The sequence below is a fragment of the Mastigoproctus giganteus genome, chromosome 10 (assembly GCF_048544385.1).
Source record: "Mastigoproctus giganteus isolate SK-2022 chromosome 10, ASM4854438v1, whole genome shotgun sequence".
NCBI lineage: Eukaryota > Metazoa > Arthropoda > Arachnida > Uropygi > Thelyphonidae > Mastigoproctus > Mastigoproctus giganteus.
The window spans coordinates 13,080,481-13,212,568 of NC_143584.1; the positions used below are offsets into that span (position 1 = coordinate 13,080,481).

Here is a 132,088-nt window from a genome sequence, read left to right on the forward strand (position 1 = left end):
ATTAGTATTTACCAACTTAACCAAAATAAAAATATTTTGGTGTATTCCATTTCTATATTCTTTTCCTTCTATGATATTAGGAAACCAAAAAGGCTACTAAAGATTAAAAAAAAAAAAAAAAAAAAATCATAATAAATACATTAACTCTAATTATTAATTCAAAAATAATGTTACCATAAATAAACAATATAAATGTAGAATAAATACAGAGAAATTCCTGATATATTAAGAAATAAATGAAGTAGTTCAAATATCTGACAGTCTGAAATGATAAATAATTGCTACTGTCACCATCAATGAAAAGATGTGGAAAAAGTTACGAGGTGAGCTTTTCATCCCTACCTTGATAATTAATGAGTTCAGTTTCACTTAGTGTGCAGAGTAAACATCAAACTTCAGTGCAAAAACTCGTTGCCATTTACAAGATACCTCATACTCCAAGAATACAAGTAAAATGTTTAGAAGGAACTATTTCAGATTTAAGACCTTGTATATTTCATTTGCAATACAGCTACTTACAAAAGAAGCAACAATACTTCATTTAAAAGACATCTTACAACAGAATGCATACTCTTGCATGCAATATTTATGAAACTTATCTAGGAAAGACCCCTCCTGTGGCCAGAGGGCATTTAGTATTCTCAAGTCTTCAGTACCTTACACACCAGTATAACTTTAGTAAAATACAGAAATTCTAAAAAAAAAAAAAAAAAAGAAAAAATTACACATATATATTATATGCCTTGTATACATACATGTATACTAGACATTATGGCATAACTCACACAGAGTAGGCATCAATATGCACAAGTGTGAAGAAGCAGAAGAAACATGTTATATATACAGATATCCTATTTACAAAAGTGTTTGGTCAACAAAAGGGTAACTATCTATTATTTTTAACACCATGGCAATAGGGCTAAAAAAAGATGCTTTTCTTTGTAAAAAAAATTTTTTTTTGCAAACCAACTTGAGTATCCTTGAAAACTTAAGAATAGCAATTACTAAATTATCTCATACTTTTTTACAGAACAAGAAGTGAAACTAGATATCTGACAACACCTGAGATTTTTTTAATAGACAGAACTATTCAAAATTTTCAGATTTGTTTATTTTTAGATAAAGACAGATAGGTCTACTCAACTAGGTTTGAACTCTGACTATGAATTCATGGTCAGAGTTCAAACCTGATCATTCATGGTCAACTCTGACCATGAATTCATGTTCAGAGGTCAACTGAATTCATGATATGATTATTGGTTTATTAAAGTAAATGCTCAATTTGCAGACATTAACATTAGTATTTGAATATTAAGTGCATAATCCAGATAATTGGTGTTTACACAAGTTAATAAAATACCTTTACTAAAAAAAACCTATGTGATACCTCAGGTATCAATCACTATTATAGTAGTGTACCTAAAAAAAGGCACATTTCACAGAGTGCTAATTCTTTATAAATAGGCACAAGTATATCTAGGAGAGCGGTTCTCAGAGGGGTTACATATTTTCGAGAGAGAGAGAGAGAGAGAGAGGGGGGGGAGTGATGAGAGGGGCATGGTTTCACTAGGGAGCTGTGAACAACTGTGTACTAATAATAACAGAGAGAGAAAAATAAAACAGGTACAGAAATTTTATTTAGCAATAAAAGGGTGTTAGAAGTCAAAGGGCTAGAAAAATTTTGAGAACCGCTGCTCTAGAACATTAAGCAATGCAAATCACAGACACTATGCAGCAGTAAAGGTGAACATCTCAGACTACTTTAGTTTTAGATTAGAATGAGGCATGTGCCCCACAATGAAACCAAATACACCTAAACATGTAAAACATACTTTTTTTTATTTATTGTTAATCAGGTTTTCGTGAAACATTCACCTTTTAGTAAACAGTTCAAAATGGCTATGCTCCACCATAATTACCTGTAAGCCAAGAACTGAAACTTTAAAATAAAATGGTTTGTTTTCAATATATCTAAACACTTTTTGCTACATCTTAAATACATAAAGCATAGTACATTCATTACAAAAATATCCTTGGCTGGGATTTTATGCCACAACAGTTCATGGTATTAAGAAATTGTTTCAAAAGAAACCATTCTAGAATTGCAATATTTTGTTATGATAATAATTTAGCTATTGTCTTACTAAATATTTTAATCGGACATTTTTTCAATGCTACTTTTGAAAAAAATAAAACTTATCCAAAACACATTGGTTATAGAATTAAAGTAATACTTATGAGGCAACATAATGCTTAAGAAAAAAAAAAAAAAAAAAAAATTACATAATATATTTAATGAACTTATGTAAATCTATGTAACTGAGCTAGATATCACTCTCAATAGTAGCATATACAAGTTGTAAGTACAATGCATAACTAAGTCAAAGTTTTTTTTTCCCCTTTATATTTTGCCAAATTATCAGAGACAAAATTAAACTTAAAATATAAATTATAAATAAAAATGTTATCTAAGTTCCTTCACATTAAGTTCATCAAATGTTTTACAAGTTTTCTGAAAAAACTAATTATTGTTTTAAAATAAGCAAATCCCCCAAATGATAGTACCACTACCTGTATAATAGTTAAAAGAATTCTTTTTTTTCTTTTACTCCTACCTACCTAACTCTACCCTAGTATATCACTGAATAGGGTTGACTTTAAAAACTTTCTAAATGTCACCATAAAGATTACCTTGCATCATTAAAAAATTACTTCAAGTTCTGGGGCACTTTTAAGGCAGGATTTTATAACTGCCATGAACCATACTGTTCCAGCAGGATTTTTTTAAAACCTAGCCAAAATTCTACTTTATTATTAATATGTTCCCACTAAATTATACGACAATGTTCAACTTTCTCACTTTATCATTTCGCTACTTGCTATCCTGCCTGAACTTAGCCATGACAGTTTTATTACAATGAAATTTTTTTTTTCACAATTAAAAAGTTAAAAGAAAAAGGTGGAGAACATATTACTCGGTTAAAAACTATGAAGATAGCCTGCTTGTTTCACTCAACAGTAAATAAAATGCTCAACGAAGGAAGCATTGTACCACAAGCTGAATTTACAAATTCCACAAAGCCTCAAAAATTATTTTCTCTTATATAAAAAGCATACAGAGACTGATGTAATTTTCTTCTGGGATAAAAACAGATGTTACCCATGAACAAATTAATATTAATAACACAATTATTAACTCTTATTTTTGTTACTGCTCTTGAAACAGTGAGGCAGCAGTGAAGCTTTTTTCTGATAAGAATTTTTTTTTTAAACAACACATGACATGCATCTCATTTTACACAATATCAAACTACAGCCAGTGATTAAAATAATTCACATGCTTTTATAAACTATTACTGTGCCTCTCTAATTAGAGAAAAATTAGAAATTCATATTTTGAAATATAAACTGCATATGGTGTACAAGTGCATGCACAGCAGAAGTATTAATATTTTCTGATGCTACTGGAAGGCAAGAAAAATTCAGAAGCACAAAATGACAGCCACTTAATTCTGCAGTATATGATGTATATCCAGATAAGAAGTCATGTTCTTCTGCTTCTGCAAAAAAAAAAAAAAAAAAAGCAGAAAATATCACTTTATTGTATAAAATAAGTGAGTGATTTCTATTATAATGAAAATATCACATTATTTTATATTTTTCAGCATAAAATTATAAGGCAAAGTAGCAAGAAAAGAAAAAAGGAGTGAAGGAAGATTTATATGAAAATATAGCCTTAATGAAAATATTTTTCAAGAATGCTATTTTATTATTTTTTGTTTGCTTGTGAAGTTGTTTCACATCAGAGATATGAACTTTTTCCTTGTTTTGTCATTTCACTCATCTCTCTAAACAACATATACATTCCATTGTGTATCCAACTTTCAGAAAAACTGTAGGGCAGCAGTCAAGACAAAGTTCCAACCGGTTAATAGTCAAAATTATAAAACCTTGCAAAATCATCAATAACCACTGTCAAGGAGTTGGGGGCTAATGGTGACTGTCAAATTGCAGACAATTACATTTATTCACTCCAAAAGTTTGTCTAGTTCAGCCTTGAATTTATTTAAGCTGTCAACTTCCATGACAGATGGAAGTTTGTTCCAGCAATCAACCACCAGCTGGCTAAAAGCAAATTTCTGCACATCTATTCTACAACTGTTTTTCTTCATTTTGAATTTATGCCCCCTTAGGTGGGGAATCTGAGCAAGAGGAAGAATTCGACAAGCATTGAGCTTGCTAAATCATTCAAGGTCTTATACATCTCAATCAGATCACCTCGCAGGTGCCTAGTCTCCAGATGCTACAATTTGCAGAACTTAAGCCTTTCTTGGTAACAGCAACCCTTTGTTCCACTCCCTAATCTCGTTGGCCTTCTCTGTACTCGTTCCAGCAGCTCTACATCTTTCCTAAAATGAGTCCTCCAGACCTGTATGCAGTATTCAAGGTGTGGCCTGATGATTATCCCCTTGTATAAGGTGATTATCCCCTTATACAAGGGGATAAGCTACACTTGCAGACTGTCTGCACTGCTCAGAAAACTTCATATTCAACTGCACAATTACTGCCAGGTTGTTTTCATTCTCCGCTACCCTGAGTGTATGTACTGCACAGTTGGTATGTTACTCTAGGGTTACTGCTACCCATATGCAGCAGCACCTTGTAGCTGTCAATGTTAAACTCCAGTTGCCATCTCTCAGCCCAGAAATGCCAAAAAGAAGGCAATTTTCCTAAGCTATATACAATCAGAAAGTTTCATATGAATTCTCCTATACACTATTTCAGGTATTTCAGGGCATTCTTCATGAACTTGTCCAGTGAATCAATACAAATTACATTTAGAATAGCCACATAATCAGAACAAAACTTTTCAAAATTTTAATATATCTTAAAATATAATTAAAGCTTAATATTATAACTGAGGTGCTCTTTTTACTACCAATAATATCACATCCTTTATCCATTAATATTTATATCAGAAGATTGTTTCACATAGGTAATGAGTTGCAATAATCATGTTATGTTTTATGCAACTCTAACACCAGAAAGGAGGGGCACTCCCCACCCTTACACAAACACTATTTAATATAACCATCACTTTTTTTTTTTTTTTTTTTTTGAGTGCTCCAGCAAAACTTGGAGTATCCCAAGAATAACACTATTCCAGAGGAACGGCTACAACTAATAACTGCCATCCTATGTTACTGGCCGAACCAGTTCCCAGACAAATGGCTAGCAGTGCTCTAATTATTAACAGGAGAAATATTAATAATTGGTAAGAGTTTACTCCTAGATATAAATACAGTAAAACCACCTGATGTTCTGACAAAAAAAAAAAACAACAGTCATTTGGGAAGATGGTGACCTTAGGGAGAGAGGAGGTATGACTATTATTTTCTTTTAAGTGATTGATTTCTTACTATGGAAATTATAAAAATTGGGGTTAAATAATGTACAGAAACTTTTTTAATATTATAAGCAGTATGTAAGGAGTCAATTAAATGTTTTCAACAATTACTATTTATTTAAGCAACTACACTTACATCAAAAAGTGACTGATACTTAACATTAAAAAGCAATTTAAGGGCACTGATAAAAATAATCTTTTAAAACCAGCTGTTTTGTTCATACACTTTTTTGCCTTAATTTATTTTTTAAATTATCTTCTACTTGAAATAATAAATTTAACAATGTTTCATTTTCTAATTGCATTGACAAAACCCTTAATCCATCAAGAGTTCTTAAACTTTCACTCAATGGTATTACTGTTTGACTCCCTGCCTCATCACTACACTTGTCCTCTTCTCCACTGTGAACTGGTTCCACATCTTGGTGGTTGAAAAGTTTTTCTCCCAATATTCAAGGTTGGTTGGTTGGATTTCGATTTTATTGGCACAAAAACGATCAAGGCTATGGTGTGCCATGACTACCAATATTCAAGGTTATCATTGCATGTTTGTACATCATTCTCAAAAGTTATTTTTATTTGAAAATTTGCCACATCTAGCTGCATTAATTCCTTAAAAAAAAAAAAAAAAATTCACACAACCATTCCCTCTAAAAGCTTGTCCAGTTCCTCCTTGAATTTATTTAAGCTATCAACTTCCACAACGACAGATGAAAGTTTGTTCCAGCAATTAACCACCTGCTGGCTAAAGGCAAATTTCCGCACATTTATTTCTATAACTGTCTTTCCTCGATTTGAATTTATGACTCCCCCAGGTTCATAATCTGAGCAAGTGGAAGAATCCCATCAGAATTCAGTGGGCTCAACCCATTCAAGTCCTTGTACACCTCAATCAGATCATCTCGCAGGTGTCTAGTTTCCAGCCAACTGCAATTCGCAGAACTTAAGCCTCTCTTGGTAAGAGGATCCCTTCATTTCCCTCACCAATCTTGTTGACCTTCTCTGTACACGCTCAAGTAAATCTACATCCTTCTTAAAATGAGGCGTCCAGACCTGTATGCAGTACTCAAGGTGTGGCCTGACCATTGCCTTATACAAGGGGATAATCACATTTTTCCCTGCTAGCAAAATTCCTGTATATCATTGACAAAACCCCATGACTTGCTCTTGAAGCCTATCTGCATTGTTCAGAAAACTTCATATCTGACTGCACAATTACTCCCAGGTCTTTTTCATTTTCTATCACTAAGTGTAGTACCACACAGTTGGTACATTCTTCTGGGGTTACTTCTACCCATATGCAGTACTTTGCATTTGTCAATGTTAAACTTCAGTTGACACTTCTCAGCTCATCTGCCCAAATTTTCTAGATCCTGTTGCAGTAGCACACGACGATTACTGTCATTAACAACCCTGCCAACCTTTGTATCATCTGCAAACTTTGACACTAAGCCTGATATACCTTCATCAATATTACTGATAAAACTTTTGAAACTGCTTGCCACAACTCTTTGATGTATTTAACATTACAAAGATTAATTTGCTTTATAGGTTCTAAACTTTCCAGAGTCCATTTTTGCCACTAATGTTGTCAAAATCTGTTTCCTATAACACAGCTTAAAATAAATGTTTGAATGAAACTCTGGTACAAAAGTTGTAGGGCACTTGAAATTTTAGGCAGTATAAATGCCAACTGAACATTTGACAATACATTTTTTGGATGGCATGGTGCATTATCTAAGAAAAGTAACACTTTTCTATTTTCCCTTTTCTTAATCTTATTAAAGTTTTTTAGCCACTGAGTGAAAATTTTACTCATCCAAGCATTTCTATTTGCATGCCATTCAACCCCAGGTTTGAACATGTTTATTTTTTTTCCCTTTTGGTACAGCGAGGTCTCAGTGTTTATAATTAGTGGTAATTCTTTTTCGCCTAGTGCATTTGTACAAAACATAATTGTGACTTTCTGTTTTGGTTTTTTTTAAAACCATGGCATTTAGACCCTTTTAAAACCAATGATTTTGTGGGCAAAGCTTTGATAAAAAATTTTCATCTTCATTGAAAATATTGTTTAGTTCATAGCTTTCAGTCAAATCCATTAATTTTGAAACAATCAATTGTGTCTGGATTATTTGATGCACTTTCACCACAAACAGATTTGAACACAATATGTTTTGATTACAAAACTTTAAGCCACCTATTATTAGCTGTAAAATTATCAATGTTTAGTACTTGAGCAAAACTCTGCTTTCTCTTTTAATGTTGGTCCATCTATTGGCAAGTTTCTTGCACAAACACCATTGAACCACAATGAGTCAAATTGTTGATCTCCTTGAAGGTTTGGTGAGAGTCCCTCTAAAGATTTCTGTTGGCATTTTCAAACCATTTCTTCTTTATCACCTCTATTTTTCAAAGTTACCTGGACCTGAATCTTGCAGCAGTGGTATTTTTCAGCCTGTCTTCTCTGAGACATTCCTCTTTCAGCATTGTCTATCACTTGGATTCCCGTGGGTAACTGTGATGTGTTCACTTTGTTCGCTGACATCTTTGATGTTTGCTAACCAGTGACTTAGCAGAAAACTGACACAAGTGAGTCAGTGAAGTGCTAGTGTAAATTGCACATAATTAACACAAGCAATGGGAGGTCTCATCCCGTACTTTTTAAATTGCAGCATGATACAGTTTTTTTTTTTTTTTTTGTTTATTACTTTTATTGTTGCTAACCCGGGGCTTAGCAAATCCTGACACAAGTAAACTAGAAAAGGGCACTTGTAAATTGCAGTGTAAAGAACAGGTCTTGTCTCCCACTTGTGAACTGTGGCACGAATTTTTTTTTTTTTTTTTTAGCCCAATAGACTCCTCAAATGAGAAGTCTATTGGGCTAAAGTTTATCCTTGAAGCAGAGTTAATGTCTGGCAGGTAACAACAATATTTATGCTATATCAGACTTAGATAGTATGAATCAGAGCTGTAATACTCAATACGTTCTATGTTGATATTAATATTTGTAAAATAATAAGAGGAGTTTACCTCAATATAGTACGTAGAACACTTCCGTATGATACTCTCCAGAAATTAAAACGAAAAAATCGAAAACTTACATTAGAGTAAAAAATAAATAATTAAAAACCAATTTAACACAATTAAAAATCAATTTAACGTAATTAAAAATTAAAAAGAATCTAACGAAAATATTCAAAACGATTTTCCTTCCTGACGCTGACAACGCTTTTCGACCATATGCCGTGATCACAGGAATGAAAATTATCGAATAGGGTTGAACCTGAAACTTAAATAGTGATTATTTGTCTTCGCCCATGCATGTAAAAGTCCACGCATCGGAGATCAAATATAGCCGCCGAACATCAACAGAATTTGTGTAATTTAATTTCTACGGTTTCTGCAATTAACAGTCGTGTATAATTTCATTGAACATTAAGTATTTTGGCCTCGTTAAATAAAAAAGTATGTTTTTCGTTAATGGCACGAAAGGCTAATTCTGACGCTGCCGAACGAGAAGCACGAACTGAGGCTTCATGTTGATTTACACGAATATTCAGAGAAAATTGCGTCGAACCTTGGTAAGAAGAGTCGCAATCACCGCAAGAAATGTTGCATACCAGATCATTAATTTGTGTTGCGAACGCGGAAAAACCGAGCGATTGTTCAGTATTGTGTGTAATTTCCGTATTGGCACGGCCACAATTTTAAATTCGGTATCTTTAAAGAATCTATTAAGCTGTTTGTGCCACTGTTCAACATATGGGACAAAAATAAAGTATTTTTTGATATTACTATTGTTGGTTGGTGTAGTATTTTGTATCTTATCCTTAGCCTGTACCCTAATTCGGTTTATTGTGGCAAGGGGATAACCCCTATTTAAAAACCTGCTAGTTAATATTTGTATTTCTCAGCCCAAAGCAGATTCCGTCGTTGAATATTTATAGGCACTTAGAAATTGATTAAAGATAATCGATCTTTTGTAGGTGAATGGGTGATAGCTATTATAATGTAGAAGCATACTGGTGTTTGTAGGTTTTCAATAGATGCTAAATTGGATTTTATTAGAGTCCTGAGTAAGCGTGAAATTTAGAAAGTTTCATGACTGTATCCGTATCCTCTCTTTCCAATGTAAATTTTGGAACTATATACAACCAGACATGTATATAGCATTATAAAACCCTTTAGACAGGTAATACAATTTGGGATTAAGAACTACGATACATTATTTAATAATCTTAAAGACTGTAGACTTGGCGACAATGACAATTTATTCTCACTAGATGTTACCTCGTTATATACGAATGTAAACGTTGAATACACATTAGATATTATTTGGGATATGTTAAATAAAAACTCGATACCAATTAATTATATGAAGCTACCTATTAAGGAAATTTTTCACTCGATTAAACTGTTAGTTGAGGCCAACTATATCACATTTCAAGACAAGGTGTACAAACAAATTTTTGGATTCCCAATGGGTTTGACCCTGAGCAGCTTAATGTCAGAGATCTATTTCTCAATGATTGAGCATATACATTTGACACCTTTTCGACCCTGTATCACATACTATGAGAGGTATTTAGACGATGTTCTAGTTATTACCGATAGTAGTACTATCCAAGACATTTTACATTTGTTTAATAATATTCATTCTAGACTCAAATTTACATTGGAAAAAGAGGATACGGATACAAAGTCCGTAAACTTTCTAAATTTCACGCTTACTCAGGACTCGAATAAAATCCAATTTAGCATCTATCGAAAACCTACAAACACCGGTATGCTTCTACATTATAATAGCTATCACCCGTTCACCTACAAAAGATCGATTATCTTTAATCAATTTCTAAATGCCTATAAATATTCAACGACGGAATCTGCTTTGGGCTGAGAAATACAAATATTAACCCAGCAGGTTTTTAAATAGGGGTTATCCCCTTGTCACAATAAACCGAATTAGGGTACAGGCTAAGGATAGGATACAAAATACTACACCAACCAACAATAGTAATATCAAAAAATACTTTATTTTTGTTCCATATGTTGAACAGTGGCACAAACAGCTTAATAGATTCTTTAAAGATACCGAATTTAAAATTGTGGCCAGGCCAATACGGAAATTACACACAATACTGAACAATCGCTTGGTTCTTTCTGCATTCGCAACACAAATTAATGATCTGGTATACAACATTTCTTGTGGTGATTGCGACTCGTCTTACCAAGGTTCGATGTGATTTTCTCTGATTATTTGTTATTTGTTTTTTTTTTTTTTTTTTTTTTTTTTAGGAGCATTAGCAACTAAGGCCACATTGCTCTGGGAATATGCTGTGGTAATTCCCTGACCTTTCCACATCCACCGTATTTGGTGGTGACGGACTCGAACCCCGGTCTAATCAAGAAGCGTGTGCTACGCACTGCTGCTCCTTCCCACCTGGCTACAGAGGCGCCTGATTTTCTCTGAATATTCGTGTAAATCAACATGAAGCCTCAGTTCGTGCTTCTCGTTCGGTAGCGTCAGAATTAGCCTTTCATGCCATTAACAAAAAACACTTTTTTATTTAACGAGGCCGAAATACTTAATGTTCAGCGTAATTATACGTGACTGTTAATTGCAGAAACCGTAAAAATTAAATTACACAAGAATTCTGTTGTGTTCAGCAGCCATATTTGATCTCCGATGCGTGGACCTTTATGTGCATGCGCGAAGACAAATAATCACTATTTAAGTTTCAGGTTCAACCCTATTTAGTAATTTTCATTCCTGTGATCACGACATACGGTGGAAAAGCGTTTTCAGCTTCAGGAAGGAAAATTGTTTTGAATATTTTAATTAGATTCTTTTTTTTAATTGCGTTAAATTGGTTTTTAATTATTTATTTTTTACTCTAATGTAAGTTTTCGATTTTTTCGTTTTAATTTCTGGAGAGTATCATATGGAAGTGTTCTACATACTATATTGAGGTAAACTCCTCTTATTATTTTACAAAAAGTTATATCAGACTATAAAATTTATTTATTTAATTTTATTTTTTTTAAATCTTTGGAATGACTAAATTGTGGATGCTGTATAGCAAGCTTTAGAACACTTCCAATGGACAATAAATACAAACTAAGAGATAGTATGAACCAGAGCTGTAATTCTCAATACATTCTATGTTGATATCAATAATTGTAAAATACAGTCCATTCCGGTTATTTGGGACACATCGGGACTAGTGCATTTTGGCCCGATTAAGCAGCTGCTGTTGTTGTTTTTGTTGTTTGGATTTTAGGAGCACCTGGCTACGGAGGCACCTTTATCCGAAGTTTCACGTAAATAGTTAAAAAAATACAATGTACCCCCCTTTACAATTGATTCACTGTACAATCAAATCACATTATGACAAACTCAACATAGTAAAGTACTGTTCACTATACGATGTGCAGTAAGCTCTGGTCATTGTGATCACGTTTGTGAATTGAATTTTAATTCTATTAAACAGCGAGTCTAATTAGCAAAAATAGGAGGAATATTATCCACAGGCTATAAAAGCAAAGGTATATTAAGCACAAACTTACCCTTTATTACCTTACCAATTAAATGATATGTGAAAATCGGAAGAATATACGTGATAATTGGAATAATTAATACGTACTGTAATATGTACATACTAACTAGTTGACATTTCTGTTCGCTGACATTTGTGGGTAGGGGTTAAAACTTAAAACAGTAAAAAGATAAGCAATCAATAATAAAGAACACGGTACACACAAATTGCAAGTGAGAACGGAGTAACAAGTTACAAAGCTTTAAAAATAGGAATGAAGAGAAGATCTAAAAATTAATTTTTTTATGGCTGAAGATTTCATGGAAGTGTAAACACATTTCACCATAATAACCCACAGAATTCCAGCTGTTGGTATTATCGCAAATTCAGTAAGATCGATCGCGATTAAACGGCATGCTGTCCCAATTAAGCGAAGTAAACCCTGGCTATTTTCTCGATTGGTTTCTGTTTTTTAAGATTTGCCCCAAATAAACGGCTGCCCCGATTAATCGGTGGCCCAAATAACCGGAACCCAGTGTATTATTTTACAAACTAAGAGAATATTGATGTGCATTCACTGCATGCTATATGTTTTTTTTTTTAAATTTAAAGTTGGTGTAAATGTTATGGTTAAACTAAAAATTTTCCTTAATTCTTTAACAGATTGAATAGAAGTTAATTTCTGAAGCTAGTACTTGATTACTGTTTTAAACCTGGCAGCACTATCTCAGATTTCTAAGGATCTATCATAGATTAACACTTTAAGAAGCCAGTCTATGATCAGCCCACTGATCATAGACTGGCTTCTTAAAATGTATTTGGACATTTTAATATGGCATTAAAATGTCCAAATACATTTTAATGCCATACCTCTTTGAAATGCAAAAGATGTCGTATTTTGCTGTTATGCTTATCATAACCTCAGAAGACATCTCATAATACGTGAAAGCAAGATGAGGAAGTCAAAATTTAAAATTTAAATACTGTTTTGGACAATTCCAACTTCCCATAAGAAAAGAGTGGAAATGCACTAGTAGACAATGATCTCCGACCAAGTATCACAGAGGCTCAGGCTTTTTGGTGATTTGTGCCTCAATGTCTGTTTCATATTCACTTACAGTACCCTTTCTTATACAGAATGCACCAAACCTAAAGCAGAAACAAAAGTAATGAATTCTCTTTTACAGCAATAAATTAAATGTAAATTTACTGCCTTGAAAGGACAATATCTCATTTTATTTTTCTGGCTCTCATTTAGGAATAATCTAAGCATTCTCACTCTTACTACAAAAAATTAAATACAATAATCACATGCATCTTAATATGGATTCAATTAAAAAAATTCAATTAACAAAATTAATTTGAAAAATTATACTTGTGGGAAATGCTTTAATAATGAAATTTATGGTTTGGTAATAGGACTACTGAAACATGGAACAAAATGATGGAACTCATAATACAGAGTTACATGTATATATCAGATAAAATAACTGTTTACCTTTGCATCTTCCTTGTGTGTAGAACCAAACAGACCACATTCATATTTAGCAGTATCTCATCTGGAAAGTTTCAAAATTACTAATAAGTCTTCAGACAAAATCACAGGATTACTTTTCAAAGCATGTTCCATGAAAATAATCTGATAATAGTGCAAGAATGACACAACAATATGATATAGCATTTTTCCTGCACTATTCTGATAGTTTATAACCATATATACAAGTGAATTAAAACTGATAGCAACATACGATTTATGTTTTTTCATGGAGTACCAGGGTTCTGTAATATAGATTTTAATTGTAGTAATGCAAGATTTAGTGCTATGATAATATTATCTGAGTTCTTCCCCCCCCATCCTCTATTCCCACTACTGATATTTACACAAATATGCCAAATTTTAAACAATTATTACAAAAGTTATTAATGCATAAGTTTTAGTTGGAAATGCCATATTAAAAGATCTTAGTTAAAAAAATTGCCACATTTCAGGTGACAAACACAACCCAATTGGGGGGGGGGGGAAGAAACATTTACAAGTGAAGACCAAAGTTATAACTTATTAAAGAAACTAAATTACAAGAGACAACAAATAGAAATTTTAAGCATTTTCAGAAATATAAAAATATCCATAAAGTTATATTCCTTACTGAAATCAGGAATATAGTCCCAACACAAAATCTTGCCAAATGGCTTGACTAAATACTACATCTATTAAAGGGAACTGGCAGTCATCATGCTAATGATGACTGCCAATCCCGTCCCATGTAACAAATTTTCAAAAATTATCTGCAATTCTTGTTTCTTTATTTATTTGGGTAAGATTATTCTGAATCTTGATGGTAAGTCCTGTTACGTCACTTAGGTGGCAACGAACGTGTAGAGTGGTTCTCTTCAAGACACCTGGTCAGCGTGAAGAGGAAAAGACCAAACCCTCCAGCATATGACAGCACAACAAAACAAAAGGCCCCCAGTCCTCAGCAGCTTTCACTCTCCCTCTTACGGCAGCGAGAGGGTGCTAAGAATCTCTGGGTACGACCAGGCTGCCATGCACGGAAACTGAACTTGCTATAATGTAAGATCACTCATCGGTGAAGACAGGGTATTAGAGCTGGAAAAGGAATTAGAAAATGTGAATTGGAATATCATCGGTTTGGCTGAAACAAGAAGAAGAAATGAATCACTTATAAGTTTATCAAGTGGAAATCTGCTGTACACCAATGGAAACAGTGAAAGGAGCGAAGGTGGAGTTGGCTTTCTGGTCCATAAAGATATAAAAAACAACATTTTAGAATTCCAAAGTACATCACCGAGGATGTCAAGACTACTACTCAGAATTTATAAGTAGAAGCTAAAGGTTATAATGATTTATGCACCAACATCGAGCCATGATGATGAAGAGGTTGAAGAAATGTACACCGAAATTGAGAGTCTTCTAGATGAGCAGAAAACCCACTACACTATTATTATGGGGGACTTCAATGCTAAGGTTGGAAAAAGACAAAACAGTGCAGAAAGGGGAACTATAGGAAATTTAGGAATTGGTGAAAGACTTGTGGAATTTGCAGAATCTCAAGGACTGTCAGTAATGAACACTTTTTTCAAGAAAGTGGACATGGAAGAGTCCAAATGGATTAACTACTAATGAAATCAACTTCATCCTCACTAACAGAAGATATATTGTGAATGATGTTACCATCCTGAATAAGGTAAATGTTGGAAATGATCACAGAATGGTAAGATGTACACTTGATATAGATGTAGGAAAGGAAAGGAGAAAACTGACTCGAGTAAATAATACAAAGGTCTTTGAGATAATAGAAGAGGAGAAAAAGCAGTATGTACTGGAACTTAAGAACAAGTTTGAGCTTCTGCAGACTGCTCAGGACCAAGATATCGACGAGGAATATTACAACTTTCTGAAAGTGATAAAGCCCAAGAAACATATAGGGAAAAAGAAATCCAAAGAAGAAAAAATTAGTCAAGAAACACTTGTCATGATGAACCGAAGACGACAAATGAAAAGCAAGAAAAACACTGACAGGGAGAAAATTGAGTATACTGAGTTATGCAAAGCCATTAGAAAGAGACTCAGAGAGGACATAAGAAGATTTAACACAAGAAAAGTAGAACAAGCATTAAGGGAAAACAAAGGATTTAAATCAGCAGCCATGAGCAGTAATACAGAAAGACAAATGATACTGAAACTGAAGAATAGCGATGGTGTACTTATAAACAGCGGAGAAGGCATAATTCAAATAGCAGAAGACTACTATAGAGAATTATACAAGGAGCAGGGGAATGATGCCAGCAGTGGGGAAGATGGATTGCAAAGTAGCAACGCATACGACGTATCCGATATTCTTCCTGATGAGGTAGAACATGCATTGAAGAACATGAAGAATCAGAAAGCCCCGGGAGAAGATGAAGTTACTGTAGAGTTGTTAAAATTGGGAGGAAGAGACATAACACAAAAACTGGCAAGGCTCTTCACAAAGTGCATTAGAAAAGGTGTGATGCCTAAGCAGTGGAATAATGCAATCGTAGTTTTGCTGCATAAGAAAGGAGATAAATCAGAAACTGGAAATTATAGACCAATTAGCTTGTTATTCCACATCTACAAGTTGTTCACAAGGGTCATTACTAACAGATTAGAAAGAATACTTGATGAGAATCAACCGAAAGAGCAAGTTGGCTCTAGGACAGGATTCTCAACTATGGATCACCTTCACGTAATATCACAGCTAATGGAGAAAGCAAATGAATATAAAACACCATTATGCCTGGCATTTTTAATTCAATGCCTGGCAATGAATATAAAACACCATTATGCCTGGCATTGTGGATTATGAAAAGGCATTTGACTCCATATAGCATAAGGCAATGTTTTGGGCACTGCAAAGACAAGGCATAGATACCCCATATATTATGATTTTGAAGAAAATATATGAGAGTGCTACCTCCTTTATTAGACTAGACAAAGACAGTAGGAAATTTAAAATTGAGAAAGGAGTTCGACAAGGAGACACAATATCTCCGAAGCTGTTTGCTGCCCTTGAGGAAGCTTTCAGAAGATTAGACTGGTCGCAGAAAGGAGTCAATGTGAACGGAGAGTACCTACACTATTTACGATTTGCAGATGACATTGTGGTCATAAGCCACGATCCCAAAGAATTAGAGGAAAATCTTAAACAGTTATGCACAGTTAGTAAGGATTTTGGACTAAAGATGAATATGGCTAAAACAAAAGTAATGATGAACAAGTATGCCACAGAAAGGGAAATAATGATTGAAGGAGCAGTAATTGAAAAGGTGGAGTCATATACTTATCTGGGACAACTTATTAGCTGTAATAATAATAAATGGCTGGAAGTTAAGAGAAGAATAAATTTTGGATGGATAGCATTCAGGAAATATAGTCACATACTGAAGAGCAATATCCCAGTTTGTCTGAAACGTAAAATAATGAACCAATGTATACTCCCCACCATGACTTATGGAAGTGAAACTTGGGCACTCACCAGAAGAATGGAGGAGAAGCTGAGAACTGCACAGCGAAGAATGGAACGAATCACATTGGGAATCAGACTGTTAGATAAGAAGAGAAACATGGATTAGGCAACAAACTCAAGTAAAGGACATTCTTATCAAAACTAAAGAACTAAAATGGTCTTGGGCAGGACACATAGCTCGAAGACATGATGACAGATGGACTAAGAAAATAACAGAATGGTATCCAAGAGGAGCTAGAAGAAAACCTGGAAGACAAAGGCGGAGATGGATAGATGAAATTGATGAGTTTGTGGGTAGCAAATGGATGGCCAGTGCTCAAAACAGAAGGAACTGGAAAGTTGCTGGAGAGGCCTTCATCCTGCAGTGGATTGAAAATGGCTGATGATGATGATTCTGAATCTGACCTTAGTTTTTCCACAGCATTCTGGATATGCTATGATATTACATAGCATATCCAAAATGCATCTGGAAATTTAAAATCCCCCATTGCAAGACATTCTGGCCTACTCTATTTTTCTGTATAGCTTTTTGGTATACTCATTACAATGATTAGGCCAATAACACACTCCTACTCTCAATTTTGTTTTCCCAGTGCTTATATCACACCAAACTGACTCGACATTGTCGCCTATGTCGACTAAATGCACTGCCTTATATTTAATATGCTTCTTAACTAAGAGCATAACCCCTTCTGTACACAATGTACTCCCCCATATTCAAAATGAGAATCACTTATGTCTGAGTGACAGCACACCTCTGCTATACCTCCAATGTCTGCATCTGATGTCTTAATCAGTACTTTAAATTCATCAGGTTTATTTACAGTGCACCTGGCAATAGTGTACATGCAAGCATACATGCGCATATTCTTAGTCTTAGTTATCCTTACACAGCCCGTGTATTCACTTATTCCATGATGACCCACAGCAGGGACTGAAATACCTGACACCTTGCTTTCCAGGCTGTAATACTTATCAGATAAATATGCAAATATTTTATTGAAGTAGAAAATATAAAATTCAATGTATGCCAGCTGGGTTTAAGACCTACAGTATTATGCAAACCAGATATAAAATGAAATACTGTGCTATTCTAGTCTAAGATGAGGATTAATATTTATGAAAAAAGTTTGTATCTGAATACTAATTTAATTTACTCTCATGTTAAAAGTCAAGAAATTCTGTGTAGCAATAAAAAATAAGTGTGAATTCAGCCAAGGTCTAGGCTGAAATCAAAAAGATGCTATGTTAGTGCACAATAAAGTTTAGAGTGCCAAAAAAGTTTAAACTTGCCAGAAGAAGCTTTCCTCCATCTTCACAATAATTTTCTTATCATTACAGCAATAATTCGCCATTAAAACTTGGTTTTCTTCCCGAGTCTGTATAAGAATTCCAAATACAATTTGGTCTCATGTAAGTGTGGAATCAACTTATTCTCAGAATTAAAAAAAGAAGAAGAAAAAAAAAAAAAAAAAAAACAAAAAGGGCAGATGAGACCTGAGTATTATTTATTACAGAAAACAGAGTAAAGTATAGTGGAAGAGGCAGACAATCAATTGAAATGGCATATGATATATAAAGCAGACGAGGATAAAAAAAGATCCAGAAAGACATGAATTACATGTAGGAAAAGTGTGAACAGAAAAAAATGGTTGGAGTGACAGAATTCTGGATTATTTAACAAAGCATGAAAAGCAGCACACATTAAAATACACACTAAAAAAAAGCTACCTGAATGATCTCCTGTAGGTTCGGTGACCTATTGCATTACGTGGAGGATGAAACTGTCCTCTTGGTGGCCTGTCAGTTGTACTTATGCCTGGATAGTTTGTTCTTTTTGGCATAACCTTGGGGGAGGGGGAAAAAAGAATTAAGATTTACAAATTTAAATTTTAATATTCAAAGTCAGATCACATTTAAGGCTTGTCAATTAAAAACAATTTTTTTTTGTAATGGAAGGAAGAAAAGCTTCTTATTTTAAACCAGAAACCAAATCAGGACAATTTTAGACAAACTTATGGCATTAAAATATAATAAAACATAAAAACCTACTGCTCATAAATAAAAAGCTATAAAATTTTATAAATAAAACCAGACATACAGTGGCGGTCAAAAAAACTGCATCACCTTAAAAATAGTAACATTTGTAGTGAAATTTATAAGATATGGTTTGATTACAGTAATTTTGTTTGTCGCAAAGTAAAGGTATTGCGTCAGATCACGCTTCTATTGCATCAGACAGTAATTGCAAGGTATTGCATCAGCTGTTTCTGATACAGCATTGGAAGGGTATACACACTCATTAGTATCCTGTTTAGTGGAGGTGTAAGCGTGGCTCCATACGTTCAGTTGACAAGAAAAAAGTGTAGCTGTTGTTCTGTCCCAGGAAGGGCTTTCTACGTGTGCTATCACTGATAAAATAGGCTGCCACCATCAACAGTATCCCGAGTGCTGAAATTAAAGCGTGAAACTGGTGATGTGAAGGGAAGACCTGGATCAGGCTGTAAGAGAGTGCTACGCCTTCCCAAGATCGATATTTGAAACGGCCATTCCTTCATAATTGCCATGCTAGTGCTCCTCATCTACAACTGGACTTTGAGATGGCCTCTGGTGTTGAAACAAGAGCACCAACTATCCAAAGACAGCTTTCGGAATGTGGTCTGCATGCTTATCGGCCCAAGAAGAAGCCTTTGTTGACCCAACAAATGAGGAAGAAGCAACTTGCTTGGGCTAAAACGTGTTTTATGGACAATAGAGCAATGGGACACCATCACCTTTTCTGACGAATTGAAGTTCAACCTGCATGGCTCAGATGGGAAGCAATATGTCAGAAGATGAAAATCGGAGGCATACCATCCTGACTGCATAACACCGACTGTAAAGTTCCTTGCCAGTCAGATGGTCTGGGGATGCATAACAAGCAAAGGGGTGGGGCGAATTAAGTTTATTAATGGAATGGTGAATGCAGAAACCTACACTGCTATTTTGAAACCTGTTATTAGGAATCACATCACACAGACGTCCAAAACAGCAATTTTCAACAGGACTCAGCAACTTGTCACACAGCAAAATTAGCAAGTTTTATGCTATTTAGATTTAAAGATGAGTTTGTCGTCTTGTCTCAAGGCTTAAAACATACACCAATGTTTTCCCTTGTTTTTCTCCCTTAAGGTGCAGTCATATCTCAGAAATGCTGGCATTAGTGTTGGACTAGTCCAGCAACAGTCAGATTTGAACCCTATTGAAAATTGCTGGTACATAATGTTGTCTAAAGTTGCTCAAAAGAAGCCAACAAGTAAGATTCAGCTGCAGGAGAGCACTGTAAGGGCATGGTACCACAAAATTGGGCAACCATATATCCAGAAATTGATTAACCCTATGCCATATCGATGCAAGGCTGTAACTGCAGGAACAACAAAATATTGAGAACTTATTTTGCTGATTTATAGTACATAATACTATTACGTTAACTTGTCATTTCAGTTTGTATTTCAGTTTGGGTTGTTTTTTTTTTTTGCACGATTTCTCATATTTCTATTAATTACATATTTTACCCTTTGGGAAGATATTTATAGTAATTAGGTATATGAGGTAGAGTCTTTTTATTGGATTTCATTCATAGAGATATATATATCCCCTCTAACAAATGCATTTTGAACATTTCTGCAACCCACAATGCAGCACAAAACACATTATTTGAAAAATTCACAAATGATGCAGTTTTTTTTGTCGGCCACTGTATACTGTAAGATCAAAACAATGAATACTAGCATCTAAAAGGAGACATTATCTCAATGCTAGAAAGCAATCCAGTATATATGCTTTTTGTCATTCTTTCTCAATGAGTCCGGATAACATAAAAGAAAACAGAATGACTGCTGGGAATAAAGACCTTGTTGTAGAAAGGAAAAATACAAAACAAAAATATTGAAAAATATTATTATTATGGGAAAGAATGAATTATTAACAGAATACATTGCATGCAGATGAAATATTAAATGGCTAACTAGGAGTATAAAATATAAGGTAGAAATTTCACACAGGTCAGATCACCCTTGTTTATTTCTAGGCACACAGTGGAGAGAATTTGTATGTGTTGTATGCATTATGGCATTCAGATTGTGTGTGTGTGTGTGTGTGTGTGTGTGTGTGTGTGTGTGTGTGTGTGAGAGAGAGAGAGAGAGAGAGAGAGGGAGAGAGAGATTAAGTTGTAATTTTGTTTCAACTATTAGTAATTTGGCAAGTGATAAGTTTTTCTATTAATTCAATATTAACCTCATATGGTTATTTATACACTAAAATCATAACTAAGAGGTAAAGGTGATAGTTAAGTGATATTTTTATAATTTTCTGTTAGTGATCTCAAAGCTTTTGTTAGTCTATACATACCTCAATAAAAAACCCATAAATTATACAAATTTCTTCAGTCTTGCTAATAAGAAGACCACGAAATTTTGACAAATGTCATAATCAACTGATATATACTATCAATGTATGATAGTATATATCAGTTCTAGGCTATCAGCAATCACGTCTTCCATGCTCTTCTATTTCCCATTAGATTTTTAGCATTAAATGGTGTAATCCCTCTTTCTTAAAATGTGTGCCCAACACCATCAGCCCACCTTACACTTGGTCTATTTCTGGGCCTGATTACAGCATATATCCTTGTCAATTTGATATCAGAGTATTCATAATGCAATTCATTTCAAAGTTTACACAATTTCCTGACTAATAACAGGATATTACATGCATTTTAGTAGATAAATCAAAATGTCTACAATGAACTTCATAAATGAAAATTCACTACTGTACATTTATAGTATCACTGTACAGTATATTTTAGCTTTAAATTTTACATTTCTATTCACTTCCTACACAACTGTGCAGAATCAGGGAGAATTCATGTACCTCTTAACTGATGCTATGTGCACATGTAATCCATTTTGTTAATACCACCAAAATCAAAATACATTACTAATGATATGACCATACAACGTTCCAATTCAGGCGCCATATATATTTCTTAAATCACTGCACATATGTATTCAACATGAGAGAGAGAGAGAGAGAGAGAGAGAGAGAGAGAGAGAGAGAGAGAGAGAGAGAGAGAATGGCAATGAATGTGAAGGGAAAAAAAATTAACATTCTTAAGAAATTCACAACAAGACATGTAGCCTTTCAAGTTCCTGCATAACAGAGATCAGTTTTTTTGGTTTTGCTGCTTTTATTTATTTATTTTTTTTTCATGAAGACCCCAAACAAGAGAGGTAGAACCTATAGTGCTTAGTACCATGCATGGGTTGGAGGTTGAGAAGATGAAAGAAGATATTTGTTGATATTGGACAGGAACATCTGCAGATTGTAATTTTCAGGAAATATGTATGAAGGAAGGTTGTTCCAAAAAATGGAAGTTGAATGAATAAATGAAAAGAAGAAAAGTTGGTTCTGTGAGTTTGAAGTTGGACAGTAAAAGGCTGCCATAATAGCTACTCAGCACAATGTATAAAAGCTGTACACGTTACACTGTATAAAATGCAAAATTGTTCATATCTGATGAAGACAGAGTATCAACATTTTGGGATACTATTTGCTGTTTAATTCTTGTGATCCATGCAGAAAAGAGCAAGAGTTCTCTTTTAGCACTATTGGTTAGTTACTAAGCTTCATTACTTAGTGTGAACTGTTCTTGCAAATTATAGCTATGTAAGCTAGCTATAATTTGCAAGACTCTGCAGTTCATGTAAGCGACTCAAGCAGTTGTTTGATGTTACTTTAGAACACCTGCGAGTACTCTGCAGTTCATGTAAGTGACCTGGAAATTAAGTTTGATGTTACTGTAGAACACCTGTGAGTGAAGAGACAGAAAATGCCCACTGTGTGGGTAAAGCTGGAAAACTATGTATTTGATTACGCAGTTATGAAATTTTACCTTAGTTGTGTGGAATTAAATCTATTTTTTTGTGCACACACATAAATGAAGTCACTATTCACACAAGAGATTAACAATTTTGCTGCTTGCTTTTCTGACAGTTTTGAACCAGAATTGAGTTAATCTGGATTGGAAGGGGCAGAAACATTTTTGGGCTTTCTTCTCACTATGATCAAATTAATCAACCTCTGGTGCAGGCTTCCTGACAAAAAGATCCAGTTTTTCTTCAGTCAAATTGCAAGAAAAAGTTCTAAAAGTAGGGGGCTTTTTTCCTCCAAGTGGATTAAAATCCAAAGCCACATATTCACATTCAGGAAGCAGTGGACAAGTTAACCATGAAAGGTGCTTCAGGAGTTCTCTTCTTATTTCAATACTACTGTGCCAAGCCAAGATGAAGATAATTTTTATCACTTAACTCCATGTTTGAATTAGACAGTTCTAATGTCCTGCAAATCAGTATTTATTCCTTCTTGTCCTGTTATGCATTATTTATGAGTGTACAGTTGTATGTACTGAAACAAAAAAAAAAAAAAAGTTTTGTACCAAAATATCATTTTTTCATTTCCTAATTCTGCAGCAGAATTTTTAGTTTTTTTTTAGTTAGTTAGTTGTTGGCGCATTGGCTTCTGTGGCCATAATGCACCTCCCAAGGTTTTTGCAGTACTTTGATCCAAGCCCGAGGCGGGATTCGAACCCACGACCTTTGGGTTGCCAAGTAGGCACTTTACCCACCCGTCCAGCAGAATTTTTAGTGTTGATTCAATTCCTAATTCTGCAGCAAAACATGGCTATCATAATCAGAGATAAGTTTTGGAGAGAAAGAGAGAGAGAATAATAGTTTTAAATATAGAAAATTAATCTTGCTTTATAGACAATACATAATTTATAAAAATATCGGCGCCTCCATAGCCAGGTGGGCAGGAGCGGCAGTGCGTAGCACACGCTTTTTGATCAGATCGGGGTTCGAGCTCGTGACCACCAAATACGGAGGATGCGGAAAGGTCAGGGAATGACCACTGCATATCCCCGGAGCAATATGGCTTTAGTTGCTAATGCTCCTAAAAACCAAATAACAACATAAAAATATCAATACTGAGTAGTGTTATATGTGTAATTCACATTACACATAATGTGACACTATTTAAAAATAATGTTACTTAGAAAAAAAAAAATAATAAAAATACAACAAAAACAGTTACTTAATGAGTTAACAAAATTTTTTGATATTACTGTATTAAAATTATTTACATGCAAAAACTGAAACCAGCTGACCTGTGAACAGCAAAATTAACTGAAGATCTGACCCACATTGTGCATAACCTGGAAGTACAAGTACATGACCTGATGTAGGACTCTACCACAAGCTATATGGTTTTAGTTATTTCTTTTTGTTACAGTTGTGACTGATGGCACAGAATATACATAAATGTGTGGAAGTAATTCTGTTGTGTGGATGTCATAGTCACTAAGAAGTTACAAGTATATGTTTCAGTCACTTGACATAGAATGGTCTTCAATTACCAATACACATGTGGAAGCTGCTTGTGAAATTAACAAGTTACAGAGTACGCAGCAACAATAGAAATTGCTTCACAATATGAGACAAAAACTACCCAGCAAAACTTCAAAATAAATATCACAGCATTAGTTGAAATTTGGCTACATGACTACACTAATATTGAAGGTTTATTATGTTGGTAACATTGTGCAACCTATGTCATTGAAATAATAAGAGGTGGAAGCATAGCATAACTTTATAGCTCTATCCATTTTATTATTTCAATGAGCAGATCACACAAATTTTTATCCAAAATATGGTTAATAATAATATACTTCTCAGGTAACAAATTCTAAACTCCTCTGATCCATGTGATTGTGTCAAAGTATAATCATTTTTTTTTATAAATTCTAATATACATTTAAAAATCAGCTTTATAACACAAATTTTCATGTTTTCTTTTTTCTACATATCTGCATTATGTAATCCCCCCACCACCACCACCACCACAAAAATTAGCCTGAACACTCAAGAGTCAGCTGCACTAATTTTAGATTGTTTTATGCCAAACGATGTGAAACTGAACTACCATATGAGCTGTAATAAAAATTAAAAACACTAATTTTTAACATAAAAAAAAAAAAAAAAAAAGCCATAATGTAATATCAAAAAACAATGTTACCTTCAAGTTTCTTCCTCTAAAAACTGATTCATCTAGATCCAAAGCTTCTATAACAGATTTCCTTTCCAAAAATTCAATATATGCAAACCTATTAAATTAAACAGAAAGTAACTTTTTCTAAGTTTATGGCATCTGTATTCATTGAAGTATAAAGTAAAATTCATTATTGTAAGTAATCTATAATGAATAGTTTGCTATAATAGGTATTATTTGGAGTTTTTTAAATATAGGGAAATTCTGTTGTAACAATGAATAAATTTTGTGAAACTTTAAGGGCCATTTCCCCCACCCCCCCCTCCCAATTTTGGCTCAGAAAAGTCTAAATTCCCTGCAATACAGATCAAGATGTTGATGAAGATTTCATTGTATCTAAGAAAGTAAGAAGTTTTTTTAATGATTTTTTTAACAAAATTGACTTGATTTTTAATAATAAATTTACTTAAAGAGAATAGCAAAGCTTAACTGAATGTACTCACCTCATATAATCCACTTAGTTGTATGGTGTTTAAGGCAAAGTTGTGGAAATTCAATTAAGTTACATGGAAATGGAATTTAAAAATAAATAGAGTAGGATTATTAAAAAACCTGTAATTAAAATTTGCCCAAATGAAGAAGTGCACCACCTCATTCCCTGGTTGTCCTAGATAAATTGTTGAAACTATGAAGAATAAACGAAGCCAACAGTCACATAACGGATGACTTTCGTAATAATGTCTTCGGTTGGCAATAATAAGAGAGAAAAAGGATAGTGTATTTAAAGAAATCCTAAGTTTCCGTGATGCATTTCAAGACACGTGGGAACTTGAAATGTGCAAGGTTCCAGACAGGTGAAAGGTTTGTTGGGAGTTTCGTATTCAAAACATTAAAACTTGGTGTTACAGCGACACCATTCTATGACAAGTGCTTTATGTTGGAAAATTTTATATCTTGACTTTAATTTTATAATTGTGATAGCTGAATCAATCAGGGGATTGTGGTTGTGGGAATGTACATGCTGCATGAGTTCGGTGCTGGCTTGATCAGTCTTAAAGCTGTTATAGTGATAATATGCACGTGTGTTAGAAGTTTTAATTGTGCCATATTTAGTAGTATTTAATCAAGTAAGTAAGAGGTTGAAGAAATGTACATCGAAATTGAGAGGCTTCTAGATGAGCAGAAAACCCACTACACTATCATTATGGGGGACTTCAATGCTAAGTTTGGAAAAAGACAAAACAGTGCAGAAAGGGGAAGTATAGGAAATTTAGAATTGGTGAAAGAAATGAAAGAGGTGAAAGACTTGTGGAATTTGTAGAATCTCGAGGATTGTCAGTAATGAACACTTTTTTTCAAGAAAACTGTGGACAGAAAGTGGACACAGAAGAGCCCAAATGGATTAACAACTAATGAAATCGATTTCATCCTCACTAACAGAAGATATATCGTGAATGATGTTACCATCCTTAACAAGGTAAATGTTGGAAGTGATCACAGAATAGTAAGATGCACACTTAAGAACAATTTTGAGTTTCTGCAGACTGCTCAGAACCAAGATACCGACGAGGAATATTACAACTTTCTCAAAGTGATAAAGCCCAAGAAACCTATAGGTAAAAAACAATCCAAAGAAGAAAAAAGTCAAGAAACACTTGTCATGATGAACCGAAGACAACAAATGAAGAGCAAGATAAACACGGACAAGGAGAAAATTGGGTATACTGAGTTATGCAAAGCCATTAGAAAGAGACTCAGAGAGGACATAAGAAGATTTAACACAAGAAAAGTAGAACAAGCATTAAGGGAAAATAAAGGACTTAAATCAGCAGCCATGAGCAGTAATACAGAAAGACAAATGATACTGAAACTGAAGAATAGCGATGGTGTTCTTATAAAAACAGAGAAGGCATAATTCAAATAGCAGAAGACTACTATAGAGAATTATACAAGGAGCGAGGGAATGATTCCGGCAGTGGGGAAGATGGATTACAAATTAGTAACACATACGACATACCCAATATCCTTCCTGATGAGGTATAACATGCATTGAAGAAAATGAAGAACCAGGAAAGTCCCAGAGGAAGATGAAGTTACTGTAAAGTTTTTAAAATTGGGAGGAAGAGACATGACACAGAAACAGGCAAGCCTCTTCACAAAATGCATTAGAAAAGGCGTGACACATAAAGAGTGGAATAATGCAATCATAATTTTGCTGCATAAGGAGATAAATCAGGAATTGGAAATTAAAAACCAGTTAGCTTGTTATTCCACATCTACAAGTTGTTCAGAAAGAATACTTGATGAGAATCAACGAAAAGAGCAAGCTGGCTTTAGGACAGGATTCTCAACTATGGACCACCTTCATATAATATAACAGCCAATGGAGAAAACAAATGAATATAAAACATCATTATGCCTGGCATTTGAAAGACAAGGCATAGATACCCCATATATTATGATTTTAAAGAAAATATATGAGGACGCTACCTTCTTTATTAGACTAAGACAGTAGCAAATTTAAAATTGAGAAAGTAGTTCGACAAGGAGACACAATATCTCCGAAGTTGTTTACTGCTGCTCTTGAAACTTTCAGAAGATTAGACTGGTCACAGAAAGGAGTCAATGTGAATGGAGAGTACCTAAACCATTTACGATTTGCAGATGATATTGTTATCATAAGCCATGATCCCAAAGAATTAGAGGAAAATCTTAATCAGTTATGCAGAGTTAGTAAGGATTTTGGACTAAAGATGAATATGGCTAAAATAAAAGTAATGATGAACAAGTATGCCACAGAAAGTGATATAATGATTGAAGGAGCAGTAATTGAAAAGGTGGAGTCATACTTATTTGGGACAAGTCATTAGCTGTAATAATGATAAATGGCTGGAAGTCAAGAGAAGAATAAATTTTGGATGGATGGCATTCTGGAAATATAGTCACATACTGAAGAGCAATATCCCATTTTGTCTGAAACGTAAAATAATGAACCAACCCCCACCATGACTTATGGAAATGAAACTTGGGCACTCACCAAAAGAATGGAAGAGAAGCTGAGAATTACACAGCAAAGAATGGAATGAATTATATTGGAAATCAGACTGTTAGATAAGAAGAGAAACACACGAATTAGGCAGCAAACTCAAGTAAAGGACATTCTTATCAAAACTAAAGAACTAAAATGGTCTTGGGCAGGACACATAGCTCGAAGACATGATGACAGATGGACTAAGAAAATAACAGAATGGTACCCAAGAAGAGCTAGAAGAAAGAAAACCTGGAATACAACTACAGAGATGGACAGATGAAATTCATAAGTTTGTGGGTAATAAATGAATGGCCATTGCACAAAACAGAAGGAACTGGAAAGTTGCTGGAGAGGCCTTCATCCTGCAGTGGATTGAAAATGGCTGATGATGATGAATCAAGTAAACAATGTTGTTGATGTCACATATTTGGATATTCGTATGTTTCTTTGTACGTGTTAATGAACACTGGACACAGCTGTCTGGCGAGTCGACTGTGATACGGGAGAATGATACGTATGTTTTGTTTGTTGTTCTGGTTGGTGTTGTGATTACGTGGGTTGTTGATCTTATTTTCTACAACGGAAATTGAGTGTTGAATCAATTGTAAAGAATATTTCCTAGCTGTGAACTTTTTTGTGAGATATTGTAATTCTGCAGCCAAATCATTGTGTAAAGAACGGACTTTTTAGTACTGAGTGGATGATGTGATTGAAAGTGCAAATATTTTCCTGTGCGTGTATCTTTTCTATAAATTTTGGTTCCTAGCTTTGTGCCTGTTTTGTATATTGTAAGACTGAGGAAATTAATTTTGTTGTCAGCTTCTATTTCAAGGGTGTATTTTAATCTTTCATATATTGCATTAAATTTAATAAAAAGACTATCAATAGTGAACTTATTTCCTATTAATAACACATCATCAGCATAACACATATAAAGCTTAATACCCGAAGGGAAAGGTTGGAGTACTTGGTGTTCAACAGTAGCTAAGTAAATTTCTGACAGGGGGGGGGGGGGGCTCAGATTCCTAGTCCCAAGGGGAGTACAAATGTTTGTTCAAATATTTGGTCTTGAAAATGGAAGTGTCTAGCATAAAGTAAAATAGAAATGAGCTCTAGAATGTATACTAAGAGAAGTATGCTCGACCAAGGTATTGTCTACCATCACAAGTTCTCGTAAAGCTTGTAGTGTAAAATCCAGGTGTATATTAGTATATAAAAAAACAACATCATAACAAACTGGGGACCATGTTTAACACATACAAAGAAACACAAGAATATCCAATATGTGACATCAACAACATTGTTTACTTGATGAAATGCCAATCCGCTGGTAATGCATGCTATATCGGGAGTACTACTACTAAATACAACACAATTAAAACTTCTAATACACATGCATATTATCACTATAACAGCTTTAAGACTAATCAAGCCGGCACCGAACTCACGCAGCATGTACATTCCCACAACCACAATCCCCTAACTGATTCAGCTATCACAATTATAAAATTAAAGTTATAAAATTTTCCAATGTGAAGCACTTGTCATAGAATGGTGTCGCCGTAACACCAAGTTTAATGTTTTGAATACGAAACTCACAACAAACCTTTCATCCGTCTGGAACCTTGCACATGTCAAGGTCCCACGTGTCCTGAAATGCATCATGGGAACTTAGGATTTCTTTAAATACACAATTTAAATGCCAATCGAAGATGTTATTACGAAAGTCATCCATTATGAGTATTGGTTTCATTTATTAGTTCTTCACAGTTTCAACAATTTATCTAGGACAACCAGGGAATGAAGTGGTGCACTTCTTCATTTGGGAAAATTTTAATTACAGGTTTTTTAATAATAACAATAATAAACAATTAAAATTATTAATAATTTTTTTAATAATGGATATTTTTAAATTCCATTTCTATGCAACTTAATCAAATTTCCACAACTTTGCCTTAAACACCATGCAACTAAGCGGATTATTTGAGGTGAGTACTGTCAGTTAAGCTTTGCTATTATTCTCTTTAAGTCAAATTTCAAAATAACACTACATTAAGAAGCTCTATCAATTAACTAAGTGTAATAAATTTACTCTGATGTTGATTAATAAAGTCAAAACAAGAATAAATTAATATTTAAAAGCATTTATGTATAAAGTTTCAAAATTCCATAAAGAAACTCATTCCAGAGCTTGCTGCTATTGCAGAACTCACTCCTATGAGCCCAAATGTATTTTGTAAGCTCACTCTTTAAAGGATTGAATCCAATACTCAATCTTTATAGCACTTTTCTTAAGTTTAAAAAATGATAATGAAGCAAAATAAATGGCAACTGTTCATTACATGCACCAATGAAGGAATGATATTCCACTATATCAGTGAAAGGACTTCTGTATCCTATGTAGCCTTAAATTTATTTAGGTTATCAACTTCCACAACAAAAGATAGAAGTCTGTTCCACTAATCAACTACCTGCTGGATAAATGCAAATTTCCACACATCTATTCTACAACTGTCTTTGCTCAATTTGAAACTGTGCCCCCTCAGGTTCTTAATCTGAGCAAGAGGAAGAATCCCATCAGCATTCAGCTTGCTCAACCCATTCAAGGCCTTATACACCTCAATCAGATCACCTCGCAGGTGCCTATTCTCCAGGCACTGCAATTTTCAGAACTTAAGCCTTTCTTGGTAAGAGTACCTGTTTGTTCCCCTCACCAATCTTGTTGCCTTTCTTTGTACTCGTTCTAGCAACTCTACATCCTTCCTAAAATGAGGCCTTCAGACCTGTACACAGTACTCTAGGTGCGGCCTGACCACTGCCTTGTATAATGAGATAATCACCTCCCTGTCCCTGTTAGCAAAATTCCTATATATCATTGACAAGACTCCATGACCTGCCCTGGCAGCCCATCTGTACTGCTCAGTGATTGCAAGATGTTGGTGATTAGATTTACATTTAGTAAATGAGTCGTCTGAGTGCCCTCATTATTCATACAAATATTCATTCATATATTTTTTTTTTTTCAGAGTCAAATCCTTAATAAATGCAGTAATTATAGTCTACAGCAATAGACCACCATTATTATACAGAAATTTTAATAAATTTCTGTTTAATAATGGTGATACTTAAGGCATACTTATATAGAAAGTGATTTTCCAATTCTGAATTATAAATAATGAAATAAAATGAATAAAATGTAAAGTAAATATTTTCCAAAGGTAAATATAACCTTACCCTTTTGGGTGACCAGTATATTTATCACATAAAATGGTAACACGATTCACACAGCCACAACTGTGGAAATGTTGTTCCAGTTCTTCTGCAGTGGCACCATAATCAACCTAAAAAAGATGTTATTTCAGAACATTAAATTATTATATTCAAAATCTGTTAATTAAAGTAGTTTTAAACAGACTATAATATAGTAAAATTTCATTGCAATGAATTTTCCTGATAGGATTCATTTCACTCTATTGAAATTGTCTTAATACTGTTCAAAATTAGTTTAGACCAATTATAAATATTTTAAGCTTTGCTAACATAGAAAAGTAATAAATTCCAGTTTAATCAACTTAAATATCAACTTTCAAATTAATAATAAATGAATAAAATGATAATTTATGTAGCTATAAAAGTAAATAAATCATGGCTGCACTAACATTGTAAAATGCATTGGTACCTTATTTTGTTGTGGAACCACATCTACTCTTATTTTCTCTTTAATTTGGGTATAATAGCCTTTTCCTGATAGCTATTGGACTTTGTATTTTCTTCAAGTTGAAGCCATCAGTATTTCCTTATTCCTTTCTTAATATCTTGGTAAAAAGTGAAGGACACACAGAATTCCCTACCAGTGACTGCTGCTGCTGCTACTACTGTGAGAAGTTAGTGCTTGCATTGTCAATTGGTTCATACTATCTTGCAGATGTTTCAGTACTAATTTTCAGAATCCTATATCTAGGCTTTGGAGTCTACTGATTCCAGGTAAACATTTTCTTTGTAATTAAAGTTGACAGTATATAGCAACAGATGACACAGAGGCTGGATACCTGTGGATCAGCAATACTCTGATGGTATGTCAGGAGAGAAAAGACAGGCTTTCAGATGTGCACTAGAATGACAAAAGAATAATGTGCATTGCATAATGAGCTTCATGCAAGACAGTGAATAATTTTTAGTGAAATGGACAGTCTGCTAATTGTTTATTCAACAAGGAACACTGGAGGAAACATTCAGTTTCTACAGAAACCCCAGGCTACAGGAGAGACAAACAGAAAAAAAATGTGGCTTTCTTTTCATCTAAGACTGGTGCCTCATTATACAATAAGAGAATAAGCACAATAACATTTAAGGCCATATTGTGCTGAGTGCATTATGTTTGTACAAGTTTGTATTCAGGGCTGAAAATCACAGAATAACTCATGAGTAAAATGCTACTCCCCATGCCTGAGTTTGGCTAACTACAGACCTGAATGCAGAGGCCTTATAATTCCTCCAGTCTCCTATAAGATTTGAACTCCAAATGAGTGATAAGTAGTTTCATCACTATGCTGTAATGGAGAGTCTCTGATAAATGAGACCAACTTGATTCTTACTGGGGTTGCCAACATGCATAAATAAGTCATTGGGCTAGTGTGAAATTCCATATGGGACTGCCAAAGCATAAATGATGTCACTGTTGCATTTATATTTCATTTTTTCAGGAGAGAAAAGCCGGGCTTCCAGATGGCTACAATGAAAAAAGAGTAATGTGCACATTGCACAACATGAGTTTCATGCAAGACAGTGAATATGGACATCCTGCCAACTGTTTATTCAACAAGGAGCAAGGTTTAGCATTGGAAAAAAAAAAAAAAAAAAAAAAAAAACCATTGTTTCTGCAGAATACCCAGACCACTAGAGATCAATAGACAAATGACTTGCACAGTAACAACTGCAGCTTTCCCTCCATTTTATTCAATGAGAATAAAAGATAGAGTATTCAGATATGCTGAAGAAGAGTGGAACAGACTCAATATAGTTAGGGAAGGATGCTAAGTGGTTGTTTTCCATTAAGGTTATTATTATATTAATACCTCTCTTATACAATGTGAAATTAATATAGTTTATTATGCTGTTTGCCTGCATTACTATACATTAAAGTGACGTTTCGGGTATCTTACCGATAACACATCATCAAACAATTCTGTTGGGGAATTAGAAAATAGAAAAGGTTATAAATTTTGAATGTTACAATTACAATTCTAAAGTATTAAGTTTTGAATTGCCGTTACAATAGAAAACAGGAAATTTAAGTTAAATACAAAGAGATTAAATTCTTATTTGCTGACAGATTCCTCTTGCCGATGCTCCCAGACTGATGTGCATACAGGCAAGAGCTGCCAGCAGTTAATTTATAGGCGAGTGATTAACTCCATTAGCCAATAGGATAGTGCCAAATTTTTATTCTGGATCCAGGGTTCTTTTGTAGTGGGAGCCTGGGGTGACCTTTACTCCCATACTCTGCACATCAGGGTTGGTGTGCAGACTGATTGAGGATCTTACCAATACCTATCATCAAGACCATGCCACTGGTACCAAGTTTTTATCCTGGATCTGGGGTGACCTTTTCTCCCATACTTTAGACATCAGGGTTGGTGTCAACTACTTTGGTTATTTGGGGTTTTTTTTTTAGGAGCATTAGCAACTAAGGCCATATTGCTCCAGGGATATGCGGTGGTCATTCTCTGACCTTTCTGCATCCCCCATATTTGGTGGTCACGGGTTCGAACCCCAGTCGGTCTAATCAAGAAGCTTGTGCTACACACTGCTGCTCCTGCCCACCTGGCTACGGAGGCACCAACTACTTTGGTGTCCCATACTTTGGAACATCAGGGTTCACTATTCTATTGGCTAATGGAGTTAATCACTCACCTATAATACGATAAATTATCTGCTGGTAGCTCTTGCCCGCATGCACATCAGGTTCTGGGAGGGTCGGCAAGAGGAGTCTGTCAGAAAATAAGAATTTAATCTCTATGTATTTAACTTAGATTTTCTGTTTTCTATTGTAACGGAAATTCGAAACTTAATACTTTAGAATCGCAATTTACAAACTGTAATTGTAATTATAATTGAAAGGTTAGTAATTGTAGTATTCATAATTGTAATTGTAATATTCAAAATTTGTAACCTTTTCTGTTTCCCCAACAGCATTGTTTGATGACGGGTATCAGTAAGATACCCGAAACGTCACTTTGATGTAACGTAGGTAGACAGCCTAACAAACTATATTATTAATTTCATGTGGTATTAATATAATAATATCCTTAGTGGAACAGACTGCCAAAAGCTTTATGATTATAAACTATAATTGTGATTATAGTTTTTCTATAATAAGAGGTTAGTCATTTTATTGCACAACTTTATTATTTTTAATATTTCATATTGCTTATATATTCCTGGACAATGTATTTGTGGTGCCATACAGATTAAGGCATGCAAAATACTAACGAAAGACTAACCAATGAGTCACAAACCAATCCAAATCTAATTAAATTAGTTAAGCAAAAGGCTCAAGCTAATGGGAGTGCTGTGGCTCAGGGGTGAACTGAAGGGGGCAGTTGCCCTCTGAATCAAAACCTTTTAAAATGCACTGCTTGTTTGATGTTTGAGGAGCAATCAGGTAATGGACATATTGCCAAGGAGAATGTCTTTGTGTGTGCGCAATGTAAGGAATGTGAGGAAATCAGGCGACAACTCAGCGCTGTCATGGGCCTATATGAGAGCTTGAAGGACAAGATGGATGCTCTCAAGGATCTAAACTGAGGGCCCATCAAGCTCTCAGCTGCCCACATCAATGCCAGAGCTTGCACTTGATAATCACACAACACAGCAGCAACCCACAAGGCAGAATGCACTGGTCCCACGGAAACTAGTAGTTGTCGGTGACTATTATCAGGGAAACAGGGAACATGGTGCGTAAAAAGGATAGGTGGAACAGGACCAGGGTATGTCTGCCAGGGGCAAAGGTTGATGACATTGTTGTACACTTTCCCCATCTCTTCCATCAGGAAGTATGATTGATGACTTTTGAGGATATGATGAACATCGTGGCGAGATCCAATCTTCCTTACATTTCGAGGGTACAGTTCTAAAACGGTGTTTGCAGGCCGGCCTCTAGTTAGTACACCGGACCGAACCTATTGGTAACTCTAGGAGGCTTCCGAATCAGCTAGTGTATAATCTTGCTACCTCTACTCTGCCAGATAGTGACTGGAGGGAGTCCGGGTAGTGTGAATGCAGGGGCATTGTCAAGACCACGTTATGTCAAGGATCTGAGTATATTCTTACCATGTGTATGCCATATCCAAAAATTTCATTACTTCATACAGCATGTCCCACCCACTTTTTCTCACTATTGAATAAACCACGAATTGTCAAACTAACAGAGTAAGCTTATCTGCAAAAAGATCTAAACCTCCCAAACACTTCCTAATCCATTTCACAAATATACATGGTCTCAATTCTAATCTCAATGATGTCCATTTCCACTCGCAGTCTGCCAAACCCCATGTACTTTTTCTGACAGAATCTCAGTTATCGGTTGATTCGACTACTGCTCATCTCAGTTGCCCAAATTATTCGCTGTATGATTCCTTTCACCTCAAAGATAGTACTTTTGAATATGTCCATTCCGATATTCCTCCATACGTATTTCCTGAAAATTACAGTCTACAGAAGTTCAAGTCCAATGTCAACAAATATCTTCTTTCATCTTCTCAACCTCAACCCAAGCACAGTACTATAGGTTCTAATACCTCTCATGTTTGGGGTTTACATAACAAAAAAAAAAAAAAAAAACCATTGGCACTAATGACATTAAGAGTAGGAGACTGGCAGAATTGCTTAACAAGTACAGGTCACTATTGAGAAGAAAAAAAAAAAAAAAAAAAAGCTGTGCATTAGGGTTGAATTTGAAAGTGTCTGCAATTCTGCCCAGACACGATAGGAGGAGTATATGATGAGAGCCTTGTTGATCAATTCGGCCCTGGAAAGATTGTGCAAGACTGAAGGGGTAGAATTTTTTTTCAGCCTGGTCTGTACTTGTTAACAAGAGAGACTGCCTCTACAGGGATGGAATACACTTAAATAGAAAGGGTGCAAGAATATTTGCTGATGCTATTGAGGCAGTGTTAGGTGGGTCGGAAAATTGCTAGCTGGAGGGGGATACATGAACTAATAGATTAACAGTAGCCGCCGGCAGAGGTGAAAGTGATTCTTGTACTGCTTCGCTTCTATTGGAATGAGCAGCAGCCTGGAAAACAAGATGCAGGGTATTTCAGAGACTGCTGGGAGTCACTGCGGTAAAAGTAAACACATGGGTTGTGTTAGAGTAGTTAAGAATAGGAACAGGTGCATGTATACTAGGAGTTTGGTAAATAAATTTGATGAATTTGAGGTGTTGGTCAAAACATCAAAGGTAGATATTGTTGGGATATCAGAGACGCAGTGTCACACAGATATAAGGAATGCAGAACTGGAATTTGGGAAGTAAAATGTGTACAGAAAGGATAGGAAGGAGGAGGAGTTATGCTATTAGTTAAGAAACACAAAATCCAAGGAAGTGCAGCCAGTTGACATCGCTGGAAAGTGCGGTGTTAAATCAGTTTGGTGTGACATAAGCACTGGGAGATTAAAATTGAGAGTAGATGAGTGTTACAGGCCTAATGACTCTATTGAGTATAATAAAAAAAACTCTACAGGTAAATAGAGTGGGCCAGTAAATCAGAGTCTTATAATGGGGGATTTTAATTTCCCAGATATTAACTGGAATTTGTGGGTCGGTCACTCGGACACTAGCAAGGCTTTTGTGGATTTATTGGATGATTGTTTTTTACATCAGCATGTTCGGGAGGCAAATAGAAGGAGTAATACTCTTGATCTGATTATCAGTAGTCATTCTTCATGCATTAAGAATCTGCAGATAAAGGACCCACTAGGTAGCAGTGATCAGATTGTGCTGAAGTGGGATTTACTCAAAGAGGTAGCTACCATCAGGGGTAAAGGGAAGGTTTTTGCTTTCATGGACCAACTGATGATGTTATCAACAGCAAATTCAAAATGGGAGGCATTCAAAGAATTAACCTTGGAAGCTACAAGGCTTTACATACTAACTAAGAAATACTGTTCAAGTTTTAGGCCTAAATGGATATCAGATGAACTAATGAGACATGTGGTGGAGAAGAAAAATGCATGGGATACATATAAATTAATGGGTGACATGGAAGCCTATGATAGATATAAGCTGGTCTGTAACCAAGTCACAAAGGAGATTAGGCAGGCAAAGGCAGATTATGAGAAATCTTTGGCAAAGGATGCAAAGAAAAACAACAGAGTTCTTTACCTATATAAACTCTAGAAGGAAAGGGATGAATCAGATTGGTCCACTGGATATTGATGGTTCAACTGTTGATGATCCTGCTCAGGTGGCTAACAAACTGAGTATTTTGCATCTACATTCACACATGAGGAGTTATTCAGGGGTATGGGAAGAGGTGACAAATTCTGGCAGTGAGCTAGATGATTTTGTAATAACTGAGAGGAAAGTGGAGGAGATATTGTTGAAGATGAACATAAAAAAGGCACTCGGGGTGGATGGGATCCATCCAGTTATATTAAAGGAGGCAGCAAAGGAAGTACGCAAACCCTTAGCCATAATTACAAGAGCTTCCTTGTACTTCCTTGAGGGGAGGTACTCATGGACTGGAGATGTGCAAATGTGACCCCAATTCACAAAGGAGGACCAAAGGACGATACAAGTAATAATAGACCTGTTAGTTTAACTTCTGTTCCAGGGAAATTAATGAAGGCACTGGTTAAAGAAGCACTGCAGGATCATCTAGACAAGACTTCAGTTATAGCTCGGACACAGCATGGGTTTGTTAAGGGGCAGTCTTATCTGACCAATTTGATCGGATACTATGATGTGGTCACAAAGGAACTGGTTGCAGGGAATAACTTTGATATCATATATTTAAATCTTAGAAAGGCTTTTGATACTGCTGCTGATACTGCTGCACAAATTGGAGCAGTGTGGCATTGGAGGCAAATTGCTGCTATGGATAAAGGGATGGTTGAGTGGGAGAAGACAGAGTAGTAATCAATGGACCCTGCTCTTCTTGGACTAATGTTATTACTGGAGTCCCTCAGGGTTCAGTGTAGGGTCCATTGTTGTTTTCTGTATTTATAAATGATATTGATAATGGTATATCAGGCTTAATGTCCAAGTCCTCACTAATGACAGTACGCTGTGGCAACAGGATCTAGAAAAGTTGAGCAGATGGGCTGAGAGGTGGCAAATGAAGTTTAACATTGACAAATGTAAAGTACTACATATGGGAAGCAGTAACTCCAAAGAAGCGTATCAACTCTGTGGTACTACAATGACAGTGGTAGAGAATGAAAAGGACCTGGGGGTAATTGTGCAGGCAGATATGAAGTTTTCTGAGCAGTGCAGACAGTCTGCAAGAGTAGCTCATGGTGTCTTGTCAATGCTATACAGGAATTTTTCTAGCAGGGATAAGGAGGTGATTATCTCCTTGTATAAGGAGATAATCACCTCCTTATCCCTTATCCACACATCTTGAGTACTATATACAGGTCGGGAGGGATCATTTTAAGAAGGATGTAGAGCTGTTGGAACCAGTACAGAGAAGGGCAACAAGATTAGTGAATGGAATGAAGGGTTGCTCTTACGAAGAAAGGCTTCAGTTTTGCAGATTACAGAGACAGTTGTAGGATAGATGTGCGGAAGTTTGCCTTTAGCAAGCAGGTAGTTGATTGGTGGAACAGACTTCCATCCTTCCATCTTTTGTTGTGGAAGTTGATAGCCTAAATAAATTTAAGGCTGAGCTGGACAGGTATTTGGAATGAATGAAGGGGTGAAATGGGAGCGGTTTTTTTTTTTGGCTGATGCTGCATGAGCTTGCTTTCTTGCATCGTATGCCTCTGCTAATGCTAATTCAAAAAAGATAAATATTTTTCTTTAAAATCTTATAACTGCAGAACTAATTTACATTTTCAGATACAGTGAACATAATAATGATCAACCATAAATATTCAACTAGTTACATGGTTTTTGGCAATTCTATTTAGCATCAAACACTCAATAAATTAAGTAATTGATAGAATTTATCATGATAATGCAACTATATGGTACTGCAAGTGATCAGTATTAGTATTAATAGTGACAAATAAAGGAAAGCAAGATTATACAGAATCAGCAAAAAAAAAAAAAAAAAAAAAAATCACCTATCCATCCTCTTCAATAGTGTCTAGTTCTTCCTTGAATTTATTCAAACTATCCACTTCCACAATGGATGGAAGCTTATTCCAGCAATCAACCATCCGTTGGCTAAAGGCAAATTTCTGCACATCTATTCTACAACTGTCTTTCCTCAATTTAAATTTATGCTCCCTCATGTGCATAGTCTGAGCACGAGGAAGAATCCCATCAGCATGGAGTTTGCTCAAGCCATTCAAAGCCTTACTTAAACACCTCAATCAGATCACCTTTGCAGGTGCCTCGTCTCCAGACGCTGCAATTTGCAGAACAGAAGCCTTTCTATGTAAGAGCACTCCTTTGTTTCCCCTCACCAATCTCGTTGCCCTTCTCTGTACCTGTTCCAGCAGCTCTACATCCTTCCTAAAATGCAGCCTCCAAACTTGTATGTAGCACTCAAGATGGGTGGCTTGACCATTGTCTTATTCAATGGGATAATCACTTCCTTATCACTGCTAGCAATATTCCTCTATATCATTTACAAAAACCAAATGAGCTGTCCTAGCAGCTTGTTTGCACTGCTCAGTGAACTTAATAACTGACTGCACAATTACTCCAGGTCTTTTTCATTTTCCACTACTCTGAGTATATCATGCAGTTTGTACCTTAATTTGGTGTTACTGTCATCGATATATAGTACTTTGCATTTGTCAATGTTAAACTTCAGCTGGCATTTCTCAGGCCATCTGCCTGAGAAATGCCAGATGGCCTGAATTTTTCTAGATCCTGTTGAAGTAGCATACCATTACTGTCATTAACCACCCTGCCAACTACTGTGTCATTTGCAAACTTAGACATTAAACCTGATATATCCTCATAAATATCACGAATAAATACAGAAAACAACAATGGGCCAAGCACTGAACCCTGTGGGGCTCCACTAATAACATTAGTCCACAAAGTGCAGTGTCAATTGATAACCACTATGTCTTCTCTCACTCAACCATCCTTTTATCCATAGTAGTAACTTTCCCTTAATGTACACTGCTCCAATTTGCCCAGCAGTCTTATGTGCAATAGTATTAAAAGCTTTCCTGAAATAAAAGTATATGATATCAAAATCATTTTTTTCATCCAGTTCCTTTGTTACTGCAACATAGTATCCAATAAAACTAGTCAGACAAGATCCCCCCTCAACAAACCATGCTGTGAGTGGAGTATAACTGCACTGCTGTCTGACAATATAGTTACCTAGAGATTTAGATTGCCTGGGCAAAAGAATTTCTGTCACTTTTTTATTAAGTATTACTAAGGAATTCATGAATAATGAAGCATTGAGAACGATTCATTTTCAGCTGTTGTGTAAATTTCTAGCCCTAAAAGTCAACTTTTATTTTTTTCCTTAATATTCTGAAATAAACAAATTATCTTATAACTGTCAAAATACAAAGAGATGTTATAATTAAAGTAAAATAAAACAAAGAAACAAATTAAGGAAATAGCTTAAATAAAAAAAAATGTTATTTCAAAATATATAGCAAAGGTCTAACATGTTAAGGATTTTACTTACATTTCCAACATAAACAGATCTGGAATCTATTTCCATTCTTTCCTCAAAAGACAATGCTGTAGGAGCTAAAAAAAAAAAAAAAAAAAAAAAAAACCTCACAAAATTAATAATTAATTATATTATTAATTTATGTCAATTAGTTTTTTTTCTCCCAGGCTTGCAATGCTCTGTGTTCAAGGGGGAGGGAGTCACTCCTCCCAACACAGCATTGCATTCCTGAAAAAAAAAAAAAAAAACACAAAAAAAAAAAAAAAAACGTGATTGACATGAATTAATTATTGGCAGATACTTTACTGTATCTCAATTGCCTATGAATAAATAAATATATTAAAATGATTAGGAAAAATTTTGAAAGTTACAGGAAATACAGGCATTATATATTGCAAATGTTACAGTTCAGGTGCACTCGATTTTTTTCTTAAATTAATTGAATTTTTTTTCTTCTTTTTCTGTGATTAATAGAAACAAAAAAGTAAATATAGTTATCTTACTATTACTTAATTATTAAGATTATAACTTTATAGAACAGAATAAAACTATATTTTTATGTCTTTAAACTTAGCTGTTCAATTTAATTACAATGATATAACATCATCATACAGGGTTATTCAAAATGAAGTCCGGGGTTTCAGAATTTTTTTTTGGGAAAGCGCATGTGTCAATTATTTGTAGCCATCTCAAAAGAACGCATAATATCTCAAGTTTCGTTCCCACGCTCGCGATGTACGGTATGTTGCACGGCTGTCCACCAGATGGCGTTGGACACAAATCGCTGTGCAGTCGTTCGTTTGCCTGTGACGCCAGTTCTGCTCTGTTGTGACATGGCTTCGGAATGTAACGATAAAGCTTTTACTGTGTTGGAGTTTCATGTAAGTAAATCTGTTACCAAAGGGGCGTTGTGCAACGCCACTTTGCTGACAGAGTGATTTTTTCTGATGAATCGACCTTCCATTTGTCGGGGAAAGTGAATAAGCAGAGTGTGCAATTTTGGGCGATTTCACTAAAGGCTTTCATATTGAACATTTATGAGGTATGTAAATAAACTTCATTACTATACTTGCATTCTGGAAATATTTCTTTCTTCCTATGTCTGCTCATGTGTGTACAGGAATTGTTTGAAACCCCGGACTTCATTTTGAATAACCCTGTATAAGTTGCTTTATTCTCTCTGTATATATCTTTACAAGTACACCATCTTCATGAGTCTTACATAAAAATATACACAAAGAGTGCACAGACTGTTTAAAGCTAACAGTACTGCATTAAAACTAGATTTAAGCAACGAATTTCTTTTTTCCATAATTTGTATGGAAAAAAGAAATAATACTTGTTTGATTTTAATGAAATTTGGAATGGTTCAACAAATATTTTTAAAAGGTCCAAATATAAAATTTCGCAAAAATTCATCCACCAGGAGTCCACATGAGCCGTTCTGTTATATGAAGATAACAGGTGCATACACATAAGAGGGGAGGGGTTTCAAAAAAGAATTTTTATTCACCTAGAAGTAGTTGTGATAGAAAGATAATTTTTTGATGTGTAAACATCTTTGGCGGCACCTACTAAATTTCGAACGATAGTAAAATCAATTTGTCACGATTTTGTGACGCGGAAATGTCATTTCTGTTTCATAACAAAGAAAAATGGAGTTTGGAGAGGAGACCGCGCAAAGGATCATGAGAAGTGATCTTGGATGTTCTCAGAGCTGGCGTAAATAAACCAGCTGGTGGTGGAAAAACGTTTATGATTCGGGGCATATCACTTAGGTGGCTTTGAGCTAACCATTGCCACCCATGGCAGAAACATTTTGGTAACCAGAGAAATGGATATCTTGCAAAATTTAAAGTAAAGTAAAGCATTTAAAGTGAAAAAGCAAAAGAATATTTTGCTTTTTCACGTGCATACTTTTTGCTTTCTGGAAGGTGATGCTAACTGCTATTGCATCATACTAAAACAAAGTGACTGACAGGTCTGTCTCAAAGATGCTTTTACGAACTCTTAATTTTTTAATCTTTATTACATTTTTCTGTATATAGTGCTTTTAATTTTTAGTATTCAATTTTTTCAAAAGTTTCTTCGGCTATTAGCAATGTTGTTAATAATGGCAGTAATAGAAAAGAGAAAGATCATATCAGAAAGGCTGAGAAGAAGAGATCTTGAGTATGAAGCAGCACTTAGTGATCATTGAAAAATATGAAAATAAGTTAAAAGGCTTCACAATTAAGAAAGGAAAGATACGAAAAATGAAAGACTACTTTTATATCACAAGACTATGTGTAGTGGAAATAAGGAAGAAATGTTTGGTTTGTGAACACGTCACAGGTGAAAGAGCTCGATTGAAAGCATATATTCCATGGATTCATATGCATTCAAACAAAGGAGAATATAACTTCATTTTTCAACAAACAGTTTCTTGTGAAATTGGCTTTTAGTATGACAATAAACAAAAGTCAAGGTCAAAGATTATCTAAGGTTGGTGTTGACTTAACATCATGTTTTTCGCATGGTCAATTGAAGAAAGCAAAAATCTTTGTATTAACGAAAAACCAGTGATGTGATCTGATTGAGGTGTATAAGGCCTTGAATGGGTTGAGCAAGTTGAATGGTGATGGGATTCTTCCTCTTGCTCAGATTAAGAACCGAGAGAGCACAGATTTAAATTGAGGAAAGACAGTTGTAGAATAGATGTGAGGAAATTTGCCTTTAGCCAGCAGGTAGTTGATTGGTGGAACAGACTTCCATCTTTTGTTGTGGAAGTTGATAGCCTAAATAAATTTTATGGCAGAGCTGGACAGGCATTTGGAATGAATGGAGGGGTGAAATGGGAGGGTTTTTTTTGGCTGATGCTGCATAAGCTTGCTTTCTTGCATCATATGCCTCTACTAATGCTAATGCTAAAATGAATCAAAAATGCTAAAGAATGGGGTGTGTGTGTGGGGGGGGGGGTCCTCCAGCAAAAAAAAAATAAATAAATAAAATAAAATAATTAAAATATAAAAATGTATAATTCAGGTTTGTGCGACACAAGGCAAAAGGGAGCAAAGCGACTTTCTGACTTGTAATACAAAATGTATATTATTACTGCTGTAATAGTTTGCATGTAATAAATATTTGAGTAATTTTTTTTTTTCTGTTGCAGATACTTGGCAGCAGAAAAAAAATTCTCTTACAAAAATATGTCAGCTATAGCACATGCTTTTATTTTATGGTAAAATTGGCATTAGCATTAGTAGAGGCATTTGATGCAAGAAAGCAAGCTTATGCAGCATCAGCCAAAAAAAAAAAAAAAATAAATAAATAAATAAAAAATAACCACTTCCACTTCACCCCTCTGTTCGTTCGAAATACCTGTCCAGCTGAGCCTTAAACTTATTTAGGCTATCAACTTCCACGACAAGGGATGGAAGTCTGTTCCACCAACCAACCACCCGCTGGCTAAAGGCAAATTTCCTCACGTCTATCCTACATCTGTCTTTTCTCAATTTGAATTTATGCCCTCTCAGGTGATTATTCTGAGCAAGAGGAAGAATCCCATCAGCATTGAGCATGCTCAAACCATTCAAGGCTTTATACACCTCTATCAGATCACCTCGCTGGTGCCTAGTCCCCAGACACTGTAATTTGCAAAACTTAAGCCTTTCTTTGTAAGAGCACCTCTTTCTTCATTTCACTAATCTTGTTGCCCTTCTCTGTACTCGTTCCAGCATCTCTACATCCTTCTTGAAATGAGGCCTCCAGATCTGTATACAGTACTCTAGGTGTGGCCTCACCATTGCCTTATACAAGGGAATAATCACCTCCTTATCCCTGCTAGAAAAATTCCTATATATCATCAACAATACACCATGAGCTACTCTTGCAGCCCGTCTGCACTGCCCAGAAAACTTCATATCTGCTTGCACAACCACCCCCGGTCCCTTTCATTCTCTGCCACTGTCAGTGTAGTACCACAGAGTTGATACGTTGCTCTGGGGTTGCTGTTTCCCATATGTAGTACTTTACATTTATCAATGTTAAACTTCATTTGCCACCTCTCAGCCCATCTGCTTAACCTTTCCAGATTCTGTTGCAGTAGCATAGTGTCAGTAGTGTCCTTGACAACCCTGCCAACCTTCTTATCGTCTGCAAACTTGGACATTAAGCTTGATATACCATCATCAATATCATTTATAAATACAGAAAACAATAATGGACCCAAAACTGAATCCCGAGGGACTCCACTAATAACGTTAGTCCACAATGAGCAGTGTCCATTAATTACCACTCTGTCTTCTCCCTCTCAACCACCCCTTTATCCACAGCAGCAATTTGCCTCCAATGCCACACTGCTCCAATTTGTGCAGCAGTCTTCCATATGCAACAGTATCAAAAGCCTTTCTAAGATCCAAGTATATAATATCAAAGTTATTCCCTGCATCCAGTTCTTTTGTGACTGCATCATAGTATCCAATCAAATTGGTCAGGCAAGACATCCCCTTAACAAAACAATGCTCTGTCTGAGCTATAACTGAAGTCCTGTCTAGATGATCCTGCAGTGCTTCTTTAACCAGTGCCTCCATTAATTTTCCAGGAACAGACGTTAAACTAACAGGTCTATAATTACTTGTGTCAGCCTTTGATCCTCCTTTGTGAATTGGGGTCACATTCGCACATCTGCAGTCCATGGGTACTTCCCCTGAGTCCAAGGAAGCTCTCATAATTATGGCTAAGGGTTTGCTTACTTCCTTTGCTACTTCCTTTAATATAACTGGATAGATCCCATCCACCCCAGGTGCCTTTCTTGTATTTATCTTCAACAATTTCTCCTCCACTTTACTCTCAGTTATTACAAGATTCTCTAGCTTACTGCCAGAGTTGAATACACCTCTGGCATTCCCCTCGCTGAATAACTCCTCATGTGTGAATGTCGATGCAAAATATTCATTCAGTTTGTTAGCTACCTGAGCAGGATCATCAACAGTTGACCCATCGATATCAAGTGATTCATCCCCTTCCTTCTAGAGTTTACATAAGCAAAGAACTCTTTGCTGTTTTTCTTTGCATCTCTTGCCAAAGATTTCTCGTAATCTGCCTTCGCCTGCCTAACCTCCTTTGTAACTTGGTTACAGATCAACTTGTATCTATCATAGGCTTCTGTGTCACGTGTTAATTTGTATGTATCCCATGCATTTTTCTTCTCTGCCATATGTCTCATTAGTTCATCTGACATCCACTTAGGCCTAAACCTTGAACAATATTTCTTAGTTGGTATGTAAAGCCTTGTAGCTTCCAAGATAAGTTCTTTGAATGCTTCCCATTTTGAATTTTCTGTTGGTAACATCATCAGTTGGTCCCACTGTATAGAATTTAAATACTGTCTCAGTCCATCGTAGTCGCCTTTACGAAAGCAATAACCCTTCCCTTTACCCCTAATGGTAGTTACCTCTTTGAGTAAATCCCACTTCAGCACACTGTGATCACTGCCACCTAGTGGTTCATTTACCTGCAGATTCTTAATGCATGAAGAATCACTACTGATAATCAAATCAAGAGTATTACTCCCTCTAGTTGCCTCCAGAACATGCTGATGTAGAAAACAATCATCCAATAAATCCACAAAAGCCTTGCTAGTGTGTGAGTGACCAGCCCCCAAATTCCAGCCAATATCTGGGCAATTAAAATCCCCCATTATAAGACTCTCTGATTTACTGGCCCACTCTATTTCCCCGTACAGTTTCTTATTATACTCATCAGAGTCATTAGGCCTATAGCACACTCCTACTCTCAATTTAGATCTCCCAATGCTTATGTCACACCAAACTGACTCGACACTGCACTGTCGACAGGCTTCACTTCCTTGGATTTAATGTATTTCTTAACTAACAGCATAACCCCTCTTCCCTTCCTATCCTTTCTGTAGACATTGTACTCCCCAAATTCCAGTTCTGCATTCCTTATATCTGTGTGACACCACGTCTCTGAAATCCCCACAATATCTGCCTTTGATGTTTTGAGCAATACCTCAAATTCATCAAATTTATTTACTAAACTCCTAGCATTGGTGTACAAGCAAGTATACATTAATTATTAATCCTATATCAAATTTTAATATTTAAAATAAGCTCTGCAGATTGTAAAATTACATATTATCACCTAAAATGATGTAATCATCTTTCCAGTTTGCTTGTTCACAATAAAATTATACTTTATACAAAATTTACCGCCTACTTGATATTATAAAATAATCTGAATTACTTTTAAAAAAGCAATATTCTGATAAAGTAAATATAATATACCATTTGATAAATGCAATTTTTCCATTTCATTTTGTAGTTTCTGTTCTTCTTCTTCTAATTCTTTGACTCTGGCCTTTATTTCTTCTAATTCCTGAATGAAAAAAATAAATAAAATCAGAGGTAAATTATATCTATCAGCTGCAGAACAGAATTTACTTTTAATTAAATATATCTACCATATTTTTATGTTTATCTTGGTAATAAGCTTGCTTCATAAGGATCGTTGGTAAAATCCCATCATTATAAAACCAAATTCTTGTAAAATAATGGAACTGTTCCCCATTCTTTTTTACTATCCTAAGTTTGAGAAAAGACAAAAGTATGAGGATTATTTGAAGTTTCTGATCTACAAAAGCAATCTGGAAATGAATACATTTTTTATCAAACAGCCACTTTGAAGAGCTACACACTTTGTGCATGACTTCTCACTGTATCAAGTGTTTTTAAGTGCAGGAAAGTGGTAGTATCTCTCAGTTATGCAATCAACATGAAAATAATGTTCCTGGAAATCTTCAGTTAAGGTGAAAAAGAATATTTCTGATATTATTTTCTCCACAGAAAATAGTATTTCATTTTCCCAACTTGGTTGAGTTAGTATTAGCAATGGCCACATGGTGCAAGGAAGCCTATGGCTTATGCTGCACGAGCAAAAAAAAAAAATCAATAAATAAAAATAAAATATAAATAAATAAAATAATAAAAATAAAATATAAATAAATAAAAATAAAACAATAATAATAAGGGGGAAAAATTAAGAGAAAAGGAAACGGACAACCTATGCGTTTCCCTCCTCCCGTAGTAATTATCCAGCTGACCTTTGAATTTTCCCAAACTGTCAGCCGTTACCACCCATGTAGGTAACTTATTCCAGTAATTTATAACTCGCTGGCTAAAATAATGTAATATGCCTTGGTAATGTTCCCGTTACACTCTTGGACTTTTTTCTCTCTCTTCATGGATATACCTTCATATTAATGTTTTATAAGAATTTTAATTACAAGAATATAACCACATACAAAATCATTTAATATATATAATGTAATATACTGCATGTGTTAAGGTTTTCCATGACTATACACTAGGTTCACTATTTACAGTTAGATCTGAGATGGAGAGATTCCCCCATTCCAGATTTTTCAGTCAACACACGCGATAAAACGTGTAATATACTGTACTAATTTACTAAAAAAAATTTAGCATTCCCCCTTGTTAAATTTTTAACAAAAATACTGGCAATGTGCCTTTACTAATCAATTCAAAGAAAAGCTTTTCCTCTTGGAAACACTTATATCAATGTATTCCACATCACGAAAATTTAGAACCCTAAAACAGAAGTATTAGAAAGTGATCATGATATTTAATCAATGGAAAAGAGTCTAAAAAATTCTGGACTAATTGATGATGCTCTACAAAAAGCAATTTTAATAGAGAAGAAAAAATTGAGACTAATTTTTCCCTTATACAGACATGATACACAATGAACCATATTCAATGATGCTGGCATACCACAAGAACTTGTATGGCCTGTGATGCTGATGGCTAAAAATTCAAGTACAAATATAAGCACACATTAAATACAGTAATAACAGATGATGAAAAAATAACTTAATTGTTGGGCTTGCTTTCAACAAGAATGGTTGGACACAGACCTGAATGAGCATTTAAGACCGAGCAGTATAAAGGGTGCAATACAAATTAAGAATAAAATCACATTGTACTTTTATTCTACCCTGCATGCTTGCAGTTTATCATATCACACAAAACTACCCCATGGCCCACAGTTTTTAATTTTCTTTTTAAACATGCAGTTACTATTTGTATGGTTACAAGTATTTTTAATTTGAATATATTATGTTCGCACAGTTCCAAAAATTCCTTAAAAGAAAAGTTCTGGTGATGGGTCATTGAATATTTGCACAAACTTGAAATGCATCATGTTGCAAAAATACGATTTGCACATATGCAGAAATCAGTGTCTTGAGGAATGCCATTCTGGTGAATAAGCTGGTATGGAAATTACCGAGTCTCTCCATGGTTACCTGAGCCTTTTAATCCATGAATTTCTCATGAAATTTCAGTAACAAGAAAGAATAATACAGTAAGCATTGGTTATAGTGATCACTGGTTATTAGAATCAGCCGCTCAATAGAACCAAATTTCAAAGAACCGATCCGAATCAATAAAATGCAGTACAATTTCATAGTTTATTAGAATCACATTTTCCGTTATAAGAATCAATTTTGAACGCCTCTGTGATATTTTTCTAAAGAATATTTTTGGAGGTAACATTTATAGAGGTCACAACTATGAAACAAAAACAATTTGAAGTTTCTGGTTTATTGGGCTTTTCTGTTAGCGCAATAAACAGGTAGTAAACTCGATCTTATTCATTTGTGATAATACCAATAGCTGGAATTCTGTGTTTTCACATTATGGTGAAATGTGTTTCCCCTTTGCTGAAATCTGGTCTTAATTTCTGTCTAAACTTCGTCTCACTTGCATGTGTCATGTTAGTTCCAATTTCTGTGCACTGTGTGTTTTGTTATTGATTGAAGCTTATCTTTTTTACTGTGTTTTAAATTTTACAACAAAAAAAAAAAAAAAAAAGTCAGTGAACAGAAAGAGTGAATTTGAGTGTAAAAGATAAGTTACAAATTATAGAAACGTACGATAAATTAAACTTGGGCAATACTTCTCAAAGGGAAGCGGCAATAAAATTAGGAGTGCCTCGGTCATCTTTATCAGTTAAAAATGTGGATAAAATCACATCACACATTAAACACTAACATGTTTAGTGAAACCAGAAAAAGGAAGTGTGAAGGGAAATGCCAAACAGTAGATGAAGCTCTGTTTGTTTGATTCAAACAGGCCAGCTCATTTAATGCACCAATCAATTGTAGCATTCTTCTTCAAAAAGCTAATGATTCTGCTGAAAAACTACATGAAGAGTTTAAGGCGACGGATGGATGGCTGGCTGACACGATGGAAGGAGAGGCATGATATTGTTTATAAAAAACTTCACGGAGAAAAACAGGATTCCAATGGTTCTGCAGCTGACACGTGTTTGGAAACCTCTTGGCAAGTTGTGTTAAGCACTTATAATCCTGAAGATATTTTTAATACAGATGAAACAGGGTTATACTACAGGGCTACCCAAGACCACTGCATGATTTTTAAAAATTTCTCTGCATCTGCAGGAAAGAAGATCAAGAACAGGATTACAGTTCTTTTAACATGCAACATGACGGGAACAATCAAGATGAAGTTGTTAGTTATCGGCAAGAATAAATCGCCTAGATATTTTAAAGGAGTAAAACAGCTGCCTGTTGAATATGCCAATAATACCAATGCTTGGATGACAGCTTCTTTATTTGAAGATTACCTTCGTAAATGGGGTTTGAAATTGGATAAGAAAAACAAAAAAATTGCATTGGTTTTGGACAACTGCCCAGCTCACCCAAAGTAGACTTTCAAAAACATTGAATTAGTTTTTCTACCTTCAAATACCTTTAAGACCTTTTATAGATTGGATATGTGGCGAAGAATCATCCAGTCTATAGATGAAGGTTTGGGAACATCATCCGATATCACAAAGCAGATAACTGTTCTAGATGCACTTCATATGACAATGAGTGGAGTGCCTGGAATGAAGTTTCCGAAACCTGCATTAGCAACTGTTTCAAAAAATGTGGATTAATTATTCATGATGGACAACTAAGTCATGATACTGATCATGTTGAAAAGCTCAAAGACATGGCTGAACAGGAGTTTAATGATTGGGTGGACATAGATGGTGATCCACAAGTTACAGCTTTAACAGATGAAGAAATTGCCCAGTCTGTTACTGATAATTTCATCAAGGAGGAGGAGGAGGAAAATGAAGATGAACCTGAATGAATTCCAGTCACAAAACTGGCAAACTTGTGAAGCTATGGCCGTCCTGAGGAGAGCGCCGGAAGAAACTGGTGCAAGTGATCATGAATATAGACTTTTATACAATATTGAAAAATCTATAAATAGACTTTGTAGTGATAATTTAAAGCAATCTAAAATAAGTGACTATTTTAAATTATAATCATATTACAAATTGTTTAATTAATATGTATATTAATTAAGCTATTAGATAGTATGAATCAGAGCTGTAATAATCAATACGTTCTACGTTGATATTAATATTTGTAAAATAATAAGGAGTTTACCTCAATATAGTACGTAGAACACTTCCCAAGAAGATCAAGAGGAAGTGTTCTACGTACTATATTGAGGTAAACTACACTTATTATTTTACAAATATTAATTAAGCTATGTATGTAAGTATAAATTTATTTTTATTTTGCTAACCTGTGGATAAATTTATTTTTATTTTGTTTGGAACATAAAAATTGGAATATTCTTCCAATTTTTACGTATCATTTAATTGGTAATAAAGTGTAAATTCGTGCTTTATATCTTTATAGCCTCTGGATAATATTTGTTGATTTTTGCTTATTAGAATCAAAATTCAATTTGCAAACATGATCACTATAACCAGTGCTTACTGTATTTACATACAATGGATTTACACTTTTGAAGGTAATTGATGACTATCAGCCATTAGTTTTCCCAAAAAAATTGATGCTATCATTGTGGTAACTGATGGCACCATTCAAAATTTCTTGGACGAGATCCTCAATGATGTCACTCCAGAGACAGTTGTTTAGTCTCTGGATATAGTAATGAATCTAAATTTCATTCATGGTCACCTATGGCTGACAAACTTGTTTGAATTTCATTTTGCTGAAAATTTTTTTTCATGCTTAATTCTTTGATAAATTATGGACTTGTTAATTTTATATATTTTTGGAAAATCAGCTATCTATTGTAATGCAATCTGATGACCTTTCAAAATCAGGCCATGAACAGCATCAGTGTTTTCTATGGTATGATGTGCTGATCCCAATAGAGATATCATCTTGTCTACAAATCTGGGAGTCACTAAAGATAAGTATAGGAACAACAGATTCTTATTTGCAAGAAAGTAAGAAGACAGGATTGAGTTTTAGGACTGAAGTTAACTAAGTTTTCTTTGCTCTACTGGAGAATTATATACCTACTCCTGTAATATTTCCATTCTGAAATAACAGACTCATCAACTGCATGCAACAGTAGCCCTTAAGTTCAGCTGGTTGCTGCTGCATAACATCTGTGGACATATATCCCAATCATAATCATTTGCAGTTGTCTTCAGATATTCACTGTTTAAAAAAAAAACAAAAAAAAAAACAGCAAAGGTAGAATAGAAAAAAAAAAAAAAAAAAACAACTAGGCAGCATATATTTGTGCTAAATAAAGTAATCGTGGGTGATATTTTACTTCCCTTCAAATATGTGCATGCACACAGCTGGTTATCTGATTTTTTATGGTACATTGGCAACTTAAGCCATACTGCACCAAGTGGTGCACGCTAAAATTGTATTGGTAACTGCTGAAAGTACATGCCTACATGTAAATTATAAGAAAGTAAAATACCGTTGACAATTATTTTATTTATCAGAGAAATGTTCCCCAAAGTTTCTTGTGCATATTCTTTTAGTGATAGTAGTTAAAATTTAGATTGTACAAGGTGCATCTAACTTTGGAAAAATCCAGCCATTTTGTAACAACCAAATCCTCTGAAGTGTTACTGTCTTCTCAATAGTAGGACTGGCAGTAACCTTTGTCAAATCATCCATGTGCAAAATGTATAAATACTATGCTGGTGGTGACCACCCAGATATGAACAGATTAAGCAAGAGTTAACATGTGTCATCCATACTACAGAGAAATGGCTGACCCTCCATGACATAAGGCAATACTACATGATAGATAACTATCATAACTTTGTGCAGTATTACCACTTTGTTTAATGAAGACAAAGTGTCAAAAAACCATGTATGGTTCTCTTGGCAAAGGTGTGGTGTCTTTCCATCTCTTCTATTATGCAGTGTGAATTGCCTTTTTGTTTGGTGAGATTACAAGTTACAAGCATCATGGAGAGATCAGAGCCATACTTATGAACAGGCATGAGGTGCTAGCCTCAAGCCTTGCACATCTGTAATTTCAAATTTTTAAAGCGATCTCTTTTTAATGCCCTGATCTAGGTCCCACTTGTGCCTATCATGTAAACAGAGATGGGTGAAATTTACTGAAAGTGTGGATGACTCATTTCTGCAAAAAAATATATTAATTTCCAGAATAAAGGAAAATCACTCTCTCCTAATTCTCTAACAGGGTGTAACAATGGAACACAGGTTGACCATGGCATATTATCCTCATCAGAAATATGCCTTAATCTTTTTCACTGGCTATGAACACAAGAAAGCAGTTGACCAGCACAACTTCTCAGTACCATATGTTGTGGGAGTGGGTTGTAAATGTGTTATGGACACCACTAAATTGTGGAATGTCATTTAGTTCTTAATTTGTGCATTCTACAGCAGCAGCAGCAGCTCTATTGCCTAAAGGACACAGGTGTGAACAATGCATACCCAGGTCTCTCAAAATCCGTTCCTTATATGGAAATTTTACTCGTTCTATGGAAACTATTTTAATTGGACCAACCCATAGATATCAAAATTTATATAAGGTGAGATCTGAAAACTGTGAAATTCAGCAGTTAATAATGCAGTGAAAATACGAATCTGGAGCATCTAAATGAAAGAGGCAACGAGAAAAAGATCAAATTCGAAAACAAAACAGATAGGCAAAAATAATTGTTTTTTTTCCTGATTATATTCAAGTTTTTTTTTTACTGTGGTACCGTTAGTGGGGGGGAGGGGGGCAAGAGTGTAGTGCCTTGGGCCCCGAGAAGTGTAAGTACGGTCCTGGGAGAGATCCAATATTTCTTACATTTCCAGTGTACTGCTTTATAAAATGCTTTTTTTGCAGGCCAGTTTCTGAAGAGCTCAGTGGACTGAACCCACTAGTAATGCCTGAGGCATCTGGATCAACTGAGTTGAAAATCTTGTCATCTCTATCATGACTGCCAAGGTTGCTTTGTTGCACAAGGATTATCTCCATAATAATCATTGTACAACAGATCCATAGGTAATCCACATAATAGCACAAATGTCCATTATTGTTTGGCTTCAGTTAGAAATTTTAATGAAAATTTGCCATAAATTAGATACGAGACAATGTCCTCGTTAATATTCGTCCAACTCACTAAACTCTTTATGGAAAGCAGCAGCACATTCTTCAGATAAATAATTAGCATTCTTTGTAACTTGATAAAGGAAGCCTTATTTTTGGGTGCTTACAAGACCATTTTCCAGCAATCACTGACTACCTTTCATTGAAATTTGACTTTCTCCAGTTCTTCTGTTTTCTAGTCACAGCTGGTCAACATGCTGAGGCTTTTCCAGTTACTAATAATCTTGCTCAGATTGTTCAGTTCATTTACCTACCAGAATACCTAACCACACACCCAAAATGCTATTTTTTCCTTTTCACAAACAACCCTTCCAATTACAAGGTTGAGGTGAGTAGTCATCTTTTTAAGTACCTAAGATCATAATTTAGTGACGGTCTCTTCTCTAATGGAACCTTTCTCTCGTGGCCATTCTCTATCTTGCATTGTTTGGCATTATAAGAATGCAAAATGGGATGTTCTGAAAGTTTCTATTCTTCTTATCCTTGGTTGGATTACTGTTTTAAATCATCTGATGTCAACGTTTGCTCAGATTGTGTCAGTGAAATTATTCTTGAAGGGATGAGGTCCTTTATTCCACACTCCACCTTAAAAATCTTATCCTTTATATAAACTTTGGTTTTCCAATAAATGTGCTAAGGCCATTCAAAATAAGAAAGTCACATATCGCAACTGGCTTGCATCCAAATCTCCAACTTCATTTTCTGTCTATACGAAAACGTGGAACAACTGTAACAAAGTCATTAATCAGTCCAAATATTTTGAACAGGCTAAGAGTAGAAAACTTGCTTCTTTTACAAATGGTAGCCGAGTATTCTGGTCTCTTGCTAAGGCTATTCGTGGCAACTTTTGCCCATCTCTACTCCCACCACTGTTAAAACCAGATGATTCTATTGCCACCTCAGCTAAAGATAAAGCTGACCTGATAGCATCCTGATTTTCTTTTATTACCATTGATCTTGGTAAATCGCCTCTTACCATTCCAAGTACACCCCATTCAGTGCCTCCTGTGGTCTCCTGTCAAAAGGATATCAGAAGAATTTTAAATAGCTTGATGCCAAGAAAGCACTATATCCTGATATATTTCTCCACTTGTTTTCAAAACCTGTGCTCCTGCACCTACTCCTGTTCGGTGTCACCTTTTTACAATTTCTTATTCCAACAGTATTTTCCCTTCTGCTTAGAAATTTGCTCATATCCAGCCAGTTCCTAAACAGGATGACAAATTCCTCCCATCCAATTGCAATTACTGCTACTCTTTCTAAAGTAATGGAGAAATACATTAACCACCAACTCCTAATCTATCTGGAAACCTTCATCTGATCAATGATCACCAGTATGGATCCACTGATGATACACCATACCCATCTATGGCCAAATTCAATGGAAAAGTTGGGTGACATTCAAGCAGTTGCTCTTGACATTTCATTTCAAAGGCTTCTGATTATGTTTGGCATATAGGTTTTCTAAATAAGCTTCCATCTTATGGTTTGCCAACTGTTTTTTGTAATTATAATAAATAAATAAATTTTCTGTTTATACTCCGGGACGACCAAACGGTCAGGGGAGTTTACAAGATACACATAATACAAGAAACAGCACCGTATTCAGCAGTCACGGGCTTGAACCCCGGTCATTCAAGGTACGTGTATTTATGCACCAGCGCGCCTGACCACTAGGCTACGGCGGCAATTGGGCATCCAGTTTTCTTTCCGATTGCTCACTGCAGGATGATGGTAGATCGCTCTTTGCCTTCTAACTTCTCTACTTATGCTGGTGTTCCCCAAAGTTTAGTTCTTCCCCCCTCCTTTTCTTTTGTATATTAATGACCTTTCACTGACTGAAAATCCTATCTATAGTTTTGCCAATCATAGCACATTGCATTCCACCTTTAGTTTAAAAAACTTTGCCCTGAACAAACAGCTTTAACTTTTTAAATATTGACTACCAATTCCTTAAAAGCTGATTAGCTGGAGATCTATCTGGCCTACAGCTAATTCTCTAGTGGGGCAAAGATAACTTAGTTAATTTCAATTCCTTCTACAAGCTCGGTCCTCAGACTTTAGAAGAAAAGTCTTATACCTTGTAAAAAAATTATTCTTCTGCTTTAGCATTAGCAGAGGCATATGATGCAAGAAAGCAAGCTTATTCAGCATCAGCCAAAAAAAAAAAAAAAACCTCACTCCCATCTCACCCCTCCGTTCGTTCGAAATACCTGTCCAGTTGAGCCTTAAATTTGTTTAGGCTATCAACTTCAACAACAAGTGATGGAAGTCGGTTCCACCAACCAACCACCCGCTGGCCAAAGGCAAATTTCCGCACATCTATCCGACATCCATCTTCCTCAATTTGAATTTATGCCCTCTGAGGTGATTATTCTGAGCAAGATGAAGAATCCCATTGGCATTGAGCATGCTCAAACCATTCAAAGCCTTATTACACCTCTATCAGATCACCTCGCCGGTGCCTAGTCTCCAGACTCTGTAATTTGCAAAACTTAAGCCTTTCTTCGTAAGAGCAACCCTTTGTTCCATTCACTAATCTTGTTGCCCTTCTCTGTACCCGTTCCAGCAGCTCTACATCCTTCTTGAAATGAGGCCTCCAGACATGTATACAGTACTCAAGATGTGGCCTAACCATTGCCTTATACAAGGGAATAATCACCTCCTTATCCCTGCTAGAAAAATTCCTGTATATCATTGACAAGACACCATGAGCTACTCTTGCAGCTCGTCTGCACTGCTCAGAGAACTTCATATCTGCCTGCACAATTACCCCCAGGTCCTTTTCATTCTCCACCACTGTCAGTGTAGTACCGCAGAGTTGATACGTTGTTCTGGGGTTACTGTTTCCCATATGTAGTACTTTACATTTGTCAATGTTAAACTTCATTTGCCACCTCTCAGCCCATCTGTTCAACCTTTCCAGATCCTGTTGCAGCAGCATAGCGTCAGTAGTGTCCTTAACAACCCTGCCAACCTTTGTATCATCTGCAAACTTGGACATTAAACTTGATATCCCATCATCAATATCATTCATAAACACCGAAAACAACAACGGACCCAACACTGAACCCTGAGGAACTCCACTAATAACATTAGTCCACGTTGAGCAGTGTCCATTGATTACCACTCTCTGTCTTCTGCCACTCAACCATCCCCTTATCCATAGCAGCAATTTGCCTCCAATGCCATACTGCTCCAATTTGTGCAGCAGTCTTCCATGTGCAACAGTATCAAAAGCCTTTCTAAGATCCAAATATATAATATCAAAGTTATTCCCTGCATCCAGTTCTTTTGTGACTACATCATAGTATCCAATCAAATTGGTCAAGCAAGACTTGCCCTTAACAAAACCATGCTGCGTCTGAGCTATAACTGAATTCTTGTCTAGATGATCCTGCAGTGCTTCTTTAACCAGTGCCTCCATTAACTTACCTGGAACAGAAGTTAAACTAACAGGTCTATAATTACTTGTCAGCCTTTGATCCTCCTTTGTGAATTGGGGTTACATTTGCACATCTCCAGTCTATGGGTACCTCCCCTTTATGCTTATCTTTGATGACACTTAGATTTCTAGACAAGATCACACATCTCTATTAGGGATTACCCTGACTTATAATCTCTCTCTTAGCTAAGCACATCATAAATATTGCTTCCTCTGCATCTAAGAGACTGAGTTTTCTCTTTCATTTTCTGTGTTACTTTTCTTCAAAACAAATCTTAAATTGTTCAGAAGAAAAGTAATGCAGTATTAACTTAAATTAGGCATCCAGATTCCATTCAAAAGAAGGTAGTTGGTTAATTAATAACCCATCTCTTATAGCCTCTCCACTGTTTCAAAGATGTTCTGTTTCTGATGCATACTTTTTCTGTAGATACTTCCATGGGCACTGCTCTTCTGAATGAGCTTCTATAATTACTCCTCTGTCTCTTCCAAACCAGTCAGAACACATGTTAAAACCAGCCAGCATCCTTTTAGTGTCCGACTTCAAACTAACAGAACCAACTTTTCTTCTTCCTCATTTATTACTTCAATTTCTTTTTTCTGGAACAGTTTCCCCTCACATATTTCCTGAAAATTACAATCTACAGGAACTTAAGTCTAATGTCAATAAATATCTTCTCAACCTATTCACAGTACTAAGTACTATGGGTTCTAATGCCTTTCGTGTTTGGGGTTTCATAAAAAGAGATTAGTTTTCTCAGCAGGAAAGCTCTATGTTTAGAAATCCTTTTTTCTAAAATGAGCAAATCATTGGTTTGAAGAACCACTGTACTGGAGACTTCATACATCAGGATGCCAACTGTTGCTTTTCTATGTACTTCCAAAGGTACAAAAACTGCCAACCATCCAGAAATCTACAGATTATAGTTGAACTTTTATATCTACTTGCTGGAAAAACTCCCCATCCTGTCAAATGGGCAGGAATGATACTATGGTCTGATTTGAAGTGGTGTCCTTGTTAACTATTCAGGGTAAGAGGGGTGTGCATGTGCTCAAGCTGTTGAACAGGAACACAATGACTATCAGGATTCAGATAAGAGTAGAGGATATATGAGTGTCCAGTTTAGGAGGTACACTCCCTGCCACCATCAACTAAAGAATTGGCCGTTCAGTTGGAGATAGGGTCATATGCCTGTACCAAGCTACAATCAGATACCAAGGGTAGTATATATGTGCCCAATTCAGCAAGAGAATGAGCCAACAGCATTACCTAAGTGGCTGACTGTGATATGATAGCCAGTGCCAGATAGATTAATAATCAAATCATAAATTAAATCAAGTTTGTGTATCATGGACACTGCTATCCTGTTTAGAGCATTCACACACAACAGTGTCTAGAATATAAAGGCCTGACGTAGCCCAGCAGTCAGGAGCAAGAGTGCATAGCACGCGTTCCTTGAGTGGACCGGGGTTCAAGCCCGTGACTACTAAATACGATAAATATTTGTATTGACAATTTATTGTAAACTCTACTGACTTGGTTGTTGTGCCGGAGTATAAACAGAAGATTTATTTATTAAGAAAACATCAGGCAAATGGCAGCCATGTGGCCTGACATAGCTTGTTGATGTGAGAAATCGATAGGGGATAAAAAAAAAAAAAAATCGCACAGTCTAACAGACAGACTACAATCAGTTAAATGATAGGAAATAAAAGTGACATGAAAAGAAGTATATCAAAATGCACCAGACACTGTCACAAGCAACTACAGGCAGAATATATGAGTGGGCACTTCCAGAAAAAAATACTGCATTATGACACAATGCACAGTTCATCCAGGAATGATTTTAGGAGCTTAAGGGTGACTTTTTCATTCTTAATTGGCCTACTGAAAACTGGACCTTAACTTGATTCAAAATCTGCAGGATCAGGCAAAATTAACTGTTTGTGGCAATGATCTGCTACTACCCAATCTGAGGCAACTGCAGGATGCAATCAAGTCAAGGCCAGCATCTTCATCACTTTGAGAGCCATGACATAATTTGAGACTATTCTGAGGGCTAAAGGAGGTGCTATCCAATAAAGTACCCAATAAATTGTTCATTTAGTTCATGAGTTCTGTTAGAAATAACGTTATGAAGATGCTGGAGGGTACAATTTTTTTTACAAAATATAAGCTCCTTTTGGGTTATGAAAGTGTTATATTTATGATATCTTTCTGGTCATTGTTAAGGACTTTGAACCAATATTCTTCTAGTACCCGAATAAGTTTTCAGTGCACAAAGTTCAATATGAAACTGGAGTGTGACTGTATGCTACTGTTCCTTAATCTGTAGGACTTCATCATACCTACAGACTTCCATGTTTAAGAAACCTATATTAATAGGCCAGTACAGACTACAATTTGGTACATACCCTCTGACATTTAAACAGAACAGTTTGTAAAATTATTTGATATGCGATCATATAACAGTAATGCTCTTTTAAGAGGAGATGAGTTGCCACAAGTCAGGAGAGACATGGCAAGGTGTTGTTACTTGACACAGGCCCTTGACCTTCTGGAAATACTTCATGATAGTTACATAGTGTGTTTTCTTGCCCATGCAGTTTGTTGCTACTGCAACAAACTGCACTAGGATACATGCTGCATACACAGAATAGCCACTTTACTAGATACACCTATTCTTTTCATGAATTGAAAAGTTCCTTCAATAACAGCATCCATCACAGGAGCAGATACCTAAGGATGCTGTATAGTGTGCAGAAGGTGACACAGAGAAAAATATATAGTATTAGCAGTGGCAATAATGCAAAAGAGCTTATACAACATTAGCAAAAAAAAAAAAAAAAATAATAATAAAATAAAATAAATAAAAACCTCTCCATCCCCTCTAAATAGTTTGTCTAGTTGCTCACTGAATTTATTCAAACCACACACTTCAATACCACTAGATGGAAATTTGTTCCAACAATCAACTACCTGCTGGCTGAAAGTAAATTCCCCCCCCCCAAAAGACAAGTTAAATTTCTTTCATAATACAGTAAAAGTTGCAAGGTTAACTAATTAAAATATAACTTAAATAAAATTGATGAAATATTCAAATGGCTTGACTGTACAGGAAATCAACGAAATGTTGACACATCTGTATCACCATTCAAAACTGAACTTAGTTGAATTTCGTTTGAAGTTCTGCTTCAAACGAAATTCAATATTTCGTTTGAAGGATAATTTGCCTGAGAGCAGCAATAAATCATAACATTTTAAATGCACATGAACCACATATGCTCCCATCACTAACCAAAGATACTCATACTCTCCCATCAACACTGAAGTTACACCTCACAATCAAGCAGACGGCTAAAGCTTTTTTCTGCTGAAGCAAAGACTGAACTGCTGCACAGATTTTTGGCTGTTTTTTTTTTTTTTTTGAAATTCATTGGGCATCTGCAAGAAACATGATATTGTTTATCCCAGTTTGAAGAGGAAGGCTGAGTAAAGGAATGATTAACCTTACAAGATTAACTAATGATTAACCAGAAAATGTTGATGCCCCTGATTTGCAATATTAGCATTAGCTGGGGCATATGATGCAAGAAAGCAAGCTTATATAGCATTAGCAAAAAAAAAAAAAAAAATCATCTTTCCATTTCACCCATTCAGTCACTCCAAATGCTTGTCTAGTTCAGCCTTAAATTTATTTAAGCTATCAACTCACACAACAACAGATGGAAGTCTGTTCCAGCAATCAACTATCCACTGGCTAAAGGAAAACTTCCGCACATCTATTCTAGAACTGTCTTTCCTCAACTTGAATCTATGCTCCCTCAGGTTCTTAATCTGAGCAAGCGGAAGTATCCCATCAGCACTGAGCCTGCTCAAACCATTCAAGGCCTTATACACCTCAATCAGATCACCTCCCAGGTGCCTAGTCTCCAGATGCTGCAACTTGCAGAACTTAAGCTTCTCTTGGTAAGAGCACCCCTTTGCTACTCTCACCAATCTTGTTGCCCTTCTCTGTACTCGTTCTAGCAACTCTACATCCTTCTTCCTAAAATAAAGCCTCCAGACCTGTACGCGGTACTCGAGGTGTGGCCTGACCATTGCCTTATACAAGGGAATAATCACCGCCTTGTCTCTGCTAGCAAAATTCCTATATATCATTGACAAAACTCCAAGAGCTGCTATGGCAGCCTGTCTGCACTGCTCACAAAACTTCATATCTGACTGCACAATTAACCCCAGGTCTTTTTCATTCTCCACCTCCCTGAGCATAGCACACACAGTTGGTAAGTTTCTCTTGGGGTTACTGCTAGCCATATGCAGTACTTTGCATTTGTTAATGTTAAACTTTAGTTGCGACTTCTCAGCCCATCTCTGCCTAACTTTTGTAGATCCTGTTGCAGTAGTATACTGTCTTTACTGTCATTAACAACCCCGCCAACCTTTGTATCTTCTGCAAACTTGGACATTGTCTGATATACCTTCATTGATAAATACGCAAAACAACAATGGGGCCCACACAGAACCCTGAGGGACTCCACTAATAACATTAGTCCACATAGAGCAGTGTCAATTTATTACCACTATGTGCCGTCTCCTACTCAACCATCCCTTAATCCATTGCAGCAAATTGCCCTTAATGCCATACTGCTCCAATTTATAAAGCAGTCTTCCCTGTGCAACAGTACCAAAAGCTTTCCTGAAATCCAAGTACAGTATATGATATCAAAATTATTTTTTGCATCCAGTTCTTTGTAACCACAGCGTAGTATCCAATCAAATCGGTCAGACAAGACTTCCCCTTAACAAACCCATACTGTGTCTGAACTATTACTGCAGTCTTGTCTAAGTGATCCTGCATCACTTTAACCAGTGACTCCATTATTTTCCCCGGAACAGAACTTAAACTAACAGGTCTATAATTATTTGTTACCCTTTGAACCCACTTTGTGAATTGGGGATACATTTGCCCATCTCCAGTCCATGGAGACCTCCCCTGAACCTAAGGATATTCTCATAATTATGGCTAAGGGTTTGTTAACTTCCCTTGCCGCCTCCTTCAATATAACTGGATAGATTCTATCCACTCCAGTTTGTTTAAATTCAACAATTTCTCCTCCACTTTTCTCTCCGCTATTAAAAATCATTTAACTCCGTTAAAATTTAGCAAACTTCTGCCCTCCCCCTCCTCACAGAAATCCTCATGTGTGAATATAGATGCAAAATACTCATTCAGTTTGTCAGCTATCTGAGCAGGATCAGCAGCAGTCGAACCACCAACATCAAGCGGACCAATCTAATTCAACCTCTTCTGGAGTTTACATAGTAAAGAAGTCTATGTTGTTTTTCTTTGCATCCTTTGCCAAGGATTTCTCATAATCAGCCTTTGCTTGCCTATCCTCCTTTTTGACTTGATTACAGACTAGATTATATCTGCCATAGGCTTCTGTGTCACCTGATAATTTATATGCATCCCATGCATTTTTCTTCTCTGTCATGAGCCTCATTAGTTCATCTGACATCCATTTAGGTCTAAACCTTGAACAGTATTTCTTAGTTGGTATGAAAAGCCTAGTACTTCCAAGATTAATTCCTTGAAGGCTACCCATTCAGAATTCGATGTTTTAAACATCATCAGTTCATCCGACTGTATAGAATTTAAAAACTGTCTGAGACTACTGTAGCCACCTTTACGAAAAGAAAAACCCTTCCCTTTACTCTTGATGGTAGTTACATATTTAATCTCACATCAGTACACTGATCACTCTCACCTAGTGGTTCCTTTATCTGCAAATTCTTAATGCATGAATAATCACTGCTAATAATCAGATCAAGAGTATTACTCCCTCTGGTTGCCCCTAGAACATGTTGCTGAAGAAAACAATCCTCCAATAAATCCACAAAAGTCTTGCTAGCGTGTGAGTGACCAATCCACAAGTTCCAGTCAATATCTGGAAAGTTAAAATCCCCTATTACAAGACATTCTGATTTACTGGCGCATTCTATTTCTCTGTGAATTGACAATTTTTCAAGTGGATTTGAATATGTTCCTATACGAGATTAAGATACTGCATAAACTTATCTAAAATAAGCAGAGAAGACTTCAATTTGCAGAGTGGTAGAGAGGAGAAATGTAGTATTATACTGGAGGCCATCATAAAGTTAAGCTACTAGGCTTTTCATACCAACTAAGAAATACTATTCGAGGTTTAGGCCCGAATTAATGTCAGATGAACTAATGAGACTCATGGCAAAGAAGAAAAATGCATGGGATACATAAATAGTAGTAGTAGTAGTGGCATGTGATGCAAGAAAGCAAGTGTATGAGCTTATGCAGCATGAGCCAAAAATCACACGATTCCCTCCAAATGCCTGTCCAGTTCCTCCTTAAATTTATTTAACCTATCAACTTCCACAACGACAGATGGAAGTTTGTTCCAGCAATTAACCACCCACTGGCTAAAGGAAAATTTCCGCACATCTATTCTATATCTGTATTTTCTTAATTTGAATTTATGCCCCCTTAGGTTCGTAATCTGAACAAGTGGAAGGATCCCATCAGAATTCAGCGTGCTAAACCCATTCAAGGCCTTATGCACCTCAATAAGATCACTGCACAGGTGTCTATTCTCCAGCCACTGCAATTTGCAGAACTTAACCCTCTCTTGGTAAGAGGATCCCTTCATTCCCCTCACCAATCTTGTTGCCCTTCTCTGTACACGCTCAAGCAAATCTACATCCTAAAATGAGGCCTCCAGACCTGTACGCAGTACTCAAGGCACGGCCTGACCATTGCCTTATACAGAGGGACAATCACCTCCTTCTCCCTGCTAGCAAAATTCCTATATATCATTGACAAAACCCCACGACCTGCCCTGGCAGCCTGTCTGCATTGCTCAGAAAAGTTCATATCTGACTGCACAATTACTCCCAGGTCTTTTTCATTTTCTACCACCTTAAGTGTAGTACCACACAGTTGGTACATTTCTCTGGGGTTACTTCTACCCATATGCAGTACTTTGCATTTGTCAAGGTTAAACTTCAGTTGCCACTTCTTAGCCCATCTGCCCAAATTATCTAGATCCTGTTGCAGTAACACACTGCCATTACTGTCATTAACAACCCCGCCAACCTCTGTATCATTTGCAAACTTCGATACTAAGCCTGATATACCTTCACCAATATCATTAATAAATATACAAAACAACAGTGGACCCAAAACCAAACCCTGTGGGACTCCACTAATAACATTAGTCCATGAAGAGCAGCACCCATCAATTACCACCCTCTGACTCGACCATCCTTTTATCCGTTGTAGCAACTTACCCTTAATACCATTCTGCTCCAATTTGTACAACAGTCTTCCATGCGCAACAGTGTCAAAAGCTTTCCTGAAATCCAAATATATGATATCAACTTTATTTTTTGCATCCAGTTCCTTTGTAACCACATCACAATATCCTATCAAGTTTGTCAGACAAGACTTTCCCTTAACAAATCCATGCTGTGTCTGATTATCAGGCAATACAGAAGCCTATGCTAGATGTAAGCTAGTCTGTAATCAAGTCACAAAGAAGGTTAGGAAATCAAAGGCAGATGAGAAATCTTTGGCAAAGTTTGCAAAAAAAAACCCAATAAAGACGTTGATATGGGGGTTTGATGGCGCGTAAGCTACTTTGGCTATAATGCAACCAATAAAGACTTCTCTATTTATATAACTCTAGAAGGAAGAGGATGAATCAGATTGGTCCTCTTGATATTAGCATTAGCAGAGGCATTTGATGCAAGAAAGCAAGCTTATGCAGCATCAGCCAAAAAAAAATAATAATTTAAAAAAAAATAATAATAAATAAATAAAAAATAACCACTTCCACTTCACCCCTCTGTTCGTTCGAAATACCTGTCCAGCCGAGCCTTAAACTTATTTAGGCTATCAACTTCCACGACAAGGAATGGAAGTCCGTTGTATTGATGGTTTGACTGTTGATGATCCTGCTCAGACAGCTGACAAACAATGAGTATTTTGGATCTACATTCACACATGGGAAATTCTGTAAGGAAATGGAGAACAGAAGCTTATTAAATTCTAACAAGGAGCTAAATGATTTTGTAATAACTGAGAGCAGAGGCTTGAAGTGGTGAAACCCATGTTTAGTCTCTAGAGCAAAGTTTCCGGCATCCCCCTCCCCCCATACTTCTCCTTCAACCCATGCACGGTACTAAGTACTATAGATTTTGATACCTTTCGTGTTTGGGGTTTCCATAAAAAAAAAAAAAAAAAAAAGTGGAGGAGAAATTATTGAAGTTAAACATAAGAAAGGCAACTAGGGTGAATGGGATCTATCCAGTTATATTAAAGGACTGTGGTAATAATTCAGACACAGCATGGATTTAAGGGGAAGCCTTGTCTGACCAATTTTATTGGCTACTATGATATGGTCACAAAAGAACTGGATGCAAAAAATATATTTATATCATATACTTGGATTTCAGGAAAGCTTTTGATACTGTTGCACATGGAAGACTACTATACAAACTGGAGCAGTATGGCATTAAGGGCAAGTTACTACAATGGATAAAAGGACAGTTGAATGGTAATCAATGGACACTGCTCTTCATGGACTATTGTTATCAGTGGAGTCCTCCAGGGTTTGGTGTTGGGCACATTGTTTTGTTATGTGCCATTCCTTTTACAGTGCTCATTTATCAACTGCAATTGAATGGATGCATATTTCCATTAAGCCAAATAAATTGCAATTTGTTTATATGCAATTTTGTGTTCGGGCAGAAAACATGTTAAACAATTAGATGCTGCCATGGGAATGTGAGAAAATTTTTATAAACTAAAAAAAAAAAAAAAAAGACCTCAATAGAGAACTGGTATTAGCCAGAACACCACTGAAGCTGTTTGAATGGCATTCCCAGAAAGCCTCCAAAATTAATGCATGTCATAATGTTGCAGTGGATAAATTATATATATTGTGAAATGTGTATTTTAAAGTTCTTTGTTTTGTGTATTTAGTGCATTTTCTAGAAGATAAGTTGAACTTTTTTCCATGGAAAATACTGCCTTAAATTCTTCTGCATCTTATGGTTTGAAGATGTACTAGGTGCATGCAGTGATTTTTTTTTTATAAGATCAGCTAGTATATTTCAGGGATGGTTAACCCTCTGGCATGCTTATCAGTAAAAACCAGAAATGAAACAGTTTTTAAATTTCAATTTTGCTGCCAAAATGATAACCCAGATTTCAATATGATGGGAGCCTACATTTCATATTTACTGCTTTTTACCATTAATTAAAGGTATAGGCATTAGTGGGATCTTCATGACATTAATTTGGACAAACATTTATTCATTAACTTATATTAAATTCATTCTATAAATGTGAAATTGTCTAAATTTGATTTTATTACAAACACTAAGTGCTTATAATAAACATTCTCCATCATGTAGTTATCAAAGACAAGGAATGGTGCAGATCAGCAGCAGTGGGTGCTGATTCCAGTAGCTTATGAATACATGATCCACTTAAACTTTTCCTGAAGTGTGCCATATGGGGCACACTGTTGGAAAGCTTAGCCACCCCCCGATTATTGCTTAGTATATCCGTGTACGATCATCGATGTCTTATGGTCTTACCCAATTCTTTAATTCCACAAAATAAATTAAAAACCCTACTTTCTTTTAGAAATCCTTTTCTGGAAAAGATTTCATGGTATTAGCATATGGCTCTGCCTTACCAGATGAATTTAAATATTCAGGTGGCCTAATATAATCGTTTAGTGTGTTCTCGGAGGTTGCATGCCTAATACGCCACCGTTCATCCACTCGGTGGAGCAGAAACCGTGACTCATCGGAGGACACCCGTTGCCACTCGGTATTGCTGTGCAAACTGACTGTTGTTTGCGATGAATGGCAGTCAGCATGGGTGCTGTCACCAAGCGTCTGCTCCGGAGTCCAATACACAACAGGGTTCCCTGCACTGTCGTGTTGGAGACCTTTCTGGTGGCCCCAAGGTTCATTTTGACGGCCAGTTGAGCAACAGTAGCGAGCCAATCGGTCCTGACCAACCATTTCAGCTGACGTTCACCTCTGGGATCAATGACGCATGGGGCTCCAACAACTGGCACGTCAGGTCATCAAAACTGTCCTATTCGTCCAGTCTTTATACACTTTCACCACTGCAGCACGCGAGCATTTCACAAAGTCCGCTGTTTTGGAAATGCTGGCACCCTTGGCCTGATAGCCGACGATTATGCCTTTTTCCAGGTCTGATAGGTTGTATGCTTTGCCCATGACAGAGGCTGTTAATGTGTTCACAGATGCTGAACATCAAGCCTTATATGTTTGTGGTGTGTGAACTTAACTCGTGCACTGTATGATTCACTAGGCATGTGTGATGTCTGCATTGGGGGGTGGTCATAATATTGTGACTGGACTCTAGTTTTAATTTGTTGTAAAATTTGTAGTCCTCATGAAATGTTTTCAGCATGGCCATTTTTAAAAGGACACAGAAACCAAGCAGCTGAAAGACATTTCAGTCCTACAACTGGGAAAATGATACCATTATTTGTGAATTTGTATTTCAATATTTGTAGAAGAATATGCATTCTTCTACAAATATTATGCTGCTTATTGTCATATGTGGGGGATCTCAGTGGAATAAGCATTTTGCATTAATTTTATATTCATTTTAATTACTGGAGAGTGTCATATGGAAGGTTCTCCGTATCATATTGACGTAAATTTCTCTTATTCTTCTACAAATATTTCAAATATATGTAATAAAATATTTTTCAAATATTTCATTACATATTTCTCCTTCTAAAATCTGGGAACATTTTATGGTTCAGTGCATCTTATTCAGCAAATGTGGTACTTTCATTATTTTTGTGATCTGGTTGAAGTTGATTACAATGCATCACATCAAATTGTGTGAATCAACTATCATAGTGTAGTCACATTGCTACACAGATCCAGAGTAACCTAAAAAAATGAAACATTTAGCATTAGTAGTGGTACATGATGCATACTGTAGCACATGGAAGACTACTACACAAATTGGAGCAGCATGGCACTAAGGGCAAATTGCTACTATGGATAAAGGGGTTGAGTGGGAGAAGACAGAGTGGTAATCAACGGACACTGCTCTTTGTGGACTAATATTATTAGTAGGTCCCTGAGGGTTCAGTGTTGGGACCATTGTTTTCTGTATTTATTAATGATATTGATGAAGGTATATCAAGCTTAATGTCTAAGTTTACAGACAATACAAAGATTGGCAAGGTTGTCAATGACACTACGCTACTGCAACAGGATCTAGAAAAGTTGAGCAGATGGGCTGAGAGTGGAAACTTAAGTTTTAACATTAACAAATGTCAAGTACTGCATATGAGTAGCAGTAACCCCAGAGTAATGTATGAACTGTGTGTTACTGCACTCAGAGTGGTAGAGAATGAAAAGGACATGGGAGTAATTGTGCAGTCAGATATGATGTTTTCTGAGCAGTGCAGACAGTCTGCAAGAGTAGCTCATGGTGTCTTGCCAATGATATACAAGAATTTTTCTAGCAGGGATAAGGAGGTGATTATTCCCTTGTATTAGGAAATGGTCAGGCCACACCTTGAGTGCTGTATACAGATCTGGAGGCCTCATTTTAGGAAGGATGTAGAGCTGCTGGAAAGAGTACAGAGAAGGGCAACAAGGTTAGTAAATGGAACTTAAGCCTTTCTTCATAAGAAAGGCTTAAGTTCTGCAAATTACAGTGTCTGGAGACTAGGCACCTGCGAGGTAATCTGATTGAAGTGTATAAGGCCTTGAATGGTTTGAGTGAGCTCAATTGATGAATCCCCTCAAGCTGAGGGGATTCATCCTCTTGCCAAGTTAATTGCCCGAGGGGACAAATTTAAATTCAGGAAAGACAGTTGTAGAATAGATTTGCAGAAATTTGCCTTTAGCCAGCGAGTGGTTGATTACTGGAATAAACTTCCATCTGTCATTGTAAAGTTGACATCTTAAATAAACTGAAGACAACTAGAAAAAACATCTGCAGCGAATGGATCCGCAGGTGAAATGGAAGGGTTTTTTTTGGTTGATGCTGTATAAGCTGGCTTTCTTGCATCATATGCCACTACTAATGCTAATACAGGATCAGCAAAAAAAAAAAAACCACCCAACCAAGGCTTCTTTTAACAAAAATACAACTACAATACAAACACAGAACAAACTACATGATCGGTAATCATGATGGAGCACTAAGTGTTAGCAGATTTCCTCAATGCTATTTACTACAAAAAAAAAAAAAAAAATTAAAAATTGAAATCAGGGGCAACTATACTAGCTTACAGTATCTGAATCCTTAGAGGAGCCATGAAGTTGGTATACCAGTTGAACTATGCATTTTTACATTTCCCATTGGTGCCTAGGCATAAATGAGCTTTCAAATTGGGATTACAATAATAAAAGTTATATCTTTATTATAAAAATCTTATGTAAATATCTATTATTAGATATTAAATATACCTATTAAAACATAAGATATACAAATTCAATATACAGTACAATGTATATATTTTTACATAATGTAAATACATGCTGGTGTTGCAGTCGTTATAATTATGCTAAACTTGAGCAGAGCCAACATTGGCTTTTAAGCATATATCACTAAATTAAGTAGGTCTGTAATTTAATCAAATAAATTTAAAAATCAATTAAAACTAAACTTTTCAGAAAACTGGAAGACCAATCTGATTATTATTGGAAAACTGCAGGTATGGAGAATGAAAAAGACTTGGGGGTAATTGTGCAGTCAGATATGAAGTTCTCTGAGCAGTGTAGATGGGCTGCCAGAGCAGCTCATGGAATTTTGTTCTATATATCATTGCTAGCAGAGACAAGGAGGTGATTATACCCTTGTATAAGGCAATTAGTCAGGCCACACCTCGAGTACTGCGTACAGGCCCGAAGGCCTCATTTTAAGAAGAAGGATGTAGAGTTGCTAGGACGAGTACAGAGAAGGGCAACAAGATTGGTGGGAGGAACAAAGGGGTGCTCTTATCAAGAGAGGCTTAAGTTCTGCAATTTGCAGCATCTGGAGACTAGGCACCTGTGAAGTGATCTGACTGAGGTGTACATGGCCTTGAATGGTTTGAGCAGGCTCAATGCTGATGAGATACTTCTGCTTGCTCAGATTAAGAACCTGAAGGGGCACAGATTCAAATTGAGGAAAGACAGTTATAGAATAGATGTGCAGAAGTTTGCCTTTAGCTAGTGGGTAGTTGATTGCAGGAACAGACTTCCATCTGTTGTTGGGGAAGTTGATAGATTAAATAAATTTAACGTTGAACTAGACAAACATTTGGAGTGGCCAGATGGGTGAAATGGGAAGGGGGTGTTTTTTTTTTTCCTTCTTTTGGCTGATGCTGTATAAGCTTGCTTTCCTGCATCATATGCCTCAACTAATGCTAATGATAAAATCCAACAAAATTTCCCCCAATAGAAATTCCAGTTGCCACAATCATGATTTAGGTGTTCCTTTAACTGCAAATATGATGTATACAGTATTCAGTCCATATCAGCAGGAACTATTTATATATGATTGCATTAAATATGCTCTTTGTATTCATATGTATAAAAAGTTGCATATCAAACCAGGAAGGCATATAATCTCCTATTACACTGCTGTGTCTATGAACAAAATGGTTTTGACTTAACAGCATGTTTCTCAGAATGTAACCTGCTGCCCAAGTACCACCTCTACAGAAGTCAAATCAAAAGTCTTGTCTTCTTTGTGTTTGATGTTTAGGATCACCAGAAGGGAGAAAAAATATTTGTACACCTCATTTATGACATTTTATATTTTAAAGTACAGTAGTTCAATACCAGGGCAACTCATTGCACAAAGGCAAGTTAGGTTCTGCTGTGAGAATTAAGACCATTGCATTATCTATGTATCCTGCTGGTAACAAAATCAGATTTAAGGACAAGATGGTCTTGCAAGCATCTTATAAAAAAAAAAAAAATTCCTCTTTTCTGCATGGATTTTTAAAGATAGGTGCAATCATTGACAGAAGACAGATTGCTTTCCTAATATTTCTGGATTGCCAAATGTCATTTTATTTTATAAAATAAAACATTTGGCAATTTTTTTATTTTGTAAAATGTACTGAATTTTAAAGAATTCCAGATCAAAGTGCTGAATTTTAGAGAGTATACTGTTATTAAGTTTTTTAGAAGATCTGCTTGCAAAGAATCACTGCAAACATAACTTATATGAAAATGTTTTAATACTTTCTATATATAAATTGAAGGAATATGATATTCAAATAAGTTACCACTATGGCTAAAAGGATGACTAAATAGCAGAAGGCAGATCAGTTATAAATGGCTACTACTACTGTTCTCTATGGACTAGGCTAAGGTTAGTTCTGGTTTAGTTGTTTCTGATATTCATCAATAACAGTGATCAAAACAAGTTTGATGTGAAAGTCTGTTGATGATATAATGATGAGTAAGGTGATAAACAACAACCAGGATATGCTACTTTAACAAGTCAAATTATTCAGATGATCTTAAAACTGACTGTAGCAGGGGCATAACCAGGTGGGTAGCTAACAGACTTCAGTTCCTCCCAAAGAGAGTCAATCAAGATAAAAACAGCAATTTTCAAAAAAAAAGCAGGTGACTTGCAAGAACTGCAAATCACCATGCACTCGAGATTACTCTCTTTCCAAGTAAATATTCTACATATCATATGCTAACATGGCCTTGGCCATAGGTGTCAAATAGTGTTAGAGACTCAGAATAAATTAAACTGAATTTATGATCAATTATTAAAAAAAAAAAAGTACAATTTTTATTGACTAAAATAATTATACATCTTTAGCTTTTATAAGAAAGTTACAGGTTTTTTTTTTTTTTTTTGATTTGGTAGTTGTTGGCGCATCGGCTTCTGTGGCCATATTGCACCTCCCAAGGTTTTTGTAGTACTTTGATCCAAGCCCGAGGCGGGAATCGAACCCGCGACCTTTGGGTTGCCGGGCAGGTACTTTACCCACTCGGCTAGCCCGGTCGGCATAGTTACAGGCTTTTGGATAATAATTTTATTTATTAACAAATTTATTTATATTACAATTAGAACTAATTAATTTCTTAATTTCATTATTTAATTAATAATTATTATTTAATTCACTGTCCCTGGAAATACAGAATGGTTAAGACTATTTTTCGAATTATTTATGTTGAAAAAATTATGTCATTAGATTTGAAGGAAAAAAATGGTAACCTTATGTAAGGTTACCATTTTTTGGTAACAAAGTCATGGCAGACTTTATCTAAAAGCAACAAAACTGGTAACAGGAACAAAAGGAAATTCTTATAGGACAATTCCGGGTACAATGTATGAAACCTCAGCACGTAGTAATGACCTGAGATAAATTCACTGCATATGCAGTGGGGGGGGGGGGGTGGGAACAAAAGATTTGTATTCAACCAGAAGTAGTTGTAATAGAAAGATAACTTTTTTGACACCTTGAAATCTCTATAGCAACCACACAAATTTTGGTTTCAATCTGACAATTCATTTTTTTCCCCTTTGCAGCGCTGAATGAAGTTCACAACAAATAAAGTGGAATACAGATCAGTGATTTCGTCCCTTTTTCTGCAAGGGAAAATACCCCAAAACAGTCCACAAAGAAATGGTTGCCATTTATGCAGAAGACTGCCCAGGTTATATTGTTCCACATTGGTATAAACAATTCAAATGTGAAGCACCTCAGTACTGCAGGATGCTCAGCAAGTGCTGTAACAGAAGAGTGTTGCAAAAACTGAGGCATTAATCTTGGAAGGTCACCATATCAGCATCACAGAACTAGCTGGAGAACTCCAAATTAGTGTAGTCTGTGGAGAACATCATCCATCAACAGTTGCATATGAGTAAAGTGTCTTCTAGATGAGTTCCCAGACTTTTGACCCCTTACCAGAAGGAAAGGACATAGTGCGCACTTGAAATGTTGCCAACGTGACAGGAAAAGCAAGTTTTTTTCAAGTCTAGTCACCATGGATGCAGCTGGGATCCATCACTATGATCCCAAAACTAAATAATGAAGCATGCAGAATCACCACCACCCAAAAGGGGAAATGGTGCAACCAAGAGCTGGCAAGGTGATGCTATCAGTTTTTTGGGATCAGCATGGTGTAATACTAACAGATTACCTTTTAAAGGGCTGTAGTGTGACAGCAAAGTATTATTCCAACCTTCTCATAAAGCTACATGCTGCCATAAAAGAAAAAAGATGGGGAAGGCTGTCAAAAGGTGTGTGTGCATTCCTTGCATGCTGAAGTGAGGTGTGCCCACGAATGTGGGTTTGAAATATTGCTGCATCCTGCTTATTCCCCTAACCTTGCACCCTCAGAATTCTTCCTCTTTCCTATCTTGAAGTCCTTTTTTGTGGAAAATATTTTGTTGCTGAGTAGTGGTTTGAAGGACAGTTGGAGGACTTCTACAAAACTGGCCTACAGAAGCATATTGAGAGGGGGCAGAAACATGCCATTTTGTCTGGTGACTATGTTGAAGTGCAATACATGGTGTTTCAACCTTCTACCACATATACTTTTGGGTGAATACAAATCTTTTTTTACCCCCCCATATATTATTATTAGCATATGGTTCAAGGAAGCCTGAGGCTTATGCTGCACCAGCTGAGAGAGAGAGAGAGAGAGAGAGAGAGAGAGAGAGAGAGAGAGAGAGAGAGAGAGAGAGAGAGAGAGAGAGAGAGAGAGAGCAAGAATCAGAAGGGAATCACCAAGAAAGAAGAATGATATCCAGCTCAGAATCTTGTGGTATGGTTAAAAAAGGTGTTGAAATGATTACAGAACTAAATACTGAGAATATCCTTCCTCTTTCTCAAACAGCAAATACACAAGGAGATACAAGATTTAAATTTAAACAAGTTATTTTCATGTATACATTGCATGCATTTCAGGTATATCAACAAATAGTAGTTACTCCTGATTTATTATATACATAAAAATAAAAAATATATAAAGCTGAGAGAGAGAGAGAGAGAGAGAGAGAGAGAGAGAGAGAGAGAGAGAGAGAGAGAGAGAGAGAGAGATTGGAATGACTGCTTCTATTGGAATGAGCAGAAGCCTGGAGAACAAGATGCAGGATATTTCAGAGACTGGTGGGAGTCATTGCGGTACAAGTAAACACATGGGTTGTGTTAGGGTAGCTAAGAAAAAGAACAGGAGCATGTATACTTGTGTGTACACCAATGCTAGGAGTTTGGTAAATAAATTTGATTAATTTGAGGTATTGCTCAAAGCATCAAAGGCAGATACTGTTGGGATATCAGAGACGTGGTGTCACACAGATATAAGGAATGCAGAACTGGAATTTGGGGAGTACAACGTCTACAGAAAGGATAGGAAGGGAGGAGGGGTTATGCTATTAGTTAAGAAACACAAAATCCAAGGAAGTGAAGCCAGTCGACATCGCCACACAGTGCAGTGTCGAGTCAGTTTGGTGTGACATAAGCACTGGGAGATCAAAATTGAGAGCAGGAGTGTGCTATACGCCTAATGACTCGATGAGTATAATAAGAAACTGTACAGGGAAATAGAGTGGGCCAGTAAATCAGAGAGTCTTATAATGGGGGATTTTAATTTCCCAGATACTGACTGGAATTTGTGGGTTGGTCACTCACACACACTAGCATGGCTTTTGTGGATTTATTGGATGATTGTTTTCTACATCAGCATGTTTGGGAGGCAACTACAGGGAGTAATACTCTTGATTTGATTATCAGTAGTGATTCTTCATGCATTAAGAATCTGCAGATAGAGGAACCACTAGGTGGCAGTGATCACAGTGTGCTGAAGTGGGATTTACTCAAAGAGGTAACTACCATCAGGGGTAAAGGGAAAGGTTATTGCTTTCGTAAAGGCGACTACGATGGTCTGAGACAGTATTTAAATTCTATACAGTGGGACCAACTGATGATGTTACCAACAGCAAATTCAAAATGGGAAGCATTCAAAGAACTTATCTTGGAAGCTACTAGGCTTTACATACCAACTAAGAAATATTGTTCAAGGTTTAGGCCTAAATGGATGTCAGATGAACTAATGAGACATATGGCAGAGAAGAAAAATGCTTGGGATACATATAAATTAACACGTGACACAGAAGCCTATGATAGATATAAGTTGATCTGTAACCAAGTTACAAAGGAGGTTAGGCAGGCGAAGGCAGATTACGAGACATCTTTGCCAAGGGATGCAAAGAAAAACAGCAAAGGGTTCTTTACTTATGTAAACTCTAGAAGGAAGGGGATGAATCAGATTGGTCCACTTGATATCGATGGTTCAACTATTGATGATCCTGCTCAGGTAGCTAACAAACTAAATGAATATTTTGCATCAACATTCACACATGAGGAGTTATTCAGCGAGGGGAATGCCAGAGGTGTATTCAACACTGGCAGTAAGCTAGATAATCCTGTAATAACTGAGAGTAAAGTGGAGGAGAAATTGTTGAAGATAAACACAAGAAAGGCACCTGGGGTGGATGGAATCTATCCAGTTATATTAAAGGAGGCAGCAAAGGAAATAAGCGAACCTTTAGCCATAATTATGAGAGCTTCCTTGGACTCAGGGGAGGTACCCATGGACTGGAGATGTGCAAATGTGACCCCAATCCACAAAGGAGGATCAAAGGCTGACAAGTAATTATAGACCTGTGAGTTTAACTTCTGTTTCAGGAAAATTAATGGAGTCACCGGTTAAAGAAGCACTGCAGGATCATCTAGACAAGACTTCGGTTATAGCTCGGACACAGCATGGTTTTGTTAAGGGGAAGTCTTGCCTGACCAATTTGATTGGATACTATGATGCAGTCGGAAAAGAACTGGATGCAGGGAATAACTCTGACATTATGGTTGAGGGGGAGAAGACAGAGAGTGGTAATCAATGGACACTGCTCATCGTGGACTAATGTTATCAGTGGAATCCCTCAGGGTTCAGTGTTGGGTCCATTTTTGTTTTCTGTATTTATAAATAATATTGATGATGGTATATCAAGCTTAATGTCCAAGTTTGTAGACGATACAAAAGTTGGCAGGATTCTTAAGGACACTACTGATGCTATGCTGCTACAACAGGATCTGGAAAGGTTGAGCAGATGGGCTGAGAGGTGGCAAATGAAGTTTAACATTGACAAATGTAAAGTACTACATATGGGAAACAGCAACCCCAGAGCAACTTATCAACTCTGTGGTACTACACTGACAATGGTAGAGAATGAAAGGGACCTGGGGGTGGTTGTGCAGGCAGATATGAAGTTTTCTGAGCAGTGTAGATGGGCTGCAAGAGTAGCTCATGGTGTATTGTCGATGATATATAGGAATTTTTCTCGCAGGGATAAGGAGGTGATTATTCCCTTGTATAAGGCAATGGTCAGGCCACACCTTGAGTACTGTATACAGGTCTGGAGGCATCATTTCAAGAAGGATGTAGAGCTGCTGGAACGGGTACAGAGAAAGACAACAAGGTTAGTGAATGGAACAAAGGTTTGCTCTTACGAAGAAAGGCTTAAGTTTTGCAAATTACAATGTCTGGAGACTAGGCACCGGCGAGGTGATCTGATAGTGGTGGATAAAGTCTTGAATGGTTTGAGCATGCTCAATGCTGATGGGATTCTGCCTCTTGCTCAGAATAATCACCTGAGAGGGCATAAATTCAAATTGAGGAAAGACAGATGTAGGATAGATGTCCGGAAATTTGCCTTTAGCCAGCGGGTAGTTGGTTGGTGGAACAGAGTTAAGGGTCAGCTGGACAGGTTATTTCGAATGAACGGAGGGATGAAGTGGAAGTTTTTTTTTTTTTTCTGGCTGATGCTGCATAAGCTTGATTTCTTGCATCATATGCCTCTACTAATGCTAAATATATTTTTTTCATGAGCGGGCGTGCAATAGCACACGCTCTGAACAGACTGGGGTTCAAGTCCTTGACTGCTAAATACAGTCAATCTGCCAACCCGCACTGTACCAGTGTGGCAAATAATTTCCATTTCCATCAACCTGACTGTTTGAGGAGGCCTCCATCCTGTACACGTACACACACGCACACACACCAAAAAGCAATGACATTTATGTGCGAACCGAGAATATTTTGTTTCCACTACATTGCCCATTCATTTCTCCGAGTAGCTCATGGTAACAAACATAATATCCAGGTCACAGATAGCCTATGTTAGGCTTGAAATGTATATACAATGCATTACATTTAAAGCGTATTTGATTTTTTTCCCTTAAATTAATTTATTTTTCCCCTTTTCTGTGATTAACAGAAGTGAAAAGTAAATATAGTATATCCTTATCAATTAATTATTAAGATTATAAACTTTAAAGAACACTTAAGACTCTACAGTTTTACATTCTCTTAACTTAACCATTCAGTTTAATTACAACTGTATAATATTTATTACTCTTCTCCCATATATTTATCACTTCAGAAGTGACAACATGTTCACGAGTCTCACATAGTATATACGTGAAACATGTTAAAGCTAACAATGACTGTCTGAAGAAAAAAGGGCTTAAGTTAGGCTTTAAATGTATACAGTGCATTATATTTAAATTGTGTATTTGATTTATTTTTTCTTCTTAAATTAATTAATTTTTCCCCTTTTCTATGATAAACAGAAGTGAAAAGTAATATAGTTATCTCCTTATCAATTAATTATTAAGATTATAAACTTTATAGACTCTATACTGTCAGTGTAGACTCAGACAGTCATTGTTCAGTAGACTTCAGTGTTGAAGGAACACTGTCAGGTAATAGTTATTTATCACCCTATCTTCACATAAACAGCAAATTTTAACACCATTCTCTGTATTCCTTCACCCATATCATTTAATAAAATCAGAAACAAGTGCAGCCCAAGTAATGATCCCACTTCTAACCCCAGCCTATTCCAAAATTAATTACAGCCTTTTGCCTCCTGTTCTGCTAGAATCACATTTATCCATTAGAGGATTGTGCACATGATCCCACTTTATTCCATTTTGTGTAGCCATCTCCAGTGTAGGCCAAGTCAAATGTTTTGCTGAAACCTAAATAAACATTGTAAAAGTAATCAAGTTTCAAATATGTTATAATTTTTTCAGTTGGTATTTAATATTTTCTCAACCTATGCTGTATTCCCTTGAGAACACCATTTTACCTACCTAGATGACCTTAAATTGTATTCTTAATCAGTGTTGACGTTGATTTCTCCGCACCACTGAAGTCAGACTGACAGCTATGTAGCTACCCAATTTATTCTCAGAATTTCCTTAATGTCATATGCTGCTGCTCTCCAATAGAAAGAATCACCGGGTACAATAAGCACTTAACTGTAACAGTCTGATGTAATCCCAGGCTGTCTTTCTCAAAATAATCAGGCATGCACCCCATCTATCCCAATAAATGGACACATGCATCTATTACAACATGCAACTTCCTCTCACTCTGAAAAGTTTTTCTAGTAAACAGTTCTCTGTAATTTCCATATTATCAATTTCAGTATGCATAGCTTCTGCTCACTGTGATGGAGCTTCTATCTGAAGATTAATGCAAAGTACTCCCTACAACCCATTATATGAGTTAGAAATGCATTCCCTGCATCCATACATGAGGGTGCAATTTGATTTGTTCTTTTTTCTTTTTTGTATTTACATATCTGTAAAACTTACTGTCTACTTTTTTTACTCTAAGTTAGTGATTTCTTATTTTCTTAAATCAGCTGTTGCCAGACTATCAACTTACAGTTATTATTAAGCTACAGAGCTTTTCACTCATCTATAACTGTTGCAAGTTATCTTTTATTTTCTTTGTTAAACTAGCTAGTTCCTTATTCATCCACATCATATATATATCTTAATACCCAATTTCTTTTTCTCTTCAATCCTTCTCCATTCTTTATTTATTTACTTACAGTTATTATATATATGTGATACTTGTGCCTGCTTTCCTGAACATGACGGCTGATGTGTGGCAGAATCATTAACAATGCAAGCCTCATTTCTTCATCAATGGATCTGAGTCTCTCCCTCTTTGATGTTTTAATTTCAGTCAATTTTGTCAGTCAATTCAGTTAATTTTGTGTGAAAAGCCCAGTTCACACAAATCTGTAGTCGAAAATGGTAATTACACATTAATGTGTAATTACCATGAAATGTTCTGTCTGCCTTCAAATCTGTTAGTTCCTCTTGTACATTCATCGGAAGAGATTTTGCACCACAACATCCACAACAAATGGATCACAAGCCCAGTTGAAATCTTCAACGCTCTCTCCAAAATAATCCTTGAACTTCTGCTGCCAGTTATCTAAATGTTCTTTAATGAAGTCCATCGCCACATTATTAGCAGCAGCAAGCATCCATACAGCTGGGAACATCTCAAACGACCCATTTGCAATGTGTTGTATCTACAAATCCAGCTTATTCTGAAAGCCTTGAATCTTATCCATACTCATAAAAAGATTTTTGTTCTTGCCTTGCATTTTTCGGTTCAGCTCACTGAAGTGAGCTTTCCGTCTTTTTTCGGAAACCTATGCCAACTTAGTTTGCATATCTTTCTGAAAAAAGACAGGGGATGTTTTGTGAATCTGTACACTTTTCAGGAACAATACATATGCATCTAACTTGAACAAACGGTATCTTATTTTCAGTCAGTGCAGCAACAAAACGAGAAATATTGGAAGGGAAAACACACAAATAACTTTATAAAGCAAGTGTTAGATACTCATGCAAAAAATAATTTACCGTCCCACACATACAACATTGTGTTTCAGTAAAAATGGCACACTGTGAAATAAAACAATGAGTAGAATTATCAACACATATATAAAACTAAAATTGGGAGTAAATACAGTTAATTCCTTACAATAGGTAAAAGTTCTCAGTTGCCAATTTCTAATCATAATAGGTATACAGCTTCATCAAAGTTTGTGGCATACCAGTGTTCCGCAGCACACTGGTCACGGAACACTGGCTTACGGCACAGCCTACAGCCCTGGTATTGCTGTAGTTTAAAATTTTATGGTATAAAAACTACCAGAGGCCCTATCAAAATTTTGCTATCATATTAGTGAATTTTTCAAATTTTAGGTTAAGAAGGTCATTAATGTGTGAATTTTATGCTAGAATGAAATGTAGAGTTAGTCAATCTTGTTTTATCTCATATGCCAATAACAAAGATCAGACCAGCCATTGAATCACCTATTATCTCAACAGTGATATTATACTACTGGTTTACCAGTAGTATAACATCACTTTGACATGTCATCACTATCAATCACACCTCAAAAGCCTGCATTTATGTGATTGTAAAACTGTTTGGTGAGAAATTTCACTTAGTCTTCTATGGTACAAAAATCCAGACTTTAGTACTCTTGACCTCACTCAACTTTTACATTCAGCAAAGCAATGGCTCTTGGAATGATTAGTAGTGTTTAATCACTGACTACAGCTGCCAATCTACAATTCATATATGATAAGTGATAATAGCTCTCTTGTACACCTCACTTCGCATGAGAACTAATCATATTCACCTGATAAACTTCAATGGTTGCTGAGTGGATTTGATGCACATGTATACTTGGGTTTTGCCAGTGGAGGATAACCCAGTCAACTCAGAAAAAAGTTAACCTTACAGCTAGCTGAGATCACCTCAAATTCAGTTGTATATTACTCCCAGCACTAATGCTTACCACGATCCTGCAGTTTGATGCCAATTTGGTAATTTGTAAAAATGATATATACAGAAAAATCAATCCTTAAAGTGATGCCCAAGTAAGAATTAATAATTTATTTTTATATAGAGGGTGTACCAGAAGTCCCTTTACAAAATTGGAGTGTTAACTTGAAAGGAAAAGAATAAAAAGTTCCTTTTAACACTGGTTTGGAAATTCATTCTTCTTAGATATTACGACTAAAAAAAAAAAAAAAAACAAGAAATTATTTAAAATGTTCTTTATTAACAAATATATACATGGTAGTTTTAGAAAAGATGTTAAAAATTTGATCTCCCATGGTCATATATATGCCTGAGCATGACACAAACATAATTGAGTGATGGATAACGAAACAGGCCTACGCGCTCTGGATTCATTAGGATGAGTGATGGATGTTGTTTGAACCATTCACAATATGCATTTTGCACACATTTCATGCTTTATGCTGAGCACTGAATAAACCAATCTGTAAGTGGCTCTATAAGTCAAAACAAAGTCTAAAGACTTTGGTGGCCATGCCATTGGACCCCTTATCCAATTCACCTCTGTAGGTATTACGCGTTTCAGTAATTTCTGGTGGGACCTATGGTGGGATCCCACAAGACATGCATCACTTTTTTTTTTTTTTTTTTAAATGAAAACTACAAGCATGAGAGGTATTAGAACCTATAGTATTTAGTGCTGTGCAGGTTGAGAAGATGAAAGGTACTTGTTGACATTAGAACTGAATATGTAGATTGCAATTTTTAGGAAATATGTTATGAAGGGTGGTTATTCCTGAAAACAGAAGTCGAAGAAATAAATGAGGAAAAGGAAAAGTTGGTTCTGTGATTGTAAAGTTTGACAGTAAAATGATGCTGACTGGCTGTGGCACGTGTTCGGACTGGTTTGGAAGAGAGAGAGAGAGAGAGAGAGAGAGAGAGAGAGAGAGAGAGAGAGAGAGAAGGAATTATAGAAGCCAAATCAGAAGAACAGCGCCCATGATGAAGTATCTATAGAAAAGACATGCAGCAGAAACAGAACGTCTATGAGACAGTGGAGAGAGACTCTGTTAGAGATGAGTCATTAATAAACCGAACTGCCCTCTTTTGACTGGAATCTAGAAGCATGAGAGAGGTTTGGGGGTACTACCCCAGATGTGGGAACGATATTCCATGATGGGGTGGATTTGCAATTTAACAGAGTGAGCAGCTGTTTGGAAGAAAACTAATGCTGAAAGGGAAAGAGAAAATCCAGTTCTTAGATGCAGAGGAAGCAAATATTTGTAATATGCTCACACCAAAAGAGATTAGAAGTCAGAGTAATCTCCAATAGAGATTATGTGAACTTGTCTAGAAATCAGTGTCATTAAAAATGATGCATAGGAGCAGAAGAATCCTTTTTGTGAGCTATAAGACAGGACAAAGTTTTAGAAATATTGAAATCAACTAAGTTATCTTTGCCCCACTGAAGAATTACCTGTAGATCAGCATGTAAGGAATTAGTACTGAATATTTGAGAAATTGAAGCTGTTTGTACAGGGCAAGGTTTCTCAAACTGGAAGGTGAAATGCAATGTGCTATCATCAGCAAAACTATAGATAGGATTTCTGGTCAATGAAAGAAGGTCATTAATGTACAAGAGAAAAAGAGTGGGAGAAAGAACTGAACTTTGGGAAACACCTGCATTAGAGGAGAAGTTAGAAGATGGGAGAGAGCATCTACCATCACCCACAATGAGTGGTCAGGAAGAAAACTAGATACCCAATTACAAAAAACAGTTGTCAAACCATAAGCAGTTTGTTAAGAAGACCTTTATGCCAAACACGATCAAAAGCCTTTCAGATGTCAAGAGCAACTGCTTGTGTTTCACCGAACTTTTCCACTGAATTTGTTGTAAATGGATAACATAAACCAGAACATCACCAATGGATTGACACTGACGGAATCCATATTTAGATAAAGGACGAGATATTAAGGTGGGATGTGAAATAAAGGATTTCATCCATCCCCTACAAGTATAATTTCACTGACATGAAATGGAAAATGCGGACATCAGAATATTAGAAACAGGAATCCAACCAAAGAAAAGAAATCTCCCATTTTGCATTTTTGTAATGCCAAACAACAGAGTTGAGAATGGCCACAAGAGAAAGGCTTCATTGGAGAAGAGACTGCAACCAAGTTGTGATCTGAGCTACCTAGAGGACCACTCACCTCGACTGTGTTATTTAGAAGAAAAAAGATCAAGTATGTTAGCTGCGTGGTTAGGATTGTCTGGTATTCTTGTAGGTAAATGAACAATCTGTGCGGGGTCATTAGTAATTGCAAAAGCCTCAGCATCTCGATGAGCTGGGTCCGTGTCTAAAAAACAGAAGCAAGCTAGAGTTGTGAACATTAAAATCACCAAGGAAATCACTGTTAGGAAAGTTAGATTTGAGAAAGTGAAGTTTCAAAGAGAGGAAGTGAAAGCGTTCTAAGTGATTTGTGGAAGAAAACAATAGAGGCAAAAGATGAATTTGTCAGAATGTGGTAGAGAGATTTTAAGCCAGTGAAGATTGAATAGAGGAGATTCCAAATTACCAAGTCTCTGACAGGGAATATCAGAGTGGACATATGCACAAGTACGAGCTTTGAAGTGAAAGGAATCAACCAATAATCGGGATTCTGTCAGAATAAATACGTGGGGGGTTTGGCAGACTGTAGGTGGAAATGGACATCACTGAGATAGGAACTGATAACATGTATATTTGTGAAATGAACAAGGAGTTTGGGAGGTTTTCCAGTCCTTCTGCTAAGTTTATGTAAATCCTCTTGAAGAAGCACACTTCGATTACTGTCATTGAGAACTGTATCTACCTTCATATCAGCTCTATTTTTTACGAACATTATATTTATGCTTTGGTTGGATGGAAGTTAGCAGGATAATATTCTGTTCTTGAGTGACACTACTCCTCACACAAAGAAAGTGGTAACGGCTCTTAAAATTCTTTTCCCTTTACTGCTTTGTGTAGCACATGCAATCCAGTGTTAATGATGATTATGTAGTTTATTTTCTGAAGTTGACCTTTTAGTGTCCAATGGCACGAATATTTTTGTGAAAGCTCTATGACATCTAAAGATGTAATGGAGCTTTCACTAGTATTTTATACTGCTGAAGTGATGCACATGAATGATAAATGACTCATTTGGCCATTTATCACTTCAGTCCAGCACCCAAAGGCATTCAAGGAAATTCCACCTGCACTCTTAAAGTCCAGGAGATGGATCTTCATTACAGTTTATTATGCAAAAAATTTCAACAACATGAAATATATGTTAACAAATTTGGATCAAGAGTGCATCTTCAACACACATTATAAAACAACTGCTGCTGAAGAAATCAATTTATAGTGATCTTCCATTCATTGTCTCTCTTTTCCCACATTTACCAGATGTTATCATATCACTTGAGATTCTGATGAAATGTTTGCAAGCAGTCAATGATATTTAATTAAAATTAGATGTGCCTCAGGCATAAGTAACAGCATTTCCTACTAATCAGGAAACAGCGTATAATTAAACTACCCTGAAAAAAGATGAAGTTCATCAATGAATACCAGTATTTCTCAACTACTGGGACATGTTTTTGGGCAAACCAAATTCAATGAAAATTCTGCAACCTCTACTGATCATAACAAGCTTAGCTCCCTTCTTTGACACTAATTTTATTAAGTGCACTATCTCACAATTCTTTAGACAATTATGATGTGTTAGCTGTGAGTCACTAATGTAAATAATGTATACCAATAGAGGTGTTTATTATAAAATTATTCTCACTACTTTATGGTCAACTTGAATGCCTGAAATTATTAATGGCATGTGAGAAAACTTGCTGATAAAAATAAAACCATCTGTTTATCATTTGATTTATCTGGTCTTATCATCCCTACACTGACTATTTTTATGACTGGATTCTACTAACCAAAATGACAGAGAAATCACATCGCTTTTATTTGTTTTCTTAAGGGCCAAGTTTATTTGTCAGAAAAATGATTTATAGACTATTTTACGATACAATAACGAATTTCTGGTTTGGGATTAAACAGTATATACGGTGACAATATTTACAGCTGGTATGCATTTTTACATGCATACACTGTCGTTTAATTCATAAAATACCATAAATTTTTATTACTCATTTCGCAATTAAGAATGATTAATATATGAATAATGCTAATATGTTTAAATTTCTATTAACGTATAAGTGGCCTATGAAAGTAACAGGAACAAGAGTCTCCAAAAATTCGTGAAAAAGGAGTCAACCTTGGCTCCAAGGTTGTGCTAACCCAAATTATATTTTTGGAGCGCCATTTGTTATCAGGGGACTGTCAATTTCCTTGTGCTACGCCAAGGCATTAACCAATAACTGCATGAAAATTTATAATCAATTAAATTCAATATTAAAACGTTAAATTTACTTGAATAAAACAATAAATATTAATACAGAAACATATTAGGGTTAAATGGTATTCCAAAGTTAACTGCTGTCACATTTACTAAATAAACCTAAGTTTATGAATATTAACATGACACGTTCCACAACACAGAATATTGATTTTAATAATTGAGGGGGCAAAGGCACTCACAGGATCTTGATTTAATGCCCCACTCATGTTTCCTTCCTCAGATTTCCTTACGTCTTCACTTAACGAACCATTCATCTGCGACTCTACCTTACAACGCTCCGCGTCCTCTACTGCTATCATATCAACGGCTGCCATTTTGAACTGTTAACTATAAAACACACATGGGCGCCACTAGTAATATTCATCACTTATAGAATTTTACCCATAAAAGTAATGTATTATCCCATAACTTGTCAGTAAACAATTTTTAGTTTGTTATTTAATATTTCTGAAATGATCTCTTTTTTTTTTTTTTTTTGCTTTCTGTGTCATGTAATAACAATTTAACCCTACCAATAGATATACAGATAGATAGATGGAGCGAGCGAGAGAGAGAGAGGAAAAAAAAAAAAAATAAATAATAAGAAAAGGAAGTGGCAGCTTTATAAAGTAGCTGAGTTAGTGGGTATGAGGCTAAAATTACATAATTTTTCAACCGGAATTCAGTTTTACTGATGACTTCTAGCCTTAGTTAGTCCTCTTGGAGCTTAACACAAACAGCTAACCGTTTTGACAACTGTGAATTTGTCAAAAGTAAGCCAATAAGCCCTTTACTTTTATCACATAAATTATTTGCTATGAAATAAGAAAGAATTGCATGGTCAGTCTCCACGGTTTCTTAAACTGTACATTAATTAAGTGATTAATTTTATGTTTACTCTATATTAATCCTCCCCACTCACAATACAGGGTAAAGTAAAATCAGGGGCTGCATCTGAGCATAAAAAAGCCGAAATGAACATAACTGATGGTGTTCATGCTAATATAAGCATATTTGCCAATCATTACATTCGAAAACGCTGTGACTTTCTCGAGTTTAATAGGAATGATTGCTTGTGATAAGAAAGTCTTACTTTCTCTCTCGCCCACAGTCGGAACCAGGACTGGATTTTGGTGTTCGTAGGCCCTAGGCATTTTTATTTCGAAATGTGCTAAAAAGGAGGGGGGGGGGATAAAATGTTTCTTCTATTTTAACACTTTGACCGCGAATCATGTCAATTAACGCGACTCGAGTTTCAACTATAATAAGTGATAAACCACCTCAATTGATGGAGCGACCATCACTTCGATTTTTATAGTTTCGAGAACAGTCACTAGATAGCATATGCATATAGAGTTGAAGCTCCTAGAGCCAATTCCGCACATGTTTTCTTAGCTCGTTTTTCGTTAGTCATAGTGAAAAGAGTGAACTGCTGTTTTTTTTTGCCTTCTTTCGCAGGCCTTAGGCACTGTACCCATGGAAAATCCGGCCCTGGTCTGAACGTCTAGTTTGTTTTCCTACAGGCAGTGAACGCCGTATATATTGGTTGCCCTTGTTCAAAGAAAAAATATGCTGCCCCGGAACATTGTAATCCGCCCTCCCCAAAAAAACGAATAAAATTTTTTGTAATAATATTTTCTCGATCATCATCATCATCAGCCATTTTCAATCCACTGCAGGATGAAGGCCTCTCCAGCAACTTTCCAGTTCCTTCTGTTTTGAGCACTGGCCATCCATTTACTACTCAAAAACTCATGAATTTCATCTATCCATCTCCGCCTTTGTCTTCCAGGTTTTCTTCTAGCTCCTCTTGGGTACCATTCTGTTATTTTCTTAGTCCATCTGTCATCATGTCTTCGAGCTATGTGTCCTGCCCAAGACCATTTTAGTTCTTTAGTTTTGATAAGAATGTCCTTTACTTGAGTTTGCTGCCTAATCCATGTGTTTCTCTTCTTATCTAACATTCTAATTCCCAATATAATTCGTTCCATTCTTCGCTGTGTAGTTCTTAGCTTCTCTTCCATTCTTTTGGTGAGTGCCCAAGTTTCACTTCCATAAGTCATGGTGGGGAGTATACATTGATTCATTATTTTACGTTTCAGACAAACTGGGATATTGCTCTTCAGTATGTGACTATATTTCCTGAATGCTATCCATCCAAAATTTATTCTTCTCTTGACTTCCAGCCATTTATCATTATTACAGCTAATAAGTTGTCCCACATAAGTATATGACTCCACCTTTTCAATTACTGCTCCTTCAATCATTATTTCCCTTTCCGTGGCATACTTGTTCATCATTACTTTTGTTTTAGCCATATTCATCTTTAGTCCAAAATCCTTACTAACTGTGCATAACTGATTAAGATTTTCCTCTAATTCTTTGAGATCGTGGCTTATGACCACAATGTCATCTGCAAATCGTAAATGGTTTAGGTACTCTCCGTTCACATTGACTCCTTTCTGTGACCAGTCTAATCTTCTGAAAGCTTCCTCAAGGGCAGCAGTAAACAGCTTCGGAGATATTGTGTCTCCTTGTCGAACTCCTTTCTCGATTTTAAATTTGCTACTGTCTTTGTCTAGTCCAATAAAGGATGTAGCACTCTCATATATTTTCTTCAAAATCATAATATATGGAGTATCTATGCCTTGTCTTTCCAGTGCCCGAAACATTGCCTTATGCTGTATGGAGTCAAATGCCTTTTCATAATCCACAAATGCCAGGCATAATGGTGTTTTATATTCATTTGCTTTCTCCATTAGCTGTGCTATTACGTGAAGGTGATCCATAGTTGAGAATCCTGTCCTAAAGCCAGCTTGCTCTTTCGGTTGATTCTCATCAAGTATTCTTTCTAATATGTTAGTAATGACCCTTGTGAACAACTTGTAGATATGGGATAACAAGCTAATTGGTCTATAATTTCCAATTTCTGATTTATCTCCTTTCTTATGCAGCAAAACTATGACTGCGTTATTCCACTGCTTAGGCATCACACCTTTTCTAATGCACTTTGTGAAGAGCCTTGCCAGTTTTTGTGTTATGTCTCTTCCTCCCAATTTTAACAACTCTACAGTAACTTCATCTTCCCCCGGGGCTTTCCGATTCTTCATTTTCTTCAATGCATGTTCTACCTCATCAGGAAGAATATCGGATACGTCGTATGCGTTGCTACTTTGCAATCCATCTTCCCCACTGCTGGTATCATTCCCCTGTTCCTTGTATAATTCTCTATAGTAGTCTTCTGCTATTTGAAGTATGCCTTCTCTGCTGTTTATAAGTACACCATTGCTATTCTTCAGTTTCAGTATCATTTGTCTTTCTGTATTACTGCTCATGGCTGCTGATTTAAATCCTTTGTTTTCCCTTAATGCTTGTTCTACTTTTCTTGTGTTAAATCTTCTTATGTCCTCTCTGAGTCTCTTTCTAATGGCTTTGCATAACTCAGTATACTCAATTTTCTCCCTGTCAGTGTTTTTCTTGCTTTTCATTTGTCGTCTTTGGTTCATCATGACAAGTGTTTCTTGACTAATTTTTTCTTCTTTGGATTTCTGTTTCCCTATAGGTTTCTTGGGCTTTATCACTTTCAGAAAGTTGTAATATTCCTCGTCGATATCTTGGTCCTGAGCAGTCTGCAGAAGCTCAAACTTGTTCTTAAGTTCCAGTACATACTGCTTTTTCTCCTCCTCTGTTATTTCAAAGACCTTTGTATTATTTACTCGAGTCAGTTTTTTCCTTTCCTTTCCTACATCTATATCAAGTGTACATCTTAGAATTTATTCAATATTTTATTTCCTTATCACGCTTTATTCATGCTACACATATTTGAATATGAAAAGGTAACATAAAATTAAGACAGCTTTGTGGAATAAATTTTATCGAAATTTGATATGTATGTTTTAAATAATATCACTTAGTTTAAAAAAAAACAGATATTAATAATAATAATTGTTATAAAAATACATAAATATATAATAATAATAATAATAATAATAATCTTTATTTATAACTAAACATAATTACATGTATAAAGTTTAATTCATGTGTTTTACATATTTAACTTATAAAATAAATTGAAATAAAATGATTAGATATTAAATAAATTGAACTTTTCGTGCTTTCAGTTCTGAAAAATTTTTTTTTTCACGTGTATCAAGAACTAGTGCTAAATTATCCAATCTGCCTAAAAAGATAATTTTTAATTATTTTTAATTTGGAAAATGATCTTTCCCCTGTAGCTACACTCACTGGCAATGTAAGAAGTATTCTTAGAGCAACCACTACGTTTGGAAAAGTGGTGCATAAATTATTTTCAAAAATATACTCTAATACTTCTGTTACTCTCAAATCTGGTTTTAAAATATTTTTAAGTACTTTAATTCGTTGGTCATGTCAATGGCATCGATATCCTTTTCGTTCTTGATATATCTGTTAATTTATTTTGCAAATCTTTACATTTTAGAATTTCTTGATCGGTTACATACTTTAAAATTATGTATGTCGTATAAAAAAAAAATTGAAATTATTATTATTATTAGCCATATGGTGCAAGGAAGCCTGAAACTTATGTTGCACCAGCCAAAAAAAAAAAAAAAAAAAATTTCTGAACTACCCCGAGAGAGAGAGAGAGAGAGATAAAAGGGAATCACCAAGGAAGAGAAGAATGATGATATCCAGCTAAGGACCCTGGGTGTGTCACTATGAGTTCTTAATAAATCAAACCTGTCTTTAAGAGAATTTATTGTTGTGTCTAGTATTGAAAAATTAATTTTAAAATTTAACTGTGCATCGTTTATGCCTTCATCTGGATTTTCATAATCAAATGATTCAAATTGAATTTTCTTTTTACTTCGATGTATAAGAGAGACATCAGGAAATTTAGTTTTGGTTTCCAATATTTTGGCTAACTGTTCTGATTCATTTAAAAACGCTAAAAAATCCACTATCAGATCGTTTGCTTTGTAAGTAATTGGATAAATTATTTAATTGATCAAGCCAAGAATTTATATTCAATTTTGGATTTTGCATTCACATTATTTCATATTTTGTACCAATGACTATTGAACATATACATTTAAATGATTTTAATTTCGAGGCTAAACATTTTGACTGGTGTCGTGATTTAACATCTTTATTCTTATCTTCCATTATTTCTAAAAGGGCATCATAAATTTCACCAATTTCTTGTCTTAATGGCTTTATTGCATCTATACGACTTTCCCATCTTGTATTGCTTGCTGGTTTTAAAAGTAATTTCGAAACATTTTTCAAAACGTCCTAACGGTGCGTGGACGAAGAAAAAATCTGAAAAAACAATTCTTGAACTGAGTTAAAAAATCTGTTTTAAAATTAATTTTGGCAGCATCATTAACCACCAAGTTGAGACTATATGCAGCGCAGGGTACAAAAAAAAAAAAGCACGTTGGTTGATATTTAAACTTTTTTTTGCAAACTATTGTTTGCCCATGTTAGCTCCGTTGTCATAACCTTGCCCACGCATATGATTAATATCAATTCAACCCCAGGGCTCACACTATGGTGAGTATGGACTTGGCACACCCAGAGTCCTGAGCTGGATATCATCATTCTTCTCTTTCTTGGTGATTCCTTTCTACTTCTGACTCTCTCTTTCTTTGGGTAATTTAGAATTTTTTTTTTTTTTTGGCTGGTGCAGCATAAGCCTCAAGCTTCCTTGCACCATATAGCTAATACTACTACTACTAATAATAATAACAATATTAATCAAAGTCTATTATTATTATTAGTAGTAGTAGTAGTATTAGCTATATGGTTGCAGGGAAGCCTGAGGCTTATGCTGCGCCAGTCAAAAAAAAAAAAAATTCTGAATTACCCTGAGAGAGAGAGAGAGAGAGAGAGAGAGAGAGAGAGAGAGAGAGAGAGAGAGAGAGAGAGAGAGAGAGAGAGAGAGAGAGAGAGAGAGAGAGAGAAGGGAATCATCAAGGAAGAGAAGAATGATGATATCCAGCTCAGGACCCTGGATGTGCCAAGCCCATACTCACCAGATGTGAGCTCCTGGGGTTGAATTCCCAAGAATTAGAGAAATATACTTCGGCTAGTGCGACTTTTCATTTGTCTGAAAGAGAAACGTTAGGCAGCTCCATTGTCAGTGGCGTAGACAGGATTTTTTGTCAGTAGGTACATTCACAAAAAAAAAAAAGAAGAAAAAAAGGCACCAATTGCAATTTACAAAATAAGGCGCCACAATACCAGACTTCGGCGTCAGGGGGTACAATATACCTGCTGGCCCTACCCTGACTACGCCATTGTCCATTGTGATTGTGAATTTCTGGGGTACAAATCCATTTTGTCATTACTGGGGAGCGTAAGGTAAAAGATCTTGGGCACTTACCCAACTGTTGAAAGATTGGGGTAGCCTAACCATTTAACTAGACACTGACGCGTTCTGTAACTGCCCTTTTCTTAAGTGCTTTTTTGATCGGGTATACATCCGGGGGAGGATCGTTGTCGAAGCTAATTTTCTGTAAGTGCGATTCATAAAACGTTCCTTCGATTTCTTCCCAATCGCGACCTGTCACATGCTTCAAAACTCGAGAAACAGTAAACACTTCTCTCGTCCAGTTCTCCCAGTAACCTTTGTGGAAAGGGTAAGGGTCACTACTCAAAATAATCTATCTCCGACTTTGAATTTAGAATTCTGCACTTTGGTTTGGCTCGAGTATAGTCTTGTATATATTTCTTCTTCGTTAGCAACAGTAACGCTTCCAGGGTCCGTACCAAAACAACGGTGGACGATTCGACTATACGTATCTACAAAATCGTCGAGTTCGTGAATATATTTCTGACTTTTGGAATAAGAAATTCACTTAAAATCTTTTCTTTCAGCGTTTTAATGAATCGTTCGGCAATAGCAGCTTTCTTTACTGATCATGTTATGTAGAAATTGATATTAAAAGATTTGAATAAGGCTCGAAACTGGGGTTTTTCGTCCAGCAAAACAGAAAAATCGACCAGAGAACACACGCAATTTACAGACGCAAAACACATGGGTAAATGTAATCAATTACGAGTGACCCTAATAAATAATTTGATTTGAGGTCGATGCTTTTCTTCACTCTTGCTTCGACTTCTTATACGTATTTTCTAACTTCTAAGGCAGATCCCTCTGCCTGACCCCCTCTTTTCTATCCTTTCCTCCCATAATCCCAGTTCCCAAACTTCTCCTTCTGTAACACGCTCCTTCTTATTGCTCTTATACGGGCTCTCTTGGGACTTTGCCTTAGATTTTCCTAGCAAGTGATAGCAGATCCTGGCACGGCTTTACGGGGTGGAGGTGGGGCGTGGTGACCAGGTGTTGCTGCTTCCCACCTGCTAATATGCCAGGCGCCGGTCATACAACACTAAAACAGAACGCTACATACACACAATATACTACATACAGATGATCGGATATGGCGAAAGCCTATTCACAGGATTTCTTCGCATTCTTCTCATTCTGTAACACTCTCCTTCTTATTGCTCTTGGGACTTTGCCCCAGGTTTGCCTAGCAAGTGGTAGCGGATCTTGGCACGCCTTCACGGGGTGGGGGTGGCGCGTGGTGACCAGGTTTTGCTGCTTCCCACCTGCTAATATGCCAGACGCCGGTCATACAACACTACAACAGACCACTACATACAGATGACCGTATGTGACGAAAGCCTATTCACAGGATGTACAAAATCGGCTAATGGAGGAAATACTGGGGTCCGCAACAACACTTAAATCCCCTGAGGTCGTTGTCTCGCGTAGGTTCACTGGCTAGCTAGGAAATTACTCGCATGTCTAGGCAATTTAGTATGTTTTTGAGGAGCATCTATAGAACTGAAACTACCAATTACTTTGGGATTATAATAGTCTGTTAACATTTTTTTCCCTCCAGAGTTAAGGACAGAATGGAGACTGCTTAAAACATTGCCCTGCTTATATTTGCGATTGTTGTCATAAGCCTGATAATCATTTTGGAGCAACCCCAGGAAGATTGGGGAATGATGCTTCGCTTCGATACAACTGGAAATGTTACTCTTTGTTTGTAACTGTACGTTTTTGGAGAACTGTAATTAATAAAGGTTTTTGCTTTCCAAGTGGTCTGATATCTTTTTGGTTATGCACTCTGGTCAGAATCTTGTACATTGTCAGGAGACAGGTGATCGGCCCGTATTTCGCTGGATTTCTTGTATCTTGGTCATTAGCTTTCAGGTAGGTGATTCCTGACTGAGAAGGTTTGCGATTGTCTCTGGGTGAACTGCTCTGCTAGGTGCTTAGGTATAAGGTGAACTTTTTGTACCATAGTTGTGGATAAAATTGAAACGTCTGTTGATTCATCTATATACTGCAAAATTTTGACTTTCTCTCAATCGATTTAATAAACTGAATTTTATGTTATCCGCGATAACTGTAATACGCTGCGAAACTGTGTCTCACCTAGTTAATGCAGGTTTTTCTAAAGTAATTACAAGAACAAATCTTGAGATATTAACTTAATACTTGTAAATCTACAATAAAAGAAACTGTATTAAGTACATCTGAATTTTCTAAATAATTAATTTAAAAAAATACAAATATATTTCAAATATTTCTATTCAGAAATTTCTTCATATCTATAAAGATAATTCTAAATGTTCTGTGTATGATGACAGTACTTAACTGATTACACACAAATTAACCCAAGTTAAATTATGTTTTGCCACTGCTGTGTGTAGGCAAGCTTAGGCAGATTATGGGAAGTCTCTGACAAAGAATGTTTAGAAAAGAAACAAAGACGCCTATGCTTATATGAACAGTAAAAGGAAGGCGTGAATCAGATTGGGCCACTGGTTATCAATGGGTTAAATGTTGATGACTCTACTCAGTTACTAACAAATCGAATAGATACATTGGTGTGCAAAACTCGTCTGCGTGGGTAGCACAGTGGTATCGTCACCATCCCTCTCACACCGGGTGGAAAAGGTTCGGGTTCTAATCCCGTTGATGACGCGAGGAACTTTAATGGTTTTTTCTTCACTCCATGGCCGAGTTAGTCGGTCTCTTGCGTAGATAGTAAGGTTTTTCCCCCAGAAACTGGGGGTTTTCGTCCAGCAAACAGACAAATCGACTATAATAGTTTTTTTTTTTTTGTTTGTTTTTTTTTGGTGTGCAAAACTTAAGGACCAACACTATTTCTAAAGGTTACACCCACAAAATCAAACGAAACAGCCTGTGGCGATTTGCATAACTGTGGCCGTTCAGTAACAACGGGATTAGAGCCCTCTCATCACGATTCAAAAAAAATTTGAATCGTGATGAGAGGGCTCACATAAACAGATAAAAGCAGCAGTTCAGCAGTTATGTGGAAATTACCGAATGGTGAGCACGATTGTGACAGACGTTCGATTGGTTTCATACAGTGCTACAGACAACGAAATGGTCAGTAGACAACATCTGGATGACTTTACCAGTGTTCGAATAATTGGGAAACTCGAGGAAGGTCGAAGTGCGATAAGTGTGGCTGAGAGTTCGGTATCGCCCATAGCATCGTCTCACGAGCATGGTCGGCCTTCAGAAGGACAGGTACATTTGTTCGAAGGACCAGTGGTGGTCGTCCACAAAAAACAGCGCCGAATGACGACCGCTATATACTCCTACAGGCCAAGAAGGACCGACACTAGACAGTGGGATCAATTGCAAACCAGCTGCACAAGAGCACAGGACGCAGGTTATCGCGGCTTACTGTGGCCAGACGAGTCCACAAAGGTGGACTGTTTGTGCGACTGCCAGTACGCTGTGTCCCTTTAACACATGCCCATTAGAGACATCGTTTACAGTGGTGCTTCGAACACAAGGATTGGACAGCACGCAATGGGGTAAGGTACTCTTTACTGATGAGAGTATATTCAGTCTCAGCAGCGATCCTGGACGTCAGCTAATCTGGCAGGCAAGAAGTTGGCACACAGTATCACCCCGCAAACATCACTGAAAGGGATCGATATGGCGGTTGAGGTGTTCTCGTCTGGAGGAGGCGTTATCTTGGATGGACGTACACAACTCCAGATACTGGAAGGCGGTACACTGTAACCGGTGAACTCTACTGCACTGAGGTAATCCTTCCCCATGTGCATCTGTTCCGAGGGGCCATTGGCCACGAGTTCGTGTTTATGGATTATAACGCCACACCCATCGCGCTGCAGCTGTTGATATGTTTTTGGAAAGTGAGGACATTGTTCCTATGGATTGGCCTGCCCATTCCAGCGATCTAAATCCCATTGAACACATATGGGACGCTCTGAGGAGACGCCTAGCGGCACTTCCACATCCATCAGAAAATGTTCACCAGCTGAAGATGGCGCTGATAGAGGAATGGACGATGTTACCGCAAGAACTTATCAACAACATTGTTCTAAGTATGGACAGGCGGTGCAAAGGCTGTGTCGACATTAGGAGTTGCCATAACTCCTCCTGAGGACCACCTCTTCCCATTGTTCCATCTTTGGCAGTCATACATCTGTATCATGGCAGCCAGTGCTATGTTGCCATTTTTGAATAAAGTCCATCATTATTTTCTCTGGAACAGATGTTAAGCTTTCAGACCTGTTAGCTTAACATCTGTTCCAGAGAATGGCATCACTGGTTAAAGAAGTAATGCAAGGACCAACTGGACAGGAATGCGAATATACTGCAATCACAGCATGGATTTGTTAAGCGGTGGTCTTGTATGACCAACCTGATAGGTTACTGTGATGCAGTGACCAAAGAAGTGGATGCAAAAAAGAATGTTGTTATCAAAAACTTGGATTTCAGGATGGCTTTTGAGAGTGTTGCACAGAAAAGACTGCTGTATAAAGTGGAGCAATGTGGCATTAAGGGCAATGGATAAAGGGATGGTTAAGTGGAAATAAACAGAGAGTGGTTATCAGAGTGTGTAGAGTGTAGAGTGTGTTCAGTGTCAAACGGCACCAGTGGCTTCCCCCATATCCGCGTAGTATACATTGTGGTTGTGGAACAGAACACTGTCAATGCCAGAGGTTTAAAAGTGTATGGGTTTTGTATATGTGTAGTGTCGTGTACCGTTGTTCCTCTGGTCATTTAGCGGCTGGGCCCCTAATCGGTTCCAACGTTGTCCACACTCTGCCTCGTGGAGGCAGATCAGGTACACCAGTATTATAGTTATTTACTCTGGCAGGTCCTGCCGCCTAATTTCCTGAGATTTCAATGGCTAGGACCTTAAAAAAAAAAAAAAAAAAAAACGCTACAGATAGGGGTCAGCCAAAAGGATTACTGACTATGCAACTGATGTTGTTATTAAGTTTTTGGGTGTAGGGCTCAGGCAATTTAGAGATGGTTCAGACGCTGGTTATATGTTAGAGAAGGGGAGGGAGACTGAAGGCTGGGGGGAAAAGACAGAGATAAGGGGTCTATAGAGAAGATAACCCCCAAATCAGTGGAGCAGGCCCATGCCCAACCTGAGGGAAAAGAGGGATGGCGAGGGGGAAGGCAACCAAGTGTAACCTCCCCCCTGCCTGCGTGGTGGAGAAAATGAACCATGCAAGGGAGCGTGACAAAGAAAGCTTAATGGCAGCAGCTGAGCTGTGCTTTGGAGTGTCATATCTGGGACGAAGGTCCTGTCCCATCTTGTCTTTTTTTTTTTTTTTTTCAGAGTCTGGCAAGGCTCTCACACTTGGGACTTTACGTAATGTGTCAAGCCCGATGTATACTTGTCACTACGAGTTCGGAGCTTTCAAGTCTGGTCGTCAAGTGTGTGGTTATTACTAGACTGTGTCACTAGTACGGGTCTCACCGCGGATTTGTCCCTTTTGTTAAGTCAAAAGGGACAAAAGTGGACAAAAGGACAAAAGTGGTTATCAATGGGCACTGCTCTTCGAGACTAATATTATCGATGGAGTTCCCAAGGTTCATTAGTCACAGTTTGCAGATGATACAAAGGTTGGCAGGATAGTTAACAGCTGTAATCAGGATGAGCTACTGCAATGAGACCTGGTTAAATTCGGTCAATGGGTTGAGATATGGCAGTTGAAGTTTAACATTAACGAATGCAAGGTATTGCATATGTGTAACAGTAATCCTAGAGTAATCTAGTAATTGTGTGGTACTATACTCAGGGTAGTGGATAAGGTAAAACGCTTGGGGGTAATTGTGCAGTCAGATATGAAATTCTCTGAGAGTGTAGACATGCTACAGAAACATCTCACAGGGTTTTGCCAGTTTTATACAGAAACTTTGCTAGCAAGGACAAGGAGAGTATTGTCTCTTTGTACAGCGCTGTACTTAGGCCGCATTTACAGTATTGTATACAGGACTGAAAGCCTCATTTTAGGAAGGAAGTTGAACTACTGGAACGGATCCAGGGAAGGGCAACCAGATTGGTGAAGGGAACAAAAGTGTGCTCTTTGCTAGAAATGCTTCGGGTCTGCAAATTGCAGCTGCTGGAGAGTAGGCACCCGCGGGATAATCTGATTACTGTTTAATGACTTTAATGGATTAGTAAGCAGAACGTGAATGGCATTCTTCCTCTTGTTGAGACTGCACACTTGAGAGAGTATAAATTTAAGTTGATGAAGGATGCCTGCAAGATAAATTTGTGGAAGTTTGCCTTCAGCAATCTGCTGGTTGAGTGTCAGAAGAGGCGTCCATCTGTTGTTGTGGAAGTGGATGGTCTCAATTATTTCAAGGAAGAACTAGACGAATTTTTGAAGGGTATGGATTGGAGAAGTGTGTGGTGTTTTTTTTTTTTTTTTTTTATGTGACTGATGCTATATATAAACTTGCTTTCTTGCATCATTTGTCACTGTTACTAATGCTACTATTTCTTCTTTCACGGCGCCGGAGCAACACTAATCACTTGATGTGATTAGTGTTGTTCCGGCGAACGGCTCGGTTCTTGCAATAGTAGTTTAAGTTTTGATGACGTTTTAGTTTCTCACAGACATGTTGTTGTTGTTGGGTTTTAAAAGCATTGACAACAAAGACCATGTTGCTCCGTGCATATTGTCTATAAATTTCGTGGGATGTGTTCAATTTTCTGTTTACAGGAAGAAAAACCGTAGTTTCTGGGAGAAAAAAACATCCTTCCCATTCCTGAGACTAACTAACTCAGTCATGTTGTGAAAAAGACCCATAAAAATTCCTCCCGTAATCGACGGGATTCGAACTCAGGTCTTTTCCGCCCAGTGTCTTATGGACATGTGTTGTAAATAGGAAATGTTAGATAAAGAACCCATAATATCGCTTCTTAAAAGGTATTAAGGGTTTTCCCATGGATGTTTTAAAACTGTTGAACAATTGTCCATGAGACACTAACATATTTTCATTACTTAGGTACCTGCTAGTGTAATAAACAGGTTCGCATGCTATAAAACGAAACATTAATAAACCTTTGCCATAAATATGATTTCAGTAAACACACACAGCATTCATATGGTTTATCGATTTGGTAATAATCCCAAAGCCAAATAAAGAGCAAATGCGAGATGATCTAATTAAGGTATATAAGGCCTTGAATGGTTTGAGGAAACTCAGTGCTGATGGGATTCTTCCTCTTGCTCAGATTACTCCCATGAGGGACATAAATTCAAATTGAAAAAAGACAATTGTAGAATAGATGTGAGGAAATTTGCTTTTATCCAGCGGTCGGTTAATAGTTGGTAAAAACATCCATCTCTTGTAGTCGAGCTCAACAACTTAAATAAATTCAAGGCAGAACTAGACAAAAATTTGGAGTTAATGGATGGGTGAAATGGGAAGGTTTTTTTTTTTTTTTGGCTGATGCTGTATAAGCTTGCCTTCTTGCATCATATGCCTCTAAGTAATGGTAATGCTAATGCACTAATCAGCCTCAGGGGCTCATATCTGGTGAGTATGGGCTTGGCACACCCAGGGTCCTGAGCTGGATATCATCATTCTTCTCTTTCTTGGTGATTCCCTACTACTTTTGACTCTCTCTCTTAGGGTAACTCGGGAATTTTTTTTTTTTTTTTTTTGGCTGGTGCAGCCTAAGCCTCAGGCTTCCTTGCACCATATAACTAATAATAATAATAATAATAATAATAATAATAATAATAATAATAACTGTGGTTAGCGGAAGACAGCGCTAACCTCGGTTAATCAAGTTTTTGTGACCATATTGCGAACAAAGCGTCAGGTTCGTTGACCTCTCTTTGATTAAGTCGAAATACGCAGTGGCAAGTGTTGAGATATTCTTTAGCTAGATGGCGCTGCCTGGCCACAGCTAGCGAGACTTCTTTTTCTGTGGTCTCGACTTTACTTATGGTGCAGTCACGTGGCCTAAGTTTAAACGAAAAACTGAATCAGTTCTCCAATTTTTTTGTTTTTATTTATTTATTTAAAAATAGTCGATTAAGTGTATGGCGTAGTACATGATGCCTACTGTGCGTTGTATTACTTTTACGAGTAATACAGCAAAACCTAGTGAAAGGGACATTAGGTAAAAGTTGAACGGCTAGTATATTTAGGGTAACAAGCATATTCAAAAAAAAAAATAATAAAAAATAAATATTATTATTATTATTATTAGCCACGTGGTGCAAGGAAGCCTGATACTTTTACTGTACCAGCCAAAAAAAAAAAAAAAAATTCTGGTGTACCCTGAGAGAGAGAACAAGAGTCAGAAGTAGAAGGGAATCACCAAGAAAAAGAAGAATGATGATATCCCGTTCAGGTTAGGTGTGTCAAGCCATTAATCATCAGGTGTTGAGCCCCTGGAGTTGCAGCAGTTTATCATAGTATTAATTTCCTCGAAATTGGATTTCATACCAATAATATGGAAATTTACCGGAAATTAATCAAAAATAGGATTTAAATATTTTATTATTATTATTGTTATTAGCACTATAGGGACTCACATCTGGTGAGTATGGGCTTGGCACACCCAGGATCCTGAGCTGTGGATATCATCATTCTTCTCTTTCTTGGTGATTCCCTTATCTCTCTCTCAGGGTAACTCACATTTTTTTTTTTTTTTTTTTGGCTGGTACAGCATAAGCCGTAGGCTTCCTTGCACAATATGGCTAATAATAATAATAATAACATGGTGCAAGGAAGCCTGAGTATTATGCTGCACCACCCAAAAAAAGTTTGAGTACCCTGAGAAGTAGGAGGTAATCACCTTTTTAAAAAGGAGAAGAATGATGATATCCAGCTCAGGATCCTGGGTGTGCCAAGCTCATACTCACCAGATGTGAGCTCCTGGTTTATAAGTAATAATACTACAGAACACATGCTTCTGATCGACATTTTATTGCTACACATAATGCTTTAAATGCATGTTGGCATAATGCTTTAAGATACATTTCATAAGATACTGATGCAGAATGCAGAAAAGTATTTTGTTTAATTTTTTAACGTGTTTTTATCATTTTTTTTTGTATCACTGTGTACGTATTATTAAATTTTTATACTTTATGTAAATTACTTTTTTTATATTACAGAAAAGTAATACAATGTCTAGATAATGATATAAAAATAAATTTAACTTATTAAATTTATAATAATCCATTTACTAAGCACAAAAGAAAGTGATGGGGTAGTAGGTGGGATTTACCACAAGACATTGATCTAGGGAGCACTGTAAGGGCACCAAGTGGCACTGTTTATTTTTTAGAGGCACAAATATATTGCATTGCCTCTGGGCACCATATATCCTTGCAACTCCTCTGACAGAGGATCAATTCCAATAGTCAGACTTGACAATCTTAACAGACAACTGATTGTAGAGATCAATCTTAGTTTGCATTATAGGTAAGCAGAGCATAACCTCTTGCTGCATCAAGTTCAAAGACTTACATGCCTTATATTAGTATTAGCCATATAGTGCAAGTAAGCCACAGGTGTTTTTTGCGCTAGCCAAAAAAAAAAAAATATATATATATATATATATATATATATATATATATATATAAAGAAATAAAAAGAAAATAAACAATTTATGTGTTTTTGTCATGTAAATAACCATTCAGCTGATCTTGCAAGTTCAACAAACTGTCAGCCTGAAGTTTTTTGTCTAGTAGACAACAGACTTAAAAATTGTTAAAATTTACCCAGAGATAAATTTTATCCATTTTTAAGAAGCTCTGTCTTTTTTGAAGTGCGTACTTTGGACATCTAAAAAAAACGGACACCTTAAAAGTCCAACATTCCAAGCATTAAAAAGTCCAGCATTCCAACTGTTGTCTTGCAGTTGACTTATACAGTAGGATTATGAATCCCTATCTCTACAAATAAATGTTCAATAGCATTCGCAAATTTATATGATGCTCCACATATTTGAATACAAGCTAGTCTATATTTTAAGAAAGTGAGGAGCATAAATATGAGACAATCCTAACAAAGCCTTTACTTTGTGAAGACCTTAAAATCTTCAAGACCTTCACACAGTAAAGGCTCTGCTAGTAGGAGAAAAAAAATCATCAAATAATTTAATCATTCTGAATAAAACTGTCAGAACTATTAATATTCTTGGTAATTGTACTTTTCACAAATTTACTTATATCTAACATGATCTGACTTAACCAATATCGTTCAAGTATGAATTGAGATGGAGTACAATATGCACCTTGTGATATGGCATAAGTCAATTGCCCCTTGGTAGCACAGTGGGTATAATCATTGTTCTCCCCACACCGGGTAGAAAAAGACCTGAGTTTGAATCCCATCATTGATGTGAGGAATTTTTATGGGTCTTTTTTCACAATGTGGCCAAGTTAGTCAGTCTCAGGTGAGGTTAGCATGGTTCTCTACCCCCCCCCCCCATTTTTTTGTCTAGTAGACAGCAAATCGACCACGGAACACATGCAATATACAGACGTATTATATATGTCACGATATGGCCTAAGTTGCTGATGTGCCTATAAACCCTACTACAACCTTACAAGTCAAGAAAATAGTACATCTGCAACAGGTATCACCCCAGTTTCCACAGTTGAAATTCCAACTAGTATGTGTGCCCATAGTCATAATCTCAGGGAATGCCATTCTTTAATAGAGAAGTAACTGATTACCCTTGTTTCAGAAGGCAGATTCAGAACCAGCCATATTGAATTCTGTGTCTGTCAAATGTTCCACGAGCACTGTCAGATAATAGCAATTGGATGAAGACAAAATATCATTTGGTATGCATATCTTTATTAAATTTCCATCTCTACTACATACAATGGCTTCAAGTACAGACTCAGATAGAGGTTTGTTGGTAGATCCCGTATCATTGTTTGTCATCCAGACCATCACAAACCGGCGCCTCCGTAGCCAGGTGGGAAGGAGCAGCAGTGCGTAGCACACGCTTCTTGATTAGACCGGGGTTCGAGCCCGTCACCACCAAATACGGAGGATGCGGAAAGGTCATTCAGGGAATGACCACCGCATATCCCGGAGCAATATGGCCTTAGTTGCTAATGCTCCTAAAAACCAAATAACAACAACAACCATCACAAACCAGTGTATTGTTTTCTAGTTTTGTGTTCTGCTAAGTCTTCAAGACAACATTTGTTTATTTATTTTATGTTTATAAACAAATAAACATTTGTTTGTTTGGGTGAAATTAGATTTGGTTTTTTTTTGGCTGGTGCCATATAATCTTGCTTTCTTGCATCATGTGCCTTTACTAATGCTATTATTTCTTGTGCTTGTTGTATCGCAATATAGCCAAGTCATTGTTGCCTCTAATTTGGTTGCACTTTGTCCATGTCATTCTGCCCAGAAGACACAGTGTTAACAGTGGAGTTGTAGTGAATCCAGAGACCTTCGGCAAGAATTGGCCACCCCTTTTGGAGCAAATTACAGAAATTTTAAGCTACCTTGAGTTCTAGAATCTTGTCTTAAAACTACAGTAAAAGTCCAGAAATCTAGTATTTGATTATCTGAAGAATCCAGTGAACTGCAATGTGAGTAGGTTAGCGAACATGTACATAGTTCTCCCCCCTCCCTTAACACTTGGAGTCACAGAATAAAAATCCTTATCATGTTTGAACTTTGAAATAAATACAGTAACATACAATACATACAGTTGTTTTATAATAAGGCACATATGCTTTCTGTAATTAATTTATGGCATCAGTAAGTATTATGTTAGATGGTTATAGGATTGTCTCCTGCTATCTGTGGGCAAAAATTAACAACTCATTGATAATTAGGTGATAGGAAGTGAAAAGAGGCTTTCAGTCACATGGTTGAAGCATTGGGTTGACAATGCATTTTAAATGTAGTTTGTAAACAGGATCTGCATAGTAACCTTTAACCATTTTTATTTGATTAAGTGAAAAATAAATATTCAAAGATTTATGAGCTGATTGGGTGGGGTGGGGTTTATGGTTTTATTGGTGCATTAGGAATAAAGGCTATTGTGCATCAAGACAAGGTAATAAATTGCCAAAAAAAAAATCTAGTAACCCTTGAAAGAGGTTACTTGTTCAAAAGGTTGTATATGTATAAGGGTAAAAAGGCAGTGCATAGATTAAAATATGTATATGTATAATATATATATATGTATATAAATTAATAAATTGTAAAAATTTAAAAACAGCTGACACATTGCCATTGTCGGCTGAAATCTGACTGAGTGTGTGACTCAGCTGAATGGTTAAAAGCGGTAAAACATGTATCATTAAAATCTCTACAGTCAGTTTAAATATCTTTTGAGATAAACAGTGTCACAGGACTCGCACATATGAGGGTCATCGGCCCTCAGACAAAAGGGAATGCTCAGATGAAGTCTGACTGGGTGTGTAAGGCTCAGCCACATGGTTAAAAGCCGTAAAACATGTATCATTAAAATTTGTACAGTCAATTAAAATATGTGTGAGATAAAGTGTCACAGGAATCACATATATGAGGGTCCTCAGCTTGGAGAAAAAAGAATTGTGTCAGATGACTGTATTGTATGCAGAGCCATGCAAGAACAACTTCCTCTTTATGATTCCTCTGCAGACTAGACTGCTACGTTTCAATTGCAGGCTTTAGCTGATGTAATTTATATGTTGTCCATCAATTCAATTAATCCTGCAATTGGGAGTATATCCTATTGTGTTTTATTCACTTGTAGTCTGTGTAGGAACTGAGAAGCCACGATTATTCATAGGGACTGCTGATTTTGCAGTGGTATGAGCCATATCCTGTCCCCTAATCATAGTTTGGGTAGGTATCCAGTCTAAACCAATGTTGAATTTATGTTTACAGAGAGATTGCATCATTTGTTGAATCGAGATAGGACTGGATGAGTAATATGTCCCATTGTTGATATGGCCTGTAATATGCTAAAAGAATTTGTATATGTAATAAATCATTGGTACTGGCAAGTTCTTATGTGATACTGGCCGACTTTATAGTGTGCAGCTGTGCATTGTATATATGAGTTGATGATAGCATTTATAGTGTGTTGTGGAGCTTGGTTCACATGTACGTTTCTAAGTAGGTGCAGACAGGCTAGGGGTGCTGGGGACCGAGGTATCTGAATCTTGCAAGTCTGTCCAATTCATTAAGTATCGGTTTAGATTCTGGTCTTAACTAATGATTTTAAACAAAGTTAATTAATAAATAAACATAACATTTCAATTTCTGTTGTAAATGCCTTGTAGAACATGTAAATCAGCCTGTGAACACACATTACAGATATGCTATATAAATCATAGTAATAACAACAGCTAATTACTCATTAGATCCAAAGGTAAATGGATTTCTGGATATTTATATTAGCTGGGCTTGAAAGTTTTCATCCACAAGGTTCCAGGCTGTCACTCATGACCTCTTCTCTACTGGATGTTAAGCTTGAGAGAGCAGAACAGTATGGACATAAGGCAAACAAGTAGTGGCAACAAAAGCAACCCCAGGGGCTCACATCTGGTGAGTATGGGCTTGGCACACCCAGGGTTGCCGACCGGGCTAGCTGGGTGGGTAAAGTGCCTGCCTGGCAACCCAAAGGTCGCGGGTTCGATTCCCGCCTCGGGCTTGGATCAAAGTACTGCAAAAACCTTGGGAGGTGCATTATGGCCACAGATGCCTATGCGCCAACAACTACCAAATAAAAAAAAAAAAAAAACACCCAGGGTCCTGAGCTGGATATCATCATTCTTCTCTTTCTTGGTGAATCCCTTCTACTTCTGACAATTGTTTTCTCTCTCTGTCTCTCAGGGTAATTCCAATTTTTTTTTGGCTGGTGCAGCATAAGCCTCAGGCTTCCTTTCACTATATAGCTAATAATAATAATAATAATAATAATAATAATAAGTCAGCTTCCTTCAGTCATAGTAGGTCAGACTCAAAACTTTTGACCTGGTGAGGGTGAAGACAGTAATACAACAGTAAAGATGTGCTCCTTAAAAATCATAACAAACCATCCATTGGGAAGTCCAGTGGTTGGTTCATTATGATTTTTTAAAGAGCAGAAAAAGGGCTGTTTGTATATCTCATCAGAGGCCAAGAATATGTAATTTCACTTGTGATTTATTGCTTTTCTAAATATTGTATTTATGATGGTCATGGTAACATCTTTCAGCTGCCACAGTAGTGGCAAAACATAATTTAACTTGGGTTAATTTGTGTGTAATCAGTTAAGTACAGTCATCATACACAGACCATTCAGAATTATCTTTATAGATATGAAGAAATTTCTGAATAAAAATATTTGAAATATATTTTTATTTTTTTAAATTAATTATTTAGAAAATTCAGATGTACTTAATACAGTTTTTTTTATTGTAGATTTACAAGTCTTAAGTTAATATCTCAAGATTTGTTCTTGTAATTACTTTAGAAAAACCTGCATTAACTAGGTGAGTATGAGTTAAGTTTCTGTAGTAATTGAAATATGATTAAAATATTGTTTGGTATAATGTAAAAGAAAGAAAAAATAAAAAAGAAAAAAAAAACGTGTTGTGAGAAAAGTTTTTATTGTGTTTTCTTCAAACTTTTTTTTTTTTGGAGGAGGCTGAGGATCAGGGCTACTGTTTTACCCTACATAAAATTAGTTTTTTTTTCCTTCTTTTTTTAAATTAGGAGGGGCTTTTTTCAGAAGCTACTCCCTTGGATGTGTCCCTGAAAAAAAAAAAAAATAATAACTACTCCTGTATATTGTAATTCTGATTAATATCTTAATGAAAATAATTTTTTTAATAAACCACTTTAATATAAATTTAATGTAGCTTAACCACTCTCATATCAGTTCTTAGGCATAAATCAATTTTATAGTGATTTATAGAATTTTGTTTAAAGTAATATTGTTTCACATCAGATAGTCATTCATTTTTTGACTAAAAGTTTTGCAAAAAGAACTTTTGATTCAAAAACTTAATACGTAGTAGGGGTCAACTTTGTCTGTAAGATAGCATCAACCCTTCTGGGCATATTTGTATTTTTTACCTACTTCCAGTAGGTATCTTCTAGAATTCACTTCTATTTCTCCTGAAAAGCAGCTACCAGAGAAAGTTCATCAAAAGTGGGTTAATTTTATAGACTGCAGCCTAATTAGGCACCAAAATTCATCCCACGAGTGTTTTCGGTGGGGTTGAAATCAGTCCATATTTTAAGTGTCATTGTCTGTATACTGTGTTGTGCCGATACTGATGTCCTCTTTCTGTAGTATTATCACAGTATAGAGATCACATAATTGCCTAAAACAGTCAAGATGGCTATAGACTTTGTAGTTTTAGACACTGTTACCAAGAGATTAACTCCAAAATCAGCAGAAACAGCACCATACCATTAAACTGCCTCCATCAAACTTCATAGTGATGATTTGCACCTGTACAAAGTGCGTTTTTGTACAATCACAACATTGAAACAGGCTCTCAGAATAAAAAAATTGTGTAGCGAGATTCATCACTCTGTAGAATCTCTTGCCACTTGTCTTAAAGTCCATGACATCAGGAACAACATCACTTCAAATGTCATTTTGCATTGCTGACTGCGGAGCAATATTCCCTGGTTGCTAATGCTCCTAAAAACCAAATAACAACAACAACATTGCTGACTGTAATATTAGGCTTATGCACAGCTGCCCTAGGCTCTGCTGCTATCTCTATGACTTACTGATGGATGTTCCTGTTGCCCTTTAGGCCTGTTCCTTGGTGGCTTCTGTAGATCAAATGTACAAGACACAAACTACCCTCTTTATGGTTCCTTAAACATGTTTCATGAGTTTGCGAGGCCATCCAGATGTTTTTCTAATTGAAATATAAAGTCTTCTATCTTTGAATAATATTTGCCACAGTGCATTTTGAGAGATTCAGTAAGTTGCAGTTGCATTCACAGAAATGTTACTGATATGGCAGAAAACCAGCATCCTGTGTTGAAAGCTGTTCTGGTCTGTGACCCATACCGCTGGTCCTACTAACATACAGCTGCTGCACAGGCAGAGCCATTAGATCTGTATTGGTATGCCTTAGCCAATATGCATACATGGGGAATTTTGGCACAGCACATATTCTTGAAGTGGTGTCTGAATACTTTTAGTCATAGAGTGTAAATATATTTTTTAACTTTTGCAACCTTTGTAGTGAGATGTGCAGTGTTTGCCATGCCGGGAGTGCTTTTTTCATCTGACACTGATAGGTTTGATAAGTAATCTTCACTTATAGGTTGAATTTTTCATATGCTATGTAATAAAAAAGGTTTGTGTTTGCCATGCCATTTTTAACTATACCCAAAGGTGTCATAAATTTTTTTTATGTTAATATTTTGGCAGCAATTGAAGATTTTGTTTTTGCAATAATTGCGCAATAGTGTGGTATATAAGTGTTTCTGGTGTTCATATAAGTTTTATTTTATTTTATTTTTTTGCAGTACAACATGTGTAACAAATGAAGGTGTAAGTTACCTCCATATTCATTCTGCTATGTCTGTGGATATTTTATGGATCTGAAGCAGGTGAAGCATAACATTGTTAGTTGCACCAATCTTTATGAAGCCTATTTAGCAATGTCTATCAGTGTCAGAGATGGATGCTACTATGAGTAAATAAGGCATGTTGTAGGCGCCTCATTTCTATTGTATAGTTTGAGGGATGGCTTCGTGGTAGTTGTGTGTGCCTTTTGCTATATTTTGAAAATGGTGAGAGCCCACAAACCATCATGATGACTGCTACTTTTATATGATAGATATGTTAAAGTTTAAAAAGTCTGTGGATCAAAATGCTGTAGTGTATTCCAACATGTGATTCTCTGTTTCCTTGGTGCCACATAGCAAAAACCTTACGATTCAGACGATGAATCTGGTGAACGATGAACAACGAAAAACAATGAATCTGGTGAACAGGGTGAGATTACACCTCAGATGCCTATTTGAGTGAAGTGCTACATTCTTTTAATCATCAAGAATTGGATGACAGAGAGGGATTTGAGTCTAACTGAATCTAATACAAAGCTCCTGACATTTAAAAGAGTGGAGTCTGTTGGATTCCAGCTGCAAGACATGAATCTTTTTACCACAATGTATAGAAAAAAGATATGTCCTTTATGCACTGTTGTGTAATCCCTGTGCTATTGTTTTGGTTTAATTGGTCTTTATGAAGAAATTGATATTAATCACGATCCGGAAGAGCTGGGTCTTTTCGTAAATAGTTCAAGTAAAAGCTTGAAAGCTGTGTTGCTTCACAGTGGTAATATACAACCAGTCAATTCTTGCTGTGCACACTGTTCACATCAGAGAAGACTACAAAATGCAAAGTATACATTAGAGAAGATCAAGTATAATCAGTGTACATAGAATATTATGCCTATGGGGGGATGTCAAGATTTCAGTGTTCCTTCTGGGTTTACATGGTGGATTCACTAGGTTTCCTTGTTTTCTTTGCCTCTAAGACAACAAGCTGGTAGAGAATGGTCTGCTGAAATTGAGTTGTAACCTGGTACACACAGTTTAATAAACAATCCTTTAGTTTCAAGGATGAGTCCTGCTTTCATCACTCCATATCAAGCTGGGACTGGCTAAACAATTTGTTAAAGCATTGGATCCTCAAGGTGACACCAAGCATATGCAATGTGTGTATATTCTTGGTGTGGCATACATTTTTGGTCCACAAGTTATGCAAATGTTGGATTCACAAGAACTGGAAGACAAAATGACTGATGCTGAGTGAAATGTTGACAATTGTTGTTTGTTAACATTAAGAGTGAAAATTACAAAGAACTAGTTGACAGGTTGATTGGATATTTTGGAAAATTGAAATGCAGAATGTTAATCAAGTTCCATTAGTTGTACTCTCAATTGAATTTTTTTTTTTTTTTTTTCAGATTAACTCAAGGGATATTAGTGAAGAGCGTGGGGAGGAGATTCCACCAGGTCCTTGATCAGTGGAGAAGAGATACAAAGGAAGATGGGATAACGCTATGATGGGAAATTATATCTGGTTCCTGGTTTGGGAGGATCCCATTGATCACAAAATACAAATGATATTTTTGGGAAAACTTTTTTTTGATTTACAGAGAAGCAGATTTTTTATTTTTTAATTTGTGATATTTTTAGCTTGCTTACTTGTGGTAAAAATTAATACTCTATTCTGTACAAAAGTTAAACATCATTAATTAGCCTGATATAGTATTATAACTTATTTACATTTCTTTCACACCTTGATAAACTGATGCTGTGCAGAATCGGCATACACTAATTCAGAAGAAAGACTGTGAAATGTGCATAAACAGAACTTTTTTTGAAAATTTTTTATGTAATAATGTAAAATATGTAAATATTGTAAAATTTTTTATATAATATTGACTAACTAATTCTCCTAGGGGACTTAAACACATTGAAAATGCTTCATTTTTGTTCAGAAAGTGTTTTGATACTAATGGTTTTCCCATTGGTATCAAATAATGGGGAATTGGTATCAATTACACATAGCAATGGGTTATTCCACTGGTATCAAATAACGGATAATTGTTATCAATAGGTTACCCCCCATTGGTATTCTTGTATTTGCCATCAGGGCAAATGAGTGAATATTTTTATAACTTAAAATAAAAAGTACAATAGTACTCTTATTTTTTCAGTTATGAAGAGGATTTTTCATAGATTATCCATCCTCAAAGCTTTCATTAAAGCTTTCAATTATAAGCCATTGGTTAGCTATAGAAAAATCTTATGGTACTTATTTTTGAGGTCTCCAGTATACAGTTTGCCTATAAAGAATAAAAATCAATGGGACACCAGAATGACAAGTGCAATAAATGGAAACATGAAGGTTATGCCCCCAGAGAATGTCAGAGGTATGAAAATATTAGATCGAACTGCCTTTAAAAAAATTATTGACGTTCCTTTTATTTTTCTTGATGAATCAAAAGTAAACAGTGCTAGGAAAATACTAAAACCTTATCTCTTAAATCTGAGAAATCTAAAACATGTATGTGAAAATGGAAAAAGAAGAATTATATATTTAAATCCGGAATTACTTAAAACTTTTGATAGTTTTCAGGAAAAGAATAAAGAAACTCTTGTAAGCCTTGGCATTGATGCCAAAAATGTACTGTGGAAAGAACTGCAAATTGATTATGAGAATTGGAACGCTGATCAAATCTTAGATGCAGTATTACCCTCTAACCACAGAGCTTTTGATTATAGAGTTATTGGCCATATTTTGCAGTTAAAATTAAAAGACCACCTTGACGAATACAAACATCTGATTGGCCAAGTTTACTTAGATAAAAATCACACGATCTCTGTTGTTATAAACAGAGCTAATATTGACTCAAAATATATAAATTTTAAGATGGAATTGTTAGCTGGTGATAACAACATGATTGTTAAAGTTTGCGAATATGGTGTTAAATACACATTTAACTTGTCGCTAGTTTATTGGAATCGACATCTTTCTGCAGAACGTATGAGGATTGTGTCTATGTTAAAAACTTATGATGTCCTCTATGACGTATTTGCTGGAGTTGGACCACTTGCTATTCCTGCAGCTAAGAAAAAATGCACAGTTTTAGCTAATGATTTAAATCCAGAAGCTTATAAGTGGTTATGTTCAAATGTCAAAGTAAATAATGTGGAGTCATATTTAAAAACGTATAACATGGATGGCAGAGACTTTATTAAACAAGTGATTAAAAAAGATTTGCTGGAACAGTGGACAAAGGAATGTGTTACAGAAAGAAAAATACACATTGTGATGCATCTACCATTTCACATTGCCGACTTTTTAGATGCATTTCGAGGACTTTTTGCCAATAATTATGGCCAAATAAAAGATCAAGAAATGCCAATAGTTCATTGTTATTGTTTTACAGATAAAACTGAAAAGTCTGCAATGTGTAACGAAGCACAGAAACTAGTGGAAAATGGCCTAGGTTGTAGTATTGATTTATTGAAAAAAGATATTCGTTATGTGAAACAAGTGTCTGCTGATAAAGTTATGATGCTAGTAACATTTGTCATTTCCGAACCTATCTTAGTTGGGGAAATATCCAGAAGTAAAATAGAAGAGCCGGTTAGAAAAAAAATTAAAATTTTGTAAATATTTTGTACATAGTTTATTGAATAATAAATCTATTCAGTAATGCTACCAATGTTTTGTTTTATCTTTAGTATAATATTAGTAAACATTTCAGTCCTAATATACAAAAGATTTATTAATTTCATGTTTGAAAGAACAAACATTCTGAAACTTGTTGTTATTTGGTTTTTAGGAGCATAAGCAACTAAGGCCATATTGCTTCGAGGATATGCGGTGGTCATTCCCTGACCTTTCTGCATCCTCCGTATTTGGTGGTCACGGGCTCGAACCCCGATCTAATCAAGAAGCGTGTGCTACGCGATGCTGCTCCTGCCCACCCTGTGCCTCCATAGCCAGGTGGGCAGGAGCAGCAGTGTTGTTGATTATACTGGGGTTCGAGCTCGTGACCACCAAATACAGAGGATGCGGAAAGGTCACGGAATGACCACCTCATATCCCCGGAGCAATATGGCCTTAGTTGCTAATGCTCCTAAAAACCAAATAACAACAACAACAACAATCTGCCCACCTGGCAATGGAGGCGCCCTTCTGAAACTAATAGATTTACAGTGAGCTTCCAGATTTCAGTAAAAATTTTGAAACAGAGTGGAAAAACTGATGAATAAATGAAGAATGTTAGATTGTGGGGGTGCCTTGCATTTCAGTCAATCATTTTCACCTTCCTCTGCAGAAAAGTGAAATTCATTCCAAAATGAAGAACTTTGGTGTGTCTGCTGCTTGTTCCAACTTAGTTGGCCAATATGTGCTTGACTTGGGCAAAGGAAAAAATTTCTTTAGAGTTTCCATACCTCCATTGGCATTCTGCCACTATTTGGGAGTGGGGGGGGGGGACAAGGCAGCATACAATTTCCCAGAAATTTCCCAGTGGTTTTCATTTGAATTTCTCATTTCAAACAAGTATTTATTATGTTATTTTCGGGTAAGATTGGCTTTAATTGCACAATTTAAACTATATGAAATAGGAATTGCTGGTAGTTTATTTGTAAATCCCTTTACAAAATGTTAGTACTTTGAATGAAATCCAAAATGGTAGTACTTTGAAAAATTACTTTGACAAAAAATTACTTTTGATATAAGTTCTTGAACTAGCACAATAAAGAGAAGACCAAGTGATGGCACTCAGAAATGGATTTATTTTTATTCAGAGTAGTCACCACCTGATTGACTGCACTTATTACACAATCCTGAAAGTTTTTGAAAAGATTCAGTGAAGGCATTCAAAGAGATGATCAGTTCGGCAGTTATGTTTTTGTTTATGTCCTCAACATCCTGAAATCTCTTTCATTTGAAGGTAGTTTTCACTGTGCAAAGAGGACAAAGTCCACTAGGTTTGGAGAGTAGGGTGGATATTTGATCTGTACAATACGACATGTTGTCAGAAATGTCTTCACAACAGGTGCAGAATGGGTGGGAAAATGTGGTGCAACAAGAACCAGATGTCTTTCTCTCGAAATTGTGACCTCCTGGGAAATGCTTCAGTAGTCCTTGAAGCACCTATACATAGAATGCAGCACTAGGTCTTTCTCCCCTTTAGGTAAAAATTCATTGTGAATCACCATTTGTTGAAAAACATGATCAGCATTGTCTTGATCCTGGACTTATGTAAACAAAACATTTTGGGCATTGGTGATGATTTTGAAGTCCACTGCATGTTGTAATGCTTCTCTGAGTCATAATGAAACACCCAACACTCATTTGCAGTGACAGTTCAGTCAAGGAAATTGGAATTGTCTTGCCAAGTTTGGTCGAAGTCTTCATGTGATGACACTTTATGTTGTTTCTGCCCATCCACGAGGCTGTATGGCACAAATATTGCACGTTTCTTCCTTTCCCTAAATCTTTATGCAGAATTTGACAATGTAGACTAGGTACCTGCAAGGCGATCTGACTGAGGTGTTTAAATCCCTGACTGCATTGAGCAAGGACAATGCTGATGGCATTCTTCTTTCTCAGACTGCACGTGTGAGGGGGCACAAATTCAAATTGAGGAAGGATGGTCATAGAATATATGTGCAGAGGTTTGCTGTCAGCCAGCAGGTGGTTAACTGTTGGAACAAACTTTTATCTCTTGTTGTGGAAGTGGGTAGTTTGAATAAATTCAAGGAAGAACTATGCAAATTATTGGAGGGTATGGACAAATGATGTGGGAAGTTATTTTTTTTTTGGCTGATGCTTTATAAGCTTGCTTTCATTCATCATATGCCTCTACTAACACTGATAATAATAAATAAAACTTATTCATATCCAGCTCATCAGCCATCATTCTGAAGATCAAACAGTAATCTCTTGTCATAATTTGCCGACCTCTTGAAACCTTTTCCTCATTTCTAAAGGTTGATGGACATCCACCTCACCATAAAGTTTGATGGACATTATTCAAACTAGCATTACTGAAAGTCAACTAGAATGATTTCTGTCCTGCATACATCCCATGTCATGGAAGCAGTTTGCCATGTAAGCTGATCCTTGGAACAGTCAAGAAATGCATCATGAACTCATTCTGGCAAGTTAGGTGAGGATGAGCTGCCAGGGAATGTTTCACAAGAAACACTTATGCTTGTAAGAAAGATTTTGACTTCAACTGTTGAATGACACCTGAAGAAACATAATTAAAAAAAAAAAAAAATTTGATAATAAGAAAACAACATATAGTAGACTGTCAAAAAATGGCACATTCGAGCTAACAGCACATTGAGATCAGATGTTTACACAGCGCAGATGCCTTGCAGTGCCGAAAAAAAAGAAAACAGCAAGTCACGTGATTACTTTATTTGTTTAAATGCGCCATTTTGGAAATGAATTCTGTACGGATATTACGTATTATACCATTGTTTTACATTTATTTTAAATTAAAATCCCCTCACTATGACTCCCAAAGTTAATAAACCTCATACAGAGAAGAGAAGAAGAATAATTAAGAACATTAAAGTTTAGTGACAAACTTCATATAATAATAGAAAGTAGAACAGGCGTAAGTACGAGTGTATTAATGGCAGAATATAACATTGGATTGTCAATGTGTTTATGTTTTTTATGTGCAGTTAATAAAATTTCATTCTTAATCTCTCCATTTCTTATTTAGCTTCATTATTTCTGCATTAAATATATTAAAAATAGAACTTTCTAGATAACAGAAAAATCGAAATAACTGCATCTTGAATCCCCAAAGGTGCCATTATTCTGAAAGTGTACTGTAATGCTATAATAAAACACCATTAAATTTACAAATCATATTAACAATAGGTTGTATAATCACCAAGTATGAGTTGGAAGGATTGTAGAGAGTTGGGTCAGAATGTATGGCCTGAGTGTTATGCAGACTATACATTCTGATTCAAGAGGAGAATGTAGTTACCAGAAAGTTTGATAGTTGCTATATTTTACAGACCATAAGATGCACTTTTTTTTCTTGGAAAATGTTGCCCAAAATTCCCCTGTGTCTTATGGTCTAATTGTTTACTAGGAAGAAGATAACTGGGTGGAAGAAGATAACAGTTATCCTTCTCAGATAAATGTCCAGTTATCTGAGAAGGATAACTGGACATTTTTTTAACGTGTGTGAGTTCAGATCACATCACAGGAAAAAGGATAGTTGCTGAATTAAATGTTGGGTTAGCTGTAATTTCAGGACATCTTAGCCAGCGGCCATTAGTCATTACAATTAAGCTTCCCTTTAAAGCATTCATGTGTGAGGAGTGGAAACCAGTTGCTTGGAGGCACCAAATCACGATTTGACACCAATTTCACAAGGATGTGAATGGGTGAAAAATTCATCGAAGTTAGTGAAGCATGAGGCTGCTGTCTTCAAAGAATTTGGAATTGGCAGTACTCTTGACAGCACTGAAGGATGTGAAGAATGTGAATGGTTATCCCATAATAGTAAGAGTACTATTATCCCATAATAGCACTCTTTGAAGAATGTGAATGGTTATCCCATAATAGTAAGAGATGAGTATGACAATAGTAACAAGATTTTGGTGTTCTGTGGCAAAATAAAACAAACTTCATTCTGCACTGATATTTGGTTTAGCAAGCACTTGTGAATTCATGTTTCAAATATGTGCAATAATTCTCCCCTCACCAAATTGCCATGTATGGCAAATTTTGGGGGGGGGATAATTGTAGTGCTGTGTCTTATCATCTGAAAGTATGGTACTATCATTTTTTCTGGATGAACTGCATTAAGCTCTATATTTCAATACTTATTCACTGTGCTTTCACCAATGCCCTCTTGTTGCTGTTTTAGATGATCTTTAGTTACTGTATTTCAGGAATTATACACCATATTGGATTGGGTTGTACTGGAATACCAGCCAGTGAAACTAAGACCATGGTAAGCCTTAGTTGAGTTGTTTGGAGTTTTCATGTGGCAGCTAAAGCTATAAGGCATTACTGCAAATATACAAGTATCAACAAGATACCTGGTATTTCATTGTGAAGGTAGCTACAATATGAGATAAAATCAAATGATGCCTTAACACTACTTATGTAGTTAAACTTAAGGGTAAACTATGGCGTGTTTACACCAGTATTATATAATTAATTTCAGCCCATAACATATTATGTCTCATGCATTTAGTCTTCTAAATATTGAGTTATATAAATAAAGTGACCATAGCAGCCTTGTCAGTCTCATACTGCTTCTGAATATGGAAATCATAATAATACTCTTTATGGTGTTAAATCAACCAAAAGGTTAAATCAACACAATCGATGCAGACATTGTAAGAAGAAATTCCTTAAACTTTCTCTCTCTCTCTTTCTCTTCCACCCCCCCTCCAGTTTTATACAATCTGGTGCTCTGTTATGAACAGATTTCAACTTTACTTTGTTTTGTTTTATGTTTAGATACACTGCTCTCCGCCAGTCCAATGTCCATTGCTATTTTCAATCAAATATTATTAATTTTCATTATTAATCAATTAAATAATATTTAAACGAAAATCATTACCCAGACTAGAGCGGGAAAGCAACAAGCACAAAATAAAAGGACTGCTGTGGCCTTGGGGAGAACCGAAGGGGTAATTCTCCAACACATCACAGTTTGCTTAAAAATGCAACTTTAAAAAAGTGCAACTTGTAAAATGTTTGTAGATATTTCTGGAGCAGGACATGATCTAGCCAAGGAGGATTACTTTGTGTGTTGCTAGTTGCAGAGAATGTCAAGAAATTACACAGCAACTCAGTGTTCTGATGGGCAATTATGAGAGTTTGAAGATTAGGGTATATGCCCTTGAAGGGTATTAAAATGGGGAACCCATCATACTCTCAACTGCCCAACTCAACGCCAGAGCCCACTCTTGTACATCAGTTAACAGTGGCAATCTTCGGGGCAGAATGTGCTGGTCCCACAGGAGCTAGTTATTGTCAGTGACTATTGTCAGAGAGACGGAAATATATTGTGCAAAAAGGAGATAGTCTGCGTGGGTAGCACAGTGGTATTGTCACTATCCTTCCCATACCGGGTGGAAATGGCCGGGGTTCAAATCCCATCGATGACGCGAGGAACTTTAATGAGTTTTTTTCACTTCGTGGCTGAGTTAGTCAGTCTCAGACGTAGATAGCAAGGTTTTTCCACCAAAAACTGGTTTTTTTTCGTCCAGAGAATACACGCAATTTACAGACAGAAATATGGGTTGATGTATTGAATTACAGTGTTAACCCTAATATAATAATTCGATTTTTTTTGTGCAAAAAGGATAGGTGGAATAGGATCAGGGTGTGTTTTCCAGGGGAAAAGTTGATGATTTTATAGAGCAGATATCATCTTTTAAGGGCATAAAGGGTGATATGTTGTACACTACACTAATGACATTAATGGTAAGAGATCTGCAGATTTACATAACAAGTACAGGTCAATGTTGAAAAAAAGTCGCGAGTTAGGTTTAAATTTGAAGTGGAATTCTGCGCAGACACGATAGGAGGGAGTATATAATAATAGCTTTGTCAATCAATTTGGTCCCGGGTGGGAGTGTGCAAAGCTCATCGGGTAGAATTTTTCTCAGCATAATCTGTGCTTTTTAATGTGGTCTGTGCTTCTACAAGGATGGGATACACTTAAATAGAAAAGGTGCAAGAATATTTGCAGATGCTATCGAGGCGTGTTTGTTGGGTCGGAGAACTTGCTAGCTTAGTGGGGGAGGAAACAATATATTAACAGTAGCTGCAGGCAGAAGTGAAAGTGGTTCTTGCACTGCTTGTATTGGAACGAGCAGCAGCCTAAAAACCAAGGTGCTTGGGATATGAAGGACTGCCGGCAGTCACGATACAAGTAAATATATGGGCTGTGTTAGGATAACTAAGTGTAAGAACAGTTGCATGTATTCTTGCATGTACACCAATGCTGGAGTTTAGTAAATAAAGTTGATGAATTTGTGTTGCTGGTCAAGACATCGAAATCAGATATTGTTGGGATATCAGAGATGTGGTGTATTGGAAGCTAATAGGCTTTTTGTCCCAGCAAAGAAATACTGTTGAAGGTTGAGGCGTAAATGGATGTCAGATGAACAAATGAGACTCATGACAGAAGAAAAACTCGTGGGAAGCATGTAAATTATCACATGACAAGACTATGTTAGATTTAAGCTAGTCTGTAATCAAATCACAAACGAGGTTAGGCAAGTGAAGGCAGAAATAAGAAATCTTTGGCAAAGTATGCAATGAAAAATAACAATGAACAACTATACAGAGAAGTAGAGTGGGCAATTTAATCAGATTGTCTTATAATAGGTTATTTGTAAGCAAATTTCTGTATTCAAAGAAAAACAACAAAGACTTCTTTACTCATGTAAATTCTAGAAGGAAGGGGATGGCACTTTCTTCTATAGTTACATAAGTAAAAATTGGTCCACTTGATATCGATGGTTCGATTGTTGATGATCCTGCTCAAATAGCTGACAAACTGAATGAGGTCATGTGTGAATGCATCTGCATTCACACATGAGCAACTCTGTAGGGAAGTGGAAGCCAGAAGCTTCTCAAAATCATTTTGCTCCCTGCTAGATTTTGAGAAAATCTAGCAGGGATTTTGTAATGACTAAGAGCAAAGTGAAGGAGAAATTGTTGAAGTTGAACGTAAGAAAGGCACTTGGGGTGGATAGGATCTATCCAGTTGTATTAAAGGTGGCAGCAAAGGAAGTAAGCAAACCGTTAGCCATAATTGTGAGGGCTTCCTTGGACTAAGGGGACGGTCCCCATAGACTGGAGATGTGCAAATATATTCCCAATCCACAAAGGGGGATCAAAGGGAGACACGGGTAATTACAGACCTGTTAGTTTAACTTTTGTTCCAGGAAAATTAATGTAGGCACTGGTTAAAGAAGCATTGAAGGATCATCTAGACAAGACTTCAGTTATAGATCGGACACAGCATGGGTTTGTTAAGGGGAAGTCTTGTCTGACCAATTTGATTGGATACTATGATGTAGTCACAAAGGAACTGGATGCAAAGAATAATTTTGATATCATATATTTGGATCTTAGAAAGGCTTTTGATACTGTTGCACATGGAAGATTGCTGCTCAAATTAGAGCAGTGTGGCATTAAGGATAAGTTGTTATATGGATAAAAGGATGGCTGAATGGGAGAAGACAGAGAGTGGTAAGCAATGGGCACTGCTCTTCGTGGATTAATGTATTAGTGGAGTCCTCAAGTGTTTGGTGTTTTGCCCATTGTTGTTTTCTGTATTTATCAATGATATTGATGAAGGCATATCAGGCTTAATATCCAAGTTTGCAGACGATAGGAAGGTTTGCAGGGTTGTTAACGACAGTAATGACAGTACACTACTGCAACAGAATCTAGAAAAGTTGAGCCGATGGTATGGTGGGTGACAACTGACATTTAACATTGACAAATGAAAAATATTTCCTACGGGTAACAGTAAACCCAGAGTAACGTACCAACTGTGTGGTACTACACGCTGGGTAGTGGAGAATGAAAAATACCATGGTAATTGTGGTCAGTGCAGACAGGCTGCAAGAGTAGCTCGTGATGTCCTGTCAATGATATACAGGAATTTTGCTAGCAGGGATAAGGAGGTGATTATCCCCTTGTATGATGTCACGCATTGAGTACTGTATACAGATCTGGAGGCCTCATTTTAGGAAGATTCTACAATTCCAGACAAGGGTAACAAAATTGGTGAATGGAACAAAGTATTGTTCCAAAGAGCAAATTGCAGCGTCTGGGAGACTAGGCAACTGTGAGTTGATCTGATTGAGGTGTATAAGGCCTTCAATGGTTTGAGAAAGCTCAATGCTGATGACATTTGGTATTTTTCCTCTTTCTCAGATTACTCACCCGATTGATTGATTGATTGATTGGTTTGGTTTTTTATGGCGCATTGGCAGCTGTGGCCATAATGCGCCAAGACTATACTCACCCGAGGGGGAATAAATTCACATTGAGGAAAGACAGTTGTAGAATAGATGTGCGGAAATTTGATTGTTGGAACAAACTTCCATCGGTCGTAGTGGAGGTCGACAACCTAAATAGGTTCAAGGCAGAGCTAGCCCACCATTTGGATTGAATGGAAGGGTGAAATGAGAAGGTTTTTTTTTGTTGGTTGATGCTATATAAGCTTCTTTATTCCATCATATGCCTCTGCTAATGACAGTCTTAATGCTAAATGGTTCATTTATATTTGTATAAATATATGTGTGTCCGAAAGGTTTTTAAAGGACGCATGTATTTCTGCCATCACGGCTAGCACACCTTCTCCCCTCACCGGGTCGAAAAAATGAATTCGAATCCCGTCGCTGACAGGAGGAATTTTTATGGGCCTTTTACACAACATTCGCTGAGTTAGTCGGTCTCATCCGAGGGTACCAAGGTTTTTCAACCAATAAACAGAATATCGACCACAGAACACGCCCAATTTACAGACAGTACAAGTGGAGCAATATGGCCTCAGTTGCCAATGCTCCTAAAACCCTATTACAACAATATATGAATATAGTACTCCATTGTTTAAAAGAGAACATAAGGGAGCACATAGATCATACGTACCATTATCACACTATAACGGACCTGCCTCGTGAATCATCAACTTTCCATCAGGAAGTTTCCTGAGGGAACTTCTTTACTTTTGGTCCTCTTCTTTTTTAATGCGTACTCCAAGAACGAGGCCTTGTAATTGTACTTAAGAGATGGGAAAGAATCAGGATATTAATGTATGCAGATGATGTGAAATTTTTAAAATGTAATCCCATCACATTAATAAATTTCATAAAGTAATCCATGCCTTTTTTTTACCTCGCTCTAGTGTCACTCCAATTTCTATTACTTGAAAGCAGGGCTGGATTTAAACATGATGAAGTTGTAAGTCAAAACGTGTGAAGATCCCGAAATATATAATTGTAAATTTTTATTTTCCAAAGGAAATGAGGTGAGGACCTTTCATATTCATCAGATAGCGAAGTTCCAAATCCATAGCTTAGGTGGTTTATGCTTAATTCTGGTCATATTTGTTTCCAGTCCCGGGTCTAAGAGTGAAGTGGGAAATTACCGGCCGGTTAGTCTAACTTCAGTAGTAGGGAAAATCATGGAGACAGTGATCAAAGTTGGAATTCAGGATCATTTAGATAGAAATGGAATTCTGAAGGATACTCAACATGGTTTTGTAAAGGGAAAATCGTGTTTAACTTATCTGGTTAGCTATTTTGACAGGGTCACTCAAGAGCTGGACTTAGGGAATAATTTCGACGTTGTTTATTTGGATTTCAGCAAAGCATTTGACTCAGTCCCACATGAGCGGTTATTTATAAGCTGAAACAGGTTGGAATCACAGGGAAAATCCTTAGATGGATAGCTGGACGGCTTCAGGGCAGGAGGCAGAAGGTTGTAATAAATGGTTATTCCTCAGATATAGTTGATGTAATAAGTGGGGTTCCCTAAGGATCAGTATTAGGACCATTGTTGTTTTTGATTTTCATAAATGACATCGATGAAGGGATAGAGGGCGTGATGTCTAAATTTGCAGATGATGTAAAGATTAATTAATGATCTTCAAGCAGAGCTTCTTCAGAATGACCTAGATACACTTCAGGAATGGTCAGAAAAATGGCATCTATACTTTAATCCAGCAAAGTATAAGGTATTGCACCTGAGGAACAGTAACCCAAAAATAACTTATATACTTGAAGGAGTTGAACTAAAGCCGGTAATGGAGGAAAGAGACTTGGGTGTTACGATACAGTCAGACTTTAAGTTCTCTGAGCATTGTAAACAGGTGCAAGGAAGGCCCATGGTATCCTATCGCTGATGTATCGAACAATTGCTAGTAGAGATGAGGACGTCATAATCCCATTGTATAAGGCTATTGTTAGACCACACTTGGAACACTGTGTTCAGGTATGGACACCGTACCTAAAGAAAGACATTGTTCTTCTTGAAAGGGTTCAGAGATGGGTAACTCGCCTGGTGAGATCGGCAAAAGGGCGTCCATATGAGGAAAGATTTCGAATATGTGGGTTGCAGAGCTTGCAAACTAGACACCTTAGAAGAGACTTGATCTTGATTGAGGTGTTTAAGGCTCTGAGAGGTATAAGCAAAATGAATGAGGACGAAATTTTCACGGTTATAAATGATTCTAGAACTAAGGGCCATAATTTCTGGGGGTGATGTTTCGACTGGATTGCAGGAAGTTTTATTTGAGCCAGCGAGTTATAAATCACTGGAATAAGTTACTTCATGGGTGGTAGAGGCTAACAGTTTGGGGAAATTCAAAGGGCAGCTGGATAATTACCTACTGAAGAAGGGAAATGCTTAGGTTGTCCATTTCCTTTTATCTTATTTATTAATTAATTATTTTTTTAAAATTAATTTTCTTTCTTATTATTATTTTATTTTATTTATTTTTTTTGTTATTTTATTATTATTGTTATTTATTATTATTATTTTATTTTTTATTTATTTATTTTTTGGCTGGTGCCGCATATGCTCCCTTGCACCATGTGGCCATTTCTAATACTAATACTGTTTTAAACCCGATAATACGTAGCTTATCATTGTAAAAGATAAAATTGGGGGTATCCTCTTCCGTGCTGTCCCCACTACTTGTGCTGGTATGGTAGTTTCGCCACTGTGAATTCACTTAACAATACTTATAATTTTATTCTTATAATATGCTTGTAATTTTGACACCGTGTTTAACCCAGAAAATTGTCGTGTTTTAATATTTACTGCGAATATTTGCAATTTTATATCTGCGAATTATTTGTGTCTTTATATTAATTTATACATAAAAAGGGTTTATGAATTAAATAAAAAAAAACGTTCACTGATTTAGTATTAAATGTTTCTCTTTAAGGTGAAGCATTAATATGGCGATTAACCATAAAAATCTGTAACTGACATGCTTTGTGGCGCCATCTATTGATACAACATTAACACATTTTAGTGCGTTGTTTAATATTATTTAATGAATAGATACGTCATAATTGTTTATTTAGGATATAAGAATTGCGATTTTCTTGAAATATCTGTAAACAGTTAATTCAAACCACCAGGAGAATTCGAGGGTCAGGGTAATCCCCCAATAATCCCCAATTTGTGCATGAAATAAAATACTGAACTTTAAAAGGATTTAAGTTGACTAAGGTAACATAATCTTAGTTTTCTTGGTCTCATTGGACCATTACCTGATGAGTTTTTAAGGAACTCGAGTTGGACATTCGAGACGTTGAGGCTGGTTGTACAGGACAAGGTGTATCAAACTAAAGGCAGAATGAAATGTGATATTATCAACGAAATAGATAGGATTTCTAGGCAGTGGAAGAAAGTTATTGATATACTAGAGAAAAAAGAGTGAGATAAAGAACTGAATCTTTAGGGCACACCAGAAATAGTGAGTATTCTGAGAGAAAACCTAGATACGAATTGCAAAAAGCAGTCGGGAGTCCATAAGATGGAAGCTTATTTAAGAATACCTTTGTGCCAAGCGCAACTGCTTGAGTTTCGTCAAATTTTTCCACAGAATTTGTTCAAATATGGGTAATATAAGCAGTATCTCGACAGTGGATTGACACTGATGGAATGTATATTGGCGATAATTGAACAGGTGGATGGTTTCGAGGTTGTTTAGATGTTGGCAGTTGATGGAACTTTCCTTAACCCGAAAAGAGTAGAGATAAGTGCAATGGGGCGATAAATGAATGGGAAGGATTTGTCACCCTTTTAGGAACTGGCTGGATATGCCAAGTAGAAGGAAACCAATAGAATAAGAAAGTAAATAGGCGACACAGAAAACAGGAGTAAGCTCAGGAGTATAGCCTTTCAGAACAAGTAGAAAAATGCAATCAGGATCTGGCGCTTTTTAGCATCAAGATTGCTCAAAATTCTTCTGATGTCCTTGTGATGAACTACCACAGGTTTACAATACCGGGATCCCGGTCATTTTTTTCCGGTATTGAAATACCGGTATTGATACAAAAAATACCGGTTTTTCGGCACTAATTTAAAAAAAATAATTGTTTATAATTTAATCACATAAAAGTTATAAAATCACCTTTATGTGATTATGATGTCGTTATCATTAGCAAATGTTCGATAAATCATCGATAGGACACCATACAACATTGCAACCTGTCCACAATTCTCGGACTACTTCATGTCTGACCGTATCGTAACTCCCAAGTCTCGTTACTCCACTACTGACTTTAGTTCAACTCCACCAAGTGTATAAGTTATTTTGGGGTTGCTTTTCCCCAGGTGGAAGACCTTGCATTTTGCTGAATTAAAGCATAGTTGCCACTTTTCTGACCATCCCGGAAGTCTATCTAGGTCACTCTGAAGAAGCTCAGCTTGACAGTGATCATTAACTACTCTACTAATTTTAGCATTATCTGCAAATTTAGACATTACGCCCTCCATCCCTTCATAGATTTCATTTAAGATAATCAAAAACAACAGTGGTCCCAATACTGACCCTCGGGGAACCCCACTACTTAAATTAACTCAATCTGAGGAATAACCATTTATCACAACCCTTTGCCTGGTGCCCTCAAGCCATCGTGCTATCCATCTAAGGCCTTTTTTTCCTATTATTCCAGCCTGCTTCAACTTATAAAGTAACCACTCATGTGGAACTGAGTCAAATGCTTTGCTGAAATCCAACTAAACGATGTCGAAATTATTCCCTAAATCCAGCTCACGGGTGACCTGTCAAAATGGCTAACCAGATTTGTTAGTTGCACCAGAATTCTGTAGGATACACAGCAAAACCATGCTGTGTATCCTACAGAATTCCATTTCCATCTAAATGATCCTGAATTCCACCCTTGATCATTGCCTCCATGATTTTCCCTACTACCGAAGTTAGACTGGCCGGTCAGTACACCTCCTAAAACCGCCTTTATGTTCCAATTTACACCAATCCAAAGGAATCTCTCCTGTCCAGTGATGCTCTCATAACTAGCCTTAATGGTTCAATGCACTTACTTGCCGCCTCCTTTAAGATTATAAGGAATATGCCATCAACCACAGGAGGCTTACTCGCCTGTAGGCTCAAAAGTTCTTATTAAATAATCATTTGAAATTTCAACATCATTAATTACATTTTTTTCACCTTCGCTTCCATAATATCTCATTGACACAAAGGGTTTTTTTTTTTTTTTTGTAAGTATCGATGCAAAGTAACTGTCGAGTTCATCTGCAACTTCAGTTATGTTATCTAATACTGTCCCACGTCCATTACATAAGGGTCCAATCTAATTTATCATTCTGTTCTTTGCATTTATATATGTGAAGAATTCCTAAACTACACTCTTTGCTCTCTTCTTTATTCCTTATCACCACTCTTTGCTCTCTCCCAGACTCAGTAAAGATACTATAGTTTTATGGTTACTCGAGAACAACCTCATCCACCCATGTGTATTATGTCGATAATACACATAGATGGATGAAAAGAGTCCATACAAGTTCCTTGGGTCATTAACAGAATAGGGATCTGTGCCTCATTCAAGAAGTATGGAAAGGACGCTTGATTATGACCATTGTGTTATATGTCAAATACTACCATTTGTACCACTAAATCCACAACACCTAGTGTATAACAACGTTTAAGTGAGCTCTATCTATTTAAGGGCTCATTATTCTTTTTGGCCATTGCCCAACATCGGCATGATGCAGCTGGATGTTGGATGGAGGTTAGTTCCCACATGGTGAATCGTCTGTTTGTCTATACAATCCTGTCAATACTGAGCTTTTCCCGCTTTTCAATTGGTATAATCACCGTCCTCCCCACGGGGTTGAAAAGATTGGAGTTGGAATTCGTCAATGACACGAGGAATTTTATGGTCCTTTTCATAATGGCTGAGTTATTCGGTCTCACAAGAGGGTTGGATGGCTTTTCTCCCGGAAATTTGGGTTTTTCATCCAGCAAACAGCAAATTGACCACCGAACGGGCTAATTTACAGACATATTATATATAGGCGCAAAATGGCCTAAGTTGCTGATGCTCCTAAAACCCTACAACAGTAAAAGTTCTCGGTTGTTGTTGTAATAGGGGTTTTAGGAGCGTGGACAACAAAGGCCATATTGCTGCGCATATATTGTCTGTAAATTGTGTGTGTTTGGAGGTCGATTTTCTGTTTGCTGGTCGAGTCTAGATTCCGGGAGAAAAAACAATGCTGTCCTCGCCTGAGACCCACTAACTCAACCACGTTGTGATAAAGTGCCATAAAAATTCCTCACAGCGTAGAGGGGACTCGAACTCAGGTCTTTTTCACCAGGTGTGGAAACGTTCTCGTCTATTATGTTCTAGTTTTCAGCCACAGTTCATGCGATGAAGCTTTTTTGATCTGTTTACACGTGCATGCATACCCACACTTTGGTCATCCGTGCAAACACCCGCAAATACCCACACACACCACCACATTGGCCATTGCTAAAATAATACCATCTCAATCCACAACCAGAGATCGTGATTTCCCCCTCGATTGTCTATTGTTTTTTCTACATGTTTTTCAGCAACCGTTGGAAGCGCTCTATTCCAACTCGAGATTCATAAAGCAAGTCACGTGTCACTACCACACGAATTATCAGTCATTCACATGCGAGGAGGTACCTTGGGTTACGAGTATTTGCATGCAATAAGAAGCCACTTCATTAATTACAACCTGGTCCGTTCCTGCAGTTTGAGGAAAGTGGAAACGATTGCAAGAATTAGTGGAGAAGTTTAGAAATCAGGTCTTGTCCATCCAGTGCTCTTTGATTCAAGATGGAATGAATCACCTTTATTGGGATTTTTGTGCTTTTTCGATCGGAAGCTTGGGTGTGTTGCTAACTTCTTCAGTAACAAAACTCAGTTCCAGAGCATTGAGTACTTCTGCAACTGTAACCCTCTGCTGGTTTACACGCACAGTTGTGGCTCTGGTGTTTCGAAGTGCGTCCAATTAAAATCCAGCCAATGGCGACTGTAGATTTTCTGTTACCCTGAGAAGGTATTTTTGCTGGATAATTGTGCCAAAAACAGAGATTGGATCATAGACAGGCTTTGCCGATTATTTTCCTGGGCTAAGCCCCTTTGGCATGTGGAAATTGTATGAGTACTTTTTAATACAATCACGCTTCTAGTAAGCAGCCATTTTGGTTTAGTGAAATAATGCCAAGAAAGGATTATCTGTAATAGAAGAAAAAAGAAAGGTTTCCTCCCTCAGAAACTGGGTTTTTTTTCGTCCAGCAAAACAGGCAAATCGACCAGGGAACACACGCAATTTGATGTTGGTCCTCCGTGTGCAGTCAAAACAACTCGTGCCCGGAGAGGCATTGAAGCTATAACATTTTTAAATGTGTCTTGTGGTATCTAGTACCAACACATATAACCAGCAGATCTTTTAACTCCTGTAAGGTCCATGGTTGAGACGCCCCAGATCGGAGTTGCTGTTCCAACGCAAACCACACATGCTCGATGGGATTGATGTGTGGGAATTTGGAGGTCAGGGCAATACCTGGAAGTCTTCTTCATGTTCCGCAAACCAGTCTCGAACAATCCGGGCGGTGTGGCATGGCGCATTATCCTTCTGGAAGATGGCACAGCCAGAGGAGAAGACCCTTGCCATGAAAGGGTGTACTTGGTCAGCAATGATGTTTAGGTGTAAGGTGTATGGTATGTTGGTGTCTAACTGCTCTTGAGATTTCTCCCATCTCCGCGAGTGAGCTTTGTATTGGGCCAGAGATTTTGAAGTGTGTGTGTTATGTGTTATGTAGTGTGTTGTACCGTTTGTTCATCCAGTTAATTAGCCGCCGGGCCCCTAGTGGGACCCGACGTTACCACACCTAGCCTCGGGGTTGCTGACTGGGTGTACCATTATTTCTAAAGTACACTGGTAGGTCCTGCCACCTACGTTCCTGAGATTTCAGTGGCTAGGAAATTATGAAAACTATGAAATTAGAGTAGATGCCAGAGAAGATACTTAGTCGCTGTTTAGAGGGGCTATTAGGGGCCAATCGCTGAAAGATGACAAGTTTTTTAATAGGTCGGGCATAAATTTTAATGTTTTTTGAATTTTGACATGTGGGATGGATGCTGTGTAAGAAGAAAGTGTGGGGGCAGACGGCTTGGGGGTTGGAAGTTGGAAGTAGGGCATCGACAGGTAAGATAACCCTGGTCTGGAAGTGGGGCATGCCCATGCCCCACAAAAAAAAATATGTTTAGGTAGATGGTAAACAGAGTGCCTGGCACATGGATGACTGGACCCAGGGTATCCCAGCAGAACATCGCCCAAAGCATGACACCACCGCCAACGGCTTGTTTTCATCCCACAGTGCATCCAGGCACCATCAGTTCCCCAGGTAAACGACGCACACGTACCTGGCCATCCACATGGTGCAACAGGAAACGTGATTCATCAGACCAGACGACCTTCTTCCAATCACTCAAGTTCCACTTTCGGTGCTAGCGTGCCCATTGTAGCCGCTGTTGCCGGCGGTTCGTGGGTTTGCCTCCTCGGACCACTTTCGGTAGGTACTGACCACGGCTGACCGTGAGCATCCCACCAGCCGTCCCGTTTCGGATATGCTCTGACCCAGTCGTCTGGTCATTAAAATTTGGTCTTTGTCAAACTCGCTTAAGGCAGCAGACTTGATGGGAAAGGCAGCAGACCTCTGCTGCCTTTCCCATCTGAAGAACAAGAGTAACACTGATTAACCTTATTAACGGATTACCTCAGTGTCAGGTGTTTTTCCTACCGTGTCCTGACCCGTGCACGCGCCGTAGTTCACCTGCAGTTGCTTTGATTTGCATAATGACTCACTGGTCATAATGTTTTGGCTGATCAGTGTAATACACAATACATGGCAGATTAATATAATTATTCGGGTGGCCTAAAAATAATAGTTCTTTGTTTTCCCACCCAGTTACGGTACCCCTATCAAAACATGAAGAGGGGGTCCAGCCGTTGATCGTTGTTCCACCCCACACTAGAACACCGCTTGCACCGTAAGTGTCCCTTTCTCTGATGTTGGTGGGACAGTACCGCGTTCCTCCTTGTCTCCAGATGAAGCCTGTCGTAGACGAATGGTCAGGAGCGCGAGTGCTATAGCTCACGTTCTTTGAGTGGACCGGGGTTCAAGCCCATGACTGCTAAATACGATCAGCGTTTGTACTGATTGATTTATTGTGAACTTCACTGACCTAATGGTCGTGCCAACTCATCAAAGACCAGAACTCTTCTTTGATCTATACTCCATTTGTGAGCTCCAAGTCACACGTTGATGGCACCAGTTTCGACGAGCTCTGTGGTGGTTTGGGGTTAATGGGATACAAATCACTGGCTTCCTTGCATACAATCCACTTGAATTGAGCCTTTTAACACAGTTCGGTTGGAAATGTTTTCACCTGTGGCCGCAGCAACCTCAAGACACAATTGTTGACAGGACATCGCAGCGTTCCGTCTTGCTGTTAAAGCCAGATAGCGGTCTGTTCAGGTTGAAGTATCCCTCGGGCGACCTTGACCAGCTCTTCTTTTAATGTTCCTGTCTACTGAAATTGCTTCCACAAGAAACTAAACTATTATATTAGGATCACCTACAATGTCACTTCAACTGCCCATGTGTATTGTGTCTGTAAATTGCTGTGTGTGTGTGTGTGTGTGTGTGTGTGTGTGTGTGTGTGTGTGTGTGTGTGTGTGTGTGTGTGTGTGTGTTCTCTGGTCAATTTGTCTGCTTTGCAGAACGAAAAACCCCAGTTTCTGGGGGGAAATCGCCTGAGACCGACTAACTCAGCCACGAAGTGAAAAAAGCCTATAAAAGTTCCTCGCGTCATCAACGGGATTCGAACCTCGGGTCTTTTCCACCAGGTGAGGGGAGGACGGTGACGATACCACTGTGCAACTACCTGCGCAGTCAAACTGCTTCCATAGTGCAACACTGTGTGACACATTAAGCCAACGTGCCATCTCTGCTTGCGACTGTCCGGCTTCAAGTCGCCCCGCCATCTTAAGGAATCGTCTCAAAGAATCATCTAAACGACGATGAGTTGCCATCCTGAGTACTGGATGGCAACATCATTGAGCTTGCTCAACCCATTCAAGGCTTTATACACCTCAATCAGATCACCTCGCAGGTGCCTACTCTACAGACGCTTCAATTTGCAGAACTTAAGCCTTTCTTGGTAAGACCACACCTTCGTTTCCCTCACCAAATTTTAGGAAGCCTTATACAAAGGGATAATCACCTCTTTGTTTCTGCTAGCGAGCATGCAGTACTTTGTATTTGTCAATGTTAAACTCCAATTGCCACTTCTCAGCCCATCTGCGCAAATTTTCTAGATCCTGTCGCAGTAGCACCCTGCCATTACTGTCATTAACAACCCTGCCAACTTTGTATCATCTGCAAACTTCTACACTAAGCTTGATATAACTTCATCAATATCATTGATAAATATTCAAAACAACAGTGGACCTAACACCGAACCCTGTGTGACTGCACTAATAACATTAGTCCACGAAGAGCAGCACCCATTGATTACCACCCTCTGTCTTCTCCCACTTAACCATCCTTTCATCCATTGTAGCAACTTACCCTTAATACCATTCTGCTCCAATTTGTACAATAGTCTTCCATGTACAACCGTTTCAAAAGCTTTCCTGAAATCCAAATATATGATATCAAAATTATTTTTGGCATTCAGTTCCTTTGTGACCACATCATAGTAACCAATCAAATTGGTCAGACAAGACCTCCCCTTAACAAACCCATGCTGTGTCTTAACTATTACTGCAGCCTTGTCTAGATGATCCTGCAATGCTTCTTTAACCAGTGACTCCATTATTTTCCCCAGAACAGGTCCATGATTACTTGTGTCACCTTTCGATACCCTCTTTGTGAATTGGGGATACATTTGCACAACTCCAGTCCGTGGGAACTTCCCTCGAGTCCAAGAATGCTCTCATAATTATGGCAAAGGATTTGCTTACTTCTTTTGCCCCCTCCTTTAATACAACTGGACAGATCCCATCCTCTCCACTTGTATAGTCGGAATTTGTGTGCCACGGTGCGTATTATATCAATTATTCGGCTTTGGAGACACTGTTCCATTAATTTTGTTGAGTAGTGTATTTTGTAATTCCCTTGTAGTTTAAGATATCAGCAGTTTTTTTAACTTAATCCAATATAATTAAAAAATGATAGAATTTAAATATTGCGCAAT

At 36.7% G+C, this 132,088-nt stretch overlaps 1 protein-coding gene, 1 long non-coding RNA gene and 1 pseudogene across 3 annotated transcripts; 2 read left to right on the forward strand and 1 right to left on the reverse strand.

Moving 5' to 3' along the window:
• Positions 1-3,456: 3,456 nt before the first annotated feature.
• Positions 3,457-86,314, reverse strand: LOC150078730 (polyadenylate-binding protein 2-like). 2 transcript variants are annotated; one of them, XR_016547560.1, is made up of 8 exons: positions 86,178-86,314; positions 47,177-47,267; positions 40,902-40,966; positions 31,303-31,409; positions 25,065-25,152; positions 18,684-18,799; positions 13,442-13,502; positions 3,457-3,560 (listed from the first exon to the last, which is right to left on the reverse strand). XR_016547560.1 is itself a non-coding variant. In XM_090383501.1 (7 exons), the coding sequence occupies exons 1-7, from the start codon at positions 86,310-86,312 to the stop codon at positions 3,545-3,547; spliced, it is 618 nt and encodes a 205-aa protein (XP_090239627.1). In that variant the 5' UTR covers positions 86,313-86,314; the 3' UTR covers positions 3,457-3,544. The 2 variants fall into 2 exon arrangements, 1 of the variants encoding a protein (XP_090239627.1); XM_090383501.1 differs by lacking the exon at positions 13,442-13,502.
• Positions 86,315-100,247: 13,933 nt separating this feature from the next.
• LOC150078731 (uncharacterized) lies at positions 100,248-110,292 on the forward strand. Its single transcript, XR_016547516.1, has 3 exons — positions 100,248-100,427; positions 106,691-106,761; positions 110,218-110,292. It is a non-coding gene; the product is annotated as an uncharacterized LOC150078731 (long non-coding RNA).
• Positions 110,293-111,134: 842 nt separating this feature from the next.
• Positions 111,135-112,436, forward strand: LOC150078732 (tRNA (guanine(37)-N(1))-methyltransferase pseudogene; annotated as a pseudogene).
• The last annotated feature ends 19,652 nt before the right edge of the window (positions 112,437-132,088 follow it).

Excerpts from the sequence above, each read along its gene's own strand:
- LOC150078730 (XM_090383501.1), bottom strand. The coding sequence starts at position 86,312 with ATGGCAGCCGTTGATATGATAGCAGTAGAGGACGCGGAGCGTTGTAAG. Across the intron at positions 47,268-86,177 it reads GGGCATTAAATCAAGATCCT|GAATTAGAAGAAATAAAGGC; the intron begins GTGAGTGCCTTT and ends TTTTTCATTCAG. Across the intron at positions 25,153-31,302 it reads TATACTGGTCACCCAAAAGG|GTTTGCATATATTGAATTTT; the intron begins GTAAGGTTATAT and ends TTAATTTAATAG.